The sequence below is a fragment of the Equus quagga genome, chromosome 5 (genome assembly GCF_021613505.1).
Source record: "Equus quagga isolate Etosha38 chromosome 5, UCLA_HA_Equagga_1.0, whole genome shotgun sequence".
In the NCBI taxonomy this organism is placed as follows: domain Eukaryota; kingdom Metazoa; phylum Chordata; class Mammalia; order Perissodactyla; family Equidae; genus Equus; species Equus quagga.
Window position 1 is genome coordinate 77,889,291 of NC_060271.1, and position 141,324 is coordinate 78,030,614.

Consider the following 141,324-nt stretch of genomic DNA (forward strand, 5'->3'; position numbering starts at 1 on the left):
CAAAACACCCAGTGTACTTGTGGCTTTTAGTTCCCCAGAGCCTTTGGTGTGATGCCATCAGTCTTGCAAAGCATGCTGTCCTTTGGGATGGAGATGCAGTCAGGGACACTACAGAGTTCCAGAGCCCCATTTGGTTGTGGGGTCTCCCGGGCTCAGTTCCTGGCTCATCAGCCACCTGACTTATTAGCCTCTGGTTTAGTTTTTCTGTTTGTGAAATTGAGCAAGCTTGGTATGTGGAAGGGGGACAAAAAAAAAAGGATGGGGAAAGACCTGGTGGAGAGTCACAACCATATGGGATATCCAGTGGTGGCAAAGAATGACAAGTCTTGGATGACAGCTATAGCACAAATAGGGTCCATGCTGCACTTAAAAACTAGTGTTCCCAGCAGATTGAATCTGTTTTTGTCCTGTTTTAAAAAGTGGCAGTGGGGGTAGGGGTGGTAAGGAACAACCAAACAGACTGAAAAGGAAACCATTTTATTCCCTTTTTTATGCAGCTTCTGGAACCCACTCAAGTGGTAAGACATCCTATTCCAAGGAAGAGAAATGCTTCTCATTATTTGGCAATAAGCTGGGTTGGAGATTTATTAGCATCTATTTCAACATCCCAGGCATAGGGTGATCAACATTTATGGAGAAACATTTAAGAACTTCCATAAATTTGCGTTTCCTGTACACAGCACTGACAATCTGGAAATGTAATGACGATTTTGAAATCTGGATTTAGGAATTCCTTTGAAATTGGTCCAGGCTTGTCAGTGCCTTCGAAAAGCATATGGCTGAAGGCAGCAGTGATAATAAAAAACCCAAGGAGGCACAGCTCAATCACTCAGATGCTTTCTTCCCCGCTTGCTGCCTTTGCTCTCTGTCCATTATATGCTCTCCGGGCCATTGGCAGGAAATCTGTAAATGTCAACGTGAGGAGTTTCTGGTGCTTTATTATAGCAGGCAACATTATTGTTTTTTTCTCCTTTAAAAAATATTTTGGCAAGATACCTGAGACTCTGGAATGGGCCGCCAAATCTCAGTAGGATTCCAGATGGTTGAGATTCCGGCTCCTGATGCCCTGATGTCTCCCCCTCCCTCCTCTCTTAGATATTTTCATTTGTGTTCTCCTCAGAGATAAATATTTTTATGTCAACCAGCCTCAACAGTGATCATTGTTTAACATTTCTGGATTAACCTTGAGGTGAATGAGCTCGATCATATATATTTGTGAAGTTCAGTCTTCATCTCACCCCCTTCCACACTCCTCTTGGCTCTTTCAGCATCCTCCTCCCCTCCCTCTCCCACTGAGGTGTCCTGTGCAGACCTGACCTACTAATGCTCCCTCTTTCTTCCCCCATTTAACTGGATGGTCCCTAATAGGTGCTGAAACATTCACAGAGTGATGTGTGAGCTTCTCTGTGATCCTCCCCTCACCTCCACAATCTGGGTGGCTGCCCTTCTCAGGGCTCCTGTAGCACCCCACGTTGTCGTCTATTGTAGGAATATATATATGTAGTCTTTCCACACGGAGACTTTGGTCAGAACTCTTGGTGCAGCTCCTGGCTCTGCCTCTCACTATCTCTGTGAACTTGGGCAAGCTACTTAACCTCTCTAAGCCTCAGCTCCTTCATCTGAAAACTGGGAATGCTAAAATTACCTTAGTAGGATTGTTGTGAGCACTAAACAAAATAAAGCAAGGAATGTGGTTGGCAGAATACCCGTACATAGTAATTGTTCCATGAACACTTAGCTATTGTCATGGTTATTGTTGCAGAACTATATTTCAATTGTTAGGTGGGTGCCTGTCCCCCAGTCTGGATTATAAATTGACTACATCTTTATCATCTCTGATTCCCAATTCCCAACACAGTAGGTATCAATATATTTTTCTCAAAGGGTATTTGAAGCTGAAGTGGGGCTGTTGGAAGGACTATGCCCTATATAAAAGGCGTCCTTTAATAGGAGAAACTTCAGTTATGTGTGAGGCAGGGATATTTCTACTATTTTACTCGCATGTCCATTTTCGCCCCAAGGGAGGGAATATCACATCATTAGTCCTTTCTGAGGGAAGAGGAGCTGCTCAAAGCCTAGGACATTCCTGAGCAGTGTTTTACTGGTGGCAGAATGACTGTATTTTATAACCGGGGAAGAGTCTGGGCTCCACTCTTACTCTCACTCCCTGTCTCCATGCAGTGAGCAGACCCAGGTTTGGCCACCCTCCTGGTCAGCTCCCCTGTTCTATCTCCTCTGCCTGGACCAGCGGGAGGGAAGGGAGTGGGTAGGCTCCTCCAGCTCAGTTATCCTCAGCGCAGAAGAGAGTGCGTAGGAAGCCCCTCGTAGACTTTCAGAACCAAACTTCATGCTCCAGACCAGAGACGCTCTGCTTCTGGGACGTGACATCTACTCGTGTGCTATTAATAATGTGATGCTGTGTTTCCCACTTCCACGTATAGCTGAGGGGACTCTGAAATGAATGAGGGACACATGCTATGATCTAGACACCAAAATCCCAGGCCAAATCGAAATAGGGGACATGTGAGATAGGCCTTGCCCTCCTCACAGACATTTCAAGAGTACATGCCCCATGCTGGGGACCATGGAAAGGCTGCAACACTAATCTAGACCTGCTTGAGACATTCTGAGAAGGTTCTTGAGATGGGCTGGAGCAGAGGGGTTTTTCTTGTTACTCTCTACCCTCCCGTTCTGATTGAATCGTTTATGATGAGTCCATATGGCTTCCACAGTATTAAGGAGGTGATGGAAAGAAAACAGAGGCATTAGCTTGGCTTGGCTGCAGTGAAGAGGAGCCAGGCAGGGAAACCACCTCTTTCTTCCTTCTCCTTTGAGTCCTACTCCAAATCTCCTTCCTTCCACATTCTGCTTCCCCACTCTGAGCCACACTACCTTCGCCCCAGCAACCTCTCCATTTGTGAGTAAACAGCTCTTGGCTGGAAGTCAGGTGACCTGGTTTCTTGCCCAGTTCTGCCCCTAACTCACCAGCCATGGGCTCTTGAATCCTTAACATCTCCAAAAGACTATTTCTCATCTGGAAGGTAGATATAAATACTTAGCTTTGGAAGACTATCAAGTTCTGGCCATACAATATATATAAAAACTTTTTCCAAAATACATAGTGCTATAAACAATGTTCCTGGAGGTTTGGGAAAGGCTTAAAACACTTAATCCAACCCCAAATCCCACATGGTCCAAAACCTACGTAGCTCAACCCCAAACAGGTCAAGAGGAAAACAGAGCTAAAGAGTCAAAGACAGTAAGGACATGCAAGTCTCAGGCAATGAGACTGGAATCCCAGACTGGGGATAGGCAAAAGCAGATTTAGTCCCCAACTACGTCATGGTGTGACCCCAAGTAAGTCTCAAAACCTAGAATCCTATGATTTAGAGTGAGAAGAAGTCTTGAAGTTTATTTACTGCTGCCCCCTCATTCTACAGATGCAGAAATTAAGGCCAGAGGGTCTAGCAACCTCTCCTGGTTCTCAGTCCAGTGCTCTTCACGCTGCACACACCTCCCTGTAAGTGAGCTTTCAATTCTCAGCTACTGTGATTGGACAAAATTGTGACTCAAAGAAATGAAGTGAATCTCCCAGGGTTAGAAACCTCGGTGGTTGTAGACCAAGGGAGGAGCTTGATCTTCTCCTGCCTGGTCCAGAGGCAGTGCTCCTGGTTCTCATTGGGACACAAATGGAAAATCCAAATTCTTGTCCCCACATCCCCAGCTGAGCCCATGCCTGCAAGGCCTTCAGACTTGATAGGGGCTCTTTTGCTAAAAGCCATGACTTTTGAGTAAGTTATTTCTGTGGGAAGAATCCACCTACATATAACCCCTTAATTTCTGTTTCCCTTTTCAGCCCTTTCTTAGCCCAGGTTCTCTAGCAAAAAGATCCAGAGGCAAAGTTTACATGCTAGTGCTTTGTTGAGGGGGACAAGCCCAGGGCAGCAAGAGTGAGGGAAAATGGGAAGGAGGGGAAGTAAATCAAGTTGGTGCACAAGCAAGCTGACCAGAGCTTCACAAGAAAACACTGCCAGCTCCTCAGTCATGCAGGATGTCTACCAGGTAGGCCCTGAGGAACAACCCTACCTCAGAGAAGGCCCCTGGGGGAAGAGAAGAAAGAGGTAGGGGCTCAGAAATATGTGTTCTAATAAGCCCTTTGGGTTTGAGAACCACTGCTCTATAGAAACAGTCACTCACCTATGGACAAAACCTCCATAAGCTTCAGTCACATTAAGAGCTGAATACCACAGGCAGCTGAAAACCTGTCCCAAGGGTCATGGAATTAAAAACGAACTGCAGGAAAAGACCTTCCTCCTTAATAAACCACCACAACCAGAGTACAAGACAACAAGCCACAAAATCCTGGCCCGCCAAATCTTCCCCATATGAATATTTTGTCTCTCCATATCCACTCTTGGGGTATTTCTTGCTTCTGGCCAATGTACCAGATGCTTAAGTTTCTGAGATTGCATATTCCCAAACTGAAGTACCACCAAGAGGTAAGGCCCCTTCTCATATAAAACTTACGTCATGAGCGAGAGCATTGAAGAGCACATGAACTTTCTGCCAGCAGCTGACTCCCAAGAGGAAAAAAAGCTGGAGCCAAGACATGGATGCTCAGGTTTTTTTACCTAGCTTCGTTGATCAGAGAAATCATTTCATTTTCCTTGGAGAAAGGATGGGAATTACATTAATGGATGTCCTTCTTCATGGAAGGAAAAAGCAGGCATGGAGAAGAAGCATTCCCCCAAAAGCTAAGGATGGTGGAGAAGAAAGATAAAAGGAGTCTGGGTCTTTGATGGCATCATATAGTTGCCGCACCAGCCCTGAGACCTCCTGCCTCCAGGCTTCTTGACGTGTCAGCACTTGTTTCAGTTGAACTGTGTACTCCAGAAAAAGACATGTTGGCATCTCAACTCCCCATACCTTGGATTGTGACCTTCTTTGGGTCTTTACAGAGGTAATCAAGTTAAAATGAGGTCGGGGCTGGCTCGGCGGTGCAGCAGTTAAGCGCGCACGTTCTGCTTCAGCAGCCAGGGTTCGCTGGTTCGGATCCCGGGTGTGGACATGGCACCACTTGGCAAGCCATGATGTGGTAGGCGTCCCACATATAAAGTAGAGGAAGCTGGGTGTGGATGTTAGCTCAGGGCCAGTCTTCCTCAGCAAAAAGAGGAGGATTGGTGGCAGATGTCAGCTCAGGGCTGATCTTCCTCAAAAAAAAAAAAAAAAAAGAAAGGTAAAATGAGGTCATCAGTGTGAGCCCTGGTCCAGTATGACTGTTGTCCTTATAAAAAGGAAAAATTTGGATACAGAGACAGACGCAAGCACAGAGGGAAGACAATGCGAAGAGATGCAGGGAGAAGACAGCCATCTACAAGCCAAAGAATGCCTGAGACTACCAGAAGCTGGGAGAGAAGCCTGAAGAGATCCTCACCTAGTACCTTCAGAGGGAGTATGGCCCTGTCAAGACCTCGATTGCAGACTTCTGGCCTCCGGAACTGTGAGACAATAAATTACTGTTGTTCTGAGCCATCTAGTTTGTGGTAGTTCGTTATGGCAGACCTAGGAAACCAATTCAGCATTGAATGTCCTCAAGCTTTAAGACTGTGGCCAAATATTCTGTTACTAGCTGCCAAAAACATTCCTAATTGATACACGTGAGATGTATATACCTTTCTGTGTTAGTTACTTATGGCTGTATTACAAATTGCCCAAAATTTAGAAGCTTAAAACAACAACAAACATATATTATCTCATACAATTTCTATGGATCAGGAATTCAGGAGCAGCTTAAATAGATGGTTCTGGCTCTGGTGAAATTCTCATGAAGTTAAAGTTGAAAGGTTGGCCTGAAAGCCCGACTGAGGCTGGAAGATCTACTTTCCTCTAGAACATCACCACTGATGCGACTCCAGCCAGGAACTCCCAGGCCATGTGTCTCTCGGTTCCATATTCTAGATCCTCCCAGAAGACAGGATACAATTGGCCCAACCTGGACCCGGTCTCCTCTTCTGGACCAATTATCCGCCTTGGGGAAGATTTAGAGAACACAGATCTGGTTGCTGGGCTGCACTGCTATGATCTGGGGGCAGCTCTCAGGCAAGGAGCAATTGTGGGCTGGGCAACACCCTGAGAGCTCCCTAGCCCAGAGCTCGTCATAAGCATTGGCATACCATCTCATCAGAGGTCTGGCCTTCAGGAGGCCGACCCAAACACTTGCTCATGCTTATCACCTTCCTTATGTTACCCTGTTCTTATGCCCTGCAACATCTTGACTAGGAAGAAAATAATCTTTCCAGTGGCCAGCCATGATGACACCCAGAGCCCAGTGGATGATGCCAAACACGTCCTTACTTTTTGCTTAATATAGCCCTTCAGTGCAGACTGCATCAGCCGTAGGTGGGAAGTCCCAATTCCCTTCTTTCTCTCCCTCTGTTCTTTCTACCCCTCTGCTCCTACCCACCCCACCCCCACCTTCACCTACCCCCAGGCTTCAGACATCGAGTTCGGTTCTGACGGACCCCCTTGTGGTCAATGCCTTAGAGACTGTGTTCTATTGGTGGCAGATGGAGCCTCCTTATAGCACTTTCAACCTAGATAACTTTAAGTCTTGCAGATTCTTCAGAGTAAAACATCTATTACACAAACAAGCCTTTACCCTGCTAATTCAAATCATCTCCCAGAATTCATTTTTATTCTAAGAAAGTCTCTCCCCAACAAAGGTGAAGACGAACTAGGGGCTTCCACAACTTGCATTATTTTTTTTATCCCCTCTTCAAGTCTAGGTGTGTCTTATGACTCCTACTTGCTCTCTGTAACTGCAAAATACAGATACAAACTCAGCGCTGGGAGGAGTGACTAATGGCAGCACGTGTCACTCCATGCAGCGGCCTCTAAATTATGAGCCTCAAAGGAGAATGTCACTCAGCAGCCATTATGCCCCATGGCAGAGGCTGAGGGAAAAACGCTAATCAGTATTGGAGAGGAGGGGCTGTGGGGTGGGGACCTCTTAGTCAGCTGCCCTGGTCCTATCCTAGAAGAAAGAATTTCTGGAATGTGACAAAGGAAGTTATATCCAAATTGGTGGGCGATGGCTCTGAGATGAATAATATCTCAGCTATATTTGAGCTCCTCTTAAACATAGAAAATTATGCTACAAGCAGCAGCATTTAATGTGAGCTGTATTCTCTGCCAAGCGAGGCCATTTAAGGATTTTTTAAATGTTAAGGCTGCCAAAGCAGATTTACCCCATTGGTGACAACGGGGACAGATGAGAAAGTGATATGACAGGACAGCCCTCTGACTCCAAACCTGACTTGAGCACAGCATGGAAAGTCACCTTGGGTGAGAGAAGGTGAAAGGATGCATCGGGTGACCACCTAGTTAGATGTGGGCTTCTGTCAAGGGCCTAGTTTTGTTTTGAGTGGATGATTATTCCATTATTGAATTTAACTACATAAAAGTAAGTTATAAATAAGGACGAGGGGTAGAACGGAAGAGTTACAGTCCTTAGTACTTCATGTTCCTATCTTTTAAATAGGATTTTTTGCTGAGGAAAACTGGCCCTGAGCTAATATCCATGCCCATCTTCCTCTACTTTATATGTGGGAGGCCCACCACAGCATAGCTTGCCAAGCGGTATCATGTCTGCACCGGGATCCGAAACGGGGAACCCTGAGCCACCAAAGCAGAACGTGCGAAGTTACCACTGCACCACTGGGCCAGCCCCAGGATTTTTTTTAATGTCTAGAAAATACTAGATTCACAAAAGATTAAACATCTCTATAACCTTATCATTTTTTGGATGTGGAAATGATAAATGTCTCTCCCACCACCCCTCCAAATCCCAGAGGTCTCAGTAGGTTTGGGGTGGACACTTCTTAACTCATAAAATGGCAATACTTCAGGGGTATCTTCAGTTTCTTCAACTCCTTCAATCCACTTCATAAAAATATCCCTTTAAAAACCTTCAAAAGTGTTTGCACACGTGTAGTTGCCATGAGTCTAAGTGACGGTCAAGGCGAGGTAAATAGACCCAGGATCCAGAACTCCCATGAGCTTGCAATTTAGGAATGATCAGGAAAGACTGGAACATCAGTTATTGAATAAACACACAAATGTAAAGAAGGTCACTTTCATTTGGTTCAAGCAAATAAATAAATAAACAAATAGGTAAAGGGCATTTAATGAGTGATAAATCAACTATAAACCCAGGAATTATCTGGACCCTCTGGCAAGTCATCTGACAAACATGCACTGTGTCTAATGCATGCCACACCCAGGACTGGTGCTCAAAGGGCTGCACAGATGAATAAGAACCGGTGCCCGCCCTCAAGGAGCTCGGAGTCTCATAGGGGAGATAGGTGTCTACACAAATAGCTATTTTATACAAAAATGCAGAATCTGACCAAGACTTAAAAATGGGGGGGGGGGCACAAATATACAGTGATAAGGGGAAGGACTAATCTGTTTGAGAATTTGAGTCACCTTATGCTGGAACCTGGAGGAAAAGGCAGGGAGATCCTCACTAGAGAAGTCTATGAGCGAGAGGCTTGGAGAAAAGAGACTACCATATGCTTAAGGCTTAGAAAGGGTGAGAAGCAGTGAGGACAAGGGGCACAAGGAAGGACAGCCTCTAAATCTGAGTCACTCCTGGGCTTTCCAGAGGGCCCAAGAGTCCCCAATGGTGAGGCTAATGTGGCCAAAGCGATAGGAGGGCTGGGCACAGATGCTGGGTTGGGAGCTCTGGAGGGAAAGATGAAGAGCTGCAGCAGCCCCGGGACCCACCACTGGGCGAGGCTGTCTCTGCAGGGGCAGGTCTCTGGGGCGCAGGAGGCTCCCTGGTTGGAGAGTCACATCAGGGGCTGGGATAGGATACTGGTAGGAAGGTGCTGCATGGGATGTGAGGAAGCACAGATAGTAGAGTGTAGTGGTTAGGGACATGGATCTGGAACCCAACTTCTGCATTTATGTCCCAGAATTCCCACTTCCTAGCTCCTTAATCTTAGATTAAAACATAAGCTGTCTGTTCCTCAGATTCCTCATCTGTAAAGTGTGGACAAGAAAGTCACCTACCTCTTAGAGCTGTGATGAGCAGAAGATGAGTTGACAGATATAAAGTGCTGGCACAGAGTTAGTAGTCGTCAGTGTCATTAGGATTATTCTCTAGTCATTTGACCCAAGTGCCTACCCTCTCTCTCTGTCCCCACTGGTTTTTGCAAAAATTGATTCCATTTTAATCCAGGGCCAATTCATTCAATTGGTCAAAACATGGCTACTGGGGCCTGTGGACTGGAGCTCAGTCTCTCCATGAATCCATTAATGCTTCTTAGTTCTGCAACAAAAATGAAGCACACCTCCAGCACAGACCCCACCCTGGGAGGGGCACCATTGGAAAGCAGTTGCCCTTGGTCATGAGGGAGCCCTGTAAGGAAAGCAGGAGTGGGCAGGGACTTCATCTCCCCAACCCCCCATTGAACAATCAATTTGGACCCCACCACTCCCATCATTCTTTACTTTTCTAAAATAAGGGCAGAGACTAAATGTTTTCAATCACAGGTTTTGGTCCCTCTTCTTCCCACCCACCTTCCCATCTCCTCCAGCCCCTCTCACGAAGCTAACACCCCAAAGAAGAGAGTCTTGACTCTCCTGCTGCTCTGGAGAAAGGCTCAGCCTCTGATAACACAAGAGACACGAGGCTCTTGAAGGCAGCAGAACCACCACGCAGCTCTGGAGCTCGAAGGCAAAGGTGACAGCAGCAGGCAGCCTGCAGCCTATATATGAAGCTGCCAGGAAAGTGACTGTTTCCAGGGTGAGCTGACACAGCCATTCAGGAAACTAGCAACTCAGAACTTAGCAACGTAATTGAAGCCTGCCAGGCTCACCTCTCACACCTCCACCCCCAGCCCAGCTCCTGCTCTGCGCAGGGCTGCTTTGGAGGATTTGCCGCTGGCACCCAACAGCTGGGTGAATTGTGCTCACGTGTGTTTCCCAAACAGCCCTGGAGGAAATCTGGGTCTTCCACAGTGGTGGGGGTTTGGGACTCGACCACAGGGCTCTGTTGGTGGAAATAATAGCAACCCAGTAAAGAGAGGGACAACAGAGTGGAAGGAGAAAGCACAAAGCGCTGTCCAGGGAAGTGAATCAGCCCAGGCTCTCCCACTTGGAAACAGATAGTGTGTGCTTGGGGTGATGAATGATTCTTCTCTTAATCACTGATATTAGAACAACCACAAGGGCAACGGCAGACTAAACAAGAGAAATTAAGGAATCCACGTACCGACAGGATGCATTTACTTAAGATAGAGGGTCCTCACAACAACTTGCCTGCACCAGCTCCCAGACCACTTCCTACCTGAACCTGCATGGGGGCAAAATGGCCTCGGCAAGAAGCAGCTCGATGGGGCTCTGTTCTCTCCTCACCAGGATGACAACCCCATTGTCATGGCCACAAGGACCAGGAAAGACCTGGGTAGAAGCAGCAAAATCCAGGGAGATTTGCTTCGGCAGAAGTCTGAAATTAACATGGAGAAGAAATGGTTGAGAGAGAGAGTTTAGCCAAAGAGACAGGATCTCCAAAGCCAGGACGAGGTGGGGTTACCAGCGGCAGCCCGGAAAGGTAATCCTTGGCCACACACAGCCTTCGAAGAGGGATTCCTTGTGTCTTGGGCCAGATGACGCCTCGAACTGGCCTCCAGGCACTTTTTTTTTTTCTTATTTTAACAGATACATTTGATTTTATAGACTTTCATCTCAGTGCTATTTGAACATTTGCTGTCTTGATGTGGGCTATTTTAATTGTTCATTTTCTAGCCCTACCCTTATTTTCTTACTTTCTCTTTCTAATTTTCAAGCTTCTAGTTCTACCTTCTCTATTATTTTCCCTTACCTTCCACATCCTATGTATTAAACTTCATTCTTTAGAAAACTATTTGCTTCTATATTTTAGCCTTTCTATTTAAAAACGTCTAATCTTTAAAAATTCTGCCTTCTATTTTCTTATATATCCCTTTAAAATGTTACTTGTTTAGATATTTACAGATTTAATACTTTCCATTGCATTTAGTTTTAGCTCAATCTTTTATTCTTAAGGGGGGAAAAACTTGTTATTGACTGTATCAGTCATATTCCAGAGCAGGAATGTGGCAGATTGTACTTCCTAAAAATGGCCACAATATTTCCACCCCACATGCTCTTCCAGAACTTTGCCACTTTTCCATCAAGATGTTGTGTCTAAGTCCTCTCCCCTTAAAACTGAGTGGGTTGAACCTGGGTGAGTCTTTACGACTATCTTGACTGCTGGAGCACGGCAGAATAATGCTGTGGGACTTGTGAAGGTAAGTAATAAAGATGATGACACACACACCCCCTTGGAACCCAGCCACCATGCAGTGAGGAGAGGCCCACGTGGATAGGAAGCAAGCAACTCAGCTGACAGCCAGCACCAATTGCCCTCCGTATGAGTGAGCCTTCTCAGAAGTACATCATCCAGCCTTCAGGAAAGCCCATCCAACTTAGATGGTGCGGAACAGAGATGCGCTTTCCCAGCCAAGCCCTGCCCAAATCATAGATTTGTGAGCAAAATAAATGATTGTTGCTGCTTCAAACCACTAAGTTTTGAGTGGTTTGTTATGCAGCAATAAGATAACTGAAACAAGTAAATAGAAACAACTTTAGGTATTTTAAAGAGGAAGAGCTTTATTAGAGGCTATCAGGGACTTACAAAATCTTTGGAAGGGCTGGAATGAATCTCAGATGTAAAATTATTGAATTCAAAACCACGATACTACAATAGATGCAATCCAGGGACTAGGAAGTCCCTACTGGCCAACACAACCACCTTTCAACACCTAAGAAGCCAGGGAATGGATGCTGGAGCACTACTGCGGGGAAGAAAACTCATGTCTCCTTGACATGGCTTGACAGCAGAGCAAACCAAAGAAGCAGGAAGATGACTTCTGCCCCACGCCCGCCTTCCAAATCTCACACACACATCTACTTGGTATTAGCTAATTTGCAATCAGAATTCTAGCTGCAAAGGAGTCTGAGAACCATGGTTTTCAGCTTCCCAGCCTCTGCAACACAGAGAGGCCCTTAGAAGCAAGGTGAAATCAAGATTAAGCAAATCAGCCAAAAGTACCCACATCTGCCTTTCAGCCAATCGATTACATCAATGTTTACCTTTTTAAACTGTTTTTACTACACTGTCATCTCCTTTTTTTTTTTCTCTTCTCCATCTTTATTACCTTGTTTTTCATGATTCGTTTTTATACCAACCAGCAGAATTAATGGATGGAACAATGATCACATGGAGGAGACTGGACACTACAAGCACGGGGATCAAAACCTTCTGCACCCAGGAGCACCTGCAGCCCTCACCTGGCCTCTCCTCACAGATATCCAGGCCTTAGGGCCGGCTTGCCACTTGCACCCGTCTCCTTCTGTCTCCTCAGCCCCACTCTCCAAAGGTTAGCCCTGTTAATAGTCTGAAGTGTATTCATCCAGTTACTGTTCTATAGATTAATATTTTTAATACTCATAAAAATTCAATGGACTCAAAATATATACTGTTCTGCAATTAGTTTTTATGTTAAAGTGTATTGAAACACCTTTCTAACAGTATATACGGCTCTATCTCATTTTCAACAGCCACAAGTTTTTCAATGGCATGAATTACTGTAGTTATTTAACTAATCTTCTCTTGATGGATATGTAGTTTGTGTCCAGTATTTTTCTACGACAATCGATGCTATAAGGAATCTTCATGGGGCTGGCTCTGTGGCCGAGTGGTTAAGTTCGTGCACTCCGCTGAGGCGGCCCAGGGTTCGGATCCTGGGCGCGGACATGGCACCGCTCGTCAGGCCACGTTGAGGTGGCGTCCCACATCTCACAACTAGAAGGACACGCAACTAAGATATACAACTGTGTATGGGGTGGGGGGTGGGAGGAGATTGGGGAGATAAAGCAGAAAAAAAAAAAAAGATTGGCAACAGTTGTTAGCCCAGGTGCTAATCTTTAAAAAAAAAAAGGAAGCTTCATGAGCTCCACATTACGGGAAGTTTTGTTTGGAGTAGATTTCTAGAGTCAAAGGAATTTCTTACTGTTTTTCTTTATTTTTAAATGCATTCTTATGGTTTAAAAAATTCAAACAAGGAGTTACATAAAGCAAAATGCAGAAATCCCTCTACAGGGTCAGCCCTGTGGCCAAGTGGTTAAGTTCACGCGCTCCGCTTCAGTGGCCCAGGGTTTCGCCAGTTCGAATCCTGGGCACAGACATGGCACCACTCATCAGGCCATGCTGAGGCGGCATCCCACATGCCACAACTAGAAGGACCCACAACTAAAAATATACAACTATGTACTGGGGGGATTTGGGGAGAAAAAGCAATTAAAAAAAAAAGATTGGCAACAGTTGTTAGCTCAAGTGCCAATCTTTAAAAAAAAAGAAGAAAAAAATCCCTTTACATACACTTCTCCAAAGTTAAACACTCTTAACATTTTCATGTATGTTCTTCAAGGCCTTTCTCTATGTGTATACAAACACACACCAGAAACACATACACACAAATATAATTGTCTTTCAAAAATGGAGTCATTTTATGTATATTGCTCTGTGTTGCCTTTAAAGTTAACAATATCATAAAATAAAATGTGTAATAATAAGCATTATCATAAATAATTCTCTATGTTTAGATACATCTCATTCTTTTTCAAAGCCAATGCTGAATATTATTAACCTTTTAAACTTTTGCCTGTCTGAAGGGTAAAAATCTTTCTCTCTTACATCTTACTGTTGTTTGATTTGCATCTATCTTATTAGCAATGAGATAGAATATGTTTTTATCTCTTTATCATTTGCATTGTTCCTTCTTTAAGTTGCCTGTCAGATACTTTGGCTATTTTTCTATTAGGTTGTTGTCTCTTTAAATTTATTCGTAGGTTCTCTTTCAATATTAAGCCATGTCTATTACATATAGAGAGAAATTCTTTTCTCCAACACTGTCCTTTGTTTTAAATTCTTTTTATGATGGCTTTTATCAAATGACATTTAAAATTTTCACATAAATTTACTTTAAAAAATCTTACAAAGTATGTATTCTACTTTTTTCCCTACAGGTCTTCCCAGTTGTCTCAATGCCATTTATTCAATAATCAAATTTTTCCCATTACCATGAAATTCTACTTTTATCATTTGCTAAATTCCTTATATATGTGGCTTGGTTTCTTGACTATTCCACTGATTCACTTGGATATTCTTGAGCTTATTACTATATTTTTTTAATGTTCTTTTTTTGCTGAAGTAGATGAGATCTTTTATTCATCCTTTTTATTTATATATTTTAAAGCTATATAGTAGGTCATAAGGGTTTATAACTGTTATATCTTTTCATTGTCATTCATTTCTAAATCATTTTCCTTTTGGCTTCCTCAAAACAAACATAAAAGCAAACAACAACAACAAAAACCTACTTCCATGAGTAGAAGAATGGATAAACAAACTGGTATATTCAAAAGACAGAATATTAGTCAGTGATTTTAAAAAAAGAATAAATTACTGATACATGTAAAACATGGAGTGAATAAATCTTACAGACATTATGTTGAGCAAAAGAAGCCAGACACAAAACAGCACACACTGAATGATTCCTTGTATACCAAGTTCAAGAATAGGTAAAACTAACCTATAGGGATAGAATTAAGAAAAGTGGTTACCCCAAAGAGGGGTGTCTATTGACTGGAAAGAGGCACAAGGGAACTTTCCGGGGGATTTATATGTTCTATATCTTGATTTGGATAAAAAGCCATCAAATTGTATACTTCAAGAGTTGCTCCTTTTACTGTATATAAATTATAGCTCCATAAATAAAATAGCGTGTTTGGTTGAAGGACTCTGCTTTTTCTGCTGATTCTCCACCTAAATAAATGACTACTCCATTGTCAAACCCAGAATCCGAGAGTCAATCCTGATTTCTTCCTCTCCCTTCTGCCCCATGTCTAGCTAATTACCCACATACATGACATGCACCGCTTAACAATGGGATACGTTCTGAGAAATTCGTCGTTAGGTGATTTTGTTATTGTGCAAACATCATAGGGTGTACTGAAGGGAAACAAAATTTGCTACCCCAAAATGCGTCTCTTTAACATGAGGATTATTTTAGGCTGATATTATTTTTTTTTTTTTGAAGATTGGCACCTGAGCTAATATTGGTTGCCAATCTTCTTTCTTTTCTTCTACTTTTCTCCCCAAAGCCCCCCCCAGTACATAGTTGTATATTCTAGTCGTAGGTCATTCTGGTTGTGCTGTGTGGGACGCCACCTCAGCATGGCCTGAGGAGCAGTGCTAGGTCTGCACCCAGGACCCGAACCAGCGAAACCCTGGGCTGCTGAAGCAGAGCGCAGAAACTTAACCACTGGGCCACCAAGCCGGCCCCTGGGCTGATAATTTTAAAGAAACAAAAGACTCAAAGTTTTTCTTGTTACCTCCCCCTTAACTGCCTAAAAGAATTCAGATTAAAAAACCTGTCCCAGGTAGCAAACTATGACCTTAGCATAACATGAAGTAGGGGGTAGACAGGGAAGAACCTAGAAAAGCCTGTTTGTTGGGCTCCCCTCTGTGTTCTTCTGTTTCTGTGTGGCCAAACACTTGTTTTCCAAGTGTTTGCTCCTTTTCACCTACCTGCAGATTGCCTTCCTTCCCTTCGAAGTCCCTGACTCTCCCCACCCCCAACACTTTCTTTCATCTTTAGCTGAGGATGGTATTTTAGTTGAGGGCTTCAGCCATTTTGGTGAGTTACTCGGTTTTCCTGGGTTTCTCCCATCAATACATATTATTAAATTTTTGTTTATTTTTCTCCTGTTAATCTGTCTCAGGTCAATTCAATTCTTAGACCAGCAGAAGAACCTAGAAGGGTAGAGGAAAATTTCTTCCTCCCACACAGTACTTACACAAACTTAGATGGCACAGCCTACTAGACACCCAGGCTATATGATGCTAATCTTATGGGACCACTGTCATATATGTGGTTCGTCATTGACTGAAATGTAATTATGTGGTGCATAACTGTATGTCCATTATAGACTAGCTCTTAAGTGGCTGTTGACTCTTAAAACTTCTCCTTTCCTGTTACCACCACCAGGGTTCAAGCCTCATGACCTCCTCTCACCTGAACTGCTGTGGCAGCCTTCTAACCCATCTCCCCTCCAGGTCACCTTCCATATAGTAGGCAGACTGGCCTTTCTAAAATAAAGACCCCATCTCCTACACAGCCTAAACCTCTTCAAAGGCAACTTATTGCCCTAGGGATAAAGTCTGGATGCCTAAATATGCTTAAAAAGGTCCTCCATTATCCTGAACTTGCCCGTCTCTCCAGCCTGACCCCATGTCTCCTTTCTTTCACTCTGTATACCCCAGCCATCATGGACTTCCTTCCGTTCCCTGAAGTCTTCTCTCTCTCCCACCCCTCTTTCTCTCACCTTCTGGCCTTTGCCTATGCTATCCCTTTGCCTAAAACATTCTCCCCACTCAAGCTTCCCTTTTTTTCTTGGCTTTCACTCCAACTTCCAGTCTCAATTGGAATGTCACTTCCTTGAGGGAAGCCTTCCCCGAAATTCTTGACTAAATAACTTATGTCTTGCCTCATTTTATGATCCCAAACTACCCTGCCCTTCCCCCACTGTCACATGCATCACACCTTTCTGTAATAATTTGTTGAAGTGGTTGATATGTTAGATCCTCAATAAACAAGCAGATGAACGAATAAATGAATGAATGAGAGCAAGGATTGGAAGGAAAAAGCTACTCATAAAATTCAGGTCATGGTAGCCAATCCTGCCCCTTATATGAGGAGGTGCCCAGAAAACACAGGACACAGACAGGGGCAGGGTTATCCACTATTTCTTAACTGTATATTTTGCTCCTCACACCACTTCTCATTGCTGTAGTGCATGCTTGCACTTCAACTGCTTAATTTGTTAATTCTAGCTCTTAATCTGCAGACTGTAGGTAGAGCAAATAAGAAACCTCCATTTCACAGTTGAGAAGCAAGCACAGAATGGATTGGCAGTTTGTTCAGGGTCACAGAACAAGCTAACAGCAGACGCAGGTTGGAATCAGTTCCCCTGACTCCCAGGCTTGAGGTCACTACTCCATGATGGGATTCTTTACGACCCTGTAGGCGTGTGGGCTTCATGGGAACCGGTGTTTAGATGTCCTGTTGAAGTTCCTTCCATTCCCTAACTACCCTGTACCAGAAACCCGCTGTACATCACTGATAAAGTCAGTTCTGTTCTGGGCCCCTGCTTGCTGCTGCCTGGGCAGGGGACCCCCAGGGCCCTCCCGCTCATGCCCTGATTGAATAAAGGTCCCTGCTGGAGTCTTCACATGGCACACCACATGAATGTGTGGGACCCACTGGTTGCCAAGCTGAATATGGCTCCAGATTATTCTAGGAAATAAATACATTGTTTTGCTCTGGATTGCAGGAATTGCTAATTACAGATTTTTATTTTGGGCAGTGTTCCTTGGAGCTGGCAGACAGATGGAGTAGGCGACTTGCTCCAGGGGCATTGTTAAGCAGAGGGAACTATCCATTTCTGCCCCTGTTATGAGAACCTGCCAGAGTCCATTGCTGCCTAGCTCCTGCCCTCAGGGCCCGAGGCAGAGGCCTCTTGGAAGGCTTCCTGGCTCCCTGTGGTTTCCTCTTCTCTGGGAATGGCCCTCAAAACACAAGTGCAAGCCCCTAATGGTCTTATCAGCTGTATATTACCCTGCCCCCTAGCCAGATAATTGTCCTAGGGAGGATAGCAGAGGTCTTTTCTGGGAATTCCTACCTGGTATTCCTACCTGGAACTGAGAACAAAAATCCATTTATCACAGCAGGCTGACATGGAAAACACATAGAACACACAGAATCTTCTAGTGGCCAGGTTTTTAGTCATGTGAGAGAAAAGAGGAAGACTATTGTAAGACGGAAGATGAGAGAGGGCAGAAGAGAGTGGGATGAGCTCAGGTGAGAGGAAGCAGGAGGAGGCCGAGGAGAAGAGAAACAAGCCAGGTAGGTTTAGCAGGCTTGATTCTGATTCCAGTTCTGTTCTAGAACTATAGGCCTCTCAGTCTCTTTTTCACCTTCTCAACCCATGAAGTGAAAATCAATGCTCTGAACACCATTACCTAATCAAATAAAAACATATATCAAGATTCAAGTCCCTTATTGCCCACGAAGGGAGACCAGGCTTAGGTACAAAGGGTGGTGGGAGGCTGATTCCAAATCCCAGGGTGAGTAGCAGCATGACGTCACTGTGTCCATCCTCCTGCCTTGACCCTCCTAGAACCCATGCTAGTCATACCTCTTCTGTGATCACCTACCTCTCAGCTCTGTCCAGTGCTGAGTTGCCCAAGGAGGGGCGTAGAATGGAAGACAAGAGAAAGGATAGTCCCCTTCTCTCCTGTGGGAGAAGAGCTTAGAAGCTTCCGTGGAAGAATTCAAGAAACTTGTCCTAAATCTTTGCAGCCACCTTGTTCTCTGCGTCTCTATCTCCCGTAAGACCCAAACTAGAAAGAACAAAAGTAAGGAGGGTGCAGAAGCCCCCACACCCCATATTGTCACCCCAGGCCATGCCAGAACAGCCTCATCTCCAGTGCCCATGGCGGGGATGTGAGGAGCATGAGGAAGCCTCCCACTCAGATGGCTCAGCCCCTGGATCATGGAAAAGGAAAACCCAAGGCCCTGTAAAAACATTCTCGTCCTTACTGATAATCTTTACAAAGCAGATTAAAATATCACTGGGATACCTCTTTCTGCTTACCAGTTACCTCTCAGATGCTGCTGTCTGGCCTCAAAATTGGAACGATCTTTTTAAAAGAAGGTTTGACAATATATATTATAATTTTAAGTGTTTGTACCTTTAACCTAGGAATTATGCTTTTTGGAATCTAGCCTATGGTTATACTGTAGGTTCAAATCCTGGCATCATTGTTTACTAAGCTTCTAAGCTTGAACAAGTTTCTTAACCTCCTCCTGCCTCCGTTTCCCCATGTGTGAAATAGAGATAATAATGGTTCTCATCAAGTTGTTGTGAGAATAGAGGATTAAATGGTGAGAATATGTAAAGCTCTCAATACCTGGCACATAGTGCCCATTGTAAGCAGTATACAAATGTTAGCTAGCATGTGTTATCACCCCCATTGGTGCACCAAGTTCACATAAAAGGCTATGCACAGCCAGATTCTTCATATGTAGTAGTGAAAAACAGGCAACTATTGAGTCAAAAAATTATGTACATCTACATGATGGAACACTCTGGCATAGTTGTTAATAATGCTATAGATTAGTCTGCACCATGATTGGAGAAAAAGAAAGCCATTCAAGGCACAATGTTAAGTTAGTTACAAGAGTACATATAGTATGATACCATTGATATAAATGATGATGATGCTATGGTTGAATAGATGAATGTTGAATAAATAAGCATGAAGAAAAACCTATAGGAATCAACACGAAACTATTTAAATGAGTATATCTGGGTATAGAGTTGGGAAAGATATGTTTATTTTTTTTGCATTATACATTTTAACATGTTTGTCTTTCTTCCAATGAGCCTATGTTACTTTTGTGGGCATTAAAATAATAATAATAAGGACCCAAACCATAAACCAATGACTGGCCATGGCAAAGAAGAGGGAGGGGACAGAGAAGGATCTTGCCTCAGGGACATATGATCAGACTCCATCTGTCCTAGTGGCCAGTGAAGCCTAGGGGCACCGCAGGGGTCTTAGGAGGGCAGTTGTGTACTGCAGAGGTTGCAGCTGGAGGCAAATGTCATCTCTGCTGCAGCCTCCTTGACCTTGTTCCTTATTAGTCTGATGGCTGGATCTTGCCTCTGCCCCTCCTTTAAAAAAATCCTTCAGGAAGAGAAAAGGAGAGGGAGTGAGGGGAAGGGTGGGAGAGAAGAAGAAAGGAGAGGAAGAGGGGGAAGAGGAGAGGCAGAGAGAACGGAGAAGGGCACAGATACCCTGTCCCTGCATCTCTATGGCCCCAGGAAGTGGGATGTGGAACTGCTCCTCAGCTCTCTCTGTCAGGAGTCGCCATGGAGACTGAATGCTGGCCTCTTCATGATTAATACTCCAAGGCAGCTGTCTTCTTAGAGTCTTTTAAAATATATACACTATTATTTGAACACAATGATATTTAGAGCAGAAAGATCAAGGTGGGGAGTGAAGGAGGGGCAGTAGGGCTACCAGAATGATGATGGGGCGGGGCCCTCCCCAGGAGAGAGCAGGGAGGCTTACTCCTCTCCATCCCCCTCCCCTCCTTCCTCTCTGGATCCAGAGCTTCCAGTCTCACCCACTGCGGCATCAGCATCAGCATCCAAAGGGCCTGCGCAGCGCCTGGCACAGGGCTGTGCTCAATGAGCATTTGATGAATGAATTTGTTCATTCATTAATTCATTCAGGAATCGTCTATTCAGTGATTGCCTAGAAAGTAAACTCTCCTTCCCCTAGCTTTTCCCATGGAAATCAGAAATTTCTTCTCACCCTCCCCAAGGCCACACACACATACACCACCCCCACCACAAATGTCCACACTGGCTCCAAGGACCTGTATGCACTCCTTCTCAGCACATGTCTGACGTGACCCACAGTGTTCCTACCCATGGCAGTCGCTCCAGGGAATTCTTGCAGGGATGGACCCAGCCAGATGGAGTTTGCACATCATATCCTATTTGACAAGGTGGAGGGAGATCCTCCATCTAAAGCTGTCCTGGAGTGAATCCTTTTGTAAAATGAACGCTCTTTTCCTAAATTACCTTGTGGAGTAGGCTAGCCTGGGCTTGATTCTCAGTCCCACCACTGAATAGAAGTGTGGCCTCGAGCAAGTCATTTAACCTTTTAGAGTCTGTTTCCTCACTTGTGAAATGGGTCTCCAATTCCTTACTTCACAGAGCTTTTGTGATGATTAAATGACATTTGTAAAGTGCTCGATGTATGTGATTTCCCTTTGTGTAAACGTGTCTTTTTATATTTGCAGTGTGAATTAAAGTGGAGCTCATAGATCTAAGCTCCTCTCTCTTCCATCCCCTCCCAAAGACCTTTACTCTAGCTAGACCCAGAATCTCTCTTTAAGCTGTCAAAATTTGGGGGTAAGAGAGGCTGAGGTGGGAAGGGCTACAAAATGCCCATTTTCCTTTCACATTCCCTCCTCCTCTTCCTCCTCCTCAAGGAACCAAATGCAGATGCAATCGCCCTCCAGAGGTAGCCTTCCCACGTGTGAGTATGTGTCTGTGCATCCACTGAAGGTGAATGGCGCAAAGATGGGGATGTGGGCCAGTCCCCCTCAGAACACAAGCTATGTTCCCTGTCTCCTTTCCCACTCACTCCTCTTCCCCCAGCTCTGCCCTCCAACAAGAGGAAGTTGGGTGACTTGGATGCTCGTCTTAACACAGACCTAGCCCAACGGCCCTTGGCAGAGAGCAGCAAAGGTCCGGGAACTTGCCAAAGAAGTAGGGGAATTATCCAGGACTCAGAAGGAGGAGGAATGCTGTGGCAGAGGGAAGAACAGCAGAAGGGACGGGGGACCTGGGGCTGGCCAATCTGGCCCGACGGGGCAACCTGGGGAGCCCTGGACACCTGCCTAGCCAAACCCCTCTGCTCCCCCTCCCTCCCAGGCAGCAAGATGACAGAATGGATTTGAGACATGTGTGCCCTGCATGTCTGGTGTGGGCTCACCTGGTCTTGGCCACGCATTTGGATTAGAATCAAACCCAGGTCTGAAATAGAGTGTAAGGGAAATAGTGCTCTGTTGTGTCTAATCCTTACAGACATGTGCATTGCCTACACGCAAACATACATGCTGCTAACAGAGAACTATATCTATGGCACGTATTAGGACATGCTGCACGTGCACGACTCTGAAAACCTCTGTATGATTTCCAGACACGAGGAGAAGGTAGATGCAAGTGTGTTAGTGTGTGTTTTGCAGGTGTTCATGTTTGACACATTCTGTGGACACATTTGTAGGATCGTTATAGGGTGAAAGGTGGGGCAGCTAAGGATGGAGATGGGTCTCAGGGTCCTGCTAGAATAAAAACCAAAATATACTTTCTGGCCCACAGTAGGTACTTAAGGAATGAATACTGAATGAATGAATATTGAATGAATGAATCCTTGGATAATGGACATAGGGTGAAAGGCCCGAGAATTTGGTGGGGTTTGGGCATTCTTGGCACTATCTCTTGAAAAGGAGCGTAGCAGTAGGCAAGGGAGGTTGGGAGACACACTGCCAGTCATGCTGTTGCCCGTCACACCTGAATGGCTTTTTTCTCATTCTCAGGAAAGTAGAGAAGGAAGAGAGAACCCCAGCCCTGCTGCCCTCTTCACCTGCCAGCACTCAGAGTCCCCAAAATTGATGCTCTTCCAAAAGAAAAACATGCTATCCCATGTATTTATTTAATCTTCTAATTTGTTTCCGGAAAGGAGTTAAGTGAGCTATGACACAAAAGAAAATGAAAAATTTTAAAAGAGGATGAAAAAGTAAGACAGAGGGAAAAACACAGCAGAAGAGAGATGAAATCAGGAGAGTAGGCAGGCTTCTTTCCTAAAGAAGTCCAATTATTCCAGGTACTTATTCCAGGAAAACATATCCTGCGGATTCTCTGTGTGCTGCTGGGAACGACATCCCTAGAGTAAAAGCCATCTATATGAAGGCAGAAAAAAAGTCTACAGAAGCATCTCACACCCTGTGGATGAGGGAAGAGGGAACAGGAATTGGCCGTACTTCTCTGGAGGACAATTTGTCAGTTGTCTATCCAAATTTTACATATTCTTTGACTCAGAATTACACTCACTGGAATTTATCTCACACACATGTTCATATCTATATTGTCAAGGACATTACAACAATGTTGGTAAAAGCTAAAGGTTGGAAAGTTCCTATATGCTCATGGATAGAGGACAAATTGAGCTCCCTTACAGTGGAGTACTATACAGCCTTAAAAAAGAATGACCAACTTCTTTACGTTTGGACATGGAGCAATCTCTCAGCTACAATAAGTGGGAGAAAACTATATTGCAGGACAGTGTGTATGCTTGCATATGCATTTTTTTCTGAAAGAATACACAAAACCCTAGATGTGGCTACCTCAAGAAGTAGGTGGGTAAGGAAAAGAGGGACTTTTACTTTTCAATCTGGAACATGCCCTTTGGTACGGATTGACTTTTTCTCTCACCATTAGCAAGTATTCTGGTCCTTTTTAATTTAAATAAGTTATTTTTCCTAGAAAAAAAAAGAAAACCATTAAGAAAATGAAAACACACAAGTGTGAGCAAATAGCGAATAAAGGCAATATATCTCTGGCTTACTGAGTGTTCCTGTGCCAAGAACTTCGAATGCTCTAACCCAAGTGCTCTTTATAGCAAATTTATGAAGTAGATATACAATAATCTCCATTTCACAGGCGAGGAAACGGATGCTCAGGGAGATTAAATGACACAGCTACTAAGTGGCAGACAGAGGATTCGAACCACAAAGTGTGGAATCCTAAAACCCACGTGGGCTTTCCTCGCCGACCTCCGGCCGCTGCCTCCAGGTGGGAAGCGCACTTACTGGACGTCCGGCCCCACGCGGCGCAGCGCCCCAGCCTGGCGCACCCGCGGCCCCGGCGCGCACGGGGCTCCACGCTCGGGGAGCGCGCGCGCACGTAGCGGCGCGGCCCCGGCGGCGGCGGCGGCGACGTCACAGCCCGAGCTTTCCTTTTCGGGAGTCCCCGGCACACATCCTGTGTCCATGTTTGGGCATTTACGTCACGGCGGCAGTGCCGGGGCCTCCCGAAATGGCAGTGGCCCGGGGAGTCGGAAGCCCTGAGCCAGCGCCGCCGCTGCTATATAAGTGGGGGGGGCCGCGGGTTGGGGGAGCCCGGCTGCGCTTTGGAGAGGCGAGGAACCGCCGCCCGAGCCTAGTCCCAGCGAGCAAGGGCTTCTCGGCCCCCCGAACCCCTTTCCCAGAGGTGAGCGCCTGGAGCCAGGAGCCCGGACGCCTGGTTCTACGAGGCGCGGGGCGCGCAGCAGCCGGCCTCCCCGCTACCTGCGCGTCCCCAAGCCCAGCGGGCGAGGCCCCCGGCGCCCCGCAGCCGCTACCGCGCCATGCTCCACCTTAGCGAGTTTTCCAGCCCCGACGCGCTCCTGGTCAAGTCCACCGAGGGGTGTTGCTCCGAACCCAGCGCTGAACTGCCCCGGCTTCCCGCCAGGGACGCGCCCGCGGCCGCCGGCTACCCCGGAGGTAAGGAGCGCGGCAGGGGGTGCTCAGACGGCTGCGCAGCGCGGGGGCGCACGGTGCCTGAGAACATGCAGGGATTGGGACGCTGGAGCTGTGGGGGTAGGGGCGGTAGCAGGCTCGGGGGTCCTACGGCCGGTAGGAGCCTCGGAGGTCCTGGAGTGCGCACTCCCATTCCCACCCCCACCAGGCCACCAGCGCCTCCGCAGGAACCTGTGCGTGTATCAAGGCGTCCTTATGCCTGTGCACGTGTGTTTTGCGTGTGCATGTTTGTGTGTGCGTCTTGGGGCCTATGTCGGCTCGGGCTGGATCAGAATGTGCAAAAGGCACTTCGTATGTATCAATGCGCACCAGGGGCTTCTTGGGCAGGGGCTGCGGTCTCCGCGGCGCGCCCTTCTATGTACCCGGACCTGATTCCTGCTCCCTCCTCAGCAGGCGACTTCTTGAGCTGGGCTTTGAGCAGCTGCGGCGCCGGGGGGGACTTAACCGACTCCTGCTTCCTGGAGGGGCCTGCGCCCACGCCCCCTCCCGGCCTCAGCTACAGCGGTAGCTTCTTCATCCAGGCAGTACCCGAACACCCGCACGACCCAGAGGCACTCTTCAACCTCATGTCGGGCATCCTAGGCCTGGCGCCTTTCCCGGGTCCTGAGGCGGCAGCATCCCGGTCTCCGTTGGACGCCTCATTTCCCACAGGCCCCGACGCCTTGCTGCCGGGTCAGCCAGACCTTTACTCCCCGGATCTGGGCGCTGCCGCCTTCCCAGAGGCGTTCTGGGAGGCCTCGCCGTCGGCAGGTGCCCCCTCACAGTGCCTCTATGAGCCTCAACTCTCCCCACCCGACGTCAAGCCAGGCCTCCGGGCTCCTCCGGCCTCTCCAGCGCTGGACACTGCCTCGGCCTTCAAAGGCCCCTACGCTCCCTGGGAGCTGCTCTCAGCTGGGGCCCCAGGGAGTTGTGGGTCACAGGGAGGCTTCCAGGCCGCCCCCGAGGCCCGTTTCCCCACGATGGGGGCCAAGATTGAAGACCTGCTGTCCATCAGCTGCCCCGCCGAGCTGCCGGCCGGCCCAGCCAACAGACTCTACCCCACGGGGGCCTACGACACTTTCCCGCTGGCCCCGGGTGACTTAGGAGAGGGGGCCGAGGGCCTCCCGGCGCTCCTGACCCCTCCTAGTGGGGAGGGAGGGAGCAGCGGCGACGGCGGAGAGTTTCTGGCCAGTACGCAACCTCAGCTTTCCCCGTTGGGCCTCCGCAGCGCCGCAGCGGACTTCCCGAAACCTCTGGTGGCGGACATCCCCGGGAGCAGTGGCGTGCCTGAACCTCCGGGGCCGCCGCCGCCGGCCCCGTTCCCCCCAGCCAAGGCGCGGCGCAAGGGGCGTCGGGGCGGCAAGTGCAGCGCACGTTGCTTCTGCCCGCGGCCGCACGCCAAGGCCTTTGCTTGCCCGGTGGAAAGCTGTGTGCGCAGCTTTGCGCGCTCCGACGAGCTCAACCGCCACCTGCGCATCCACACAGGCCACAAGCCCTTTCAGTGCCGCATCTGCCTCCGCAACTTCAGCCGCAGCGACCACCTTACCACACACGTGCGCACTCACACCGGCGAGAAGCCCTTTGCCTGCGACGTGTGCGGCCGCCGCTTCGCGCGCAGCGATGAGAAAAAACGGCACAGCAAGGTGCACCTCAAGCAGAAGGCGCGCGCCGAGGAGCGACTCAAGGGCCTTGGCTTTTACTCGTTGGGCCTCTCCTTCGCCGCCCTGTGAAGGGAAAATACGTTTGTAGGTTGGGGCGCCGCCGCCTGGCGCTCACGAGAAGACGTGGCCCATCCCGCGTTTCCGCTCCTCTTCCCACCTCTTTCCCGCACGCCCCGGGGCGGGCCTCTGGTCCTGCTTCCAGTTCCTTCGAAGAGCCCGCTGCGCACGCCTCGTTCAGCACCAGCTCCGTGGACAGCTCCCGCCGTCCGGGCTCCCGAAGCCGCGCTCTGGGGGAAGTCCTCTCAGGCCGCCCCCTGAGTAGGCACTTCCTTGGGACTCAAGGCAGTCTTTTGTAACTGGCACTCGCCCCACGCCCTCCCCTAGACCCCCCAGAGACAGGCTGGGGCAGCGCGGAGCCGGTCTCGCGCGGGATTTTGTACAGCAATGTCGTTTCCAGCAGCCATTGGTTGTAACGTTTTGCTTTGGGGTTATTTCCTTTTTGTTGTTGTTAATTTTTGTAAAGCAGACGCTACTCTCAAGCAGTTGACAAAACTGGTTATTTTTGCAATTAAAATTATTGTGCTAAAAGCTTACTGAATCTGCCATCCAAGCTCCTGACCCTTCCCCCCAACCACGCCGTCAGGAGAATATATGCCAGAAGAGAAAGGAGATCCTCACGCTCATGGAGTCATCACATACCTACTGTCGGGTACTGTGGCACAGAGTAGGCATTCAATAAATATGTACTGAATCAACGAATGAATTTAATCACAGCTGACCTAAGGGCTCAAGGTGTTTTCTGGAACTTGAGAGTGGTTGAGGGGCTTAGGTGTTAATCATTGTGCATATATTATCCTCCTTAATTCTCACAGTCCTGGGGATAGCAGGCATATACTATATTTCAAAGATGAGGAAGCAAAGAGGTAACTCGCTGGGTAACCCAGCTAGGAGCAGACAGGGTCAAACAGATCTGTCTGGCTCCAAAGCCAGTGCTTTTTTCCCACCCCTAGAGTGGCGACACCTCAGCGTAATATCACTGTTTGGAAAGGCTTCCTACTCAGAGGTAAAATAGGTTCAGCAACTAGAGGGAGCCCCAGGCAATAGTGACAGCAGCAGAAGACTGCAGCATTTCAGTGCTGTTCCTCAACACCCAGAGTATTGGGTGTCACAGAGGCTCCAGCTGGTGCCTTTGCATCTGTCTGAGAATCACATGCTGTCAGGGCCAAAAGGGACTCAGCATTCAGTTAGACCATTGATGGGCAGACCCAACCCAGCAAGGAGAGGGTGCTTGCCAGAGGCTCACAGTCACCTTAGTTGCTCTTCCCACAAAGGATCTTCACCAGGAAGCAGCAGCCCACTTACCATCCTGCCATGCACCTGCCACAGCCCCTTCTCCCTAGCTCTCCTTCCAGGTGAAACCCTTCATGTCTTTGGGGGCAGGGGGGTTGGAGCTAGGAGGGTAGTGAGGAAAGTATGATCCTGTGAGTGGGGAATAGGTGAAACTTGGCCCCTCTTTACTCCCTGAGCTCCCAACCCCAAAGCTTTTACACTCTATCTGGCCACCTTGGGCAGACTTGGACCACTAAAAGCCTCTATGCACCCCATTTCTCCTCCCCAACAACTCCTCTCTGTTAAGGAAAGGAGAGGGCCCCTCTGGGGGCTTCATTCTTTTCTCTTCTGAGCTGAGCTGTTCTGAAATTAGGAGAGCCTTACAGTCGTATGATGCCAGATCAACCTAGCTTCTGATCCTCTGGCTTCTTCATCCCTCCACTGTCAGATGTGCTCATCCTCCACCCCTGCAGTCTCATTGACCAAAGACAAAACTGTCAAGTCAAAGAATTCCACCCATTTCTCTCCCCAGGTATTAAGTGCTATCCTGCTGGCTGAGTATCTTGTACCTAATAAGCTAATTTGTGGTAAAGGATTCCGTATTACCTCTTCTAGGAGAGTTAACATTTTTAAAGAGTAGCCAGCAGAGGGCAGTGTTTAACCCTACAGAGAGGCTCAAGTGATGGACTGTCAGGCACTCTGATAGGGAAGAGGTAGATTCAAGGAGACATAAGCCAATGATGACTCTCATTATCTTAGTATTAAGCAATCACACCTTTCGCTTACACGCGTGGACCACCTGACTTCACTTTCCACACACGGTTGGGTAAGGAAGAGCATAAAGGACCAGATTTCAAGCAACTGGTCCCAAACCACACAACCTGAACAAAGGAAGAAGGCTGACCAGCTGTGGGTGGGTGGCATCGAACCACCACCTCTCCTTGCCCCCTTCACCAGCATTCCATCAAGTGCTACCGGCTCTATCGTGCCCCATCTTGTCCTCATGCCCACCAAAGCCTAATATCACTGATGAGAAAACTGAACCCCAAAGAAGTGACTAATAGTGATGCTGGCACCAGAGCCCAGCCCAGTTCTGGAACTCCCAGCTGGGAAGCCCCTCCTATTAGTCCAAAGGGAAACTGCTCCATTTACTGCCGCTTGCCTTAGGCATTCTGAGGGAAGAGAATGTTAGACCAGAGATGGAAAGAATTAAAATCAAACCATCAGAAAATCAACCCAAACCCAGGACCCAAACCTAATCAGGGCCTAGCAGAGAGCTCATTTTCCTTACTTGCTCCGCTTTTTCATCTTGTCCTCAAAATGTGGGTGTCTTCCCAGACTTAGTTCTGAGCTCTCCCTCCTTCTCTATTTCAGCACTCTCCTTTGAGAGCACATTCATTCCCAGGCTTTCAGCTATCACTGCTACACGGGTGGCTTCTAAGTCAGCCGGCCCTGGTCTCTACCCTAGCTGCAGCCCCATGGTTGTGACTAATGAACATCTCCTTACGGTTATCCCACCACCACTTTGAAAACAAGCTGCCTAACATCAAATCCTCCTTCCATATACCCAATTTCTGCTAACAGCAGCCATCATTTGTTTGGTTCCCTAGACTAGAATAATCACAGTTCTGTGGGATTCACCTTTGACCCCTCCTTCCCCCACATCCAGGCTGTCATTCAGACCTTTGGATCGTTTTCTTTTTTAAAGATTGGCACCTGAGCTAATGACTGTTGCCAATCTTTTTTGGGTTTTTTTAGTGCTTTTTTCTCCCCAAATCCCCCCAGTACATAGTTGTATATATTTTTTAGTTGTGGGTCCTTCTAGTTGTGGCATGTGGGATGCTGCCCCAACATGGCCTAATGAGCGGCGCCATGTCCGCACCCAGATCCAAACCGGCAAAACCCTGGGCGGCCGATGCCGAGCGCACAAACAACCACTCAGCCACGGGGCCGGCCCCAGACCTGTTGGATCTTATTGAAGTTCTTCAAGGTCTTAACTATTGTAATTCATGGCACACTGTTTCTTTTTATGTATTGTAATTTTTGGCTTGTGAGCTTATCTTCAGTGGGGATTTACCTGGGCAGTAATACTCTGTGGCCTGGGGTGAGGGTATGTTTATCTTGAGCAGTTTTGTGTTTGCTTCTGCCAGGCATTCCAGGAGTATCAACTGATGGAGACCTATCTTTATGTTAATTTCTTGGCCTGGGGTTCCTGTACCACGCAGATGTTGTGAGATCAAACTCTAACTCAAGTAGTTATAAATTCTCAGAGGCAGCTCCTCCTACTCCAACCAGGGCCTGGGTCAGCACAGTCAAGCCATATGCCTCCCTCCCCATACCCCCTGGGGTTAGTCACAGTGCGTCTCATGCTTACATCTCTTGGTCTCAGTTCCCTTATTTTAGTCCATGTAGTTTTTCTTTCCTTTCTTGCAAGCTCAGCTAAGCATTTCAGGTGTCTGTTATATTTTGTGAATCATTCCATGTATTCTGTAGCAAGAGGGTCTTTGGTTTGTCTATTCAACAATATTGCTGAAAACTGAAGCCAGAAGATGTTGATTCCTCTATTAAATATGTCTCACATTTATCCTCTCTGTGCCTATTTCCAGCACCTCAGTCCATGCCAACCCCCTCCACAGACATGCACACCATGGCTATGACAATCACGTAGAATCACATCATAACATGTAGTTGGAAGGAGCTTATAAGAACATCTTGTCTGACCCCTCATTGTATAGAGGAGGAAACTGGCCCAGGAGGTTTGGGGATTTTCTTAAGGGCACACAGATGATGAGGGACTGAAGTGGGACTTGAACCTGGGCTTCCAGTTCCAAGACCAGTGCATATCCATATAGCCACTCATTGCACAAGTATTACTGAGTGCCTGCCATATGTTGGGCCGGTAGTTCCCAACCTTTTACCTTTCCAGTGCACCTGAGGAATTCAACATGTATATCAGTAACAAAGGCTCACTCAAGTCCTGATTCTCACCCTGGAGAGGCAGGGAAGAGGAATAAAAATCTTGATGAGGTGGGATATAGGTGAGAGTTTGACAAAGCAACCCAGAATGTCTGCCCTTTCCTCCCCCTACACTCTAAGCCCTGTGCCCTGTTTGAGACAAGCCTGCACTCTACCAAACCACTCCCCATGGCCCCTTTACCTCCATTCTTTCTCCTTCCATTCCATATATTGCACAGCACTACTGATGGAATTTCCCTAAAATGTTCTTCGCAGTGTTTTACCCCAAACTGAACATAGCTTCCACCTTCCTACAAAAAGTACATTGCAGTTAAAGCCCTCCATCTGTGATCCAAATTCATCTTCCACCCTCCTCTGTCATCCCTCCCTTTGCTCTGTCCTCTCCCCTCTCCCCATGTATTATCCAAATCCTCCCTCCCTTGAACTCCCCTAAGGGCAGAGGCCTTATCTGATCCACATGTGTGGCGCCATATCACCAACCCTACTGCCCAGCACACTGAACTGTTTAATTATTGTGTTGGCCTAAGAAAAGGCCTAAAGGCCTAAAAGGAGAAAAGAAAAGAGAAGGGGAAGAGGAAGGAAGGAAGGTAGTTGGAGAACATGAAGCTGGGAAAGGGTCAGGAGGGAGAGATGAGAAGACGCAGGCCTGAGGCCCTGATCCAAGCCATGGGACCCCATGACTGGGGCCATGCTTCTGGCTGGTCTGTGCCTGTCCAATTCTTGCTGAGCCCATGATTGTCTGCCTCAGCTCTGGGCACCCAGATGTATCTGTCACTTAACATTCTCTCTTTTGGTTTCTCTGGCCCACATGGAGTGGGATTCAGTTTAACATTTTTAGAACTGTGGTTCCCATAACAACCAAGCAGGAAGTGTTGTCTGTGAAATGTAGCATGGGCACACATGCGTACACACATACATATATGCACATGTGCACACAAATACACGCACACCCTGATACGCACATATTCACTCACACATGCACACACTCATACATGCACACGTGCACACCCACATATACACACATGCATTCACACATGTATGCACTCACAAACACACACATGCACAAATGCATATGCAGATTATACACCTGTAGGCACATGTATGCATATACACATGCACAGAAGCACACCTGTACATACACAAGCATGCCCCAAATCGTTTTAGAATATTCACAGGAAGCAAAGAGTGACGACAGATAAAGATTGCTACAACAAAGGTAGAACCAAGACAACATATGGATATTTTTGGCTGTCTGCAAAAGCAGGTGGATTTAGGGAATCTGCATTTTGGCAGAAGAGGCTCAGTGGGCTTTAACACAGCAAAGGGGTGGCAGGAGGGCACTGTGTTTAGGCACAGACTTTGGAGTTCAGGGACTTGAGTTCAAATCCTGACTATGCCATTTGTTGAGCTCTGAACTTTAGTTTCCCTATCTGTAAAGTGGGGATAATAATAACTCAATAGGTTTATTGGGATGATTGAATGATATGCATAAAAATTATTTGTATGATGCTTGGTACTTGGTTAATAGGAGCTGTTATCATTTACATCTTAGGAGAAGTGATTTATCATTTGCTCAATCTAAGAAGACTTTCTGGAGGAGGAAAGAAATTTAGGAGCTAGGGGAAGGAAGAGAAGATGTGGCGAGGAGGCAGTTTGACCTGACTGTCCACTGTTCAGTATTAGTTCTTATTAAATTTGCCTCTCCCCAAAAGCCACCTGACAAATCTACATATTATCCTTCCTGATACTAAATGCCCAGTACCTCTGCCCTAGCAGGAGTAGGATGGGGTCAAGGAATGTCCCCCTCAGCCTCATTTTTTGGAGAACCCTGGGGCTACCCTCTATTTCTACTCTGCTGCAGCCAGACTGCCCCTCATGGCCTTGGTGCTTAAGCCTGCCCAAGCCCATCTCTGTGCCTTTGCCCAAGTACTACCCCTTGCCTGAAATTCCATCTCTCCTTTACCTAATCCCAAGCCAGCTCAGCCCCAGGCTTGGGAGGCAACACGGTCTGATTTCTCAGGCCCACTTGCAGCCCTGTGGACTTCCTCCACATCTAGGACAGCCAGACTGTTCCTGCTTCAACAGCTGGATAGGCTTTAAACCCTGCTCCCCCCCCCCCCCCCACCCCGCGCCTCCCCCCTCCCTTGCTCAAATCCTGAGGAGCTGGGCTTCTCTCCTAAGCAAGTTCAAGGTGGGGGAGAGGGTGGAAAGGAACCAGGGCCAGAGGCCACTGCCCCTTTCCTCCTCTAGGTCCGGGATGGGATTTGTGACAGGGACACGTGCTTCTGGATGGCACCCTCAAGGACAAGATTGGGTCCCAGTACATCACAGAGCCTGGCTGCAGCCACTCCCAGCTCCCCTGGTTCCCTAGGGATGCCCAAAGGGGACTGACTGAAGCAGTCTCCAAGGAGACCACGCATCCGACCTGAGGTCACCAAGTGCCAAGGGGCGCAGCCCACGAGGCCGCTTAGGGACCGTGGCGCATATCCCACGAGTAGTGCAGCTTGCCTGCCCTCTTCCTGACCCACAGAACCGCCCACCCCAGGATTAGCCTCGTGTGGGAGCAGGCCCAAGCCCGAGTGGTAGGGAAGGGTTAGGAGGGAGTGGTTCGGATTAAAGGTGGGCAACAGAGGCCACAACCGGAGGTGCCCGGGGCAGAGAGAGTGCACTAGGCGGTGCCAGAAGCCGGGAAGACAGGCACTAGGAGGAACGCGGCCCGAGCGGTCCCTGCACCCCGAGGGCGGCGCTGCGGACCCCTCCCCCATCGAAGCCACCTTCAGCGGAAAGCGTGGGGTCCCGGCGCAGCCGCTCCTGGCTGCATCTGCCGCTCCCCAGCTCGCAGGAGAGCCCGCCCCGGAGGAGGGGCCGGCTCCGCCCCACCTCCTTGCTGCCTCCCTCCCCCTTCCCTTCCTTTCCTCCGGCCGCGCGCCCCCTCCTCCCTCCTCCTCCTCCATCCTTCCCCCACCCAGTTTGTGGGCCCCTCCCGCTGCGACTGGCTGGGAAGCTCGGCCGCCCCCGCCCCGAGAGGGAGGCGGGGGCGCCAGCCGCGGCGGCCACCCAAGGCTGCGGAGGGGAACGAGATCCGAGGCCCCGAGGCGGCCCTGCATCTGGACCGGGCACGCGGGGGCTGCCTCTGCACCCCCAGCCGAGGGCCGCGAGGCCTGGCCTCGCCGCGGGGTGGAGGAGGTAAGGGCGAGTCGCGGGCGCGCTAGGGGACCGCTCCTGGAGAGAGAAGGCGGGGAGGACCCCAGCCGCTGCCTCCTCCTCCTCTTCCTTCTCCCCCTCAGCTCCCTGGAGGCCCGCGAGGCTGCCCGACCGGGAGGGATTCTGGGCAAGGCCAGGCCAGAGGCAAGGAAGGGGTTAATTTAAGGAATCAAAATCAGAACGGTTTGAGACCAGGCTTCCCATCCCCCCTCTCACCAGTCACTCCCCGAGCCAGCGGGGGTGAAGGGGTGGGCTCCAGACCCCAGTGGGACTCTGGACCTTGGAGAGCAGAGACCAAGAGGAGGGAGAAGGGGGAGCGCCCTCAAACCCCAGCCCTCTCCACCTGCTTCTGAAATGGGGTGGGGGAGGGGCTTGGTGTTGAGGCCTGGCTGGGCACCTGTGTGGGTGTCTGTGGGTGGGAGGGTTTGGGTGTCTGTGTGCGTGCCAGTGTGCACGTGTGATAGTGTAGATGGTCTGGAGGTGTGCATATGTGTGCATGCATGTTTCTGTCTCCATATCTCAGTGCCTCACCGGTGACTGTGTGTGCCCCACTGCATTGCTTTGCATGTGAGTGTGTGAAACGGTGCCTGTGTGCACTTGCTATGGTTTGCCTGTGAGTAGGAGTGGGGCCTGTTCTCTCCTTAGGTCCAGTCTGCAGTGAGGGGCCCAGATGGTTTTCTGGGTGTGGGATCCAGGTGCTGGAGTGGGGTGTGTGACCTTGGGAGGTGTGTGCATGTTTGCAGGCACCTGAGAGTAAGGGAGAGCTTAGAACAGAAAAGGCAGTGTCAGGGCTGCCAGGAAGCAGAGGACTGGACACTCTGACCTCTGTAGGTCTTCACCAGGCTGGAGTGACTACTCTGGGAGGTACACATGTTTGGCCTATAGCCCCAGGTGTGGCAAGCCAGAGCCCCTTCCTGGGGGATTCAGAAGGATATTGAGAGTCATGGGGCATTCCTTTATTCCCCAGCTTCAGGGACACTTCCAGGTGTCTCCTCATCCTTAGAATACCTCCTACACCTGCTGGCAGATGGCTCCTGAAAGCACTGAGCTTAGAGCTTCATTTCTTTGGCCTGTAAAGCCATCTATTAAAATTCAAATCTTCCTCCCCCATTTCTGTAATTACCACCTTCTCTGCTCCTTTCCTGCATGTGGATTTTATATGGAAAGAGGGAGAAAGAGTTCTTGGGCCCAGAAGGCCGAGTGGGTGGGAGAGGAGATGCCAGGGGCATGGTGGAGAGTTGGGGGCAGGGGGAATGACCATCAAAAACCAAACTCTGCTAACTTCTCAATTTTGCCTGACCTGAATTTGAGAGAGAGAGACAGAGAGAGGGGGTTTGGTGACATCCACGGACTTGTTTCTAGATTTAGGGATGCCTAGCTTGTTTTCGTTTTTGGAATATTTGTAGCTATAAGGGGATGATGGTTGTCGAAAGGTAATTGTCATCCTGCCTTTGAATTCCCTGGACTTTCTTACCTCTCTAGTAGCCCACCACACTCTTCATTCATTCATTCATTCAACAAATATTTACTGAGTGCTACTATGGGCCATGGGTTTTGAAGTCAGTCAGGTAGTACTGGGTTCAGATCCTAGCTTGTCACTGTTTCAGTTATTCATTGGTATATAACTAACCACCCTAGAATTTAGGGGCTTAAACAACAATGATTTATTATTGCTTATGTTCTGTGGGTTGGCCATGACTGGCTGTGGGCTCACTTGGCACCTGTGAGCTGCGTTCTGGTGAGAGACTGGCTGGAAAGGTATATCAAGAATGGCCCTTCATCCTCCAGGGTCTGTCTACGCGGGGCATCTAATCATTCAGTATTTTAGCTCAATTTTTTTTACATAGCAGCTGGATCCCAAGAGGAAGTATTCCAAGAGGATAAGCCCTAAGGTACAACTGCTTATCAAACCTCTGCCTGCAGCAGGCTTGCTAATGTCCCATTGGCCAAAGCAAGTCGCATGGCCAAGCTCTGAGTCAATGTGGGAGGGGGCCACCTACGGGCAGGAATACTGGGAGGCATGCTCATTGGGGGCCACCAAAGCAACAGTCTGTTACAGTCACTTACTGTCCTTGGGCAAGTGATTTGGCCACCCTGAGTCTCAATTTCTTCATTCTAAAATAGAGACGATACTACCTACTTGGCAGCGCTGTCATGAGGACTAAATGAGAAGCATGGTATCTGACCAGAATAATTAGGTAAATGTTCACTGTTTTGATTATTAGACTGCAAGCACCTTGAGGGCACGACTGTCCTATTCATCTTTGTGTCCCCAGTGCCTGGCATGGGCCTTGTGTTTGACATCGTTTTATTGACTGGATAAAATAGAGTGAAGCAGAGAAGCCCTAAGCTTTGGAGCTCTGCTAGAGTGACAGTGTCAAGAAGACACAGGAAGTTCTTACCTCCCAGCGAATGACTAGTAGAGCCAGGGAAGCACTTGTTAATCAAGGTGATTCTTGGGTTGACTTGATTGTAACCAGATTTATCCAGTTCTGTGACAATGAGTAGGGGAATCACTTTGGTTATATGAGATCAATCAGTTCATGTATTATTCAGTGGGATTCCTCTAAGAATACACTGATGTCTACTGTGTGTGAGGAGAGTGTGAGGATGAGTCGGTTGCATTGTCCCTGCCCTCCAATGTATCTGTGGGGTGGGATCTGATGTGCAAACAGGTCCATGACCATGCAGCGTGTGATACCTGTTACCATATGTGAAGAGGAACGATCCATGCTCTGATGTGATTTGAGCTAGAGGAGGGGGTCAAGGAAGTCTCCATGGAACGGGCAGCATGTGAGCTAGGCCTGCAGAATTCACTGATTGGATAGGGGAGTCCCAGGAAGATGGACCAGCAGGAGCCAAGACTTGAGGATGTGACAGCACTTCCCAGTAAACTAAGCCCCACAGGGCTCACTAAGGATGCACGGGGGAAGCAGAGGCAAAAGCTAGGGCTGGCAAGGCCGAGTGGTGGTCAGATCCAAGCCAGCCCTGAGGGCAGGCAAAACAGGATGGACTTTACCTCTCAGAAGATGGTCTGCCTTCAGAGATTTATTTTAGAAGAAGTGACATGGCTGGATCTGTATTTGCAGAAAACACGAGAATTCAAAGCTGAAGGAGTTAGAGACGCTAGTTCCAAACCGTATCGATGGTCCAGACAGAAGGGGATAATGAGTCTGGGGCAGGGGCTATAGGAAACAAGAAATAGATGGAGTCAGATGTTTACAAGATGGGATTGACAAAAATCAGTGATTGATAAGATCTGCAGGGGACTTTGAGAATTCAGAGATGTTCTGGGGGTTGCATCCAGAGTGCAGAGTGGATAATGAGGATGTTGGTTAGGATGGGAAACATGAGAGAGAAGCAGGTTTGCAGGTGAATGTTGTGGTATTGTGCGTTCACTATTAGCCATATTAAGCTCTGAGCCGCCTACATTAAAATATCATCCTCTTCATCCCCTCCCTCTCTACTCGCTGCTTCTGAGAAGCACTTTTAAAAAAAGAATTGCTATAAATTTCAGGTCTGAGGCATTGACTTATCCGTGCCTCGGGAGAGCGGAAGTGATGCTATAGATTAGAATTAGGTTGTCTCTGAGAAGCATTTAGATAGGTTCAGGTCTCTCTCATCTTAAAATTGCTCTGGCTTCTCCCATGCTGCCTCCTCCCCTTCACATTTGAGCTTCTTGTGTGCACTCACTGTCTCTACTCCCATCCTTACCTCACTTTCTCCTCCACCCCCATCAGCCAGGCTCATCGAAGCGGCCCTCTCTAGTCACCAGTGAACCCTGTCCACCTCTGCTCTGACTTGAGTTGTCGACTTCTTTTGTTATTTATACTACTGCCCTCCTTCCCGCCTTGACATCCCCTCCTCCCTAAGGTTCCCCCTCAGAATTCCCATTTCTTGTGCTAGTTTTTAGGAACTTCTTGCTTCTTCTCCCTCCCCCGGCTCTCTGAGGGTCTACCTTTTTCCCCTGCTCTCCTCTCTGCACCCTCTCTCTGGTCCTGCTCATCCACTTTTGTTTTTATGCTTAAGTTGTCAAAACTGTATATTCAAACTATGTACCAAATATCTCTACTTCCAAGGCCCACTGGAACCTCAAACTCATGGAATCTACACTCAGACTCATATCTCTCCCTGAAACTTTCCCTCCTTCATTTTCTCTCCTTGTTGAACCACCTGCTTGTCCGCCTAGATGCTCAGAACCCAGACCCGGGCCTGGTCCTTGACCCCTTCCTTTTCTATCTGCCACAATGACTCTGTCCATGATTCCAAGCCTTCTCCACTCTTTCCTTAACTGCTCACATATCTGTCCTTCTCCCTATTTGCACTCCTTACCTTGGTTAACAATTTCCACTTCCTGTGTTCCAACAGCCTTCTTCCTGAGCTTGGCCTTATGTAGTCCATTCTCTAAACCGTACACCTGATTAAGTCCTTGCCATTCCTTCATTCCACAAACAGTGAGCACCTACCCCATGCCAGGCACTGTTGTAAGTGCTGGAGAAATAGCAGTGACTGAGACAATGTCTCTTTTTTCATGGAGCTTACATTTTGGTTCCCTGAAGGAGGCGTACTCTGTCTTACTTCCTTGCCTTTGTACATGCTGTTTCTGCTTCTCAGCATGCCTTTCTTCCCCTCCCCCAACCTCATAATTGCCATTCCTCACCTGACAACTTTACTTTGCTCTTCAAGAGTCAGCCTAGGGCTGGCCTGGTGGTGCAGCGGTTAAGTGCACACATTCTGCTTTGGCAGCCTGGGGTTCGCTGGTTTGGATCCCAGGTGCGGACATGGCACTGCTTGGCAAGCCATGCTGTGGTAGGCGTCCCACATATAAAGTAGAGGAAGACGGGCACGGATGTTAGCTCAGGGCCAGTCTTCCTCAGCAAAAAGAGGAGGATTGGCAGCAGTTAGCTCAGAGCTAATCTTCCTCTAGAAAAAAAAAAAGTCAGCCTAGATGCTATCACCTCTGGAGGTTCCCAACTCCTCCAATTCCTCAAGCTAAGTGTAGAATCCCGTGCCAGCCTCTTGCATAGCATTTATCTCGTGACTGTATCATCCATATATTTAGTCTGCCCCAGGAGATCACAAGCTGCCTGAAGGCAAGGATTGGATCTTGTTGGACTGTGTGTCCTCAGCATACCCAGCACCATACCTAGTGTAGTTCATGGCACAGAGCAGGTACTCAGTATGTACGTGGAATGAATTCATGTTTGAATAGAGCTCAGGAGAGAACTCTAGGCTAGAATTATAGATTTGCGAGAGTATTAGTTAGGACTTTTGACCACAAGTGACGGAAATCAAGCCCAAACTATTTTAAGAAAAAACAAAATATGTACCAATTGAAATAATTGGAGGATGGCGGATGAGTGGGTCTTAGGCATAACTGTATCCAGGTTCTCAAAAATGGGGTAGAACTCTTCTCCAGCTCTTGACTCAGCTTCACTCTGAGTATTGCCACATTTTTTTCTCCACCATGCATGGGCTTTCTCCATATGGTAGGTGAAGGTTGCACAAAGCCAGAGACAACTTCACCATCCTAGCATGTGATCCTACGTGGCCAGGAGGACACCTCAACCATTCATATAAATTCCCAGTGAAGGACTCTGTTGGTTTAACCTGAGGGATGTGCCCATCCCTGGGTCAATCATTGTGGCCAAGACGATGGTGGTACCATGACTGGTCAAGCCTGGGTCACGTGTCCACCCTGTCAGAACCACATGGAGTGGGGAGGGGCAGTTCACCAAAGAAAGGATGAGATGCTATTACCAGAAGGTGAAGAAGACTTGTTAAGCAGATAAAAATAATAATGTCCACTGCAGGAATTCTCCGTGACCACGTGGTAGTTGAGCCATGAACATGCAAGATTATCTGTGTTTCTGGGAGAGTCAACATGTGAGAATGTGACAGTAGATGGAAGCTAGAGAAGACATATATCTTGAGATGGTTGGTCTTGTTTGAGGAGATGAGACTTACACACCTAAAAAACATAAAACAAAAAAAAGATAATGCCTCTGATTCGTTCAGCCTGTAGACTCCTACCCACTGAACACCTTGAGCTGGACTTGAAAGAAGGCAGACTTGAGATAGGCATTTCAGATGGAGGAAGGAGCATTAACAGGGGGCAAGGCCAGGCTGAAAAAGGAGGCAGGTCTTAGGGCTGCAGAGGTTGCTGATTTGGGGAGACTAGAATGCAAAGGAAAATCTCCGATTGTTCTGTCACGGTGCTTATAGTACAGGATTATGATGGAATTTGAATAGATAACAGTCCTATTTTTCTCTTTCCTCTTCTCCCTCCTCCCTCAGCCTCCATCACCTTTTTGCCTGCATTCAGGCAAAGCTTCATGCTTGTGCTGAGTAAGTGTGTACATCTAGGCAAAAATATTCCTAAGAATGATTCATAGTCATTCCTCAGCTCCAGCAGATGGAGGGAAACTGGGGGGCGGGCTGGCCTTAGGTGAAGAGCCACCTGCACCCCAGAAGCCCCTTCCTTCCTCTACTTGGCATATCCACACACAGGCCTGCACCCCGAGACTTCTCCCTTACAGGGTTCCTGCAGGCAAAGGGTGCTTTGAACGTGCGTAGGGTGGGGAGGAAGAAGGCTGACCACTTCTGAGGCCCTGAGAGGTGCCCCCACAGGAGGGACCAGCACTTAGCTGGGATGGACAGGCCACACAGGTGCCCTGATATACATTACGGAATAACCCTGTTCCTGAAGAGCTGTGTGTGTGAACTGAATTCTATTTATATTATCCTTTGTCACTTTGCCAACCTCTTCAGTTTTATCTATAGTTATTAGTCTTTTCAGGTTTTTCTATTTCTTCTTGAGTCAATTTTGATAATTTATATTTTCCTAGAAAAGCATTCAGTTCATCCCGGTTTTCAAAAATTTGGGCCAAGAGTTGTACCTGGTAGCATTTTAGTAATTTAAAAAAAAAACCTTCCTGTGTCAGTGCTTATATCCCTTTTCTCACTCGTAGTGTTATGTATTTGTTTTCTTTCTTCCTTTTTTCTCTTTGAATAGATTTGCCAGAGGGCTGTTTATTTTGTTGGTCTTTTCAGAGAACCATCTTTTGAAGTTACCTCTCCAGGCTACTTTTTGCGTTGGTGGTGATGTGAGAACAGCGACTAAATATTTATTTTTCACAAAAGAAATTTAAGTCCCTGTCTTATATATACTAAGGTATTTTTGGATGAAATAATATGATAACTCAGATTTGCTCAAAATTATTCAGTGGTGGGGTGGGAGAAGTGGGAAGCGAGGGAGCAGTGTGCAGGTGAAACACAGCTGGCCAGGAGTTGATCATGGTTGAAGCTGGATGATGGGTACTTAGGAGTTCATCATCATTTTCTCTTTATTTTTGAATATGTGTGAAAATAACAAAAAGTTGTTTGTGTGTTTTTTTAATCCTTGTCTCACCATGCATACCAAAAATTTCTAGATGGATTAAAACTCCAATGTATAAAAGGAGCCACGCAGCCTGAAGTATTCACATGCTACCAAGTCATTGTCAGTTCATGGTATTATAGCTATTTGTTTAAAGCCCTTAATCAAAAATAAAATGTTCTGGACTTGTAAAAAAAAAGGATATCACAAAGTACTAAAGGAAACCTACATAACTGTTTATATAATCTCTGGGTAGGGATGAACTTCCTAAGCATGACAACAAAATCAGAAATCCTAAAGATCTTACTGAAGCAAACTGTAAAGCCTTCAGATATCAATAAAGACCCTAAACAAAAGTAAAAGCCAGTCAACACATTTGAGAAAAATAATTGTAGTATATAAATGACAAAGCATCAATATAATGAGAAGCCTTTGCAAATCAATAAGAAAATATGAATGTTCAGTGTAACAGTGTGCAAAGTAGTGCACGGGCAAGTCACCAAAGAGATACAGCTGACTGAAGAATGTGTGAAAAGATGTCCAGCCATAGTAATGAAAGAAATGCAAGTGAAACAGCCTGGCCACTTTTCACTTTCAAATTGGCAGGAGTGCAGTGAGGCCAGCGTGCGAAGCTGAGGAGTTTGGCTGCAGTTGATGGACGATGGGGAGCCATTGAAGGAGCATGAGCAGGAGTCATCTGTAGACAGAGGAACCTGCTGCCCTATGTAGGATGGAATGGAGCTGTGAGACTGAAGGCTGGGCAGCGGTCCAGGTGTGAGGAGGAGCACAAAACAGAAGACAGTTGGGTTGAAAGCATTCGAGGAAAAATCCGCAGGTCTCGGTGGTTAGCAGAGAGCGTGAAATCAAGATGGCCAGTGGTGTGGTATGACTGGGAGGACAGTGGCACCATTGAGGGAAACAGGGATGCTGGGGAATGGGCGAGGGGAAGTCCAAGGTTTGTTTTTTGACACTGTGGGTCGTTGTGTTAGACTGAGTCTCATTACTAGTGACTGGCGGCCCACTCAAACAATTTAAAGCCACAAAAAGAATTTGCTGCTTCACACAATTGGCAAGTCCTGGGTGAAAGTTCCAGGCACATCTGGATCTGGATGCTCAAGGGATGTCATCAGGAGTCTTTTTCTTTGGGCCCAAAGAGAGGATGGAAATGGCCACAATCAGCTTCAGGTTCACATTCCACCACCTGAGCACAGGTGCTGCAGTGGCTGAACTCATTCCTGAATGATCACTGCGACTGATGGACAGGCTGAGGTCACAGGCGCTCCCCTAGGGCTAGGGGGTGGGGTCAGCCCACCCAAACAACATTGATCCAGAGTCGGGGGAATGGTTCTCCAAGGGAAAATTGGGGTCCATCTACAAAGGGGGACTGGAGCTGAGCAGCAAAATCAATAGTTGTCCACTACATCTCCTTCTCACCTGTCCAAGGGCTACACAGATACCCCTTCTGGTATAATTTTTTAAAAATTTTCCCTGTTTATCATAATGCAACTATCCCTCACAAAACTTAAAACATACTTGTCCCATCTCCAGAAAGAGACGTTCCAAGTTCTCACCCACTTCCCATGCCCAGCCCCAACGCAAGATCTTGGCGATGGGCTGTTTGTCAGGTACTGAGCCAGCCCCTCATGGTCTTTCAGTTTATGGCCAGACTACAAAGATGGGGGAAAAATCGGATAGCTGAAAACACAAAATCCTCCCGGCTGAAGAGGGAAGATGAGGACAAACACTCGGTGCTCACAGGTCCATAGCATAGTCCACATGCTGGACCAGTGCGCGAGGACGAGGTTTCCTGGCCGCCAATGGGCCCCTCTGGTTCTGCAGTCTCAGAGAGCCTTTCTTGTTCTTCATGCCCTGAGGCCACATGCGAAAGGGGCATCAAGAGGGTCACCTACCATTCGTGCAGTTTTGGGGGGTGGGGAGCTTTGGGGGCTGAGTAATCCCCGGCCTTTGTTTTCCAGGTTTGCGTTTTTTTCTGGCAATACAATTTCCCTAATCACTCGGAGGCTTTCAGTCAATCTGCATTCGGTCATCCCCAGAGCTATTAACCAAACTAGAGACCTCGCTGAAAGTTATAATTCTTGAATCGAGTCCCTGTGGCGGTGTTGAGGGAGGAGGGAGGTTGTCTTAGCAACAGGCCTTGGTGCTCTGCCCATTGCAGGAGCCCATGGTGCTGTGGCCTCTAGCTGGGCCCCTGCCTCAGGGCAATGGGTGGGAGTTGGAGCTTGGCTGCCCCTTCCCACTCAAGCTGCATCCCAGTGGAACATCGGTGAAGCTAGAGGGCACAGCAGGAGGAGTCCAGAGCCTGTCGGGCCCCAGGTTTGCCTCCTTCTGTGTTTCCAGCCTGCCTGTCTTTGCTTGAGCTGACTTTAGCTAGAAGAAGAGAACTGGCTCTTAATTATCTTACTCTCAGCCATATTGGATTACTGGCCTCAGGCAGAAAGGGCCTCTCTGGGCAAAGTAGCATTTTCTTCCTCTCTGCTTTCAGATGGGCCCCTTTAGCCAGTGTCTCTCTTTTTTGTTGGACCTGAGGCCATGGGAAAGGCCATGCCCCAACATCTTGACCTTCTACAGGTCCCCTAAAGTTCCAGCCTTGTAGGAACATCGTCTGAGCTCCAGAGGCTGCGGGAGAGTTTCATTAGCTGTTTCGCTGCTGTGCAGCAGGGTTCGCCAACTTCTGAGGGGGGGAAGTGTATCTTACACCTCTCCTTAGTTCCACTAAGTCCTTCTTAGCGTCTATTACTTGAAAAAAAAAAATCCATTTCTGATTCTAATTTCTGGGTTAGGACTTTTTCCTGGTGCAGGTATCACCGACCCAACTCCAACTGGCTTAAGCAAGAAAGGGAATTGATCAGCTCACATAACTGAGCAGACCCGGATCTCAAATGGGGTCTGTGAGGAATCTTTCCCCATTTTAATTCTGCTCTCTGTGTTGGCTTCATTCTTAGGTAGTTCCTCTCAAAGGAGACAAAGATGGCCCTAGCAGCTCTGGCCCTCCCTATCAGCGTAGAAAGCTGAGCACAAAGAGGAGGCATTCCCCCAGTAGTTCCAGAGAAGTCTTTGGGACATGACTCACTGACTCAATGAAAAAAGATTTATTGGCTCAACTTGGGTGATCTGTACCCATCTTGGGACTCTGATGGGCCAGGCCTATATCACATTCTTACCTCTGGAGCCAGACATGGACCATCAACCCTCCACCCCCACCCCTAGACCATGTGACTGAGAAGGTAGGAAAGATGGTTCCCCAAGGTCAAAGCAGGGTGCTGTTACCAGGAGATGACTGGGTGCTGGGCTGGCAAAGGAAAACAGACATCCACCCATACATCCATGTGGAAATGCCAGAAGGCAAATGGAACTCAAAAGCAGGTCAGGATGGAGAGGTAGAGCTGAGAGTCAATGGCTCAAAGGTGTGAGTGAACCTGTGGGAGTGAACCAAACTGCCTGTGGAGAAGACAGAGGCAAAGAGAGTGTGAAGGCAGACCTCCCATCAGGAGACAGGAAGATTAAGGCAGCAAGAAGAGGCGGTCAGAGAATCCAAACGGGGCAGCTTCATGGCAGCCTAAGAAAACGGAGAGGTCAGTAGTATCAGCCAAGGCACCAAGTGGGTGAAGACCCTTAATGACAACTGGATTGTCTGATTAGCAGGTGGTCTGTGACCTGGAGGAGGGCAGTGACAGCAGAGGGTGGTTGAAGCCCAATTAAATGCCAGTGAGGAATGGAGTAGAGATCCCACGAGGCAGGAGGGGGTGACTGGAAGCCAGAGATGAGGGGGGATAGGCAGGGGGTTTGAGGGTGACCAGGGGTAGGATGCCAGGAAGGGTGGTGGCTTGTGCCAGAAGGGGCCTGGAGAGGACAAACATCGTGGCTCTGGGGGCAAAGGGCAAGGCAGGGGCACTGACCTAGTAAAGAAATCTGAGAAAAGGACCTAGGTGCCTGGAGTGGCAGGGATGGGAGGGTGTGGTCCAGAAGCAGGACCACAAACAGTGACACACACACAGGTATCATCAGGTGATGTGACATCTTGGTCACTGCAACATGGTACTAATAGCCAACCTGTCTGATGGGTGTGGTTTGCATGATATGGAATGAGCATCCTCTTTTAAGGATTTTACAGCCACGTACATATTGTACATTAATCTTAAGTGTACAGCTTGACTGTTTACATACGTATACACCTGTATAACCACCACTCATACCAAGATACAGACCATTTTCAGCATCACATAAGCTTCCCTCTTGCCCCCTCCCAGTCCATATAGCCCCCAGGGACAAGCTCTGTTCTGATTTCTATCATCATCAATTCGGTCTGTTCTTGAACTCTAGCTATGGAATCCTGCAGTATGCATGCACTCTTTGGTCTGACTTCTTTCAGTGCAACATAATACCGAATGGATTCATCCATGTTGTTGCATGAACAAGTAGTTCCTTCTCTTAACGCTGGGTAATATTCCATTATGAATATACCATAATTTATCCATTCTACTGGTGATGGGCACTTAGGTTATGTCCAGGTTGGAACTATTATAAGTAAAACGAATGCCTTTTTTTTTCTTAAAGAATTCTCATTCATTCTCACTTTCGTACATGTAGAGGCCCTCGCAGAGGTACCAGAATGGCCAGCCCCCTCAGAGAAGTCAGGCCATTAGTCTCCCCTCCCCCCTCCATTCTGGGCACATGTTTCCTGGGGAAGGCAATTTCCTCACGGGTCGGGGATATGTGGTTGAGGGAGTGGGGAGCAGGGATGCCACCCTCCTAAGACTTACTCCCTCTCTTCTAGCCTCCTCGCCCCTGGCCGCAGACACCTTGAGCCTTCCTGATCCCGCAGGGGGGCTCGCCCGCAGCCCCCCATGAGCGCGCCCGGCTGACCGGCGGGGCGGCCGCGGTGGAGCCCGGGCGCCGCGGGGGCGGCGGGGCCATGGCCTCGCTGGACCTGCCATACCGCTGCCCCCGCTGCGGGGAGCACAAACGCTTCCGGAGCCTGTCGTCGCTGCGCGCACACCTGGAGTACAGCCACACCTACGAGACGCTCTACATCCTCTCCAAGACTAACAGCATCTGCGACGGCGCTGCAGCCGCGGCGGCTGCCGCAGCCGCCTCGGGCTTCCAGCTGGCGCCCGAGCCCGCCGCCCTGCTGGCCGTGCCCGGCGCCCGCCGCGAGGTCTTCGAGAGCACGTCCTTCCAGGGCAAGGAGCAGGCCGGGCCGTCGGCCGCAGCGCCACACCTGCTGCACCACCATCACCACCACGCGCCCCTCGCGCACTTCCCCAGCGACCTGGTGCCCGCCAGCCTGCCCTGCGAGGAACTCGCTGAGCCGGGCCTGGTGCCCGCCGCCGCCGCGCGCTACGCGCTGCGCGAGATCGAGATCCCGCTGGGGGAGCTGTTCGCCCGCAAGTCCGTGGCCTCCTCGGCGTGCTCGACGCCGCCGCCCGGGCCCGGCCCCGGCCCTTGCTCCGGGCCCGCCTCCGCCTCGCCCGCGTCCCCCTCGCCTGCAGATGTGGCTTACGAAGAGGGTCTGGCGCGCCTCAAGATCCGCGCGCTGGAGAAGCTGGAGGTGGACCGGCGGCTGGAGCGGCTGAGCGAGGAGGTGGAGCAGAAGATCGCGGGCCAGGTGGGCCGGCTGCAGGCAGAGCTGGAGCGCAAAGCGGCCGAGCTGGAGACGGCGCGGCAGGAGAGCGCGCGGCTGGGGCGCGAGAAAGAGGAGCTGGAGGAGCGCGCGTCCGAGCTCTCGCGCCAGGTGGACGTGAGTGTGGAGCTGCTGGCCTCGCTCAAGCAGGACCTGGTGCACAAGGAACAGGAGCTGAGCCGCAAGCAGCAGTGAGTGGCTCACAGGGCCCTGTGGGTGGGTGTGCCTGTGAGTGTTCCAGGGTGGGTGACCGTGTGTGTCACTGTGCTGCCACCACCACCGTGAGTGTGGCTGTGAGTGTGTCAGTGTATGCCGCCATGGCTCTGTAATATGGGATCTGTGGCCGTGAGCATGTGATGGTGGTGTGTATGGGGCCAAGAGTTTCATGACAGTGTCTGTTTGGGACTATGAGTCCGTGGCAGTGTGACTGCGTGCCTGTCTGTGAAGACTGTTTCTCTTCCTTCTCTGTCCTAGCCAAGGCCAGCCCTTCATTGTGACACCAGATCCCCTCAATTCTCCCCTCTGTCTTTGCCCTATCAGATTTTCCCTCTCTACTGTGTTGTTCCTGAAAGCATACAAACACAATGTCCCTTCTCCCATGTGCTACAGCCCCCCTCCCCCGTAAGCTACTGCCCCTTCTCTCCTCCTTATAGAGCAACTCCTGGAAAGTATTGTTTATGCTCCTGGTCTCCAATTTCTTTCTCCACTTTCTCTCTTGAACCCACTCTGATTAGGTGTCCACCTCCACCACTGTCCTCCATGTCACCAACGACCTTCATGTTGCCAAGGCCAAGCCGACATCTTCTTTGGGCCATCAGCAGCATTTGACACAGCTGGTCCTTGAAATGCTTTCTTCACTTGGCTTCCAGGACACTCTCCTGGGATTTCCTTCTATCTTATTTTTGCTGCTTCTCAGTCTTCTTTGACGGCTTCTCATTTCTCTGGTCTTTAATTGTGATTGTGAAATATACAGATGTTATGTGTGTGTTCCCATAGTAATATAAGCTCCATGGGGGGCAGGAAATTTTCTCTGCTTTGTTCACTGCTGTATCTCCACTATCCAGAACAGGGCTGGACCTAGAAGGTGCTCCGTAAATGTTGAGTGGATGTGTGACAACTGTGAGTGCATTTGGGAGTAAATACTCACATGACTCCTAAGTGTGAGGTGTGTACATGCAACTCCTGGAGGTTGGTATGCTGTAAATATGCTTCTGCATCGGAGAATGTTTCCGAGAGGGAGAGACAGAGTGTGTGTGTGTGTTGGTGGGACTGTGCCTCAGACTGTGTGTGTGTGCCTGTGAATAAACATGATGTGAGTACATGCACATGAGTGTGTGGGGCTGCATCCTGGGCTATGTATATGTGGCTGTGTGTCTGTAAGTGTGTACTCATGAGGGAGGAGGTGGCTGTGTGTGACTGAGTGTGCCTATGAGTACTTCCATGGGGAGCAGGGGTGTCTAGCTGTGGGGGGGGGGTCTGGGTGGGTGAGGTGTGAGTGTGTGACTGCGTATATGCTTGCATTTCTGTGTGTGCCATTGTGTGGAACAGTGTGCCTGGGCCTGTTCTGCATGTTCCCCTGTGCCCATGAGTGGACGCCATGGGCAGCTGTGCCCATGTCTCTCCCCACTGGCCAAGGTCTCCTGCAGAGGGTGGGTGGGCAGCCAGGCCAGGGCCCTGGGGTAAGAGACTGCTGCGGGCCCAGGGAGGTGGTGCAGATCGACCAGTTCCTGAAGGAGACAGCGGCGCGGGAAGCCAGTGCCAAGCTGCGGCTGCAGCAGTTCATTGAGGAGCTCCTTGAGCGTGCCGACCGTGCTGAACGGCAGCTGCAGGTCATCAGCAGCAGCTGTGGAAGCACCCCTAGCGCCAGCCTGGGCCGTGGAGGTGGCGCAAGTGGCGCTGGGCCTGGCGCCCGGGGCCCAGGCAGAATGGTAAGTGTTCACCCACCTTCTTCTCTTCACCTGCACACCTGGCCCCCTACGTGTCCCCTCCGCCACTGCCTGATGTCACCCCCTGCCCATGATGCTCCATGCTTCCCTTCTTTGGCTCTTCCCCCATGAGCAGATTCCAGGCCTGAAGTAGGGGTCTAGGAACAGGGGAGCCCCTCTGATTGAGCAGAAGTGCCAGCCCCTGAGGCTGTAGCGAGGTGTGATCCAGTGGGCTGAGTCCTCAGGGGCCCTTCTCTGCCCCACCCTGCAAATGAGAGCCCAGGAACTACAATTGGGGTCTCGGGTGCTGGGTGGGTGTGGGGAGGGGGCTGGTGAGCCTGCTTCTCTGGCTGTCTGTCTGTCTATTTGTCCATCTTTCCCAACTGTTTTCCTTCTCTCCATCTTGTGCCCTGTTTCTCTGCTCCTTCCCATCCTCTTGCCTCCTCTGCCCCTCTTCCTTTCCCTCCCACTCTGGGGGCCCACAGCGAGAACACCACGCAGGCCCGGCCATGCCTAGCACATACGCAGTGTCACGGCATGGCTCCTCTCCCAGCACAGGGTAAGCCTCGGGCCTGGCCCGCCCCATGCAGCCCACCCTCACCCTGGAAAGACCCACCGGGCCACTGGATGGCTGGCCCTTCTAGGGGCTTGGCTCCTCCTCCTCCCCCATCCTCCTTGGGTCACCTCTGTCTGCTTCTCCATACTCAGAGGGAGCTCTTGTAAAGTAAGGTGGGTGGGTTGCCCTTGGCTGGTGGTAGGGCTGGGACGGGGGGTTTGGGCAGGCCCGGAACCCCTTGCTCCTCACCATCTGGTCCACCCCACCTCAGGGCCTCCAGCCGTGTCCCAGCTGCATCCCAGAGCTCAGGCTGCTATGACAGTGACAGTCTGGAGCTGCCCCGGCCAGAAGAGGGGAGCCCTGAGGACGGTGGCCCTGGTGGCTTGGGCACACGGGCCCAGGCTGCCAACGGTGGCTCGGAGCGGGCCCAGCTCCCTCGCAGCTCAGGCCTGCGGCGCCAGGCCATCCAGAACTGGCAGCGCAGACCCCGCCGACACAGCACGGAAGGGGAGGAGGGGGACATCTCGGATGTGGGCTCCCGAACTACCGAGTCCGAGGCTGAGGGCCCCTCGGATGCCCCCCGCCCTGGGCCTGCCATGGCTGGGCCGTTGAGCAGCTGCCGGCTCTCAAGTAAGTCCTGGAGGGTGGTCAGGAGGGACCAGTCCTTCCATAGTGCTGGGCCCTCTCAGGGGACACAGGGTCAAGGCAGTAAACCACTTGGGCTCCTGAACCTCCTTTCCCCTTGCCCCAGACTTTCCCACAATGAGAATGTCAGACTCCCTCTTACACAGCGGCCTGCAAGCCTGGGGCAGGAACTCCTGTGCCAGGGCAGTGCTGCACACAGGGACACTCAGGCTGGATATCGCATAAGGATGCCACATCTAAGGGGGTCTGTTCACATGGTGAGCTCATTGACATTTACAGGAGAGTAGCTGAGTGTTGACTCCAGGCTCTGAGGCCCCTGGAGCAGTGGGGAGAGCCCCCTCCTATATATACACAAGGCCATGTGCATTTGTGGGTGGGTCAGGGTCAGGGGGTTAGAGGGTTCAGGTCAGGGTTGTGGCTGCATCCCATGTGGCTGCTCCAGGCTGTTCACAGAGGCCCAGTTTCTGTCCATCTAAACTCTAGCCCTCCAAACCCTTTCCTGCTCCAAACTTGACTCAGTTGCTTCATCTAGGGGGTGAGTTTGGGCTATGTGATGATATATGATCTTAAAAAGAAAGTTTACTTGAAGAAAGGATACCTTTTTCTATTTTGCAAAGTTAGGGATGGGGGTGATGCAGAGGAGGGGGAAGCAGAGGGCCCTTGTCCTTCCTCCCAAGTCACTGGTCCCCCAGCATGGGTCTCCTGAAGCTCCCCCCTGCATCTTCATGCTGGCCTTTGACCATCCATACTCACCTTTGACCCTCTGGTATCCTGCAGCCCGACCTGAAGGAGGCAGTGGGCGGGGTCGGCGAGCCGAGAGGGGCAGCCCCTCACGCTCCAACGAGGTCATCAGCCCAGAGATCCTCAAGATGCGAGCCGCCCTGTTCTGCATCTTCACCTACCTGGACACACGCACACTACTGCACGCCGCAGAGGTCTGCCGGGACTGGCGCTTCGTGGCCCGCCACCCTGCCGTCTGGACCCGAGTGCTGCTCGAGAATGCCCGCGTCTGTTCCAAGGTGCCTGTCCCTGCCGGTGGCCCCTGCCTTCCCAGGCACCCCTGCTGAGAACCCAGCTCCAGCCTGGCTCCCAGAAACGCTCTCTGGGGACCTCCTATCCTGAGACTGGTCCACCTCCAGCCAGCCAAGGTCAGAGCCCCTCATCCCCAGGTAACCCCTCTCTCCCTGCAGTTCCTGGCAATGCTGGCTCAGTGGTGCACCCAGGCCCACTCGCTGACACTGCAGAACCTGAAGCCCCGTCAGCGGGGCAAAAAGGAAAGCAAGGAGGAGTATGCCCGGAGCACCCGGTGAGGCTGTGGTGGGCGGGTGGTTGGGTGCTCCTGGGCCGTAGACCCAGAATTATGTGGTGATGCTTCTCAGAGGAGGAGGTGGCCACAAGCAACTCTATGACCTCTTGGCCGTCCCCAGGGGCTGCCTGGAAGCAGGGCTGGAGTCCCTGTTGAAGGCAGCGGGGGGGAACCTGCTGATTCTGCGCATCTCCCACTGTCCCAACATCCTTACCGACCGTTCACTCTGGCTGGCCAGCTGCTACTGCCGTGCCCTGCAGGCCGTCACCTACAGGTGGGTCCACCCCACCAGATGAAGGCCCATATCTTCTTGGCCTCAGGCCCCAAGGGTCCCTGGGCTCTACATACCCTTTCCCCAGGGCTCTCAGACAAAGGGACCCAAGAGCTCTGCTGGCGGCCCCAGCTTTGTCTTTTCAACAGGAGTGCCACAGACCCTGTGGGCCACGAGGTCATTTGGGCCCTGGGCGCAGGCTGCAGAGAGATTGTCTCCCTCCAGGTGGCACCACTTCACCCCTGGTGAGCCCTGGCAGGGGTAGGAAGGGGACCGGGTTGGGCTGGGGCTGGGGCTGAGGACTGAGCAGATCTGGGCTCATTCCACAAGCTGGTTTGGGGAGAGATTCACACTCATCAGTCTGTGTATTTAGGTGTTAAGAGCAGGGCTTTAAAGTCAGACCTGGGGTCATGTCCTGGCTTACAAGCAGCGTGACTTTGGGCAACCCAATCGTGCCTTAATTTTTCAACCTACAAAGTGAAGGTGATATTAAGGATCTGTTGATCTTATTAGGACTGTTGCTGGCTCAAATGAGATGTATACAGAAAGCCTGCTGGGCCCACAGTAAATGTTCAGTAAACACTAGCTAGAAATAGCAAGGTTTGTTTGGCATGTGAAAGGCAGTTCAAGGAGGTCAGTGTATAACATGCAAGACAGCCGGTTGTTGGCCAACACAGGGTGCGAGATCATTCATCGCTCTACTTGGAGTTTCCTCAGACATACCAGCCTTTCTTGCTCCCTGTGCCTTGCCCTCCCAGCCCTCTCTCCACGTGACAACTCCTCCCAGGTCATCCAGTGTCCATTCACTAACACCCAGGTAGAATTGGTCCCCTGCCTCGATTCCTATTGCACTTTGTCCCCACCCCGGCTGCAGTCCATTTTGCAATAATTTCCCTATATTTCAGTCTACACTGGACTCACGGTTCTCAGGGCAGAGGCTGTGAAAGTCCGTTTCCGTATCCCTGGTACCAAGTGCATGGCAGACACCAGAGAGACGGCTGCTGCCTGGGAGAGTGTGGAGGGATGAAGCGTTCAGGGAAACAGCAAGTTTGGTGTGAGTGGTGGGCAGGGCCAAGCAATGAGTGTGGAAAGGAAGGTTGGGTCAAGGTCAGCAAGGGCCTTGCCTAAGGGGTTTCGAGTTTTGCTTTTTTGTTTTTTTTTGAGGAAGATTAGCCCTGAGCTAACATCTGCGGCCAATCCTCTTCTTTTTGCTGAGGAAGACTGGCCCTGAGCTAACATCCATGCCCATCTTCCTCTACTTTATATGTGGGACGCCTACCACAGCATGGCTTGCCAAGCAGTGTCATGTCTGCACCTAGGATCCGAACTGGCGAACCCTGGGCTGCCGAAGCAGAATGTGCGCACTTAACCGCCGCACCTTTGGGCCGGCCCCTAGAGTTTTGCATTTTATCTAGAAAGTGCTGGGAAGCCACTGGGGGATTTTAGATCTTAAAAAATGGGATTAGATCAGACTGGTAACGTTCTGTGTCCTCCCCTCCCACAGACTGTCCACTTCTTAAGGCCGGGGACCATGTCTGTATAGTTACCACTGTATCCCCAGGGCCTAGCTCAGTTGTTCTTGGCTGTGGTAGACACTTGAGAACCATTTGCTGAGTGACTGAGTGAGAGAATATAGGAATGAATGGCTCACTGTCAGCAGTGCGGAGGATGAACTGGCGGGGAGACCAGTTATCATCCAAATGAATGTTGATGGTGGTCTGAACTGTGGGTTGAAGAGCTATTCAGGGATCAGAACCTACAGGTCCTGGCAGGAGGTGAGGGAGGAAGAGTCAGGGATGATCCCAGGTTTCTGACTTGAGCAGCTGGGTGGTTGGAGGGTCCTTGCCCGGGAAGGGGTCTGAAGGAGTTGGCTTGGGGTGTCATGCAACCAGAGGCTTCCCTGACGGCCCTCCCTCCACCCCATTCTCCAGCCAGCAGCCCATGCGCTTCAGTAACCGCTGCCTACAGATGATCGGTCGCTGTTGGCCCCACCTCCGGGCCCTGGGGGTTGGGGGTGCCGGCTGTGGGGTGCAGGGCCTGGCATCACTCGGTAAGCCTTTCCTTGGGACTAGGGTGGGGGTTGATGGGAAGCAAGCATGAGTGCAACACTGAAATCCCAGAGGAGCTCGGGCTGCAGCCTTGGTGGTGGCAGGAGCACCTGGGCGCTGCGCAGGAGGTGACCTGGGAGTTGTCAGCAGGACCTCCCCTCTTTCTTCCTCTGCCTAGCGAGAAACTGCATGCGGCTGCAGGTCCTGGAGCTGGACCACGTGTCGGAGATCACCCAGGAGGTGGCGGCTGAGGTCTGCCGGGAAGGTCTGAAGGGACTGGAGATGTTGGTGCTCACAGCCACCCCCGTCACCCCCAAGGCCCTGCTGCATTTCAACAGTGAGCAAGGGAAATGTGGGGTGGGGTACAACTATTGCCTCTTACCATGCCTTGTCAGCACATAGCATAACCAGCTTCCTGTCGCTCCTAGGCAGCAGGCACCAGCACTGGGGTCAGACTGACCAGGGTTCTAGTCCTGGCTTTGCCACCAGTGCCCTCTGAGGCCAGTGTGGCATTCAAGGCCTGCCAGCATCTGGTCCAAATGATTCAGTTCCACAGACATGTATTGCCCGTGCTCTGCCCATGTTGGAGACATGAGCTGTGGAACACCATCTGCCCCTCCATGAGCCTCCAGCCAAGGGCAGAGGGAGAACAGATGGGTTAAGAGCACAGGTTCTGGAGCTGCACGGACCTAGGTCTCAATTCTGGCTCTACTGCTTATTAGCTGCGTGACTTTGGGCAAATTACTATACTTCTCTGAGTTCTGTATCCCCGTTTTCTAGACTGGCTTTCTAGAATGGGTAGGAAGGTTAAATGAAATAATGTGTGTGAGCCCCCCTAGAACAGTTCTTAGGGTGAAGGAAGACTCCCCCTCCCTGGTGTAGACTCCAAATCATGCCTCCTCTGGCCCCCACCTCCCTCCAGCCACCCACTCCACTCGCAGTCATTCCTCCTTCATTTAGGACACAGGTGCCCAGCCCGGGCTGCTCACACCCAAATGAGACCACCATCCAGGACTGTTTGGCCCCTGGCAGGACCCCATGTCCTGAGCACTGAAGCTTCCTTGACCTTATTATTTCCAGGATCATCTTCTTGCCTCCCCTTCAGCCTCTTGGTCCCACCCTGACCTCCAGAACTAACAGCTCAGCCTCCAAAATCATGACCTCCAGGACCCTGTCACCCTCCTGACTTTCTTGCTCCTCCTCCTCTGACTTCATGGCAACATCCAGTCCCTTAAACCTCTGCTTCCAAAATGTTTGCTCCGTCTGCCTTCATGCTCCAGTCGAGACTCATGAGCCTCACCTCGGCTGCTCTGCCCTTATAATTCATTTCCAGATGCCCGGGCCATAACACCACTGTCCCCTCTGCCAGGGAAGTTCCTAGAGCTCTGCACAATTGGCTCTTGCCCACTCATCTTCCCAGAGCCCCTGCAGCCTCTGCTCTTTGACCTTATCCTCCACCTTTTCCCCTTGTCCTGTGTGAGCCCCTGGGTGGTATGGGTCTGCTCTCCTCTTTATGTTCCAGTGGCTGGCATGTGATTGTCTCTCAGTAGGTTTCTGATTTCATTAATTAGTGAGAGGAGAGGAGGCAGCTCCATTGCCCAGGCCAAACATGGGCCTCCATCTTACCCACCTTTTCCCAGGCATTTGCCGGAACCTCAAGTCCATTGTGGTCCAGATTGGGATTGCTGATTATTTCAAAGAACCCAGCAGTCCTGAGGCCCAGAAGCTGTTTGAGGACATGGTAACAAAACTCCAGGTAAGGCGTTGACTCTGAGGCCACTCAAGATCCCAAGTGGCATCCCAAGGCTGGGCTGGTAACCTGGGCGGGTGATGGGAGGGCCCCGCCTGTCTGGCCCTGAGGGGAGACTAACCCAGGGTTCGGTCTGCAGGCCTTGCGACGGAGGCCCGGCTTCTCTAAGATCCTGCACATCAAAGTGGACGGCGGCTGCTAACCCGGGTGGGGGGCGGCAGGGCCCCTGCCAGCCCCACACCAGGGCACTCTCTTTGGACCTCCAGAGGGACCCTGCTTTGGACTAGACCTTCAGAGGCCTAGTGTTATCCCTGGCTTCCAGGGAGGGGTTGACAGCTTCCTGTCCTCCTCCTGGGACAGTGGAGCGACAGGCCTGACCCCGGGCACTGCCTCTCCAGGGCAGGGGCTCGGACAGAAGTTGCCCTCCAACCCCCACCCCACCCCCAGCTGGAGCAGCCTTCTGGGCACAGCCAGAGAGGAGCTGAGTCACCACCAGCACCAGGTGTCACCGCCCGAGGATCTGCAACAACTACCCAGTGGCTCCTCAGCTGCTCAGGCTGCTGGGGCAGCTCTCCCTTTCCTGAGGCCCCACCTCTGGGTCACAGGTGTCTGCTAGGCCCCAGGCCAGAGGGGGCTCCACAAGGCAGCTCAGACTTGGCAAGGAGGGCTCTTCTCCCCCTGCCCTATCCCAGCCCTCTGTGGGGCACCCCCTTCAGATGGCTTGCCTGGGCTCTGGGTCCACTTTCTCCAAGGATAACACAGATAGGCCTAGGGGTCTGGGCATGTGGTCAGTCAGAAGTCGGGTGGGGGGGAGGTACAGGAAGTAGTGGGAGTGGGCTTGGAAGGGCAAAACATTCACCCACAACTTCTCCCCAGGACCCTGAGACCACCCCTCCCAAGGGGAGAAACTGCCAGGCAGAGAAAGAGTTTGTATTGCTGTAGAAAAGACAAGACCCCTCCTCCAAGCCACCACATACTCCACTGCACACCAGAGCTGAATTCAGAGCTAAAAGGTGCATGTTTCTATACCCACCACCAATCCTGAGCCTCTGGAGGGGCGAGGCCCCAGCCTGGGAAACCCTGTCAGTGGGGAGCAGCAGTTCCTGTCTGTGAGGAATGTCCTTCTAATCCAGGTGCTTGGGCGGAACTCTGATGGCCTTTGGGTCCCCTAGGCTGTGCAGGAGGGAGTCACTGGGCTGCCTCTGTGCTAGGGCCTGGAGGAGGCCAGGAGGGTGGTTTGGTTTGCTTCCTTGTCTGGCTAACTTGCTTAAAGATGTGGCCTTGGTAGGGAGCCAGACCTGTGGGGCTAAGGACAAGGAAGAGCATCCCGCCCTCCCTCCTCAGTCTCACTGGCCCCATGGGCTGAGGGCTCTGTTGGGGGTCTTCTGCCTGGGGGCAGTGCTGGGGCCTGAGCCAGAGCCACTTGGCTTAGAAGCCACAGAAAACAAGTGGAGGTTTTTACTGCTCCTTGCATGGTTCCCCAAGGACCAGGTCCCAGCACTAAAGGCTCCAAAGACTCAGGCCTCCCCAGTTCCTCCTCTCAGAACTCCCACAGTGACGCTGAGGCCGTGGGTCCTGCCAACCTTCCTTGGAAAGTTCCTTCAAACATTAACGTAGATCCATCTTAGGGTTTCCTTCTCTCCTGTACAAGACCGGCTCTCGGCCCTAACCATCTGGCTGCTGGTCCTGGCTGGGGCTGGGGTCCTCTAGTTTCTCAGTCCTTGCCAAGGACCCAGTTTCTGCCACAGCCTGGCTTGGACATCAGGACCAGCCCTGTGCTGCCCTGCAATGCGTCCTCCAGACCTGGGGCCCCACAGGCTCAGCAGGGCACCCAGCTCCCTGCTTCCACACCCAGCTCTGTCCCCACTCTTTTCATTGGTGACTTTTCCTCCTGTGGCTTGTTCTAGCCCGGCCCTGTGAAAACCCCAAATACCAAGGGTATCATGTTGGCAACTCCCTGTCCAGTCCTGCATGAAGCCTTGGCGAAGTGGCACCCCCACCCTTGCCCCAGAGCAGCTGGCTTCTTTGGCTCCCACCTCCCCGGTCCTGTCCCCAGGAGTTATGGGAAGACGCACAACTTTTCTCTGTCCTCCATGGGTCTGGAGGCCCACTCAGGGCCTGGCTGCCCTGGGTGCACCTGTCATGTCTTGCCACTGCACCCTCTATAGCCCCTGCTCCCTGTGACCCCAGGACCAGAGGTGCTGCCCTCCCTGTCTCCTGGACAAAGCACAAAGGGATGTCCTGCTTGGCCTGAGCCTGCCATACTGAGAGAGTTTTTCTGCCCTGGAAAGCCTCCATCCCTGAATACCACCAGGCTTTGGGCAATTTCTCCCGGGGTGGATGCCCACTGGAATGCCTGGCATCAGTCCTAGGAAAGGTCAGGGTGCACAGGCAGTGAGCTAGAGTGGGAGAAATGTGGTGCTGATAGGACTGATTCTAGTATTAGGTTCATTCACTCATTCATTCATTCATTCATGCAACAGCCCTGAGTACCACCAGCACTGGGGGCAGCAGAGTGAACAAGATGACTCTCCTGCTGGTGGGAAGTTTGCCTTTCATGGGGTTGGCTGTTTCCAGGAAATCCACCAAGTCCCCCATCTTGTATTTTCCAGCTGAGTGTGTGGAGGATGTGTGGGAGTCTGTGTTGCACAGGCCCATGCCCCTGCTAGCAGGAATGATGGGTCACAGCATGTCCCATTGCATACCTGCCCCTGGGCTCACAGGCTGGTGCACCCTGGCCTTCATGCATGCCCTGAGAACTGGCAAGTTTGCAGGGCTCCCAGGACCCCCCAACTTGACGCTATGTTCTGCCTCTCCTCAGGGGAATGAGGCCTGCTGCCAAGTGGGGAGCTTCTGTTGGCTGGGATGCTCCATTTGTTCACTTCTTTAGTAACCATACAGCGAGGGCTGAGGATGGGGAACAGGGATGGAGGTCCTAGCCATCCCTGGAAGACCTCATCCTTCACTCACCCAAAGGAGAGCCCCCTCCTCTATATCTCACACCTAATAAGATGCAAAGAGGACTATCAGAGAGAGAAAACCAAGGCAGGCTGTGCTCCAGGCATCCCACTTGTGTGTACAAGTCCCATGGGGGTGGCCACTTGGTGTCCCTACCACCTCTCCCTGCTTACAGCCTGGCCCCAGCACCTGGAAGGCTTGGCACATTTAGCTTGAGTGCTTCATCATGCTTTTATTTGGGCTGCCTCCCCACAGCACTGGCAGGGAACAAGGGAGATGCTGTATGTATCTGGATCCCTGAGGGAGAGGAAGTGGACTGCCCAGAACCACGGTCTTTCACTGGCCAGGAGAGACCAACTAAAGAACAAGGCAGCTCATGTTTTCCTAGTCCCTGGAGAGTGGTTTGAGCCAGCCCCTCAAGAACTGCTTCAAAAAAAAAAAGCCCCCTCCGTCCCAAGGCCTGCTGCTCTAAGGTTTGGCTCCATCCTTTGCCTTTGGGTCCTGCCTGTCCATCTGGTCCTGGTCTCCAGTCCTTTTGGGCCACAGGTGCAGAGCTGCTCAGGCCCCAGTCCCTCTAAAGGCGCTATGTTGAAGACCTTCCCAGAGTGATTATTGGTGCCAAAGACCCAGTTCCTGATGGACTTGGGGTGAAAACAGGAGAGATGGTGAGTGGGTGCAGGGCCCAAGTGCCCAGAAGAGTTAATCAAAACTGATGGGATCTATCCCAGCCTGTCAGTCCCTGGTGAGTGTAACTTCTCTCCCCCAGGGGCCTCGAACTTCACTCTTGACCCCTGGTGGCCACGCCTTCTCACCCAGCCTTGTCCCAGGCCTGCATTTCTGTATATATTGCTGTGTATTGTGTGTATGTATTTATTGCTGGACAAGTGTGTTCATCTACAGCCCTTGCCTAAGGATAAGGTTTAGGACTGTGTGAAGATCAGAAGACCAGGGCTGACCATGGCAACCAGCTCCTAGTCCTTCCCCAACCCCTTGGGACCCTGGCCAGTCCCAAGACTGCCCTGACAATCAGGCAGGCTTCCCTACCCGAGTCCAAGCCTCCCCTGCCACCGAGGGTGTGGCCCCAGGGAGGCTTGGCCTTGGGCTCCCCAGCCTCAGCTCTGCCCTGGCAGGGGTCTTGCCTTCGGCCACAGAGGCCTGAGGTGACCTAGGCTTGCTGCATAGCTGGCACCAGTAGGCTTGGCTCTGGCGGGCACTGCTGGTGGGGACCTCCACAGCTGGCCCCAGGCCCTGCCTTCCCTGCACAGCCAGGCTGCCGTGAGCCTGAACGGTGAGAGGGTAGCTTCCCCAACCCCAAGCACATCAGGCAGAGGGGTGGAGAGCATTTTTTGGTTTTGTTTCTGAAGTGGTGCCTGTACCTCCAGCCCCCAGGGGGCCTTCCCTGGCCCCACTTCTCCGCCCCCCCCAGGCATCACCATCCCAGCACTTTGCTCCACGTCACCCATGGATGCCCTGTGCCGAATGTATTTCAGTGTATGTATTTAAAAGGACTCACGGGCATCAGAAAATTTATGACTTTGTATCCAATAAAAGATGGTGAAACTGGAATATCCGCCTCAGGGAAGTAAATGGTAGGTGGCCACATTTGTTAGTGGGTGTCAGCAAGCCTTTCTGCAGCTAAGTGCACTGAGGCAGAAGGAGGTAGGTGACCTGAATGGTTTCGACGGGGTGAATGAAGCATTAGGAAGACCTGTCTCAGGACTGCAGACATCGCTGGAGGCCACACAGGTTACTGCGCCTGCCACAGCTCACTCCCTTTCAGTGTGTGCATGTGCACAAAAAGCATGGGTTGTCATTTCTGGTTCAGCAGGAGAAGCCATCTTTAGGGGCAACCCCAGCCTAAGGACAGCAGGAGCAGCAGGCAGTGCCCAGTCCCTCACCAGCTTGGCCACCTTCCTAGGAGGCTCTGGCCAACCAATCAGACTTTAGCCTGGGAGAGACGAAGCTGCTCCTTGTGGTCTGGCCTCAACTTCCCCATTTTACAAAATGGAACTGCCCCAATGATTTAATTACTCAGGTCTTGAAATATTTAAAAATCAGAAAAAAAGAACAGATGTTTAGGCTTAAACTGTGTGTCACTAGCAAAGTCTGCTTTTGAGTCTAACCAGGAGTGGTCAGACCCAAGAGATTAAAAAAAAAAAAAAATCACTTCCCAGTTTCAGGCAGCAAAAGCTTAAATGGCTCAGGGTGACATATTTACCTCTAGTTTCAGTAATTACTAACCACAGCTAGCTGCGTGCCCTAGCTCTCAGGACTAGTATAAATGAGGAGGCAGTAAGACCCTGCTGACTTCCAGTTAATACGTGCTGGCCATTCCAAACTTCCACTTGTCAGAAGAACGCGAAAGGAACCCCCCCAAGACCACTGGTGGTTGAACTAAGACCAGGTGGGTGCTCCTTTAGCCACCTCCTCAGTGGACTTCTAAGAAGTCACGAGAGTTTAGAGGATGTGGTCTCTAAAACATTCCTCCAAGAGCCTTCAACCTCAAGATCTTGAACAAGAGGGACCCAAGACTAAGCCACAAGAATATGGAGGTAGAAGGGGAGACAAGGTAATCTAACACACCTACTCAAATGCAGAGAAACCCTGGCAGCAGGGCCACATTAGGCCAAGGCTAAATAAGATGATGGCAGAAGGAAGGGAAGCGAGGCCACATCTTTCAGCCACTCTAGGACAAAGCAACCAACCAAAGTGAAACTTCCAGATAGGGGCGACTCAGATGCAGCTTCCCCCTGGCAGGTTGGCCCCACACTCCACCTTAATGACCACAGGCTACTGAGAAGTCAGCTCGACAGGAGGGAAAATGATTCTCTTTTCTACCTGTTGGGTGAGTACATACAAGGCTAAAATCCTGAGCTGCAGTCAAGACCTTTATGAATAAAACTGCCCAAATAATGTGCAAAGTGAATTCTAAGTCTTAAATTTTATTTAAATAACCTCCAGTGAGAACAGAGTGGGCCAATTACTACCCCTTCCTTGTAATAACCAATGAATCAAGAGAGTAAGCGCAACCTGCAGCCAGCCTGCCAGCCACTCGTGGGAGGTGCCTCTCAGTGGGGGCGGCCACGACCTCGGCCCCGACCCGCAGCTGGGGGAGCCTCCACTGTTGAGCGAGGGTTCTTGATGGTTTCATCTACGGACACGATAAGGCACGCAGCCTCGGAGGCTGCAGTCAGGGCATTGATCCTCACCATGGCTGGCTCCCACACAAAGGCCTCAAAGTTGTCAGCAATGTCCTCATTGTTGATGTCCACCCCGTACCACATGCCCCCCTGAAAGAGCAGGAAAAGAGGAGAAGTAATATGGAACTGTTCCCAAATTTCTTATTGCATACCCTCCAAAGATTCAGATTGTCAGGAATCCTCCCTGAACTGGCCGGCCCGTCCCTGAGGAAGATGGCATCCGCCCAGGGCAGCACAACAGGAACCTGGAAGCACGCCTCCCCCCACCGGCCCCCGCCGACCACCTCCTTCACACCCTGGACATGCTGATCACTCAAGAGCTCTGGGCCCTCTCCCAGGCAAGGTGCCACATTTGGGGGAGGCTCCATCCTCAGGTCACCTGAGGAATGTACATGAAACCATGGTTCTCAAGAGGAACACTTTCCAATCCCTTATTTCATTTTATCATCTTATTGCTTCCATTAGTCCTCATTTTACAGATGAGGAAACTGAGGCACAGAGCGGTACAGTGACTTGCTTAAAGTCCTAACACGAGTCCAAAGCAAAGTCACTCACTCAGTGCTGCTGTGAGAGTGCTAAGCATTTAACAAACATCTCTAAACAAGTATTTGCTAAATGTCAAATGAACAAATTAAGTTCTCAGAGAGGTGACAACTTGGAGGTAGCAGTCCACAGCTGGCCTGCATGTCAGCAGGGCTCTGGAATGCTCCAGCAGCACACTGCCTCCAGTGTGTGCTTTCAGGCCGGAGGCCGCAGGGTTCCTCTGGTTCCTCTCAGCACCCCGTGAGGAGCAATCACACTCTAGGTAGAAGCACTGAAGACACCCTGGAACCTCCAGTCCTGGCACTGTGGCTTTCCCTCTGCCCTCAGAGGAGGCAGTTAGTTGGTACTGGGTTTAGTTCTAGCCCTGTCACCTGGGCCAAACACACAGAGCTTGAGTAAGCACAACACATACTCAGAATCCAGCCCCATCCACCTAATCCTGGACCCCGAAGAGAGGAAGGACCCACCTGGGCATGCCGAGCCCGCAGCTTGTTGAGGATGTTTGTGGCATCAAAGCCAGCATTGTCACACAGCTGGCGTGGGATAATTTCCAAGGCCTTGGCATATGCCCCAATCAACAGCTGCTGTTTTCCTGGAATGGTCCTTGAGTAATCCCGCAGGTACTTGGAGAGCTCCATCTCAATGGCCCCACCTCCAGCCACCACTGAATCGTTCTGTAGAGACCAGATCCACCTCTCAATGCAAGCAGGCTCCAGGCCAAGCTCCAGCCACAGCCAAGTAGGGCCACTCAGTCAACAGGCCCTCGAGCCCAGAGAGAATGGTTCCTCATTTCTTCCCCCATCCCAAGCCCCAGACATGGCCCTCGTCTGGCATGATCCAACTTCAATCTGGTGAACCTTATGGTTTCTGACCATCATCAAGGTCACCTGTAGCTTGAGGGCACTAACACAGTCCCTGGGATGGCTGACCACATTAGCTCCACAGCTGCTCACAAGAGGAGGTCTTAGCCTTCAAGCAGTGTGACCTACTGTGAGAGACTGAGGTGGTTTCTCTATGATTTCTGAGGCAAGTCAGGGCCCACATGCCACGCAGGGAAGGACAGTTTATACAGGGAAGGAATCACCACACAAACCCAGGGACTCGTCAGCTCGGGAGGGAGAGTGGGCTGTACGGGTAGGAAGTCCCCAGCCTAGTACCTTGATGGCCCTCCTGACAATCATGATGGCGTCATGCAGGGACCGCTCTGTCTCCTCCATAAACTGCTCGGCACCACCACGGAGGATGATAGTGCAAGTCTTGGCCTTGGGGCAGCCAGTGAAGAAATTGTACCTACACCCAGGTCAAATCACATATGTGAACTCCTTTCTGCTGCCAACCTGCTGCGTTCTGACCTCACCAAGTCCTCCCAACACTTAGCAGCTATTCTTCTGTTCCTCACTAAGGTTCTCCAATCCGGCCCTTAAAGACATTCTAGGAAAGGTCTAGGGCTGTACCACTGGGGCATAAAGGACAGAGTCAGACTTTAGACCCAACTTGATCTTCTCTCCCCAAACACTCTATATCTGAGCTCTTTCTGCCCCAAAAGGTGAGTTTTCAAAGAGTAGCATATGCTATATGTATATACTACACCCAAAAGATGACAGAAGGCCAGGCCCAGGCAGGTGTCATGAGCTCAGCCAACAGGCAAGCCCAGGCCTGCGGCTCACCTCTCGCCTCCAATCTGGGTCTCTTCAAAGACCTGGCAGTGGCCCAGTACATCTGCTGACAGAGCATTCACACTGGTCTGGATGGAGCCTCCACAGGCCTGAGGAGCACAAGAATGCAAGATTATCTAGCAGTGAGGCTCACACAAGGCCAGAAGTTACCTAGTCTTAAAGCCAATTCCCATGCTAGACCCTGCCATGGTGCCCTAGAGCCCTCTGCACTGGATAACTCACTCTCTCCCTTGACCTCCAGGTGACCCTTACCCCCTCTGGAAGACGAGAAAACAAAACAGAACTAAGACACGTGAAGGGAAAACAGGCCTAGTTAAAAGGAGATGGGGATTCTTCGCTTCACCCAACACCCCCTCCCCCAAAGCAGGGTGCATTGGGCCCAGCAACTGAAGTCAGGATCAGTGCTTTGGACCTAAAGCTTCTTTCATGAGATGCTCAAGAAGAAAGGGAAGAACCTGGCTGGAAGCATTAACACTGGGCTTATCCAGCTAATCAGAACCTTAGTGCTGGGTTCCCTCACAAATCCGATTTCCTGACGTGTTTTGGTTGGACTCACTTCTGTACACTGAGCACACACACTGGGACTGGAGTGCTTCAGGGGCCTAGATGGATATGCCAACCAAACAGTGCACTGCAGTACACCAGTGGTCAATGAAAACCCCCCCAGGGCCAGGAAGACCAAGAAGCAGCCTGTCAAAGTTTGGTTACCATCATTGTCCTCTTCAGATCCTCCTCTGGCACTCGGCCAGCACAGAACATGTCCCTGTCGGCAAAGTACTGGGTAGCCACATCGCCAATGGGGAGTTTGGACAAGACGACTTTGGCTCCAGAATGATGGATCCTCTCTAACTTGTCATAGAGAATGTTCCACTCAGCATCAACAATTGCCTGATAATCCTAAAGAGACCCAGAAAAGGATGAAGGTGATTTGGAGCGCAGGTTAGCACATGCGGTAGGCTAAACTATACCCCCTCAAAAGAAATATGCTGATTTATTTGGAAATTAACAGGGATAAACAGAGTAACCTCTTCTTAGTCCAAATAAACAAGGACCCTATAAGATAACTTAGGAACCACCTACAACTTTCAAAAACAAAATCACAAAGTAACCTGAGCACTGGGAGCTACCCCAGTTAGCACTGCCGAAGTGTGACAAATAGTCTAGCCTGGCTGAGCTCTAGCCGCCTCTGCACCCATGGAGTTCCCAATGACAAGACCTCTTCTCCCAAAGGCCATTCTGCACTGGGGACACATTTCCCAAGAAGACTTGCTTATAGCTGGGTGACACTGCTACCTCCAGAGATGGCCTTGGTAATATCAATGACGGGGTACACCTGTCTCTGCAGCGTGAGACTCAGTCTAGAAGGGGAGAAGCCCACATCTGCCCAAAGAAGAGGAATCAAAACACTGGGCTCACTACATGGCTGGAGAGCCCCGGCCAGCCCCTTCCTGGGGGGACAGAGGATAATATTTCAGCAGGTGTGCCCTATCCAAATCTCCTCAGGTCCAGGTCAGAGAGAGTAAAGAGTGAGAAAAGAAGTGGGCCTGGTATGTACACATCAATATTCAGGGGGACAGGAGGAGAAAGGGGCTCATAAGGAGCCTGAGAAACAGAGCTGGCCCAAGATGGCCACAGAGACCCAAGCCTTTGGCCCATTTCCATGCCACCGTCAGCTGCTGAGGCCTACCTCAACTGTGTGGACTCTGATTTCAGCGTTATCTTTCTCAGCTTTCAGCTCAAGCTCAACATTTAAAAGGGCAATCATTGGATTATTGTACTTTTTGGGTTGCATTTCAAACCCAGCGTAAGAGAAAGTCTTCTTGAATGCGACGCCAGCTACCAGCTGGGACTCCTGTTTAAAGAAACAAATAGTTCAACAGTTCAGTACTGGCAAGAAATGAAATCTCAGCAGTGTGCTGGACAAATGCGTATCTATTCCCGTGAACCTGAGAGTTAACCATGTCTTCATTTGATTGTTGTAACAAAGCCTTCCCATTATCATAAAAGCTGGGAAAAACATAAAACAGCTAAGCATGGTAAAGGCCTGTTTGAGCTGTCACCTAAGACTGGCCTCCAAAGCAAATGCCAAGGGATATGCTGTAAGTACTTACCTACAGTGCCAGGACAGGAGGCAGGTATTTATGAAGAAGGCACAGGCTGTCTAATGCCTCCCACTTCGAGCCCAACTGCTGAGTCTTCTCCCACTGTACAAGCCTACATACACACCTCTCCACCTGTACTGCATGCATGTGTGTGTGCACACACACATACACACTCTCCAGTGTGTGTGCTATAGCCTAGAGGCTTCCTCTTCCCAAAGATGAAGCCAAAAGGTCACAAGCGTCAGAAATTTCCTGCACAGTTCCCAAGCTATCATCGTGGCTTTCCACATCTCAATCCCTCAAAATGTGGACTTGAACCACTTGTTCCATAACAGAGCCTCTGGTGGGTCAGATTTAGTAGCAGGGCATAATAGAAAGCATGTTGCACCTGGGATTCACTTCAGCACTAACAGAAGATGTGGGTTCAAATCTGAGATCTCTTTCTTATCAATGATCAAGTCATTTCCCACTCCATAAAAAAGGATATAGTCAGTTCAATGACCTATCTGTTTTCTGTCAATGCTAACCTACAATCCTAATCTATAATACTGTAGTCTATCAGGGAAGATTCCTACGTGATTCAAATCCAGACTCATGAAGTGGGTGACGCCTAAGCTGAAGCAGGATGGATGAGCAGAAATTAGTCAAAACAGAAAAAAGGAAGAAAGAGATGTTCACAAGGGGCAGAGGCAGTGTGGTGGAATCAGGGAATGCAAAGCCATTTGCAGCTGCTGGAATACAAAGGAGAGGAGAGGGGCCTGTTGAGGAGAATCTTATAGGGTCTGCCAAGGCCTGGCTCTTATCCTGTAGGCAATGTGGAACCCCAAAAGGCTTTAGACACAGGGCAGTAAATTGAGGAACCTCACCCTGCAACAGAAAACAGAATGGATTTAGGGGAGGAAGGGTGACCACTGTCAGGACACTGGTCTTGGGGATAAATAAAAGAGGCAGATTGAAGGTGACCAACAGGTTGTGGGGAGCTGGAAAGATTTTCAAAGATGACCCCAGATTTCTGGTTCCAGTGATTGAATAAATGGTGGTGATACCAACTATGTCAAGAACACAGAAAATGCTACAGGTTTGGAGGACAAGATAATGAGTTCAACAGCAGTTAGATACAGGAATGTGAGGCACAAGGGAGAGGTAAGGGCGGAAGATTTAGATCAGGACGTTCTCAGTTAACCCTAAGAATAAGTAAATAATTACTATCACCATTTATTGAATTGTGTATCTCAGGTTTTGTGTTAAGAATTTTATACGCATTTATGGGATGTGGGACAGTCTGAGAAAAGCACAAGTTTTTTGCGTTTTTGGCTTGCAGCCACTGGCTTTCTTACCAGGTAACATTAGTTCTGATCCCTAGTTTAGTGGATGCCAATTTAATCTCCAGGGTTTACAGAAGTAGAAAGGCCCAGGAGAAGATGGAATACTGCTACCAAAGCAGTGGGTAAAGACAAAGTCAGCGAGCCATGATAGAGAGAATGGGCTGAAAAAGGAGTGGCGCTGGGGGCCAAAAGACAGGGAATGGCTCAGATGACCTCCAGATTCCTCAGCTTTACTATACAAACCACAGCCCACTGACATGTGCCGTGACAGGAGGAAAAAGAGGAGGGAGGAAGACGGTGCAAATGCAATCTGGAAGTGTTAAAGTCAAAGGACAAAAGGTGAGGGGCCAGGCTGTATTATTTCAAGCAGGTCTTGCCCTGCCCAAATCACTTCAGGCTGAGGTCACCAAGAAAGAGCACAGTAAGAAGTAGCAGGCCAGAGACTGGAGAGGTCCAAAGTAGCATGGAGACACCAACATCAGAGAATGTTTCCAGACAGATACTACTGCGCTAAAAAAAAAAAAGACAGCTACACTGTGCAATAGCCACTAGCCACTTGTTGCTATTTAAATTTAAATAAATGGAAATTAAACTGAAAATTCCGTCCTTCAGTTCCACTAACTGCATTTCAAGTGCGCAGTAGCCACACTTGGAAAGCACAGAGGCATAACAGTCCCAGCACTGCAGGAAGTTCTACTGGGCAGCAACGAGGTAAGAGCTACACATGCTGCTGTGGATCAAATTCTAAAACATGTTGTTAAATGGACAAAAGCAAGTTACAGAAAACCGTATTATAAGTGAGCATTTCTGTTTAAGAAAGCAGTATTTACATATGTGCTTAGAGATGCAGAGTAATTCTGGAAAGACATACACACACACACTCTTAATAGTCATTGTATCTGGGGCAAGAGTGGTGTAAGGCACATTTAATTTTTCCTTCGGGCCCTTTTATACAGTTTGAACTATGTATCATCTATCCAAAATAAATGAACAAAAGAAAGGAGAGGTTGACCATATCACTTGGGGAAGAATGGACTGAAAAGTACTTCTCAGTTATTAATTGAGGGGGTCACAGATAATTTATTGGAGATAGCCCTATCCCCTCCCACATTAACAGTGAGAATCTGATAAAAATCAGCCACTTCAATCTTCTAACCTGCTGACAAGTAAATACAGGCCCAGAGAGGTTACAGAATGCATCTGCAGTCACAGTCTACACTGGCAGTATGGGGAATACAGCTCAAGTCTGACTTTCAGTCCAACATGCATTCTCTCTACACCTGTAGTGTTGCTTACCTCCTACATCAAGCTGTGTGAAGGGTTAATGTGACAGCAGGAGCCTCCGAGGGAGGCAGCAGCAGGCTTACCTCTAGGGCGCCACCTTGCACCTTCTTGATTCCAATCATTTTAAGCTGCAGCAAATCATCAAGCATTATCACTGCGTCCACCACCATCTTAGCGAAGAAGGCTTTCTGCTGGGAGATCAGCTTGGAGCTCAGAGCGGTCATGGCACACTTCTCCAGCAGCTTCCTCTGTTCCCTGGGACACAAGGGTAGGACCTGCATCAGGCCTTGAAAGCCCCTCTTATCTGACTCTATTGCAACGTGGAGGTGGTTTCTGTTCTAGCCTCTAAACTCAGCCCTCACCAACTTCATCTTCTGTATCTTTAGGGCAGATTATCAGTGACAGATGGTGATCGCAGTCAAAGACCTCATGTGTGACAGCTCTTAAACTACATTCTACAGCCTCTTGTGCTGCATGGGCTGGGGCACAGCCAAGGGTCTAGCAAGAGCCAAATAGCCCCAGGCCCACAGAGGGATTGCAACAAGCTTCTGCATCCAACTTGACCACAGGAAGTCAAGGTTCTGACAAAGCCACTGTAAACTTACACTTTATCTTCCTTCTTCACAGTCACTGCAATCTCTTTGATCTTGTTAACTGCCTGCCAAGAACAAAAGCTGAGTGAGCTAAAGATAAATTGGAGAATGGGTCCCAATCTGTTTACTCTCAGCTGACAACATTTGTAAGTTTAGTTTAGTTTAGTTTTGTTTTTGGTGAGGAAGATTGGCCCTGGGATAATATCTGTTGTCAATCTTCCTCTTTTGGTCTGAGGAAGATTGTTGCTGAGCTAACATCCATGCCAATCTTTCTCTATTTTGTATGTGGGACGCCGCCACAGCACAGCTTGATGAGTGTGTGTGGGTCCATGCCCAGGATCGGAACCTGTGAACCCCAGGCCACTGAAGCACAGTGTGTGAACTTAACTACTATGCCACCAGGCTGGCCCCAACATTTGTAAGTCTGCTGCCCATAAAAACAGAAATCTCTATAGTTTGGACATCTCCCAAAGTTAGAAAAGTAGAATAGTTATAGTTCTGAAGAATCATCTGGGTAGTTCCAGGATTTAGCTCTAGATCTGCAGGTAACACACGTAAACAAATGAGTGGAAACAAACTATGACACTAGATTATGCCAAACCTTGTGGCTTATGATAACTACCTATGATAGGGGCCGGCCTGGTGGTGCAGTGGTTACGTTCGCATGTTCCACTCCGGCGGCCTGGGGTTCGCCAGTTCAGATCCCAGGTGCAGACATGGCACCACTTGGCACACCATGCTGTGGTAGGTGTCCCACATGTAAAGTAGAGGAAGATGGGCATGGATGTTAGCTCAGGGCCAGCCCTCCTCAGCAAAAAGAGGAGGACCGGAAGCAGTTAGCTCAGGGCTAATCTTCCTCCAAAAAAAACCAATAACAACAACAAAAAACCACCTATGACAACTTCTGGCACTTTACATATTACTTAGATATGTAATACATGATATACATATTTGTATGTTAAACTTGCTACCTTTTCAAAAGCACTTCTCATATATGATCTCATTTTAAGGTCACCACTCTTACAGAGATTGTAAAGGGAGAAACTAAGGCCTAGAGGATTGACTTGCCCCAGGTCACAGAACGAAGGTCAAAGGTCAATAAAAGTGAAGTCTCAAGATGTGCCATGAGGTACATGATAAAAATAGAAATAGTTCTCACTTAAGAGAGCCTGTGATATGTCTACATTATAGTCCATCAGGAAACCTGAGGCTTACAGAGATGAAGTCCTATGTCTAGTCAAATAGCTGCTGAACGGTAGAACTGGGATTCCTGGGGAGTAGAACTCAGAGTATGTCCAAGGAACTCTGTTCCCAGTCCCTCCATACCCCGGTAAAGGTATTATCCTAAGAGAAATATGAAGGGGTCTGGGTGCAAGGCCAAGTTAACCAGTACTCCCATACCAACTGGGTGGCAGTGCGGAAAGCTCGAATGATGATCTGTGGGTGTAAACCTTCCTCCACATAGGGTTTCACCTGCTTCAGAAACTCTGCAGCCAGCAGGGTCACTGAGGTAGTGCCATCACCAACCTGCAAGAGGATGACAGGAAATTCACTTTCTCATATTCAGGGATAAAGTCCCGAAACTTCATTTTTAGGGAATCTACCTGTTTAAACTGGGGACTGTTTAAACGGATGTCAAGCTTTTTTCTGGAAACATAGGTTTTTGCAACAAGTAGAAGGAAGGCAAGAATTAAGTATCCCTCCCATCAAATGGTCCTGTGCTACAAAATTAATTCTGCAGCCAGGCCCACTCTCCAAAGAGAGCTGATTTAGACAATCACATTTCCTCAGGATATGAAATCATACATGCAAAGTAACCAAGAACTTCTCTACTGTGTACAAGGCACTATGATGAACAAGACAGTCCCAGTCATGCTTGTAATACAATGCTTACATGTCACAAATAACCATAGTAACTAGAGGCACGAGATAAACATTCATTAAGGAGCACAAGGTACTACACGAGTTTACAAAACAAACCTCCCAGGATCAGCCAAAGTCCTTTAAGTTTTAAACACTATTTGGAATAAGCAGATGACAAGTCTGCTAATCTTTCTTACACAGCCATTTTCCATGATGGGATCTACACCCTATTTTTAATGAGGGAGAAAAAGACTAAGAGCTTTTAAGAAAACTGGCTAACCTCTGATTTGGAAGAAATTTATTTTCAACTCACCTACATCCATTGTGTAATATGAGAATCTCAAGGGAGAAAAAAAGGTTACTGTGGTAAAGGGTTCAAGCCGCCAAATTTCCAGACAGAAACATATTTCCTTGTTGAAGACATTAACAGATCAAATCCAGACTCTTCTTTCTTTAACTTTACATAATTTTATATAGTATTTTAGAGGCTACTGGGTCCTAATAAACCTTTAATATAACTTCAGGACACATCTGTTAATACTCTAAAATACAAACTTGTCTCTCTCAACATTTATTATCAACACTCCAGTGTTAGAAATGGTTTTTTAATAAGGCAGATTGGTTAATGCCACTAAATTGTACACTTAAAAATGTTCAAAATGATAAATTTTGTGTTATGTATATTTTACTACCATAAAGAAAAAAAAGATAAACTGGAAACCTTAGTGTTTCCAGCCCCACCTTATATGGTGACTAACAGACGAGGAGTTAAATTATTTACCTAGCAACTCATATGCACTACAGCACACAGACCTGGGTCCCAAGATCTCAGCTACATGCAGTGGAACAGTGGGAATTTTAAAAGACTATTCATTTCATCTAAATATTTTTATAAGCATGTAGTACCTGTGAAATTTTAATCTTAGATATAAAGTCAATTTTTTAAGAGGAGAGTGAAGGAGCAAGCAGGTATGTGTTTCAATCTCTATTTAAACATGTATGTTTGATTTTCCTACCTCAGCGTCTTGGGATTTGGCAATGTCCACTAAAGTCTTTGCTGCAGGATGGACAACATCAAGGAGTTTCAAAATTGTGGCCCCATCATTAGAAATTGTTGCTTTGCCTTAAAAGGAACAAAGTAAAATGTAAAGATCCTTTCTTAAATTGTCTTCCAGTGGGATTTGAAGCCCAGGTGCCTTTATTGGGATGGGGTAGAGGGGACCACGGCAGGAACGAACTAATCTTTTTTATGGAGTTAGCTCTGTGCACAAAGGGCCACATAAAATCACAAGCTGCCAAAGACCGTGAGCTCCTGAACAGCAACTGGCACACTTCAAACAGACGCAGAAAACTTTTTAGAATGAGAATAAGTAACCATTTTGATATTCTTAACACAGTTGGTACCCCAGTATCTCACTTGTCAATTAACAGAATAAAACATAAGGGGGAATTTTCTCGTTCTCTTGGCAACATAATACAATGGGAGTGACCAGAGGCAACTTCAGATGGTTCTACACCACGTCTCTCTACAAGGTAACAGGCTCACGAGCCCAGCTTCCCCCATATACTCCTATGAGGCTCAGCATTCAGGGCAACGTATGAAATGGAATCACTTCGCAGTGAGCAATCCCTTAGAGATCTTGAAAGTAGTGGTATTTCTCATGCCAACGTCTGCTAGCTCCAAACACTCCCCAGGAGCCCCCTCACCTGCACACTGGCCTGAGGAAGCCTGCAGTCTTACCTCGGCCATCCACAATGAGCTTGTCCATGCCACGGGGTCCCAGGGTGGTTCTCACAGCCTCGGCAATCACCTGGCAGGCAGTGATGTTACTCACAAGTTGGGGGATGCCTTGGGAGCTATCAGTCCCCTCTTTCAACAGGATAACTGGTGTGGGCTAGAGAAGAAAGAGCAATTGACTGCTTTTAAAAACCATCTATTACAATGAAACTCAAGGAGGAAGGGGAGAGGAAAAATGTTCCCATCTCCCCTATAAGGGAAATATCTGGAGGCCTTTTAAAATCATACTCCCCCACTGTCCACCACATCCATTCCTTGAACAGCCTCTACCTCCAGAGACACTGCCAAGACCAAGCATACCCTACAGGTGTGCTAGAAAATAGTTTAGAAGCACTGATTTAGTCTAAAAGAACAAATCAAACGACGTGTTCTCCAATGCCCAGCTGAATAAGGATAGCCTTTTCAACTTCTGACCCTATTCCCTGTGTCGAGGAATTAGGTCATGGCATAGGAGGAAGAAGGCCATGCTCAGTGTTCACCCTGCAGCAAAACATCCACTTATCTACATTACGGCTTAATCCTAGAAAAGTAGATAGGGCACTGGGGCAACACACGAGGTGCCAACAGCTTCAGGTGTTGTCCTGGAGATGCCCAGGCAGACAGCTTTACCAGTGATGTTTAGCTGGAGTGTAGGAGGTAGCCAGGCAGAGAAACAAATAGCACCTTTGTGCTGCCTCACAAAATGCCAACAAATCTCAACAGATAGCAGTGTTTCCATCTCTCATGCTGGTGTGACTAATCTCCCATCAGAACCCCCGAATAAGTTTTTTTCTTTCTATTTTGTATTGGCCTCCAGAACAGTCACTATCCCTGTAGAGGCTTACTTTGCAGACCTGCTTTAGAAACTCCGGAAAGACAGGGACATGAGCCTATTTTAAAGGGGCTGCTTAGACCTTGGCTCCAGTGACCATTAGCACAGACAGTAATTCCTCAGCTTAGCAAATAAGAGTACCTTCTCTCTGCATCTAAGCCTGGGCCTTCAGAGATGAGTGCATGAACCAGATCCAGTCATCCCAGTGTCTGTGACTAACTTTGTGTGTGTGAAACAGAATATAGCAAGGGTAAATAGTGTTTCAAAACTTTTGTTATATTAGTTATGTGTGTGCCATTAGGCTGTGATTTAAAATGTATTTCTGACTGTGGATTGCAATATAAAGTTTGAAAGCCAGTGCCCATGTCCACTCCTAGGGATACCTCAGGTGTCTGAGCAGGGAAAGCTAGGAAAGCACAAGGCTGTCTCAGCTCCTACAATAAGGAGCCAAGAATTCACACACCAAATAGTCTAATGACCCATGAGGCTGACTCTGTATTAATAGGGCAATTCCTTAAAAAGTTCAACTCCTTTGGCCAGTGCAGCTGGAGGATAGTGAGTAAGCAGAAGATTAGAATAAGGCTGAGAGGCAGGCAGGAACCAGATCAATACTCACTGGTAGACTGTGGTAAGGAGTCTAGATTTTATTCCTACAAAGAAGGGAAGCCCTGGAAAGGCTTTTAGCAGAGGAATGGCAGAGTCTGATTTACATTAAAAAGAAAACCCAACAGAAAATGGGTAAGAGGAGGCAAGATATAATGCACAAACGCATGAAAACCGCTGAAAAGATGCCCAACAAACTCTAGTGAGTAAGAGAGTGGGAGTAAAGAAGGTTTTGACACTTTGTATTGTACATTTTCTGTTGTGTTTCAACACTTTTTCTAATGAACTTATCATACAGTACTCATATTTTTAAAAAAGAACACCTGTCAGATAACCCCCTAAATCTGGGGCCAGGCATGGGCTGGAGGGAAAATTCCTTCTTTTTCATGGTAGTATCCCAACTCTGGCAGCAACAAACAGCTTCTCTACACTCTCAGCATTCTTTCGGGCCCCTCGCACCTTCTGTAAGGAAAGCCCTGTCCCCCGAAAGGCCCTGCCTTCTCCCAGTCCTGTAAATCATTCCTTGCGGCAGCCTCCAGTCTTCTTCAGTCCACCCCTGCCCTGGATGGAGTCTGACTTAAATCAAAACTCAACTTGAGTTTCCATCCCTGCCTACGGCCTTCAATGGATTCTTTCACCTCCTCAGTCTACCTTACCCAGTGCTTTCACAGACTTTTTCTCACGCCTACATCCAAACTCTATTCCCATCTACAGGAGCCACCCAGCCACTTTCTACCGAAACCGCTTTCTTACCACCAAGCCAGCAATTCCTCACAGCCCCAATTCTTCCAAGAAGCTTTCTCAACAGCAGCTAAGAGGGCATCCTAAACAGGGGATCCCATAACACCCTCTCTGCTTCCTCTTGTGCACAATTTTATATTGTCACCTGTCGTAAAGTATGAGCTTCCTAATGGTAAGGACTACAGTAACCTCAATTTGTAGAGTGCCTAGATTTGGCCACATATTAAGCAACATACAGCAGCTTTGTGTGCTGAAAATTCAACTATTATATATACTTGAAAGTGCTTGATATAGGCCTCGAAATAAGACAGCACTGGCTTATTTTTGGAAAAGTACTGGCAGTATGCAACATTAAATTCACTGAGAATTCTTAAGTATAAAGCAAGAAGGGCATGGAAGCAGCTGACCACATCGCCCCCAAGTTCCCTATGCTTTGTAGGCCCTAGAGAAATGGCAGGCTGGGTAGAGAGATTCTATGGGGAGGGAAAGGTGGCAGAGCTGGATTGAGCTAAGCCAGGTCAAGCAGGATGGGTTGTCTTCTATCTGTTCCCCAGGGGCAGGCCCTACTATGGAAAGCCCAGTTTCTGTCCCTAAGTTACTTTTCAACTTCACTCATTTTTACTCAAGTAAACAAACAAGAGCAGATTTGAAAGATGTGCAAAGGGTATCATGGGAGGCTTGGGAATTTCAGCTTAAGGGTCGTTCTCTTTATCCTCCTTAAAAATTTTTATTATTAAGCATTATTAAGCTTGATGTTCTAAAAACAACAGGTGTTTACATGCCAAGGCATATAGAGCTCAACACCACAAAGGCAAGAACATCTTTCTGCACAAGCTGTACCAAAGTCACAGGACTGAGGTTTCGCGGGACCTTTTACCTCTCTTCCAATCACAGAAGGCTTCTAGAATATCAAGGACCAATTTGATGACAGCAAGGAGGATTCTGGTGACAGAAGTTTCACATTCCGAAAGGAGAGACATAAACAGCCAATACAGCACAGAAACAGTCAGTTCAGGAAAAATTTAGTGTGGTGGTCTGGAGCCTCTTGGTGAAGGGTTTTGTCACCAGACAGAAGAAGCTTGGTTCTGATCCCCAATTCTTTGAATGCCAACCAAAACTCTTATGATAGGCCTGGCAGCAGGATAAGTTACAGGGAGGAAAGGAAGCAAGCAACTGCCCAGAAGAGCAGCTAGCATTTGCTGAGTGCTCACTACACGCTGGGCATGCTTTATCTGTACTAATTCATTTAATCCCCTCTAACAGACTGAGGGCCAGAAATGTACTAACATGCTCAAAGTCACACACCTAGTAAAGTGGCAGCGCTGAGTTACAAACCTAGGTATTCAGTGTGGCTCCAGAGCCCTTACTCTCCATGGTTCTACTATACTGCCTCTGCACAGAAGATGAAAACACCTTCAGGAATAGACAACGTTGAAGATGAACTGAAAAAGGGCAGTACTGGAGGTATGAAGGGGAGATGGGGTGCACATAAATGCCAAGTTCCTTCTCTCTTGGTTACACGCTGGATTCACAGGGCATTTGGTAGCAGAATAAACACCTTTTAGGGGTCAGCTTGACATCTACCAGGACAGGGAGAAGAGGCAGGAAGCAGGAAAAGAACAGAGAACTGAGAGGGACTGATAGGCCAAAATGAGTGAACTGCCAAGCGCACAAGGAGTAATGCTCAGGCGGGTTTTGCCTCAAACACTTCCTTAAAACCTGGCTCAGTTCAAGAGCAACTCAGGAATTACCACCGAAGCCTGGGCCCCATGGAAGGTACCTGCAGCTCTGAGACGGAGAGGACGGATGCCTGCGGAAGGGGGGGAGGGCTACAGGGAGCCTCCAGGATTCACTAACCTCCCTAATTTAAGAAAACGAGACCCAGAGATAGGTGGCCAAGTACAAAAGCCTGGTCTAATGACACACCCGGAGGGGCAGGCAGGGTCGGAGTCAGAGCCTGATCTTCCCACCCCCGATGCAGCGTCCCATCTGCCTTGCCCCTTCTCCTGGCTGAGAAGCTGCACTCCCAACAACCAGCTGGGCATGGTTCATTCAGTAGGCACTAAATATACGTTTATTTAATGAATGAATGAATGAATGAACGGAATAAAGCGCGAGCGGAGGAGTCTGTTCCCATTTATGCAGCAGCGGGTGAGCTGGCGGACAGCGAGCGACCCCTCGAGACCTTGGGCTCAGCCCAACATAAGGTCCCATACTGCCTCTGCCGATTCTAGGAAGCACATGGCTTTACATTTCCCAGGGAAGCCAAGGCTTCCACGTCTGGCAGCCAACCGCATATGCACGCTAAAGCCGCACTCGTTTAAAACAGCTCACGATTGTGGGGGGCTCCAAAAACCGGGTCTCCAACGCGGGTTCGAGGCCCAGAAGCACCCTGGGACTTGTAGTCCCCAGCCAACCCGACCAGAGCCTCCCCTCGAGCCCCACATAGCCCTCGCCCAGGGCCCCTGCTCCGTGCCCGGGCCGAGCGAGGCCGCGGCGGGCCGGGGTCGCCCATAGACAGGGGGCCGGGGCGAGGACGGAGTCAGTGGGCAGGGGAGGGCCTTATGGGACCGACCCCGGCCGAGCGGCGCCAGCCACGGGCCACATGGCAGCAGATGGCGACGGATGCGCGATAAGCCACTCACCATCATTTTGGAGGCTTAATCAGTGGCCCGCTACTCCTCCTCTCTTCTCCGTGTCTGGGCCGCCCAACAACCCCAGAATGCCCCGCGCCAGAGAAGTCCCCAGAAGCTTCGCCAAGCCGTTGGACCGGGAGAGGAAGGGGACGGGCCACTTCCGCCACCCTGTGGTTCACTACCACAGAGTCGATGTTGCTAGAAGGGCCCGAGGCTGGGCCTCTGAGGGCGCTCTAGCAAGAAGCGTTTGTTAGCGACAGGTTGCCAGATTTCGGTCGTTCCTTTTTTTTGGAGCGTGCAGTATTCTTGCTCGGCCCGCGTCATCCACTAACCCTAATTCCATTCCCCTTCTTTCCTGGACGCCAGACCACGGAATGCAATAAACGCAAACTGACTGTGGGACAGGTTCATGTTAAGTAAGCGCTTCATGACAGATCTCATTTAATCCTTACAACCCTATCGCCTTGGTACTGTTATCATGCCCATTTTACAGATGAGGGAACCGCGGCTGAGAGGTTAGGAAAGCTGTTCAAAGTCACAGTTGCACAGTAAGTGGAAGAAAGGCGAGTGTGGGCACCTGGCCCCAATGCCCGTTTTCTGGCTCTGCGCTAGCCAAAGCCTCCTCTAGGGTGGGGTGCATCAGGCTGCGATCCCAGCGCCTCCAGACAGTGAGCGCGCAAGCACTGGTGGATATGGACAGAGGACGAGCGGAGCGGGGTTGCGGGAGACCACCCGGGCGCTAGACGAATGCCTTCCCAAGGAGCGGGTGGGAAGGAGAGCAGCACAGTTAGGAAAAGGCAAATCGTTGTCGTGCGAGGCGGCCGCGGGGAGGATCCAGCCGAGACCGCAGGAGCCGGCGGTCAAGACTTTCGGCGGCTGAAGCGAGTGCTGCAGGGCGCCCACCTGCAGTTCACCGTTCTGTTTGGCCCGCCCATCAGCCCGCTGGGTCCTGGAGAGTCGACAACAAACTGAGAAATGCTGGGGCGGGGCGGGGGTGGGGGCAGGCAGTTGCTGTTAAGAGTTTAGACCAATCACCCCTCGGCCCCACTTCTCTCGACCAATAGGAAGTGGGCTAGGGCGCAGAGGCGGAAAGTGCGGCTACATGACAGGCATCAGAGCCAATCAACCGTGGGCTTCGTTCGCGTCCGCCAACCAACGGCGAGAGCGGGTCTGGGGGCGGGAGGCCGGAGCAGCTGTCAGGCTGAAGTCCGGCGATCGACGCGCGGTGGGGCAGCAGGAGGAAGCGCGGCGCCGGGCCGGGCCCTGGAGATGGTCCCCGGCGCCGCCGGCTGGTGTTGTCTCGTGCTCTGGCTCCCCGCGTGCGTCGCGGCCCACGGTGAGCGACAACGGGCGGGGCTGCGCTGCGGGGCGGGGCTGGCCGTCCAGCTTGCATGCGTCTCAGGCCGGGGGCCACGGGTCACCTTGGGGACCCCGCGAGTTCGGGACAGAGCAGGTCCGGTCCGGGAACGGACGACTGGAGTGGGTGGGTGCTGGTCCCCAGGGACATGAGCTGAGCTCGGCCTGAGGCTGGGCTCTTAATCCTTAGCTCTCGACGTCGAAGCAAGACTACACCCCAGGCCCCACAAGATCCGACCCAGGTGGCTGAGGGGGCGCCCAGAAGGAGGAATAAGGGACAGCTAGAGATACTACAAGCTGGAGATATGTATGTGAGTAGTCACATACATATACAGGAGCACACATTCCTACACGTGGGCTCACACGCACAAGCACACAGGTACGCACAAAACCTGTTTGCACGTACAGGAGCACCTAAACATATACACCCATACACGTACATGAGCACATATGTATACCCACATTTAATTTACACACATCAGCAGATGCAAAGGCCAGGCAAAGATGTGTGTGGGGAGGAGGAGGAGGAGTTTGGTGCTAATTCAGGAAGCCTTCCTGGGAATGTCTATCTGTTGGGAAGTCCCCACTCCCAGGATAAAAGGCTGTATAGCCCAGTGCCAAGCCAGTGGAGCTCTACCTGGCAGCTGTGATTTGGACAGTAGACAAGGATAGCTAAAAGCACAATCAGTCCTAACCCTAGCACATAGTAGTGGCTTGGTAATTTGTTGATTGACTATACGCCTGTGACAGCAGCTTCTGCCCTTCCACATTCCTCTGTCTCTCTGGGCTAAGGAAACCAGGGACTCAAGTCCAGGTAAAACATTAAAGTTTGGTGCTGAAGAGACATTCCTACACCCCAGAAAAACCTGGTTGTTCTGGTAGTTCTCATCCTCAGTGCAATGAAGCTGAACATAGTTGTTGTTCACTCATTCAGCAGTCTTTATTGAACAACCACTATATCCTAGCCACTGTGTTAGGTAATGTGGATACAACATTGAGTGAAGCTACAAACTTATGGTCCTTGCCCTAGTGGAGGAGACATTTAACAAAAAATCAGGAATACTGTATAATTACAAATTATATTGAAAATGTCAATGGAGAAAAAGTACATTTTGAATGGACATAAGGGGAGAGCAGTGATAGGCAGAAGGTCTCTCTGAGAAAGTGACATTTAAGCTATAACATGATGGATGAGTAGGAGTGAACCAGGCAAAGAGGTAGAGGTGGGGTGGAGTGAGGGCAGGAAGCGTCCCAGATAGAGGGAGCAACTTGCGAGAAGACTCAGAGAAGTGAAGAAACTGAGAGGAGGCTAGCGTAGTTTGAATATAGGAAGGAGGATATGAGGTTGTAGTAGTAGGCAAGGGCCAGATGGAGCAGGGCCTTGCAGGCCTTAGTTAAGAGTTTAGATTTTAAGGGGCCGGCCCCGTGGCCCAGTGGTGAAGTTCTCGCGCTCTGCTTCGGCGGCCCAGGGTTTCGCTGGTTCGGATCCTGGGCGCGGACATGGCACTGCGCATCAAGCCATGCTGAGGCAGCGTCCCGCATGCCACAACTAGAAGGACCCACAACTAAAAATATACAACCATGTACCAGGGGGCTTTGGGGAGAAAAAGGAAAAATAAAATCTTTAAAGAGTTTAGATTTTAAGTGTGAAGGGAAATTGTTGAAGGATTCTAAAGCCATGAGTAGTCACATGATCATATTTGCTTTAGGGCATTTAAGAAGGTCCCTGGCTGTCGTTTAGGGAATGAAGTAAGAATAGAGGCAGACAGACCAGTTAAGAAGCTGGAACAGTCAGGACAAGAAATGAAGTGGCTGAACTAGAGGGATGGCAGTGGAACCAGACAGTCAACTTTCAAGTTTTAGTGAGAATTGTTTTGTACCCAGGCTACCACATCTCCGCCGTGAAACTCTCAGGTCCACTTGAGAGCAAAGATGGATTGACCCTCAGAGAGAGAATACTGGAGCTCTCCGTCTTCCTGGCTCACCTGTGTAGCAGCAGCAGCAGCAGCTGTATCTCTGTGGTTACTAACTCTGTGTGCTCAACTCTGTCCTCTCCAGGGCAGAGACCATCTGTCCCACCACCTGGAGGATCCACTGGGCTGAAGCTAGGTCCCTGGGCCCAGACTATAGCCCGCCCATTTGAAGACACAGGTCTGTGATCTGAACCTGAACCAGCTCGTTCCCTGGAGGTTTCTCATCTGTACTGTTTCTCTTTCAGGCTTACGCATCCATGATTATTTGTACTTCCAAGTGCTGAGTCCTGGGGACATTCGCTACATCTTCACAGCCACACCTGCCAAGGACTTTGGTGGTATCTTTGTAAGTTCAGGGGGGGCCCCAGGTCTCTGACCCTGTCCCCACCTTCCTTCCCCCTACTAAGCTGAGGTGACCCTCTTATCCTTTCAACCAATATGGGAGTGCTGGGACAGGGAAGGGAGCAGAGTCCGGCTCTGCCCTCCAGGGCTGCCGTCAGAAGGAAGGTCTTCCTGCTACTCCTCTGGGTGTAATACAGACCTGGACACCATGGGGGAACACGTCTTTGGGGACATGAGATGGTGAAAAACCAAAGGCTCTGCTAGCTCTACCTCTGCACTATGTGACTTAAGGCAAGTTACCTCCCCTCTCTGGGTCCATACCAACCCCTCCCCGTTTCACAGAAAGGCAGGGTTGGGGAGGACACCTACTTGTGCTTTTGTGAGAATTAAGGAAAATGCTCAAGTGCCCAACACACAGAAATCACTCCCCGTTTCCTTCACACTTTGTCAGCCAGGTCCTAGAGCAGGCACATCTCCTCACACTCCGACCTGTCTAAATGTCTTTCAGCACACAAGGTATGAGCAGATTCACCTTGTCCCCGCAGAACCATCGGAGGCCTGTGGGGAACTCAGCAACGGTTTCTTCATCCAGGACCAGATCGCTCTGGTGGAGAGGGGGTGAGGAGCGGACAGGCACGGGCACGAGGGGAGGGCAGGCATACTGTAGATTCTGAGACCAGTGTTGGTGGTGGCGCTTTCAAAGAGCTGTTTTTAAATAATTCATCTTTTTAAGGGTCTTTAAGAAACATCTTAAGATTATCCATGCCATTTGGCCATTTACTTTTGAGCCTTTATAAAAAGCTCTCCATGGTCCTTTCATCCTCCCAGCTGAGATCTGGGGGAGGGGTAACTAGATTCCTGCCTTTCTTTCGGTCTCATCACCACCTCTTCCAGGGGCTGCTCCTTCCTCTCCAAGACCCGGGTGGTGCAGGAGCATGGCGGGCGGGCGGTGATCATCTCTGACAACGCGGTTGACAATGACAGCTTCTACGTGGAGATGATCCAGGACAGTACCCAGCGCACAGCTGACATCCCCGCCCTCTTCCTGCTCGGCCGAGATGGGTGAGGGCTTCTTGTCTCTGGCTGTATCAACACCCAGGTTGGGTGCCATGACTCGGGGAGGTCAAGGGCAATCTCCACTCCCTTCCTGCAAGCCTCATCTTGGGGTGCCCCAGTTGAAGGGCCAATAAAGTCCTCAGGCTCTGGAACTCCCAGAGTGATGGGGACAGTAGGGTATGATGGGGTGCCGAGACAGTGACCATCGCCACCTCTCTTCATGCCCTCCCAGCTACATGATCCGCCGCTCACTGGAACAACACGGGCTGCCATGGGCCATCATTTCCATCCCAGTCAATGTCACCAGCATCCCCACCTTTGAGCTGCTGCAACCACCCTGGACCTTCTGGTAGAAGAGTTAGTCCCACATTCCAGCCATATGCAACTCTGGGCTGGGAAGGGGAAATCCAGGAATTCTGCTGTTTGGGATTTGGGGATAGCATTTGGGGACAGGTGGAGCCAGGGAGAGGAAAAAGGATTGGGCCTTGGCTAGGCTAAGGGAAGCCAAGGCCTTCCCTTCCCCAGGGCCCCCAAGGGTGTCTCATGCTATGGAAGAGGCAAGGCCAGGCCCAAGGCTTCTTGGCTACAATCTGGAACAAAAGGGGCTAAAGGCAGGTGGCCCGAGAGCCACCTGTGATCTGCCACATCCCACCTGGCTCCAGCTTCCCCAGCCCAGGGCCTCCTCACAATGTCCTTCACAGCAGTTGCTGGAAGCTGGTTTAAGGAGCTGGTGTTTGAGGACTTAATAAACCCTCAGTGACTTTTTAGCAATAAAGCCTCTTATCAGGGTTGTAACTGTGTCCTAGAATAAGAGCACACAGGGGCGGGAGGGGCCTCCAAACTCACTCGTCTGGTTCCATGGCTTGTTTTGAGGTGAGGAAATTGATGCACAGAGATAAATGACTTGCTCAAGGTCCTTTAGCACTCAGGCTGCTCATCTTGCATCCCAACACAGCCTCCTGCTCAAGAACTCAGGAAGCCAGAGTTCAGTCCCCTGGGGAGAAGACTCAGAATCTGGTCCTGGGGATCCACACTGGGCCTCAGAGGACCTGTGCTCTTGTGCTTCAGAGACATTTGCATGGCAGAGTGTAGAGGAGACCAGAGACAAGCCTCAACTGAGGAGTTGCAGCTCCCACCTCCTGCCTTCACCTGGTCTAACTTATGCACCTTTGCACCACCTACATGACTGCCATGTGCCCTGGGGAGCTCACCAAGCCATTGTCCACAAAGCATTCCTGCAGAGGCCTGTCACCACTCACATTTTATTGAGAACAGTGGGCAGGCAGGGGTGGGAGGGGTGCTGGTGAGAGGTGTGAAGGAGTAAGAACCCAACAGGCCAGACAGGCATGCTCCACCTGGCTCTAGATCCAGGAAAGGGCCTGTGGGGTAAGCACCTGCCCTCCCGGGGAGCCCTCAGCAGAGGGACACAGCAGGCCCCTCAGGGAAGGTAGGCGGGAAGGAATTGCGAGTGATGGGTTATAACTCCCACAGCATCCAACCCAAGAGTGAGGGGTCGTGCTTATCTGGGGGAGGGGGACAAAGTCAGGGCTAATCTCAGAGTATCTAGCCCAGCTCGTCGAGGTTTCTGGAAGACTTCAACATTCCTCTGTGGAGACCCTAAAGATGGAGACTGAGGCCAGGAGAGCCCCTCACTGACCCATGTTAAACCGGTCCCAGGGAAGACTCTAGAGCATCCCACATTAAGGAGCACAGGTCTGTCATCCGCCAGGTCTCAGCCATGCTGCTAGAGTCCTCAACAGGAGAGGGTGTGAGGAAGAGGTGATGGTCCCCCACATGCCCCTCCTGAGGGAGGCAGAGGCCTCTTCCATACCCCACGGGGCCAGCCACTGTGCCAGGGCCTGAGGGACAAGGCACAAAGTACAGAGATTCTGGAGTCTGGGGAAGGGGTTAATCTCCACTCCCCTAGGTGTCCAAATGCTGGGGGTGGTGAGGTGGGGAGAGGGAGGTAATCCCCCTGGTTCCGTATTCCCTGGCAGAGAGGCTTAGTGAAGGTGCTCTGGAGGCCCTGTCCCCCTTCCTGCCTCTTCCAGGTGTGCTAGTGGTCAGAAAGTGGCCTTATCAGCTACAATGGAGGGAGGAGGGGAAGAAGGTGAGGGCATTTCACCCCACCTCCTTTCTTCTTCAGTGAAGTCAGGCTGTTCTCAGATTGCCACTTTGTTATCCTTCCATAGCAAGTGGAGAGGGGTGAAGCCTCAGGTGGGTGGGTAAGCATGGCCATGGGGGCAAGGGGAAGAAACATTGTTAGACCCTGACCTTGGTTCCAGCCGCTCACACCCTGGAGTGGAGGAGAAGGGGAAGGCCAGTTCTGAGAGGCTCAGTGACAGCACAGAGCCTAAGCCACTCAGCAGCAGTGTCCAGGGCATGGGGCCTGGTGAGGGGTGGAGGGCCTAGGATCCAGTCTCTGTCCTACCCTCTGGCAGAAACAGCTGGAATGGGGGGAAAGCAGGCAACAGGAGTGGGGAGTTCCTTCCAAGCCTCTTCTCTGGGGGAAGGCCCCCTTTTCCGGCAGGGTCTGGGGTAGAGCCCTTTCCAGGCAGGGGAACATCATACATCAGTCATCTCATCCCCCAGCTCTGCATCTTCTGGCTCTCCTTCCTCCTCCTCTTCGTCCTCCTCCTCCTCTGAGGTCACATTGGGTTCATCAGCCTCTGCCAGGCATTTGGGGCAGGAACAGACAAACAGATAGTTCTCCCTGCAGAGGGTGGGAGGATGGTGATGAGGGTGAAAAGTCAGCCATCTATCAGGACTGAAGGACCCCAGAGCCCAGCTACCCACCAGGTCCCCAGCTGGCACCTGAGGATCTTGTGGCGGCTGTGACGGCTGCGCTCCCGCTGACAGCAGTCTAAGTAGCTGATACAGATTTCCTAGAGGGCAGAGGACAGGTGGGGTCTCATGGTTTGTGCTCTCTATTAGATGGGATTAGGGCCTCCCCAACCACTACCCTATTTCCACCACTGCCCCATCCCCAGGAACCAGGTCTGAGCTGCCCTTCAGCAAAGGGGTGGGCTGCCCTGATCCATTCCCCTGTCCCTCAGCAGGCAAGCCACTATGAGGCTCTAACAACCTGTGTCTGAGACAGAGGGACTGTAGTTAGCCTTAGGCCATGGTTAAAGGCAAGCAATGGCCAAGGTCTGTGGCTGGGGTCAGAGGTTATCTTGGTGCGATGTTACTTGCCCTGGAAGAAGATTCAACCAGGCTCTGTGCATTGCACCAACAGCCAGGACCCCAAACCCACACTAGCAGCCCATAGCCCAAGCCACAAAGAGCCATCTCCTGTTTTCTTAGAAGCTACAGACTTGTTGATCAAAAGGTGGCTGGGGACAAGAACCTGGGCACACAGCTGTTTCAAATACTGCTTTGAGGCTTTCTGGAGTTATTTTTTGAAGAAGTGGGGTTGGGTAGGGCATACCCATGGGCAAAAAGACATGAGTCCTGGGGCACATGGGGATTCAAGCCAATAGCCTCAACTTGGGGCTCTAGCCACTACTGCTCCCAATCCCTGGACAGAACTTGCAAGGCCCACTGCCCACCCACCCCCCACAGCTCCCAAGCCCCAGCCCTCTCACCTCTCCTGGCTTAATGTCCTCCAGGGCAGTGACATGCAAAAGGAAGTTGTTTTCTGGGAAGGAGGTCTCTGCATTAGGGACACAGCTGTGGTTGCCTGGGTCACAAGAGGCAGGTAATGAGGATTATTGACTAATAAAAATAACAGCCTCAATTCTGCAGAGCACTGAGTCCCATCCTTCCTTGTTCTCTGATCTCTGCTAGGGCTGTAAAGGTCCTGGCACCCAACTTTCCTGTCTCTCCATCCAGTGCTCTTTCCTGAAGACCATAGCGCACAGGCACAAATGCCCTCCCACATCACTCCCCTCTCCCACCCACTCTGACTGCCCCTGCTCTCCTCACTGGTCAGCTTCTTTTTCAGTTGTGTTCCCAGTGTCTGGCAAAGGGAGGGACAGCGCTGTGAAAGGGATGGCCACGCTAGACCACTTAACTCAGTCCCGTCTGCTACTGGATGTCTGGTAACAGCTGAGCCAGGCCCTCTGAGAGCCTAGTCTGTGAGGGGTAAAGTGGCTCCAGAGCCTGGGAGCAGGGGCTTGTGGTAAGGAAACCAGCAGGTGGGAGGCTGAGATATGGAAAAGACAACAGTCTGAGCTGGCTCTGCACCTCCCCATCACGTGCTGAAGAGACTCACCTTCTAGCCTGAGCTCCCTCCTCCCAGGATCCTGAGGGCCTCCTAGGCTCTCACAACACCCCCCCGCCCCGTCCCCCCAAATCTCAGAGAACAGCGGTGGTGCAAAGCCCATGCTTCCCTTTGCAAAAATCAGAGCTCTGCGCCAGCCTTAGCACAGGGCCTGGCCCATTGGAAGGTTAATTTATATAGAAACATATACTAAGGCACAAGCAGTCTAAGGAATGAATAAAAAAATGCTCGAACTGTAAAAGCCCAGGGGAATCCCCAAGGAAGCTCAGCCCTAACCCTATGCTCAGATTTAACCCCACCAGCCTAGAAGTGGCCAACTGAGAGAGATGAACTGTGGCCATGAGGCCACCCTCCTCAATGCCAGGACTCACAGCAGCTCTGAAGCACAAAGAGGCCAGATCCTTCACAGTTAAGGAACTCGCCAGTTGCTGTAAGACAGTAATATGCAGATGTTATTCTACCCATTTTATAGGTGGAAAAAGGACTAGGCTTCTAAGGACAAGCTCTGGCTCCATGGTCTTGCTGCCCAATCACGACTGTTTTACTTGAACTTGCTTCTCGGAGACATAAGCCCTATCTTTCTAGAAACACTATCCCTGTATTTATCAGCACTCTCCCACCCCCAGCATCGATCCTCTGCATGGATCTCAGGGTTACTTCTTGTCTGTGTGTCCTGTGGATAGACCTGAAGGTTCCCACAGGCATATAGGGATTACCTTCCCCAAAAATTAACTCAGAGCTCCCTGGGGGAAGACTGTGCGTCCGCCATCTGACTGGGGGGCATCTCCAAGGTGGAGTGAGGCCAAGGCTCCATCTCACCAACCTGCCTCGATGTCCTTGTACAGCTGGTCAATGAAGGCATCCAGCTGCTCGCGGTCCTGAGGCTTCAGCTCCAGAGCGTCACAGGCATGGACCCACTGGCTCAGGGAGCTGGGGGTCCCAGGCAGCCAGGTTGGAGAGGAGGAGGCCCAGCTCACAGGGCTCTCCACCTCCAGGCAAGTTAAGCCCATTCCAGGGTGGGGGACCCATCTTCCCCAAGAGACCAGGGCTCCCAAGACCAGACTCTTCAGTCTCACTCTTTCTGACCCCCACCACTGTGTCTAGTCGAGCACTCTGACCAGAGTCACACCCTACTCCACCCTAACCTTGAAAGGAGCTGTGTCTACCTTCCTCAGTCAACCTCCCACCCACACCCTGAGGGACAAGTCCAATAGATCTGGAACATTCTCTCCTAACCTGGTCCCAATTCCTTGGCCATTGGTCCCAACAAGAGCAAAGAGAGACCGGAATCCATCAGGAGTGAACCACTGTGGGAGAGAAAGAGAGATGAGTGCTCAGGTTACAGCCACTTACTTTTCTTCCTGATATAACTCTCTGTTCAGGAAGTCTTCCACAAGTCAGTCCCATCTCAACTCCAGAAGACCAAGTCAGCTCTGGCTTAGCTGTCCCCATAAGAGACGCTGACCCAGCTGCTCCTGGAAAGTTGGAGTGACTGGGAGGCCATTGGTCCCACCTTCCCCATGCTCACCTGGCTGAGTGCTTCCTCATAAAGGGCCTCTGTGAAGAGTCTCCGCAGAAGTTCCAGCTGGCCCTGGTTTAGGGGAAGGAGGGAGAGACTTGCATCGCTGGGCATTTCCCATTAGCTTCAGGCAGACCAGAAGACCAGGTGAGGGAAGAAAAAAGGGCCAGCTCTGTAGAACGAGCTTTCCCTAAGGAAGGCCACAGAGTCCTTATTTCCAAAGAGCCTTGGCAGTCTGCTGGCCTGCTCCAACTGAGGGTGGCAACTCCCAAGTTCCTCCCTGTTTTCCAGCACTTGTACCAGCAGGGCTGAGGCAGCTTGGTTTAGAATGTCCGTCCTCACCACCCGCTTCCAGGCTCCTCAACCTGGCCTTCAGACCAGCTCGACTCCCCCTCTCCTTTCCTCAGACTTCAGTGCAGGAAGGCCTGCCCCAGATGCCCTCTCACACACCTGCCTCCACCTTCAGGCAGCACCTGCATGGAAGTACACTGTCCTTAATGAGAATGTGTAACTCTTTGATTGCGAGTGGGCACTAAGTACACCGGCAGCTAAAATTCTCCTGTGTCACACTGCTCCCTGAGCCGGTGGACCCCCAATCCTCCAGTTTCCATTATACCTGATTTGCCGACTGCTATCCTGTCATGACGTACTGCCTTCCCACATCAGGGCACCCTACCCCTCCTTCCTCTGTTGTCACCCCACTTCCCAGTCTCAGGTCCACGTTAGGTCATGAAGTTAAACAGTAGTAGGAATATAAGTCCTCTGAATAGATTTTTGGCCCCAGGCTCTAACTCGTTCCTGTGGCTGGGAAGGGACCAAATGTGGAGCTCCCCTGAGATAGCCACAGAACATCCCAGGCTACTGGGGGTGAAGGGGAGGTCATGGGAGAAGACGAACCTTGAATTTGTCCCCAAGGAGTTTGTGGACAATTTCTTCCTCCTCATTGGCTGTTTTATTACAGAACTGGGAGAAGAGCCTGATCCAACGATCCTTATCCTTAGCCTGCAGCGAATAAATATACTTCAGGGTCATGTTCACACATGCCCGTGCATGCAAATGCACACAAGGACTCAGACACCCACCTCCTTACTGCCACTCCCACCCACGTGGGAGGGGTAGCTTATGATTTTAAAGCCGCCACCATCAGAGAAACACCATCCACATGAGCTTCTAGGTAGACCCTTCCTCTGCCTGGGGACTTCCTCCCCACCGTGCCCACACCAACCATCTCCCCAACTGGGGCCAAGCTAGCCAATTCAACAATACTAAGAAAATAGGAGAATGAGGCTGAGGAGCAACAATATTAATGGAAGGGATCAGAGTGGCTTCTCTCACTTTATGTGAAAGACACAATCCTGAAAAAGTGGTGCTTATAAATTGAATGCATGAATTGCTGCTGCACAAGAAGTCCTCTCATAGATCCAAGATGAGGCCCCACCCCCCTGCCAGATTTGTGGTTAGCTACCCCGAAGGTTTACGTAGCAAGCAGCTCTCCTTTGGGAAGCCCAGGAGAATTCTGCATCCAAGCCAGGGTCTTGAGGTGAGGAGGAGACTGAGGCCAAGGGTTGAATGAGGCCAGAGTCAGCTTCCCTGGGAGGGTCAGGTGGGCTTACCTGCTTCACTGTGGCCACCATTCGGGCCATTAACATGATGCTTGCAGTCTCAGGAGGGTAGTGAACACTCCTGGGGACAAAGAAAAAGATTGGGCCTAGAAATTCCCTCCCCAGTAGCTGAGTTCAGGGAAGCCCAGTCTGATTGCTACAGAGAATCCTTCCTCCCAACCCATTTATAACCAAAGAGAGAAAGTCATCGGCAAGGACTTGGGCAGAACTTGACATCCCTATGGGCTTAATGTTGCTCTTTCTGAGAGTGTGTAAAATGCCCAGGATGGTGGGACTGGCAGCTCAGATTAAAGGCAGAGGGTTGGGTGATGTGCCCTCTGTTTAACCATAAGAATGGAGGAAAAATCTAGAGGACGGTAACTTAAGAAAAATAGCTGCATCTGCTGAGCTCAAGCAGGCAAGCAGACCTATCCTTTCCCAGACAGGAAGGGAAGGATAAATGAAAGAAGGGACGAAATGCCACCTACCTCCATGCCTCCTGCAGCTTATTGAGAGGATGCAGGGGGTCATCCTGGGAGGGGCCTGGGCACAGGACCTGATGGTACTGCTCAGCAGCTGCCACCCGACATTCTGTGCTGCAGTACATCACCTGTTGGAGGTCAGCACCCTAGGATCTGGCCATGAGGTGAGGCACACATGTCCCATGTGGTACTCATCTCCTCTAACTGCATTCCTTCCACAAACAGCCCTGAGCAGGAGCTCGGTGGTATCACGAGATGAGAAAGCATATGGTGCTCTGGGGGCATGTGAGAGGAGCACCTAACCCAAGCTTCTAAAACCATGGGAAGGAAAGAAAGCTTTTCAGGTAGAGGGGAGAAGCCCTGATAGGCTCCCAGGAAGAGGGCAAGCTCCCACCAAGCCTACTTTCTAGACAATGGGACTGGAACAGGGAGGACGAAACTGGAACAGTAACTGAGCCTTTTCAGTATCTTGCCCTACACTGTGGTTCTCAAGGGCCATGACCAGGTCTGTCCTCATGCCTATCTCCCCAAAGAAGACTTCAGCTAAGGCCTCCCTTACTGGCCCCCCTTCAGGTCCACTCCCCTGGGACGCTCACCTGGCAGTGGGGACAGCTCTGGTGGAGGTCCTTGCGCACAGTGCACAGCTCGGGGTGAGGCAGAACCTGGCCTGGCTTCCCGGTCAGCCTCTGAGCATTCTCCTCTGCCTTCTCCAGTGCCCGAAGGCAGTGGTCACAGGCTGAGGGAGACATGACAATGTGGCTTGAGAGACGGCCACGTTTATCCTTTTACAGCAGTGGAATAGTGCCTGGCACATAGTGAGTGCTCAATAAACATTTTGGAAGTCTGTGAATGAATGACTATGTTAAAGAATGGAACGAATTCATGAATTTCACATGCATTCAAAGGGAGATGACTCCCTCTTACCCCGCTGGAGTCCCCATCCCTCCTGTCAGACTGTCCCTACTTCTCAATGGGACTTAGTCTGTGGGGCTCCCCTCCCCTCCCCCAGACTTGGCTTTCCCCATTCTGGCACCAACTGACCCTCCTTTCACAGTTTGTCTCTAGCCCAAGAAAAGTGTGAGAAAAGCACGTGGCTGGCAAAGCTAAGGGCATCCTACTTGCTTCTAAGCCCTAACTCAGCATTTTGACCCAAGGGCACATGGCCTTCTCTTGGTAGAGGGCTGCATTCTGCCCCAGAGCCCTTTAGCATGATGTCCAGTCCCTTATACTGTGGGTCAGACTGAGTTCCACCTGCATGACAGTCCTCCCGCAGGGAGCACTTCAGAAGAGCCTCTCTACGGCAGACTCACAGCCCCAAACAGCCTGAGGTTAGACAGAGGCGTGGTTCTCCAGGGGAGACAGCCTTTCCTCCCAACACCCAGAGTCCAGAGACGTCAGCCAGTAGGGATGAATGCAGCTCTCTTCCATGTGCAAAAGCAGCTGGCCCAGCAGCCATGAGATGTGCTCACCTCGGTAGCGATAAAGTGCATTCCACAGAAACTGTGCAGCCACCAGGGGCCGTTCTACGAAGATGGTCTCCCCCTTCTGGATCAGCTGGGTAGCAAACAGCCCCTTTCCCTAAGAGGGCACAGAAGGAATAGGATGTCCATAAAAAGAGACAAAGGACATAGCTCCTGGAGGGCCGCCCAGCCTCACCCTCACGTGCCTCCCTCTCAGCAGAGGCCTCTGCCTTGGGAGGGCTCGTGGAGCATGGTCAGCACCCTCCATAACGGCCTCCTCTGGAAATGCAGCTCTGACCTACTTTCAGTCACACTTCTTTCAGCCTGTTCAGAGCAGGGGGCCTGGGACGGGGAGGGAGACACCACGTCAGCCATCTCAGAGTACTAAGAGCAGGAGAATTTTTAGAATGGCCGGAGCAGGCTGGGGCCTCCTGTACCAGGAGCTGGTAATAGCAGGGCGTGATAAATGGCAGGGCAGCCCTCCCTGAGGTACCCCTTGCCCCTCCAGGATCCTGGCAGTGATACTGCTGTTCAGGGTTGCAGAGAAATCCTATACCACGGGAGAGGGAGGCCTAGTTTGAAGGAGAATGTGCCCTACTTCCCTGGTCGGCTGGGTATCTGCAGCACCTAGCACAGTGCCACGCACCCGACAAGTTCTCAGGTGTTATGCTGAAAGGAATAACTAAGCCTAGCACCAGTCCTAATGCTAACTTGCCGTGAACCTTTGAGCCAGCTGCTTCACTTCTTTGCATCTGTTTCCCACATGAAAAGTGAATATGATGATAATACCTACCAGGCAGTTTCCAGTATGCAATGATATAGCACAGGTGAATGCACCTCATGAGCTCTAGCTGCTTACTACTCAAAGTGAGGTGATGGACTGGCAGCACAGGCATCACTTGGGAGACCGTTAGAAATGCAGAACCTCAGGCCTGACCTCAGACCTGCTGAATCAGAGTCTACAGTTCAACAAGATGCCCACGTCAGTCACAGGCATGTTAAAGTCTGAGAAGCACTGGTCTAAAGCACTGTATACATCACGCAAGGGATGAAGGATGAGAAAACAATTGCTGCACTGCCATTTCTCAAATGTGCTTCTAGACCCAGGCAGTTACTGACCCTGCTGGGCACCTACTCCCACTGTTCACTTAGGGAATAGGGGAGTGCCCCTGCCAACACTGAACAGTCACAAAGGAGAGGAAAAAAATGACTGACACACCAGTGAAATGTCCTGTCATGTGGCCTCCCAGGTAGCTCCCTGTTTCCTTCTAGCATTGGTGCTCTGGCTAGACAGGGGCGTCTCCCAAAGTCAGAGGAAGAGGATGTGTAGACCAAGATAGGCCCTGAGCAACCCAGGAGCCACAAATCTCACCCCTCTGAACAACTCTGGGAGTTCTAACAGCAGCGTGGGACAGCTGGAACAAAACCACTGAGCACAACCATGCACGCACCCTTGGTTGTCTTCCTAGAAGCCCCACCTCCATGCCTTGTAGCCCCTGGGACCCCAACTAGCAAAATGAAAACCTGGTCTTCCTCTATGGAATAAAAAGATATGACAGAGACCCACATCATCTCTCCCAATCTCAAATCTTAATGTTAGATAAATATTAATCTCTTTCTGGAGGACCAAATGTAGAAAAGATTTAGTAATCAAAACAAAGGGAAAAGAATCAGAGCTATTCTTCCACGAAACCACTCACCTCTAAAACATATGAAAGTGTTTCAAGAAAAACAGCTCTTATTCATATTACCAAGAAGCTTTAAGAAAACGCAACCTGAATGAAAAGGGCACAAACTATGCAAAGATAGTTCCAACTTGAAAAATAAGCTTTAATAAAAAGATTGTGCAAAACTCTAAAACTATGTGGTAAATTTTAAAATATTTATGAAATGGATGATTTTCTAGAAAATATACATTACCACAACTGAATTCAAAAGGAAGAAAGCTGAGACGGACTAATAAGCAGTGGTGACATGCACCAGTGTGGCATTCGGCTGGCATCCACTGTATTTAGTCAGGTTTCTGTTGTGACTGGTTGTGTCCTCGGCTCAGTAGTTGGTAAATTTTTGAAAATCATTCCTACCAATATCCATAGAAGTGACAGAGAAAGTGGTCAAAAACTACCCCCCACTGAGGCCCCTAGTCTATCTGGTTTCACAAGCCAGCTCTCTTTAAACCAAAGCACAAGTAATTCTCATGCTATCTAAACTATTCAATAACGGGAAAAAATGGAAAGCTTCTCCATTTTACCAAAAAACAAGCATTACTCTGATGTGGCAACCTGAGGAAGACAGCACAGAGAAAAAAACACAAACCAATCTCCCTTGATGAATATAGACGCAAAAAACCCAGAATAATGCATCTTGTCACCAAGTCTGGGTAGCTATGTGATTTTCTCCAGCAGCACATCAGGTGTGGACACGGAGACGGTGGGGTGGGCAGCTCATTCTTCCAGAGCTGGGATTTTGACAGAAGACTGCGATAGGACAACTGGGCAAGGAGAAAGGCGGAAGTGATGAAGCGAGGGAAGAAATCCAGAAAGGAGGGGCCTGAGGGGTAGGGTTCTAAAGTGAAGGTGAATGTCTCTGCCTGCTAGGAGTGGCGGAACGGAGACACCATCAAACTGTAAGCCAGCCAAGAGCCCTAGAGGCCCTGGGGTGAAGATGGAGATGTGAGCAGCTGAGGAGACCAAGGATGCCGGGAAGCTGATTTACCACGGATGGAGAGGAACGCTCCAGATGCTTCTGGAGTGGAAAGAGAACAATGGAAGGTTGGGTTGGGGAACTGGATCAGTATGAAGATGCGGAGAGCAGAAGACAGAGGAGTAGAAGGCAGACGTCTTGGACAAGGACACACACAGCCACTACTCATGATAAATTCAAGCTCACTAGTAAACAAAGAAATGTAAATGAGAACAAAGCGATTCCATGCTGCACATATCAATTGGCAAAGATAACCAGAAAGGAAAATACTCAGTGCTGGACAGAAAAAAAGGTTGTGTGTGCACAGAAATTGAGCTCCAAGACCTTTCACCTCAGGGTCAAAAAAACAAGATCCAACATAAGGGTTGGTACTTGGTAATAGGTACTTGAGTGAACTGTGGCCCGCCCACGAAATAGACTATTACTCAGCTGTTAAAAATTAATACGTAGAAATATGTTTGTTGATATTGAAAGATTTACTGCTGAATCAAAAAGCATTTTCTAAAAATGTAATTTTAATATACATATTTGCACACGTATAGGATTATGAGTGATTTTTACCTTCTCTTTTTTTTACATACATTTTCTATCTTTTTCTACAATGAACTTCCAAAACACGATAATAAAACGACAAAATTCATGTCCTGTTTAAACCCTTCCAATTCTCCCACAGGCTTCGGTCTCCAGTAAAAATGCCTTAGCACTCCGAGGCGTTTCGTGAAGGGTTCTGGCCTCTCTACCCACTCTCTAACCCCAAATCTCATTCAGAAGGTTCCCTGAAGACGCACGCTTTTTTACACTCGGTTACCTCGGCTCAGCCCGTCCCCGCCCACTGCCCCCGGGGCCCAGCAGCAATGTCCCCCGGCCCGGCCCGGCCCGTTGGCCCGGCACCCCCCAACCCGCCTGGAGCAGCCACAGCAGGGCCGCTGGCAAGCCGGCCCGGTTCCGCGGGGAGAGGGTGCGCGCGGAGGCCCGGGAGGCCCTGGTTCCCGCGTGACTGCCCCGGAAGCCTGCGCGCGGGGACAGACAGGGAGCCCCCGACCGCGAGCAGGGGCCAGGGCGCCGCGTCTGAGCTCCAGAGAAGCCTCTAGGCTCCGGGCATGGGGCCCCGCGGGGCTGTCTCCAAGGCAGGACAGGGTGGGGGCTGCCGACGGGGTCCGTCCCGGCCTCACCTTGGCGCTGCTCACAAATCGGACTTCCACGGCGACCCGGGCCCGGCCCGCCACGCCCACGCAGAAGGAGAACACGTCGCACATGGAGGCCGCCATCTTGGGCGCGCCTCCGCCTTCTGACCCTTGACCCTGCCTCGACCCGGGAGGCCCCGCCCCCCTCCGCCCACGGCCCGGGCGTGACCGTCTGCGAGGCTGCGAGGGTTCGTGCGCTAGCGAGTCCAAATTCTGGTCTCTTTTATCTACGTGTTTAGATCACTTAGTTCGTTGACTGGGTGTAGCTGGGCTTTTGTGCTTTTTCATCGGTACGGTTTTGTCTTCGGGGCCAGAGTGTACCTCTATATCAGAGAGAGTGTGTGTGTGTGTTGTTTTGACGTGTCTGTGTCCGACTTCATCTTTGTATGGATGTCTGTTGTCTCTGTCCACCCAGTGGCCAGTCTTGAGTCAAGAGGTCTTTGGACCCATCCCTGGACCCAGCTGAGGCGTGGGAGAGCAGCGGGCTGATTTACTCCTATCCCCTGACCCTTAGCCCGGACTACCTTACTCCACCCATCCGTCCCGCAAAGAAAGTCTGATGCAAGATTTCCCTTCTCTGTGGGCCTCTGGCAGCGGGGCAGACAGTCCTGTGAAAGATTAAGTGGGACCTAAGTCTCCCTCAGACTCTTCAGGGGCTTAGGGACCTTGCAGCCTGGGGTCCCTAGCTGGGGGTGGGAGTGGGGAATGGAGGAGGGTCCATAGTTGACCTCAGGTCTGAGGACCCCTGAAATTGTATGCAGAAGTGTGATAGGCACATTGTCCTGACAACAGGAGTGGGACCTGTTCTCTCATTTAGGACCCCAAAAGCTGCAAACCACTGACCTAAAGCATCTGCCACCACAGCCAAGCCTGACCGCTGTACCTTGTTTCCTTGTCCTCCAATTGACTCTGTGCTCCTGGTAAAGGAACCTATGTCTGCATTTGCTTTGGTCTCATAGTGACGTTTGGGCTTGGGTAAAACCCAGTAACTGCTGAATAGGTAACTGCTGATTTGAAAAAAAAAAAAAAGAGGTGAGCCAGTTGTTCCTGGAAGAGGCAAGTGTGGCTGAGTTCCTTTGATTAACAGAGTTGACTTTTGGTCCAGCATTAGGAAGGATGTCCCTGAAGACAGGGACAGGGTAGAATTCTTGAAGCCGGACCCTGGCATCCCTCCAGCTGCAGCCTGGTATCCCAGACAGCATCGTCCACTGCCTTGGGGGCAGGTAGTTTTGCAAGGCTGTCTCTGCTCCCCAACTTTCCTCTCTCTCCCTCAGAAAATTCTAGAGCAACTGGAGACCGTGGTCTCTCTGACCACCAGATGACAGGGCAGACCTCCTTCCACCAGCTCACCTCAGCACTCAGAAGCCATTCTAGATTCTAAATCAATACCCTCAACAGAGACCCACCCAAGAAGGTGGAGCACTAGAGAAATCAGCTCTGGAAATGTTAATGGCAGGCCCCACAGGTGTAGGCTATCAGCTAGGCTTCTTAGAAATGAGCAGATTCCTGGGAAGGAAAGGGAGCCATGAGTCAGGATTGTGAAGGGGAGGAAATAATAACCACCCCATGAAAATAAAGCAGAATTTATGACAAAATGCCTATCTTGGCAAAGGCAGAGTCCAGTGTCTCTATTCTATATAAAGATGGAGAAGGGGTCAAGGCAGGTAACCGGAGGGAAAAAAATGGTGGTCAGGGTAGCATGTCTATTCCAAGAAGGCAGCTGGGCCGGAGCTCCTTCTGAGAGTGGTAACAGTTCAGACAAAACGAGAAAATTTGGGGGAAATCTGTAAGGGGAAGTGGGCTAAACGGTCTACCTTTTCCTCCTCTGCTCTCAACTCCACCACCTCTGGTAGGGAAGTCTTCTGTGCCCTGACTCAGGGAGGCTCCTTCTCCTCCACAGCCAGGCCAGGAGACGACTAATCCCTAGAGAGTCCAGGGCTGGTGTGGGCACCACTCCCCCAGGTGAAGGGGGCCTATAAGCCTTAACAGTTAGCACAGCACTGGGCCTGGCACACTATAAGTGCTTTATAGACGTCATCTCAGCCCTGGGAGCTCTAAGTTATCAACACACCCATTATACAGATGAAGAAAAAGGCTCAGAAGTTCAATAACTTGGCCAAGGACATAGCTGAAGGCTAAAGTCTGTGCCCCTGACCATTTTCATTATTCCAGCTCCCAGGGGTCAATATAGAAAAGGGGGCCCCTGCTTGACAGTTCAGATTCCTCTGGTGCCCTTTGACCCTGTCGAGGCTCTTCATTAAGAAGTGGGGCAGGCAGGTCCAGTGGGTGTCCCCAGGAAGAACTAGCTCAGACAGCCTGCACTGTGCCTCTGTTCTGGTCCTCAGCTGTCCACTTCTGACTCGGTATCTTCTCTTTGGATGCTGGTGTCGGAGCTGCTGGAGGGCTCATCCAGGGATGCAGCAATGGCAGACGTGGCGGGCAGTTTCAGCCTTTGCTGCTTCTGATACTTGACCCTGCGGTTTTGGAACCAGACCCTCACCTACAATTATAGGGAGTGGGCAGAGATCAGAATGTGACCAGCAATTCCCACTGCTCCCCCATTCCCACACTGCCCTCTCCTCTCTGGCCAAAATTTACTCTTTCTTCTAAGGGAGGCATCCCCTCCAAAACACCCTTCCCTGTAATTCCAGTTGCCATTCATTCATCAACAAGTATTTATTGAGCTCCTGTTATGTACTAGGCACCATCCTGGGTGATGGTGATACAATGGTGAACAATAGAGGCATGGTCCCAGCCCTCATGGAGCTCAGTCTAGTGGAGAGAGATGAATAATAACAAACATGGAAACAAAGAAATATATAAACACAAATGGGGGTACAAACAGGTCTGAGCCTCTCTGAGGGACCAGCACTTAAGTTGAGGCTCAGGGGATGAGAAGCCAGCCTGGTGGGGACAGAAAAGTAGGCTGGGGCAGGGGATGACCTGTAGGAAGGCTCTGAGGTGGAACCAAGCTTGGAGTGTTTGAGGACCAGCAAGGAGGAGAACACGGCTGGAACATCTGAGAGTGAGAAGAGAAAGTGAAGAAAGGGAAAGTGGGAGAGGTCAATGGGGCCAGATCACCCAGGATGTGAAGGCCATGAGTTAGGAGTGTCGGCTTCAAGGCTTTTGGGTGGTATGTGACATAATCTTATTTATATCTCAAGTGAATTGCACATCTAGCTGCTGTGTGAAGAATGGATGAACATAGATGCAGGGAGACAGCTGGGAGGCCATTGCAGTGATCCAGTGAGAGCTGGGGCTGGTATGAACTGGGACAATGCAGAGAAATGACGCAATTCCAGCTGCATTTTGGAGGTAGAGGCAACAAGGCTTGCTGATGGAATGGAAATGGGAAAGGAGGAGGAGTCTAGGATGACTAGGTATTTTGAACAATTGGGTGGATGGTGGGGCCATGTGTAGGGAAAGGAACAGATTTGGGGAGAAAAAAAAAATCAAGAATCGAGGCTTAGATTTGTTAAGTTTGAAATAACTACCCATAAGACATCCAAGTAGGGACCTCAAAGAGGCAGTTAGATGTACAAATCAGAAAAGAGAAGTGGGCTGAAGATACAAATTTTGGAGAAATTGGCTTATAGATGGTATTTAAAACCAGGGGAATAGATGAGATCAGCTGGGCAGAAAAATTTGAGGTTGCAAAGAGAAAAGTCCCCCCTACAAGGAGGACAGAGAAGAAGTAGCCAGAGAGCTGGGAGGAAAACCAAGAGAGTGTGGTGTCTGGAAGCCAAGAGAAGAGATAGGAGATAAGAGAAGGAGCAGTTGACAGTACTGAGAGAGGCTAACGGGTGGAGTGAGATGAGGGAAGGAAAACTTCTGTTGACTTTGGCTAATGGAGGCCATTAGAGACCTTGATGAGAAGTTTCAATGGAATGGTAGGGAAAGAATTCATATTGGAATGAGTTGGGAGTAGAGGGGAGGTAAGGACATGGAGAGAACATAGCCAGTTCTTGAGAAGTTTGCCTGTGAAAACGGCAGGGAAATGATACAGTAGCTGGAGAGGAATATAGGCTCAAGGAATGTTTATTATTATTTTTAATATTTAGTCCCTTGAATACCTACTTATTCAGCACCCTATTTAGCATGAAAATATTGTATTATAAAGTTCTGCATTAACATCACATGTTGTTCCCATAATGTGATTTCAATTGGGGCCATTTTTCTCATCAAATAGGGAGTGTGCCAATGGTCAGGTCCTGTCTCCCCCAGTGGCCTGGCACAGAGGAAGAAGGCCCATGTCCTCCCATCACCCGCCACCTAGCACCTCATGGAGAGTTGTGTCTGCTCCCACGTGCAGCCCTGGCCCCACAGGAGTCCTGCTCCCACCTGGTTCTCCGTCAGGTTGAGCTGGGCAGCCAGCTGGGCTCTCTTCTTCCCCACCAGATTGTGCTGTTTTGCAAACACTTTCTCCAACTCTTTCAGCTGCTCCAAATTAAACATAGTTCGAACTCTCTTTTGGGGTCTCTCAGTGGCCTGAAGGGCCTCCACCGGTGCCCAGTCTGGGGGGCCCCATAGGCCTGGGCAGTGAGCCAGCTCCAAGCCTAGAGAGCAACCAGCAGGAGGAGAGGTTAGCCAGCACCCTCCATCCCACCACCCCAGCCCCCTATCTTGGAGGAGAGAGAACAAGCTCACAGCTCTATGCCTTGCCTTGCCCTTGGCCAGGTAACACAGCAAGAGGCAGGGTGGGCAGAGACTGCACAGAAATAACAGAAAACAAACAATGGGAAAGAAGGGATAGGACCGGCCCAGTGGCACAGCAGATAAGTTCACACACTCTGCTTTGGTGGCCAGAGGTTCGCTGGTTCGGATCTGGGTGCAGACCTATGCACTGCTTATCAAGCCACGCTGTGGCAGGCATCCCATATATAAAATAGAGGAAGATGGGCACAGATATTAGCTCAGGGCCAATCTTCCTCAGCAAAAAAAGGAGGATTGGCCGCAGATGTTAGCTCAGGGCTGATCTTCCTCAAAAAAAAAAAAAGAAGGGACAGTGCTGTGAGACTACCTCTGCCTCCACCTTCTCTAGCTGCCTGGCTTAACCTCTGGCCCTAAGAGGAGTTGCCAGGCCTCCATTTCTCCTTGTCCTCCACTCCTTTCCTTGGCTACTTCAGGACACCCCATGGGATGGGCAGAGCAGGGACCCCCAAGGGTTCATCCTTTTCATTTGTTCAACAAATACTTTTTGAATGTTTACTATGTGTCAGGCATGGTTCCAGGACAAAGCAGAAAACCCCTGTATAACAGTAAAAATGGTAAATAAGTATTGAGTATATCAAAATGATGAGCACTAGTGAGAATAATAAAGCAGGGAAGGACAGGGTGAGTGTGTGTGGGGGGGCAGGGATAGTTGGCATCTTTAGAAAGGGGAGTCATCTCACTGAGGTGACATTTGAACAGGGCCACTATGTACAGCTTGTGGCCTGCACATGGGTACCCAGCTGAGAGGCTAAGTGGAGTCTGAAATTCTGCCCTCTCTCCACAGGCCAGTTCTTGCCCTCTGACAAGGTGCTGTGTCTGTCTGGACATATTAGGGTGCCCTTCCTAATGCACACAAAGGTGCTATTCAGCTCACCAAGCTGTGGGCCAGCTGAGATGGAGATTCATCCATCAGGGCAAGGTACCTAAGTGGCAACTCGGAAGGAATGAGGAAGTGAGCCGTTGGGCTATCTTGGACGGGAGTGTTCTGACACAGGACCTGCAAGTGCGGTGCTAAGGCCCCTCAGCTCCACTAACCTTGGGGAGGCTCCAGGGCTGGCAGACGAACTACTCCAGCAAAAGAAGTGAGGCCAGGACCCCAACTGCTGAGCCCACTAGGCTTACCACAAACATAAGCATAATAGCAGAAGATGAGAAACAATCAGCAGGGCCTGATTAAATAAATTATGGGACATCCTTGGAATGGACCACTCTTCAGTGTAAAGAAGCTCTGTATGGATTGATGTGGGAAAATCTCCAAGATATATGATCAACTGAAAAGAGTAAAGTGCAGAGCAGTGTGTCAGTATGGGAGGGAGGGTAGAGAATGAATATACACATATAAATATGTGTGTGTATTGAGGTAGTAAATATACACAAAATACCTGTGGAAGAATAAAGCTGGTGTCATTGGCTACTTGTGGGGTGGGGGGAGGGGGGTAACTAGGTGACTGGGGGACAGAAAGGGAGAGGAAACTCTTCTCCATATATCTTAGTAAACATTCTGACGCTTGAATTGCGTGGATGTAACTCCTATGAAAAAACTAACTTGAAAATGAGACACCTGTAATATAAAGTAGTAAACTGCAATTAAGACCTCAGGTGTGTGGGGAGGTTAGAAAAAAGTGGCTTGGAGTGATGGGCGTGGCTCCCAGATGCAGTGGCACGTGGTTGAGAGCCCAGTGTTTCCAACACAGGTGGGAGGAATGCCCAGCTGAAGGGAATTGAGGAAATACAGGAGGGGGAAGCCCAGGGAGTGGGAGCCAAGTAAGATGGTGTTACAGGATTTTGGTAGGGGTTCATAAGGTTTGCACTAACCTTGCTCCAGTTTGCCTCATGGGCACATGGGGAAGCATGAACCAGATAACCAAAAACGGCAAAAGCTCATGTAGGTGGGTGTTAACGCCAGAGGAGAAGGGGACCTCAACAGTTAATTTCTCGCTGGGATTTAAGTGCCTGCGCGCCGGGGCACTAAGGTACCATTCTAAGAGCGCAATAAGCAAGCGGGCTCGGAGGAGTCAAGTGAGGAGCGCAAGTCACTCAGACCTGCGCAGTCGAGGCGGTATGGTGTCTGGGCACTTGCCAGCACCTAACAGCACCACCTGTAGCATCCGCTTCTCCCAGCTGAAAAAGGGCCGTGGGTTCGCAACGAGAGCCGCTTTGGGGAAAAGCTTGTGTGCCAACAGGCATTATCCAAAGGGGCTATGGGAGAAAGCAAGGGCCTCCATAAATCCCTCGTCAAGGGACGCGGAGCCAGGGAGCAGGGCGGGGGCTCCTCGCAGCCGTAGCCCTGGCCTTGGCAGTCTTCCGAGGAGCCCCTCTGGCCTACCCTTCCCCACACACCCCTTCCCCCACCTCAGCGTAAGCCTCGCGCTGCGGTCTGGTCTCAGCTAGTCTCTCTCTCTCGGGCCTCGGTTTCAACTGCAAGGTCAAGGGTCGTAGGGTCCCTTCCCACTCCAGCTGCGGGTGGTTCTCAAACTCAGGGACTTCTCCGCTATCATGTGCCGACTGTCGCAGCCTCCCCTCTGCAGCCGCCCTGCCTAATTTCCCGGACGCGGGCGCGAGGGCCCCTCGTACCTGTGACGCCGAGGCCCTGGAGGCCGCAGAAGTGAGCCACGCGCAACCCCAGCACAGGGGGCTGAGGGCACGGCTGGTAGAGCCCCACGCTCAGGTAGGCGGGCAGCCACGTCGCCGGGCACGCCCAGGGCACAACCGGGGCCGGGGACCGAAAGGGAATGGTCCCGAGGCCCAAGGCAGGGGGGGTGGCGGGCGCGCGGGGGCCGGGCCTGGCCAGGATGGCCTCGACGGAGAAGGAGGACTCGAGGCGCCCGGGAGCGCGGGGCGTGCCTGGGCGCGCGGAGTGGCTCTGGGGCGCGGGGGACCCGGGCTGGAGCCGAGCGCCCCGGGGAGCGGGCGGCCGGCTGGCTCGCGGCACGGGGCTGGGCATGGCGCGGCCCTGGCCCGGACAGACGCTCCCAGGGAGGGGAGCCGGGGGCCTCCGGGGCCGCGTGCGTCGGGGGAGAGGAGAGCGAGAACACCCTGCAAGAGGGAGCGAGACTTGCTGGCCAGGAACGGCCCCAGCTGTCGGCGAGGGCTCTTAAATTTGGCGGGGCGGGACAGGGCGGGGCTGGGGCTGGCCTTTGGGTTCCTGCGGCCCAGGCGGGGCCTCCCGCGCGCAGCGGAGCCCGGGACCTTCCAGAGTCAGTGTGCGCCCGGCCGCCCGGGGCCGCACCCAGTCTTGGGCGAGTCCAGGTGGGCGCAGCGGCAAGGAGCGGACTCCCACCCTCCTTCCGCATTTACAAATGCCCACCCTGGTGCTGTCCGGGAAAGGACCCTGAGCTCGCTGTGGCTTGCTGATGATCCTGGGCCCACCGCCTGGCCACTGGGCGCCGTCTTGGAAGCAGAAGCCTCACGCCGATTCACCTGTGACTGCGCAGACCTTTTAAATTTTTTAAAATTTACTTTAAATATCTTGTTTATAAACACAGTGAAAAGTAAATTTCTCACCCTGTCCCCTAGCCACTCACTTCCCTGCCTGCAGACAGCGCTGTGGTTACCATTTTCTTTTGGATCTGTCCAGGAACTTTCTGCACCCACATTATCTAGGCCCCTTTGGAAGAAGCTTTCCTATATCCAAAAAGGTGGAAGGGGAAAAACCGTAACGGTTCCAGATTAAGATATATTAATTTACTTCCAATGTATCGGAGGTGACGGCTTGCAAGACTCCTAGTTGTGTAGGTGTAGGGCAGGTATTTGTGTCTCTGGTTTACAGATGGTAATCAGTGCTTGCAAATTACAAGTCATGGTTTGTATTTCCTTACATGTAAAATGGATGATAATAATAGCTGCTCATGGAGTTGCTGTGTGGATTAAATGACTTAATGCATGTCAAGCGTTTAGAATTGGCCTGCTGCATGGTGAGCACTGTGCTGTGATTGTGGGTCTCTGGGAGATTCCTGACTCCCAGGTTCCCATGGCATTCTGCCTCCCCAAACCAATGCCTAACATTGAAACTACTCACTCAGGTGGAGGGCGGTTCTGTGTCATTGTCAATAGGCGTCAGCTGTTTGGGACACAAACATGCCCCTTCTGCTCTGCCAGGTAGGGGCTGAAGGAACCTTGCTGTCTGTGTCCCTCCTTCCCACTTCAGCAAATACTGGCCCCGCTTCTGGGGCAGCCCCCCAGGCAGCCTGGAAGGTGAAATTGTGGAAGAAATGAAGGGCGGTGGCTAACTGGTCCCAGGTCTAGGCTTACTCTGGTTCAGTCAGAGGATGCTGAGTCAGAGAGGAGGGGACAGAGATGAGAAGAGGCCTGGGGAAGCGATGTGAGTGGGATGAAAACTCAGAAGAGGGGCTTTCTCTTACCCGAGGTCAGACCCATTAGAAGTTGGGGGATCCGGTGAAAGTTCTAGAGCTCCCCCATAACTCTCAAATTCTACGCACACCACTCCATTTCTCAACATGCTTCTTTCTGAAGGGCTTTTCCTCCCAGAGGGAAAGGCTGTGTGACCCCCAGGACCCAACCAGACAGCAATGCCAAGCCACTAACAGCAGGCCTTGTGAAGAGGCCTCATGAGGACGGACCCCAGGACCCCATTTTTTGGGCCTACAAAGACAAGGATTCATGCTGTTGGGGGACAGTGGAGGACACTGACAGAAAGTGTAGATTTTGGAATTTGACAAACCTGGCTTCAAGTCCCAGCTTTGTCACTGAACATTTCTGTGACTTAGAATAAGTGGCTTATTCACTCTAAGCCTCAATTTTTTTGTAAAATGAGAATGATCTCTTAGGTGAGAAAATAATACTTACCTTATGGGATTGTTACAAGAATTAAATGAGATTGTGTTTTTAACTAAGTGGTGGCTATTACCACCACTTAGTTAGGAGAGAAGCTCTTCACAATAGTAGTGAGCTGGGCTAAGCTCTTTAAAATGGCACAGCGAGAGGATGGGGCCAGATTTATAGGGTCAAGATAAGGTGTCTGGTCTGTGTCCCTTTATGCACCAAGACTCTCAAAAGGTTAATCTGGCAGCAGTATGCATGCTAGAATCAGGGGGAGTTGACAAGGAACAAGACAAAACTTGTAAGATGGAAGGCTTATGAACATTTTGTTAAGTCTCTGTGTGCTGATTTCTAGGTAAAAAATATAATCACTGTGAATGCAGATCAAAACTACACTGCGATACCACCTTACACCTGTTAAAATGGCTATAATCACTAAGACTAAAAATAACAAATGTTGGAGAGGGTGTGGAGAAAAGGGAACCCTCATACACTGCTGGTGGGAATGCAAACTCGTCTGGCCACTATGGAAAACAGTATGGAGAGCCCTCAAAAAACTAAAAATAGAACTACCATATGACCTAGAACTACCATATGACCCAGCTATCCCACTACTGGGTGTCTACCTAAACAACTTGAAATCAACAATCCAAAGTAAGATATGTACCCCTATGTTCACTGCAGCACTATTCACAACAGCCAAGATGTGGAAACAATCCAAGTGCCCATCGACCAATGATTGGATAAAGATGTGGTATATATATATATATATACATACATACATACATATACACAATGGAATACTATTCAGCCATAAAAAAAGAGAAAATCATCCCATTTGCAACAACATGGATAGACCTGCAGGGAATTATGCTAAGTGAAATAAGCCAGACACCAGATGATTTCACTCCTATGTGGAATATAAACAAACACGTGGACAAAGAGAACGGTTCAGTGGTTACCAGGGGAAGGGGGGTGGGGGATGGACACAGAGGGTAAAGAGGAGCAGTTATGTGGTGACAGACAAGAAATAACGTACAACTGAAATCTCACAATGATATAAACTATTATGAGCTCAATATAAAAAAGCGAAGCCAAAAAAAATATGGTCACTGTGTGTCTCGCTCTGGATTTTCAGTACATAATTTGCTATGTTTTAGTACATAGTTATGTTTTCTGTTGTTTCGCTTATTCCTCCTCAGACTAAAAGTTCCTCAGGATAGACATTAATATCCCCAATTTAAATATAAGTAAATAGAGCCAGAGAGGTTAACAGACAGCCTAGGTTCAAATCCCTTAGCTATGTGACCTTTAGCAAAATGTGGTTTTAATTTGCATTTATTTCCCTGGAAACTGTTTGTGCTAAGCATCTTTTCATAAGCTTGTTGTGTGAAGTGACTGTTCAAGTGGTTCACTTATTTTTGGGTTGGGTTACTATCCTTTTCCTTATTAATTTGTAAGAATATTTATGTATAGACAGAGATAGATATTTTGGAATCAAACCCATTGTTGCAATATATGTAGAAGCAAATATCTTCTCTCACTCTGTGCCCTGCCTTTTCATTTTTTTAATGGGTTTCTTTTAATGAACAGAAGTACTAATTTTAAAAGATTGGTACCCATGCTAATATCTGTTGTCAATCTTCGTTGGTTTTTTTTTCTTCTTCTTCTTCTTCTTCTCCCCGTAGCCCCCTGGTGGTACATAGTTGTATATTTTAGTTGTGAGTTCCTCTGGTTGTGCTTTGTGTGATGCCTAGTCAGCATGGCTTGATGAGTAGTGCTAGGTCCATGTCCAGGATCCGAACCCTGGGCCGCCAAAGCAGAGTGCGTGAACTTAACCACTCAGCCACGGGGCTGGCCCCATAGTTTACCTTTTATATTTAGGTCTGGAATTGATTTTTGTGTAGGTGTTAGAGAAAGGACTTTTTAAGGATGAGTCAAAATCTGAAGCTATAAAGGAAAATATTGATTGATGCAAAAACACAAAGATTTAAAAATTATAGCTTTTTGTTTTCTACATGATTTAAGAGACTAATGCACTTAAAGGAAAAAAACAATTGTTATTGTAAAAGCTAGTATTACTGTAACTTTGGTTTGTAACTCCAAATCTTGTTTTCTACATAATTTAAGAGACTAATGCATTTAAAAGAATTATTAGTTTATGTTTTGGGGCACTCAGTATATAAAGATGTAATTCTGTGGCATCAACAACTGAAAGGGGGTGGGGCTGGAGCTGTAAAGGAGCAGAGTTTTTGCATGTTGTTGAGGTTAAGCTGACATAAATTCAAGTTAGAGTGTTATAACTTAGGATATTAAATGTAATGCCCATGGTAACCACAAAGAAAATAGCTACAGAGTATATACAAGATAAGATGAGAAAAATTAAACATTTCACTACAAAAGACAATTAAACACAAAAGAAGACAGTATTGCAGGAAAGGAAAGACAACAAAGCTATAAGGCATATAGAAAATAAATAGCACAATGACGGAAGTCCCTCCTTATCAGTAATTACTTATGTAAATGGATTAAACTCTCTAATCAAAAGACAGAGACTGGCAGAATGGATAAAAACACATGATCCAGCTATATACTGTATACAAGAGATGCTCTTGACATACAAAGACACAAACAGGTTGAAAGTGAGAAGGTGGGGGCCAGCCCCATGTCTGGGTGGTTAAGTTCACACGATCCTCTTTGGCAGCTCAGAGCTTCACTGGTTCGGATCCTGGGCGCAGACTTAGCAGTGCTCATCAAGCCATGCTGAAGTGCCATCCCAAGTAGCAGAACCAGAAGGACCTACAGCTAGAATATACAACTATGCACTGGGGGGCTTTGGGGAAAAGAAGGAAAAGAAAAAGAAAGTGAAAAGATGGAAAAAGGTATTCCATGTAAAGAGTAACCAAAAGAGTAGGAGTGACTATACTGGTATCAGACAGAATAAACTTTAAATCAAAAAAGTTTTCAAAAGATAAAGGACATTATATATTAATAAAAGGTTCAATAAGTAAGATGTATGATAATTATAAACATTTATGTGCCTAATGTCAGACCATCAAAATATATGAATCAAAACCAGACAGAATTGAAGCAGAAATAGTTCAATAATAATTGGAGACTTTAATACCCCACTTACAATAATAGATAGAACAAACAGACAGAAGATAAGTAAGGAAATAAAAGACTTAACAACACAATAAGCAAACTAGATCTGACAGACACACACAGAACACTCAACCCAACAACAGCACAATACATATTCTTCTCAACTGCACGTGAGACATTTTCCAGGATAGACCGTATGTTAGGCCACAAATGAAGTCTCAATAGATTCAAAAAGATAGATATAGAAAGTTTCCTCTCTGACCACAACAGGATAAAGTTAGAAATCAATAACAAAAGGCAAACTGGAAAATTCACAAAATTACAGAAATTAAACACTTTTAAACAATGAATAGATCAGAGAAGAAATCACAAGGGAAATTAGAAACCACTTAGAGATGAATGAAAACAAGACACAATATAGCAAAATGTATGGGATGCAGTGAAAGTGGTGCTGAGGGGGAAATTTATAGCTATAAATGCTTCCCTTAAACAAGCAATAAAGGGTCTGGTCCTGTGGGCGAGCTGTTAAGTTCAGCATGCTCTGTTTCAGCAGCCCTGGTTCAGTGTCCAGGCGTGGACCTACACCACTTGTCACTGGCCATTCTCTGGTGTCGACCCACATACAAAATAGAGGAAGATTGGCACAGACGTTAGCTCAGGTCAAGTCTTCCTCAGCAAAAAATGAAAATTGAAAAAAATGAGAAAGATTTCAAATCAGCAACCCGACTTTGTAACTTAAGGAACTAGAAAAAGAAGAACAGACTAAAGTCAAAGCAAAAGGGAGGCAATAATAAAGATTAGAGCAGAGATAAATGATATAGAGAATAGAAAACAATAGACAAAATCGATGAAACCAAAAGTTGGTTCTTCAAAAAGATCAACAAAATTGACAAACATTTAGCTAGATGGACTAAGGAAAAAAACCCCTCAAATTACTAAAATCAGAAATAAAAGTAGGGACATTACTAACAAGTCTACAGAAATAAAAAGGATTATATGAGAGAGCTATGAACAATTGTATGCCAACAAATTGGATAACCTAGATGAAACGAACAAATTCTAAGAAACAAAACCTACCAAGACTAAGTCATAAAGAGATATAAAATCTGAATAGACTTGTAACTAGTAAGGAGATTGAATCAGTAATTAAAAATCTCCCAACAAAGAAAGAAAACCTGGGCCTGATGGTTTTGCTGGTGAATTCTACTAAACATTTAAAGAAGAACTAATACCATTCCTTCTCAAACTTTTCCAAAAAATTGAAGAGGAGAGAACAACTTCCTAACTCATTCTCTAAGGCTAGTATTACTCTGATACCAAAGCCAGTCAAAGACAAAACAAGAAAAGAAAACTATGAACAAATTCACAGCCAAACCATAATTATTTTAAGAACATTGATGCAAAAATCCTCAACAGGGGCCAGCCCTGTGGCTGAATGGTTAAGTTTGCGCGCTCTGCTTCTGCGGCCCAGGGTTTCACTGGTTTGAATTCTGGGTGTGGACATGGCACCACTCATCAGGCCATGTTGAGGCAGTGTCCCACATGCTACAACTAGAAGGACCCACAACTGAAAAAATACACAACTATGTGCTGGGGGGATTTGGGAAGAAAACGCAAAAAGAAATCCTCAATAAAATAGTAGCAAACAGAATTTAACAGCATATTAAAAGGATTATACACCATGACCAAGTGGGAAATATTCCAAAATGCAAGGACGGTTCAACATACAAAAATGGATTGATGTAATATGCCACATCAACAGCGTGAAGGAAAAAACCACATGATCACTTAAATAGATGCAGAAAAAGCGTTTAACAAAATTCAACACCCTTCTATAATAAAAACACTCAACAAACTAGGAATAGAAGGAAACTACCTCAACATAATAATAAGCCAAATATGAAAAACCTACAGCAAACATCATACTCAATGGTGAAAGACTGAAAGTGTTTCCTCAAAGATCAGGAACAAGGCAAGAGTGCCTGCTTTCATCAATTCCATTCAAGATAATACTGGAAGTTTTAGCCAAAAGCAATTGGGCAAGAAAAAGAAAAGGCATCCAAATTGGAAAGGAAGATGTAAAATTACCTCTTTTTACAGATGATATGATCTTATATATAGAAAACCCTAAAGATTCCACAAAAAAACCTGTTAGAACTAATAAATGAATTCAGCAAAGTAGCAGGCTACAAAGTCAACACACAAAAATCACTTGCATTTCTATACATGAACAACGAACAATCTGAAAAGGAAATTACAAAAACAATCTATTTACAATGGCTTAAAAAAGAATAAAATACCTAGGAATTAACTTAACCAAGGCAGTGAAAGACTTGTACAATTAAAACTACAAATGTTGTTGAAAGAAATTAAAGAAGACGCAAATAAGTGGAAACACATCCCATGTTCATGGATTGGAAGACTTAATATTGTCAAAATGTCATTACTACCCAAAATGATCTACACATTCAATGCAATCCCTAACAAAATGCCAATGGTGTTTTCTGCAGAAATAGAAAAGCCCATCCTAAAATTCATATGGAATCTTCAAGGGATCCCAAATAGTCAAAACAATCTTGAAAAAGAACAAAACCAGAGGACTCACACTTCCTGATTTCAAAACATACTGCAAAGCTACAGTAATTGAAACAGAATGGTATTGACATAAAGACAAACATATGGAACAATGGAATATAATAGCGATCCCAGAAATATACCCTTGCATATATGGTCAAATGATTTTTGATGAGGGTGCCAAGACTATTCAATGAGGAAGGGACAGTCTTTTCAACAAATGGTCCTGGGAAAACTGGATATTCATATGCAAAAGAATGACGTTGGACCCTTACCTAACACCATATACAAAAATGAACTCAAAATGGATCAAGAACCTAAACGTAAACCTAAAACAATATATCTCTAAGTAGAAAACATAAGACAAAAGCTTCACAACGTTGCATTTGGCAATGACTTCCTGGGTATGACACCACAGATATAGGTAACAAAAGAAAAAATAGACATAGTGGAATTCATGATAATTAAAAAAAAATTAGGCATCAAAAGATCCTATCAACAGAGTAAAAAGGCAACCCACAGAATGGGAGCAAATATTTGCAAATCACTGATCTGATAATGGATTAATATCCGGAATAAATAGAGAACTGCTAAAACTGAGCAACAAAAGGAAACAGCCCAATTCCAAAATAGGCAAAGGATATGAATAGACATTTCTCCAGAGAAAATATATGAATGGCCAAGAAGCACAGGAAAAGATGCTCAGCATCACTAATCATTAGGGAAATGCAAACCAAAACTACAATAAGATACGACCTTACACCCATTAGGATGGTGACTATCGAAAAAAAATGCAAGGAAATAAGTGCTGGCAAGGACGTGGAGGAATTGGAACCTTTCTGCACTGTTGGTAGGAATGTAAAATGGAACAGCCAGTGTAGAAAAGAGTATGGCACTTCTTAAAAAAAAATTACACATAGATCCAGCAGTTCCACTGCTGGATCTATCCACAAAAGAATTGAAAACAGAGTCTTGAAGAGATATTTGTACCCCTATGTTCATAGCAGCAATATTCACAATAGCTAAAACATGGAAGCAACTCAAGTATCCATTGATGGGTGAATGGATAAGCAAAATGTAGTATACACATACAATGGAATATTATTCAGCTTTAAAAAGGAAGGAAATTCTGCCGTATGTTACAACATGGATAGACCTTGAGGACATCATGCTAAGTGAAATAAGCCTGTCACAGTAAGACAAACACTGTATGATTCCACTTATGTGAGGTACTTAGAGTAGTCAAAGTCCTAGAGACAGGAAGTACAATGATGGTTGCTAGGAGCTGGGTGGAGGGGAGTATGGGAAGTTATTATTTAATGGGTATAGAGTTTCAGTTTTATAGGATGAAAAGAATTATGGGGATGGATGGTGGCGATGGTTGTACAACAATGTGAATGTATTTAACATCACTGAACTGCACTCTTAAAAATGGTTAAGATGGTAATTGTTATGTGTATTTTGCCACCATAAAAAAAAGTGAAAAAAGGACAATGGAGCAGTCTCTTCAAAGTAATGAGAGAAATTAACTGTCTACCTAGAACTTTATATTCATCCAAACTATCATTCAAGAGAGGTAAAAACAAACATTTTCAGACATACAAAGACCAGGAGAGTTTGCCACCTAAAGACCCTTCCTTACTAAGAGACCTATTAAAGAGCAGGTTAGCAAGGAAAAAAAAATGAACCCACAGGGTACCAGAAAAATAATAAGTAAAAGAAGTACAAGAAAAATAATAAACATAGAGGTTGATTAATCATCAATACAATTTTATCAACTATTTATTGTTAAAAATAGTCTTTTTACATTAAAAAACTAAAACATGAAACAGCAATAAGATTTAGGATAGTAAACAATGGGCCTGTTAAGGTCATTGTCATGTTAAGAGAAGAATTAAAAATATTGACTAATTTTATTTATTAATAGGCAAGAATAACAATTAAAAGGTATATTAAAAATTTAAGGGCAAAGACTAAAAGAATAGAAATATAGTAAATAGCTTCCAAACCAGCAAAGGATTTTTAAAACAGTGTCAGGGTGTATGTGGAAAATTTTATCAGGTAGAAAAGGAGACAAACAGAAATTTTAAAAAGAATGATATACAGAAAATGCAAAAAAGAGATAGCATGAAAAAGTCCAAATAGAGAAGCAGTCACACTGCAACATAAAAGTCAGAGCCCTCAGCCTATGTTTAAGTGAGTTGAGTGTTTATTTCAGAAGGGGAGGATAGGCCAGAGTAGCTTTCCTAACTTCATGGTTCTTGAGTTTGCTCTTAAGATGCTTTCGTGTAGGACTAAAAAAATGTGAGAATATTGTTCCCACAATCTCTGCCTGAACAACCTACTAGAGAAGGAACTTCAGACAACCAAAATGACAGGACAGAAAGCAGCATAAGGTATAGTGGCAATGATCATTAGTGGCCCTTAACATCACAACCATAAAGACAACTAGAAATTCCTACTGATGGAAGTACATGACTTCAGCTGTGAAGTTTTCTTGTCAAAAAAAATCAAATCCAAATCTGATCAAGTCTTTAGATCTAACTGCCAATCCACAGGAAATATAGTGGCCAGAGCAACATGTTAAACACCACCACAGGGATGCAATCAGCAAAATTCAGACTATAAGACACTCTATAGGGCATACTACCTATCTTCATCAATAAATGAATTGTAAGAAAAAAAAAGATGAAGAGAAAACCCATAGATTAAAAGTCATGAGAGACATATTAACCAATTGCAATGATTGGACCTTATTAGGAGCCAAAGAAACTGTATAGGTATTTATGAAGTAATTGAGGAAATTTGAATACTAGATACTGGCTAACATGAAAGATTCTTGTTATATATACATTTTTAGGTATTATAATGGTATTTTTTTAGGTACGATAATGATATTTTTAGGTATGTATAGTGAGTCCTTATATTTTAGAAAAACATACTGAACTATTTACTTGCAAGTATACATGATGTCAGAGTTTGCTTCAAAATAATCTGGGGTGGGTGATTGGCCAAGACAAGATTGGCCCTGAGATGAAAGTTGTTGAAGTTGGCTGATGAATGCTTGGGGTTTCATTATACTATTCCTTCTGCTTTTGTTTATATTTAAAATTTTCTGTAACAGAAGGTAGCAATAAAAATGAAGGTTGGCAATAAATGAATTGTGTTCAACTTAAGTAGGTAGGAAAAAAGCAACAGGAAAAAGTTAAAGAAAATGGAAGAAAAGAAAACATACAGATAACAAAACAATGAAATAGAAAAAAATGATAGGAGAAAAAGATGGCACAGTTGAGAAGATCAACAAAATCCAAAATGGTTCTTTGGAAAAGGTAATAGACTAAACAAACCCCTAACAAGACTTACCAAGAGTAAAAAGAGAAAAAGCATAATAAACATAAGGAATGATGACAGGCCAAGGCTAGAAATAAAGAGATTATTTCATTCTAAGGGATTATCATAAATCACATTGTCAATACATTTGAAAACTTATATGAATAGATAATCTTCTAGAAAAATATCAATTGTCAAAACTAACTTTAGAAAAAATAGAAAACGATATACCACTAACTGGTCATTGATAATCAAAATTTTATAGCCATTTCCCCCTCTCCTGAAAAAGACATTCAGTCCCAATAGTTTTATGAAACTAGTAATCCTGATTTTATACTGTTTCAGAGAGTTGAGAAAAGGAAAAGCTACCCAAATCATTTTTGAGGCTAGTATAACGTTGATATCCAAACCAGGAAAAGAAAGTTTAAGAGACAAAAATCGTAAACCCATTATCCTTATGATGCTAGGTGCTAAAATGCTAAATAAGATAATAGCAAATCTAATTTGACAGTTTATATGAAAATAATAATCAAGATCATGTAGGGTTTATTCTGAGAATGTTAGAAAGTTCAACATCATAAAATCAATTAAGGAGCACACCATATTAACAGATTAAAGAAAAATATGTTATATTTATAATAGATGCAGAAGAAAACATTCAATGAAGTTCTACAATCATTTAAAAAAATGAAAACTTTTAGCAAACTTAAGAGTAAAAGGCAATCATCAAGGTAGTACTCCATATAAACAGATTGAAGAAAAAAAATAATAGATACAAAAAAATTTGTAAAATTCAAGATTCACTCATTTAAAAAGTATACCTTTTACCAAACTAAAGGGTATAGGGTAGTCATAAAAAAATGTATAGCAAAAATAATATTTAAAAGTCAGATTTCAGAAGCAGCTCCTATTAGTCAGGAGTAAGACATGTGTCTCCGTTATCTAGTATCTATTTATCATTGTACTGGTGATTTCAGCCAATGCAATAAGACACCAAAAGAAAGATATAAGAATTGGAAAGGAAGAGACAAAACTACTCTTACTTGTAGACAATATGGTTATCTATAGAGATAATTCAAGCAAATCCACAGAGAAACTCTTAAAAGTAGAAAATATAGCAAGGTTGCTGGATGTGTGATCAATGTATAAAAATTGATAAAGGTAAATATTCTTAGCAAATGTAATAGAAAAATATATCTCATTCATAACTGCAATGTAAACTATGAGATACACAGGAATAAACTTAAAAGATGTTTGAAATGTTTAAAGAGAAAATTAGAAAACAGTATTGAAGGACATAAAATAAGACCTGAATAAATGAGTGGGAAGACTCAATGTCAAAAGATGACAATTCTTCCAAAAATTATCTAAAAATGAAATGCATTAGAATTTTTAAAATCCCAATAGAATTGTAGAACTTGATAAATTGATTCAAAAACTGTAGAATGAAGCACTAAGAATATCTAAGACAATTTGAATGAAATGGACAAGATGAAGGAATTGGCCTTACCCAATACCAACACTTCTTATAAAGCTATAGAAATAAAGACAGTGGGGTATCAGCATAGGGATGGAAGAATAGGCCAGTGGAACAGAATGGACAGCCCAGAAATAGACCCAGATACATATGGAAACCTGACGTATGACTGAGGAGGCAGTGCACATAGTGGGGAAAAATGGACTATTAACAAATGTGGAGATTTATAACCAGATTAATTGGTTATAAATGTGGAAAAAGAAAAAAGGAGATTCCTACCTTACAACATACACAAGAATAAATTATGAGGAATTTAAAAGCCTAAATGTAAAAAACAAAATTTCAAATTTTTTGGAAGAAAATATAGAATAGCTTTATGACCTCAGAATAAGGAAAATTGCTTAAATACCAGAAACACCATAAATTTTGCTGCATTCAAATTTAAAACTTCTGTACGATAAAAGACACCATAAACAAAGATAAAAGACAAGTCACAAACTGGGAGACGATATTTATAACCCACAGACCTGACACGGTCTCATCAGAGAAATCAGAACCACTGGGAGTGACATAGAATAAGAAATTTATTATGGGAATTTGATTTTATACAATTATGGGAGCTGGCTAAACAGTTCGTGTACAGTTAGTTATTGCTTCTGCATCTCGTACTGAGACCTGAAGGCAGCGGGGTAGGCAGTGAGAAAGGAACAACCGACATGAAGTGGGGAGAACAAGGATGACTGGAACCTGTGAGGAAGAGCTGAAACTCACAAGGAGAAACTGGAACTCACATACTTCTTTCACTACCTCCGAGCCTCCAACTCCCATGGTGCAAGTGATCCATAGGAGAACCTGGTGCCCTTCATCCCAGAGTTAAAAATGCACCAAGCCCAGGAGTGGGAGAAGCTGAAGGAGGAGATCCAATGAGAGCTGAAAGAGCTGCAGACCCGGCTGTTGCCTCATGCCAATAAAGTGAACCAACAGCTCTACCACACCATGCTTGAGCTGCAAGAGCACCTGACCCTACAGCGACCTTCCAAGTATAGACATGACTGCTTCACTTCTACCTTTCAAATATCATGCACATTTCTCCTGTGGCCAACCCTAGCCCAGGAACATGTGAAAGGGAATTCTAGGAAGTAGGATTCCAGCTCAGCTAAGGTGACAGTACAAAGCCACTACAGTTCACCTTTTGTCAACTTGGCATACGTAAACACCCATTTTCACCATACTAAACTTTCAAGTAAAGTTTGAAAGCAAACTACAGCAAAATTGTCCTTCTGTTTAACATGATGCGCCTATCCCTTGCACAATGAAAACATCAGATCACTTGGTTATCCATATGAAGAGAGAATGAGTACATTCCTAACCCTCCCCTGCCAAAAGAGGATACGATTCTCTTTATTCACACTTCAGTGATGTTCATTTCTCTTCCAGCTGAGTCACACTTCCCCTCTGATATCCTGTAACTTAATTACTGACAAATAATGTTAAAAACTTATTTAGACAGTGGAGAAATGGGAGGAGGAAGGAAAAATATTGGGGCCGGCCCTGCAGCCAAGTGGTTAAGTTTGCCCACTCAGCTTCAGCGGCCTAGGGTTTTGCTGGTTTGGATCCTGGGCGCGGACATGGCACCTCTCATCAGGCCGTGCTGAGGCAGCATCCCACATGCCACAATCAGAGGCACTCACAACTAGAATATACAACTATGCACTTGGGGGCTTTGGGGAGAAGAAGAAGGAAAGAAAAAAAGAAGAAGATTGGCAACAGTTGTTAGCTCAGGCGCCAATCTTTAAGAAAAAAGAAAACAAAAATATTTGCATTGAAATACAAGAAGAAAAGTTTCAGTCCTCATCTCTGCAACTGATTGTGTTGTTTTAGCTGTATTTATAACTACTCTTCCACTCCCCGTTTCATATTCCCTCCCTGCTGGGATGACCTTCATTCCTCATCTGGACCATTAGCACTCCTTCCTCTATTAAGTTATAGTAGTTTTGCTGTTGACTTTAGTTACAGGAGATGGGAATATCAAGAGGCTCCTATTCTCCCCTTGATAGTCAAGACCAATCACCCCGGGAAGTACAATAACCCTCTTCTCTGCCTGTTGATTCACTGGCAAGAGAAGCTCAAAATGGCCAGGGCTAGTCTCAACTTCCAGTTCAATGGAACCACTGCTGTGGCCCCTGTGGAAATATTTCTCTTTTGGGAACTCATACCTCTAGACCAGCAGAGCTGAAAGTTTTAGAGACAGAAAGTGGCAATTTAGCTAGAGAAGCACTATGTGTGATATTGAGGGGACCTGTTCTCATTTTTACTCTCTGTTTCCTGACCCACAAATCCCGGCTTTGGGAAAAACAGCACCATAGGTCAGTTGCTGATTTAGAGCACATCCTGCATCCTGAAGGGGATCACCCAAGTCCTGCAAGCTTTCGCCACTCCGCTGATGCCATAACTAAGTCTTCAAAAGGCCATTCTACTGTTCGCTCAGGGCAGCTACTTCAAGGTGATGGGGAACACGGTAAGACCAATGAATTCCATGAGCCTGAGCCCATTGCTGTTCTTCATTTGCTGTAAAAGGAATTCTTTGGTCAGAAGCAATGCTGTGTGGAATGCCTTGACAGTTGATAAGGCATTCTACAAGTTCACAGATGGTGATTTTGGCAGAAGCCTTGTGGGTAGGGAAGACAAATCCACGTCAGAGTAACTGGATATTCCAGTGAGAACAAAGCATTGCCCCTTACTATGTAACCAACCCACCACCAGGTGGCTGATTGATTTCCAAACTAGGGCCTCTGCTGTTGGCAGGTTGGGCACTCAGCAGTGGCTGTAGCCAGATTAGCCTTGATGAGCGGGAATCCATGTTACTAAGCCATGCATAACCTCCATCCCTCCCACCATGGTCACATTTTTCATGAGCCCATTACAGTAACCACATCTATTTGTCTTTTACTTAAGTACCATCACTTGGTCTCAGCTAACCTGGGATCCCATGACCCTCATTGAATTTAGGGAGCCACATTCAATGGCATAAGTTCCTACCATTATTTCTGGCCTACAGAGAATAGCTGCAATAGACATCTTCAAGGATATCAGGGCTCTCCTCGTGAATGTGTTTCTCACGGGCTTGGTGAAAGGAGTGTCCTCTGGACTTTCCTAGGTGCATATTTAGGGGGCAGGTAAAGAGCTCTTATATGATAAATCTACTCTAGCATTCCAACCTTCTTAGCCTTTGGATGCTTTCTTCTACAGTGTTCCAAAGAAATTCTGGCATTTCAGCTTCCAGATTTCAGTCAACCAACTGACCAGCTAGAACCACTCAAGCTAACACATCAAATCAGGACACTCTGCTTAGTGAGCCCTAATAAATAAATTCAGCCTAATCTGACTTTATATTCTTTCCACCCTGATCCCACACCTTAGGAATTCATGTCTATACATTCCCCCAGGTTTCTATTGATATCACTTGGTAAGATCATGCAATTATTTTGGTGTGTATCACACCTCCTCATGGATCATGCTTTGCACTTCAGCCTTTGGATCCTGTTTGGATTTGAGTCTATAACCAATGAGAGGTGATGGATGTAGATGCTGAGAAAAATCAAGTCTACCACTTCAGGGAAGGCAGTAACCAGTCTTTTAGGTAAGAGGAGACTAACTTCCTCAGATAGGGGTGGAAGAGCTATTTCTACTGAAAAAGGAGGTTCAGCAGAACTTAGGGACTCAAGGTCCCCAGATTCATTGGAATTGACCATATTTGTCTCCAACCTAACTTTCATGGTCCCGCTCCTTCCGAATAGACTTCCGAATTTTAACAGAAGAGACCTGTGAGGTTGGGAACGTACTTTGTCCTATAGGACAGCCATAGAAACGTTCAGGTCCCTTACATGGGCTTGAGACGGGATTTTCAAGCCCTGCCTCATATTCTTTCTCCAAGTTCTCCAGGGCACTTTAACAACCCACCAATCTCATTCCAGTTGTTATGTTCAAGCAAATCCTTGGTCAAAGCATTCACTTCTATAGGCATTTCATTACAATTGTCTACAGGTGATCATTTAAAGAACATTTTTCTCCCATTATATGCCATGGAATACCAACGACCCCTTTACCCCTGGTAATCCTTGGTAATTCTCGGTAAGGTTCATTTATGCCTTTAAATCTAATTATATCAAAGAATCAATTCTAGGTAATCTAGACCAAATTCAGAGAACCCGACACCCAGTAAGGTTCTGTTCTTTTTGGAACCATTTCTGCTAGCAAAATCTGTACCAGTCAGGATCCAATCTGAGAAGCAGAACCACTTGGAGTGACATAGAATAAGGAATGTATTATGGGAATTTGACCTTGTACAATTATGGGAGCTGGTTACATAGTCTATGTGAAGCTGTTACTTCTTTGTCTGTGGCTGGGGACTGAAATTCACAGGGCAGGCAGTCAGGAAGGAATGATGGATGTGAAGTGGAGAAGCAAGGACAAAATGGAACCTAGGAGGAAGAGCAAGAATGAGCTGGAAACCGCTTCGATCCCATACCATTCTGAAGCCTCTAACTTTGTTGATGTGGGTGACCTGCAAAAGAATCTGGTGTCCTTTGTTCTGGAACTAAATACTACATACGTAGCCTAGAAGTTGGGGAAACTGAAGAGGGTCTGGTGGAAGATAAAGGAGCTTCATGCCCAGCTGCTGCCCACCACCAGCAAGGTGAGCCAGCAAATCTGTTCTAGTTCATGAGCCACCACAGTGCCTGCCTTACACAGTGTAAACATGGTGGCTACTGCTTCTGCCGTCCAAGTATCACGCGCTTTCTCCTGTCACCAACCCTCGCCGAGAACCATGCAGGGAAGGAAATTCTGGGAAATGTAGTTCTAACTTAGCTAAGTTGACACAATACAAAGCCACTACACTATTTATAAAAATGTTTAAAACATGTATATCATAAAACATAAATATGTGATACAAGTATAAAGACATTCTTGAGCATGATATATATGACAACTAAAATAGAGATGAGCTCTGGGGGGGGCAAGAAGGGACTGGGGCTAGGGAGAGGCACAAAGGCTGGCAATTTTCTATTTTATTTCTTAAAACAATGGTAGTAAAAATGTTTGATAAAGTGGGTAGTGGTGGGTATATGGATATTCCTTTTATTATTTTCTATACTTGTCTATAGGTTTGAAATGTAGAGAGGAGGAGAAAGAGGGGAAAAATGGTAATAAATAATAATAATCGCTAATATTTACTGATCATTTAAGCTTTACACTTGGATTATCTCGCTTAAGTAAAGAACGAGTTTCTTTCTCTGGATTCAGGGACAAAGCAGAGCTGTGGACACTGACAAGTCCTAGACAGAACCAAGAGCCACTTGGGACCTAGGAAGTTGGGGAAGATGTGTTGGGAGGCCCTCTTGCTGCCCTTTCTCCCAACACCCTGATGAATCTTTGTCACTTTTCTCCTTTTTCACCCTCTTTTGCAAGATCTCTCTCCATCTCTCTTTCTCTTCATCTTTCCAAAGGGAGGCTTTTTCATCCAGAAGAAAGGTGCTAAATGGGGAATATGCAGGTCTTTGGAGCTGAGATGCAGGGCCTCTGCGTCAAGCCCAGCCTACAGGATGCGAGGGCCGAGGGCTACCTTGGGGGGAAGCCCCACACCTCCTCCCCCTGCCCAGCCGTCTCGGCTCCAGCCCACACCTGCTCCTCCTCTGCTCTGCCCCTCCTGCATCCACTTGCACCTGACAGGCCAAGAGCAAACAAGGTTGTTGTTTGTTCCCCTCACCCAGGAAGGCACAGGGACACAGCGAGGCACCCTATAGGCTAAAACACACTGCACTTTGCAGTTACCTACTGTTTCCTAACTTTTTCTGATGTATACTGCTTTTAAGACTTTCTCTGAAATCCTATGCTCTTCAATTAGACTGAAGTCAACAAACATCTGTTTGTTTGAGGCCTGTTTTATGTGCTGGGTTTATTACAGTTTCTTCCCATTGGGAACTCACAAACTCCTGCTGGGGGAAGGGGAAGAAGAGAAACTCATCCACAACCAAGCAATGTAACTGGCAAACTCAAGGGGCAGATTCGATGGGTGTATGAAGGACAGAGACTGGTTATAACTTCAGAGATCCAGGGAAGCTCCTTGGAGGAGCCTTTCCTCCGCAGATTCCTCCAAAGAGAGGAAAGCCTACGAAGGCAAGGAGTAGGTGAGATTATGCATAAAGAAAATGCTGCAAGAGAAGAGAGAAGGGCTAGCTAGTGGGGACCCTTTGGGGACTTCCAACTTTAAGGATGGGCAAAGACCGAGGGAGGAAGGAGAGAGGAAGCACGAGGACCAGGGCAAACAACCCTCGTGCAGTGAGACTAATATGTTCTACCTGCTTAGAGTACTTCAGGGCTCGTTGGGACCTTGGCAGCAAACTAGTCAAAGCCCTTCCTTGTACTTCCTTGAAAAGGAAAGACATGGAGGCCCACCTAAGTGGGAGTGATTTGCACAAAAGGCAAAACTCATTTCAAGACTCTGAGCTTCCAGCTCGCTCTATACCATGCACCCATGACAACCCAAGACCCAGGTCAGCCACTTATTTGTGGTTTTATGCACCAGCCATGCTTACTACAGTGCCCAGCACATGGTAGGTACACATGTATTTGCTGGATTGAATTTGGTTTCTCCCTTATTCCTCCAGTCTGAAGAAAGGGACAAGAAAGTGGGATGGTCGTCCACCAACCCCTGTGATGCCCCAGGCACTGTGCTATGTTGCTGCTCCCCACAGTCATGCTGTTATTCCCGTTCAAGGACGAGAAAACCGGATTTGGGGTAGCTAAGTGATTTGTTTTACAGCTAGCGAACTGCCAGAATTCAAACCCGGGTCTGATTCTAAATTCTATAATGAGAGTGTCTATTTAAATGACTTAAATTGAATGTAATTGAATTGATTTCTCCTCTGCACCCACAGCCCTTAGAGGCCGAAGGATTATTTTTTTCCTTTGGGAGTGAATGGGGGACAGAGTTGTAGTGAAGAGAGTGTGTGAGAGAGTAAATCCTTTTAAGAACTGACTTATTTTAACTACTGGTAACTGACTAAACTTCCTACACCAGTAGAAGAGGTAACAAACGTGCTGGTTCTTTTTTAAAAGTCTCCACCCATCAGGCTTCAGCCCTCTGTGCATCACAGACATTCAAATATGGTCTAAGGGTCCAGACACTCAGGGGCATTGTTGAAATGGAAAGAGACAAAAAGATTTGGGTTATCATGTGTGTGACCTCTCCAAGTGTCTTGTAAGCAGACGGAGTGGGAGAGAGGAGAGGATGAGAGGACCACACAGAAAGGTTTCTGTGCCCGGAAGAAAGGAAAATGGAGGTGGTGGTGGTGGTGGTGGTGGTGATAGTGATAGTGCTGTGTGTGTGTGTGTATGTGTGTGTCTTGCAGGTAGATGTTGGGTAGTTTTGGGCAAGGAAAAGAGGACAGACTTGTCACAGGCCCTGTGTTCCAGCCCAGACCTTCCCCCGTCCCCTTGTAACCTTTTTAAGGATATTCCAAAAGTGGGCTTCTGGGGTTGTCATCAAGCCTTTGCCACCTACTACTAAAGCTGGGGAGGTTGAGTCTGGGGGTTTCAGGCAGGTTGGGAGAGAAGTGGCATGGGGAGGGGCACTGGAAGTCCTGGGAAACCCCATTTTCCAGGCCAGGTGCAGAGGCTGGGCTGTGCTGCCAGCTGGGGGTCTGGTGAGTGGGGCGGGGGCTCTGGCCACCTGTTTGTTCAGCACTGAACTGAGGATCCTGTTAGGAAGTGCCCTTGTTTGTGTCCAGACTGATGTGTTTGCTGTTCACACTTGCATGGAGATCTGCCCCTTGGAGTCCTGGCTTCAAACACAGGGGTCAGCGTGGGAAGGAGGTGTATGGGCCGAACTCAGAGCCTGTGGGGTCCGGAGGATAATCTAGGAAAATCAATGTCTACAAGCTCCTGAGGAGGGTCAGACCCCACTGGAGGCTCAGCCCTGGCTCCCTGCTTTCCAGAGCAGAGCCACCTGGGGCTTACCCAGTGAGGGGTCCTGAGGCAGGAAGGGTTTGGAGTTTGGCTTCCTCACATACCAGGGGAACTGCCTAGCGAAGAACAAAATATCCTCATGCCAGGGAGCCACCTTGAGATGCTGGATTAGTTGGTCTGGGATGTGGCTGTAGCATGGAAACTTGTAAAACTTCCCAGGTGATACCGCTGTGCAGCCAAGGTGAGAACCACTGTTCTAGAGTCTGCCAGCTTCTCAAACCTTAACATGCATGTGACTCACCTAGGGGATCTGGTTAAATTGTAGATCCCCACTCCAGAGGTCTGGGTTGGGTCCTTAGATTCTGCATTTCTAACATACTCCCAGGTGATGCTAGTGCTGCTGGTCCAGGCACCATACTTTGAGCAGCAAGCCTCTATACCTGCTTTGGACTCCTCATTCCAATTGTCCTCATTGCTCAGAGGGAAGAGTGTAAAGCTGTGTCCCCAAGCCTCCTGTACTGAGTCACCTGTCCCACCCTTTTCCCGCCACCTTACTTGGTAAAGTGATCAACAGACCTCCCTGACCGAGGCCAGTCTTCTGGTCAGTCTCGGGGTCTAAGTGGACAAAGCATCTCTCTGAGCCTATCTGAGACACGCCAGTCCAATGAGTTCAGTTGGGGAGTGAGGCAGGGGTGGGAAGAGGGCAGGAGCAAAAGTAGTAGGCACGACCTTCTCTTGTCCTCTTGGGACTTAGGCCTGATGGCCAGATAGGACGCAAACATTGTGTGGTAGGCTATGTTTCTAAAGATGGCTGTAATAATTCCTTTCTTCCCACATGCTCTGTTGCAGAGAGGCCTTGCCATTTCCCCAGCCCTTCTTTTTGGATCTGGGCCAGCCTTATGACTCATTTTGGTCAATAGAATGTGGAGAAAGTGACACTGTGTCACTTCTGAGGCTGAGCCTTATGATCTGAAGTTTTCCCTTTGCCATTTGGGATGCTCACCCTTGGGATCCAGCTTCCATGTGAAGAAGCCCAAGCTAGCCATGTGGAGAGAATGAGAGACGTTCCAGACTCCCAGCTAACCCTGCAAGACCCTAGATTTGTGAATGAAGTTATCCTGGATGTTCCAGTCCCAGTCACCATCTGGGATTGCATCCCATACCAGCTACATAATTTGTGGAGCCCAGTGTAAAATGAAAACGTAGGATCTAGTGTTCAAAAATGATTAAGAATTTCAAGGTAGCAAGACCCAATCATTAAACCAACTGCAGGGTCTCTCTGAGCGTGGGGCCCTACAGCTGCACAGGTCACACATCCGTGAAGCCAGCCCTGATTACAACCTCATAAGAGAGCCTTGCTGACACCATGTGAAACAGAAGAATATCCCAGCTGAGCCCAAATTCCTGACCCCAAGAGTTGTGAGCAAGTAAAACAGTTGTTGTTTTAAAGCACAGTTTTGGGGGTAGTTTGCTACACGACAGCAGAAAACCAAAACACACTGCATGGTCTGACTCTTTCGTAGAGTGGGAGACGTGTGAGAGGAGGCACTGGCAGGCCAATAATTTGGAAATTCATGGGCTAAGATCAATGACAAATGATAATGCTTGTTCGCTAAATAGACAGATCTTTGAAGATGAAGTCAGCTTACAGAATGCAACAGGTTAGAAACTAAGTACAACTCAGTGTTCAAAGGTGTAGTTTCCCCAGAAGATGCTGATCTGGGTGAAGGCAGAGGAGGGCAGGGATAGGAGCCTGCTTGCTGTGCCTTTGTCTGGAGCAGGGAGCATGCAGGAGTGGAAGAGGAAAGGTCTCTGGAGTCAGACAGACCTAGCCTTACATCAGACTCGTGCACATTCACATTGTGAGAGTTTGGGGAGCCCCACGCCTCTTCATCTGTCCCCATCCTTCTCCCCCTGAAGCCTTTCCCACCCCAGACATTGGAAACTTCATCCTTCTAGCTGCTCAGGCCAAAAATCTCGGAGTCATCCTTGGATCTACTCTTTCTCTCATCCTCACATCTAGTCCATCAGCATAATACTCATAAGGCTCTACATTCAAAATATATCCAGAATCTGACTTCATCCAACCACTTCCACTGATACCACCATGGGCCAAGCTTCCTGTCTCTTGCTAGGATCATTGAGGTAGCTATCTACCTGTTCCCATGCTTTTGCCCTTACCTCTCCACATTCTTCAACCCAGCAGCCAGAGTGGTTCTGGTACACAGGGTCAGATCCTGTTACTCTTTTGCTCAATACTCTTCAGTGACTCCCCAAGTCATCCAAGGTAGGGGCTGACAAGGCGCTCCACTCCTCTTATTTCTCTAATCTCACCTACTACTATTCCCCCTGCCCCCGACTCTGCTCCAGCTACACTGGCCTTCTGGCTTTCCCTTGACCGAATATACTCCTGCCTCAGGGCCTTTGCACCTGTTTTTCCCTCTGCCTGGCCAAGCTTGTCCTTCAGATATCTGTATGGCTCATTCCTTTACCTTTTTCAGGTCCTTGCTGAAATGTCCCCCGTTTTTTTTTAAAAAAAAAAAGATTGACACCTGAGCTAACATCTGTTGCCAATCCTTTTTTTTTTTTTCATCTTCTCCCCAAAGCCCCCCAGTACATAGTTGTACACTCTAGTTGTAGGTCCTTCCAGCTCCGCTATGCAGGACACCTCCCCAACGTGGTGATACATCTGTACCCAGGATCTGAACCAGGGAAGCCCTGGGGTCAAAGTGGAGTATGCGAACTCAACCACTCGGCCACGGGGCTGGCCCCAAATGTCACCTTCTTAATGAGGCTTTCCCTGATCTGACCTTCTCTGCCTTGTTCTACATTCCTTATTTCCCTGTACTGCTCAATTTTTCTCTGTAGTACTTACTACCACCCAACAAACATATTTTACTAACACATTTTTATTATCTCTTGCAACAAAAATATAAGCTACCCAAGGGCAGAGCTTTTTATCTGCTTTGTTTACTGCTTTTTCTCTTGGTGACTAGAACTGAGCCTGGCCCAGAATGCTCAGCCCACAAATACTTGTTAAATGAATAAACCAATGAAGGAAGATAATTGATGTTAGCTTCACCTATTACAGCCCACTTTATTGGATTTAGTGAAATCTAAAAGGAACAATAAAGACACAGTTCCTGGCATAGAACAGAGGCTCATGCACACATATGTGTGGGTGTCAGGGAGATGTGAGCAGAGCAGGAAATAGCTCATCAGCCTGATCAGTGGCTGCCCACTGGGCTAGGTGTTCCTCTCAAGGGCTCTAAAGGAGCCAGGTAAGCAGCCTCCAGCCTGAGCATCTGGTCCAGGATTACCAGGGCTTCAGCATTCACCAGGGAATTCTGGGTAGGGATAGATTTGGGCCAAATACATCACCATATCACTTGAAACCTATCATTTTTCTAAGCAAAGATAAATACCTGGACTCAAGCTCCTGCAAGCGCCCCCTGCCATCTCTCCAAGTCATCGTATACGTTATCATTTAATCCAGTGACTCTCAACTCTTTTTCTGCATTTAAGAACACTTTTTTTAAAATGATGTTTTTTCCCTTTTGGACCTCAGGTAATCTCTCCTCCCCGTTCCTGGCCGTTGCCACTAGAGGTCCACACTAGAGCCCACTCTCCTTTTTATTTCTTTTCCTCTTTATCCTCATCCCCTTTCCAATTGCCCCCCTCTCCCCCTAATGAGCCTCTCTCCTGTGTCTTTGCTGTTTGTTATTGATTATGTATGGATCCATGTAAAATATGTAGGGATGTTTTGTAGATATGTTTTTAATTTACATAAAGGGTATTGTGTATAAACCTCCCCTTTCTTTTTCTACTCAAAACTAGTTTCAAGGTCTCTCTTTAGTGCTGTATACATAGAAATTACATTGCCTCTAATAGCTGTTTTCTCTTATTTCACATTGTGGATCAAAGTCCATTGTCAGGTTGATTTTTTATTTGTAGAAAACCTTTTCTGTTGTTAAAAAGGTTGAAAGATTTTTTTATTTATCATCAGCATTCAAAAGTCTCAACAAGATGCTTGGGTATGTGTCTTCTCTCAACGAGTCTTTCCAGCTGTGGGCAACAAGCATTTGGGGGGGGTGGTTTGGATGTCTTGAGGATGAGGTGTCGGAGAAACACCTCAGTGGAGATATCTAATAAGAAGTTGGATCAGAGAGGGTGTCTGGGCTGGATATAGATTTGGGATCCATGTGGGTTCTAGTTTGAGAAGAAAAATATCAATGGATGATGAGATCAAAGATGGAAGAGAACAGTCAAGGAGAGAGGGGTGGGCTGAGCTGCTGAAAGCAGGGGATTATCAGAGGGTCTATGATCAGGTGAGCAATTGTTTTCCTCCCCTTCTTTTTAAGAAATTGTCATAAAATATTTCAAACACTAAGAAAGTTATAGATAAAAATTGGATAAATACCTAAGAACCCCCCCATCCAACTTTATCAGCTGTAGCTTTTGCCGCATTTACTTCAGTCTTTGCTCTTTTAAGTAAAAGCACATTGCAGAGATGGCTGTGGCTCGGTCTCCAGCTGCATGTGGAGAGGGAGGGCTCTCCTCACACAAGTGCTTCCTCGCTGGGAGGTTGGAGCTGTGGCAGCCACAGGCCTGGGCTGTCCCTTCTCTGCTGCCTCCTTTTCTTCCTCAGGACTCCCCGATCTGCTCATCCTCCAGTGCTGCCCAGTGAGGAATGCTGAGTTCAGCACTCCAGACTCAGATGACAATTTAAGATTTAATCAGATACCTGCTGAAAAAATTTTTTAAAGGCCTTAAAAATTATCATGTAGAGAGTGACATCAGCATCATAGCAAAATGAGCTCTTCCGGTAATCTCTCCCCTCCCCCATACAACGAAAAAGACATTCATATTCCAACAGAGGACGTCCAAGTACAACACAAAAAATGTCTGAGAGACCCATGCAGCCACATGACAGAGGGCAGAGAGGCTGGAACCACCCTCAGAGGAGGCGGAACAGGGTAAGGGAAAACTTTGCTTCCTCCCCTATAGACTGCAATCCAAGACCACAGGCGGCCTCCGAGAGGGAGGGAATGGGGGAGGGGACATTCCTTCATGGGAACATCAAGGACTCCTGAGGGCCCTTGCAGCTTAGAGGGAAGACCTCTACCAGGGTGAAAGCTTTCGCGGAGGGGTGACCTCATCAAGCCAATACCCCGGAGAGCAGATAGCAAGAGCAGAGTGAGAAAGCCCTGAGAGCATGCAGGAGAAGATGCCCCTCCCCCCCACCCACCCAGTGCTAGCGCCAGCACCTAGGATCTCTGCAGAAGGCAGAGGGCTCAGAATACATGGCTCTTGACCCCCACCCAGTGGCAATAGGCTGTAACTATGACCAAATAATACCAGGATGTGTAAAAACAGAGCCATGCCCTCTAGCAATATCAAACATTATATTAAATCTCCAGACCAGAGAGAAAATGATAAGTACCCAGAAATCAGTCCTGAGGACACAGAAATATGTAATCTAAATGACAAAGAATTCAAAATAACTACCATCAGAAAACGCAATGAGTTGAAAGAGAATGTAGAGAAACAAATAAACAAGTTCAGGAGCTACTTCACAAAACAGATTGAAACTATAAAGAAGAATCAATCAGAAATATTAGAGATGAAAGACACAATGGGAGAAATAAAACAAAATACAGATTCCCTGAATGCTCGAGTGGATATCATAGAGGAGCGTATCAGCATAATTGAAGATAGACATGTTGAAATGCTCCAGATAGAGGAGGAGAGAGAACTAAGACTAAAAGTAAATGAAGAAAGTCTCCAAGAAATATCTGACTCAATCAGGAAATGCAACATAAGAATTATAGGTATTAAATAAGGAGAAGAGAAGGAGAATGGAGCAGAAAGCTTGTTTAAAGAAATAATAGCAAAGAAGTTCCCAAACCTAGGGAAGAGGATGGAAATCCACGTGGAAGAAGCTATCAGATCTCCTAAATATGTCAGTGTAAAAAGACTTATGGCAAAGCATGTAGTAGTGAAACTGGCAAAAGTGAATGACAAAGAAAAAATACTAAGGGCAGCAAGGCAGAAGAAGAAAACCTACAAAGGAATGCCTATCAGGCTTTCGGTGAATTTCTCTGCAGAAACCTTACAGGCTAGGAGAGACTAGAATGACATATTCAAATCTTTGAAGGACAAGAGCTTTCAGCCAAGAATACTCTATCCCATGAAAATATCCTTCAGATATGATGGAGAAATAAAAACTTTCCCAGACAAACAAAAGTTAAGGGAGTTCATAGCCACAACACGCCCCACCCAAGAAATCCTCAAGAAGGCCCGCATACCTGAAAGAAAAAAAGGGAGGAAGGGGTTACAAAGCACAGAGTAAAGAGATAAATAGGTGGACAGAATCAGAACAGGTTAGCAAATACTCAAGTATAGCATTAAAGATAAAGGGAAGGAAAACACCAAAAACAGATAATCTTATCATTTTAACCACAAACTCACAACACAAGATGGAATTAGATGTGAGAAAAACAACTTAGGAGGGGAAGAGGAAAGGGACTGAATCGGTTTAGTCTAAAGAAATAAGAAGCCATCAGAAAATGGACTATCTTATCTATGAGATTTTGAATACAAGCCTCATGGTAACCACTAAACAAAAAAGCAGAACAGAGACACAAATAATAAATAAGGAGAAAACACAGAAACACATCATAAAAAACTACATAATTCAGGGCCAGCCTCATGGCTGAGTGGTTAAGTTTGTGCACTCCACTGCAGTGGCCCAGGGTTTTGCCAGTTTGAATCCTGGGCACAGACATGGCACTGCTCATCAAGCCATGCTGGGGCAGCATCCCACATGCAACAACTAGAAGGACCCACAACTAAGAATATACAACTATGTACCAGGAAGCTTTGGGGAGAAAAAGGAAAAATAAAATCTTTTAAAAAATCCAAAAACTACATAATTCAACTGGTAAACCAAAATACATAGGACAAGAAACAAAGGAAATGCAGGAGAACCGGAAAATGAGTGATAAAATGGCAGCATTAAGGCCCCATATAGCAATAATCACCCTAAACATAAATAGATTGAATTCTCCAATAAAAAGACAGAGTGGCAAGATGGATTAAAGAACGAGACCCAACAATGTGCTGCCTCCAGGAAACACATCTCAGCTCCAATGACAAACACATGCTCAGAGTGACGGGATGGAAGACAATACTCCAAGCTAATGGCAAACAAAAGAAAGCAGGTGTTGCAATACTTATATCAGATGAAGTAGACTTCAAGATAAGAGAAGTGCTGGCCCTGGGGCGCAGCGGTTAAGTGCGCACATTCTTTTTGGGCGGCCTGGGGTTTGCTGGTTCGGATCCTGGGTGTGGACATGGCACCACTCATCAAGCCATGCTGTGGTAGGCATCCCACATATAAAGTAGAGGAAGATGGGCATGGATGTTAGCTCAGAGCCAGTCTTCCTCAGCAAAAAGAGGAGGATTGGCAGCAGATGTTAGCTCAGGGCTAATCTTCCTCAAAAAAAAAAAAAAAGAGAGACAAAGAGGGGCAGTATATAATGATCAAAGGGACACTCCATCAAGAAGAAATAAGACTTATAAATGTCTATGCACCCAGCACAGGAGCATCAAGGTACGTAAAGCAACTATTAACAAATCTAAATGAAGATATTAATTATAACACAATAATAGTAGGGCACCTCAACACTCCACTCACCTCAATTGATAGATCATCCAGACAGAAAATCAACAAGGAAACTGGAATTAAATGAAAAGCTAGACCAGTTGGACTTAATAGACATATATAGAACGCTACATCCAAAAACAGCAGAATATACATTCTTCTCAAATGCACACGGAACATTCTCAAGGATAGACCATATGTTGGGAAACAAGTCAAGCCTCAGTAAATTTAAGAAGGTTTAAATAATAGCAAGTGTCTTTTCTGATCACAATGCTATAAAGCTGGAAATTAGTTACAAGAAAAAAGCTGAGAAAGGGACAAAGATGTGGAGACTAAACAACATGCTATTGAACAAGCAATGGATGATTGAAGAAATTAAAGGAGAAATCAAAAAATATCTGGAGACAAATGAAAATGATAACATACCATACCAAGTCATATAGGATGCAGCAAAAGCCATATTAAGAGGGAAATTCATTGCAATACAGGCTCATCTTAACAAACAAGAAAATTCCCCAATGGGCATTCTCAAACTACACCTAACTGAATAAGAAAAAGAAGAACAAACAAAGTCCAAAGTCAGGAGAAGGAGAGAAATAATAAAAATCGGGGCATCAATAAGTGCTATTGAAACAAAAAAGGCAGTAGAAAGGATCAATGAAACAAAGAGCTGGTTCTTTGAGAAGATAAAATTGACAAACCCCTAGCCAGAGTTACCAAGAAAAAAAGAGAGAAAGCTCAGATAAAATTGGAAATGAAAGAGGAGAAATAACAATGGTTACCACAAAAATACAATGGATTATAAGAGAATACTATGAAAAACTATATGCCAACAAAATGGACAATCTAGAGGAAATGGATAAATTCTTAGATTCTTCCCAAAGCTGAATCAAGAAGAAATAGATAATCTGAATAGACCAATCACAAGTAAAGAGATTGAAACAGTAATCAAAAGCATCCCAAAGAATAAAAGCCCAGGACCAGACAGCTTCCCTGGAGAATTCTACCAAACTTTCAGAGAGGATTTAATACCTATCCTTCTCAAGCTATTCCAAAAAATTAGGGAAGATGGAATGCTTCCTAACACATTCTATGAGGCTAACATCACTCTGATAACAAAGCCTAAGAAGAACAACACAAAAAGGGAAAACTACAGGCCGATATTGCTGATGAACATAGATGCAAAAATCCTCAACAAAATATTGGCAACCTAAATACAGGAATATATCAAAAGTCATACATCATGATCAAGTGGGATTTATATCAGGGACACAGGGATGGTTCAATATCTGCAAATCAGTCAAGTGATACACCACATCAACAAAATGAGGAATAAAAACCACCTGATCATCTCAATAGATGCAGAGAAAGCATTTGACAAGATCCAATGGCATTTATGATAAAAATTCTTAACAAAATGGAGATAGAAGGAAATTACCTCAACATAATAAAGGCCATTTATGACAAACCCATAGCCAACATCATATTCAATGGGGAAAAACTGAATGCCACCCCTCTGAGAACAGGAACAAGACAGATGCCCACTATTGTCACTCTTATTCAACATAGTACTGGAGGTTTTGGCCAGAGCAATTAGGCAAGAGAAAGGAATAAAAGGAATCCAAATAGGGAGTGAAGAAGAGAAACTCTCGCTGTTTGCAGATGACATGGTCTTATATATAGAAAACCCTAAAGAATCCATCAGAAAACTATTAGAAATAATTGACTACAGTAAAGTTGTAGGGTACAAAATCAACCCACAAAAATCAGTTGCATTTCTATACTCTAATAACAAACTTACAGAAAGAGAACTCAAGAATACAACTCCATTTACAATCACAACAAAAACACAATGAAAACTAGAAGACATTATTGAAAGAAATAGATAATGACATAAAGAGTTGGAAAGAGATTCCATGCACATGGATTGGACGAACAAACATCCTTAAAATGTCCATACTGCCCAAAGCAATCTACAGATTCAATGCAATCCCAATCAGAATCCCAATGACATTCTTCACAGAAATAGAACAAAGAATCCTAAAATTCATATAGGGCAACCAAAGACCCCGAACTGCTAACGCAATCCTGAGAAAAAAGAACAAAGCTGGAGGCATCAAAATCCCTGACTTCGTACTACAAAGCCATAGTGATCAAAACAGCCATGGTACTGGTACAAAAACAGGCACACAGATCAATGGAACAGAACTGAAAGCCCAGAAATAAAACAGCACATCTATGGACAGCTAATCTTCAACGAAGATGCCAAGAACATACAATAGAGAAAAGATAGTCTCTTCAATAAATGGTGTTGGGAGAATCGGACAGCCACATGCAAAAGAATGAAAGTAGACCATTATCTCACGCCAAACACAAAAACAGACTCAAAATGGATCAAAGACTTGAAGATAAATCCAGAAACTATAAAACTCCTGGAAGATAATATAGGTTGTACACTCTTTGACGTCAAACTTAAAAGCATCTTTTCGAACACCATATCTTCTCCAACAATGGAAACAGAAAAAATAAACAAGTGGGACTTCATCAAACTAAAGAGCTTCTGCAAGGCAAAAGAAAGTAGGATCAAAACAAAAAGACAACCCACCAACTGGGAGAAAATATTTGCAAATCATATATCCGACAAGGGATTAATCTTCATAATATATAGGGAATGCACACAACTGAGCAACAAAAAAACAAACAGCCCAATCAAAAAATGGGCAGAGGATATGAACATTTTTCCAAAGAAGATATACAGATGGCCAATAAACACATAAAAAGATGTTCAACATCACTAATCAGGGAAATGCAAATCAAAACTATGCTAAGATATCACCTTACACCTGTTAAAATGGCTATAATCACTAAGACTAAAAATAACAAATGTTGGAGAGGGTGTGGAGAAAAGGGAACACTCATACACTGCTGGTGGGAATGCAAACTGGTGCAGCCACTATGGAAAACAGAATGGAGATTCCTCAAAGAACTAAAAATAGAACTACCATATGACCCAGCTATCCCACTACTGGGTATCTACCCAAACAATTTGAAATCAACAATCCAAAGTAATGTATGTACCCCTACGTTCGTCACAGCACTATTCACAATAGCCAAGCTATGGAAACAATCCAAGTGCCTGTCAATTGATGATTGGATAAAGAAGAGGTGGTATATATATACAATGGAGTACTACTCAGCCACAAAAGAAGACAAAATCATCCCATTTGCAACAACATGGATGGACCTGGAGGGAATTTTGCGAAGTGAAATGAGCCAGACTGAGAAGATGATTTGACTCATATGTGGAATATAAAGAAACACATGGACAAAGAGAATAGTTCAGTGGTCACAAGGGGAAGAAGGGTGGGGGGAGGGCGCAGGGGTGAAGGGGAGCACTTATGTGGTGACGGACAAGAAATATGTACAACTGAAATTTCACAATGATGAAAACTATTATGAACTCAATTACAAAAACAAAAGCACATTGCAACACATACACAGCCCCTTCGAATCCCTCTCCAACCCTGTCGGCTGGAGTTAACTGCTGTTTGACTTTGATGTTATCATGCCCATCATGGCCTCATACAATTACTCCATAGTTACTTATCCATAAACAGCATATAGCATATGCAAGTGTTTTGCATGCTTCTGAAGTTAATGTATGTGGCACCATGCTGTCCTTACCATTCTTCAGCTTGCCTCTTTGGCTCAGCACTATGTTTGCAAGTTTTATATGTGTAGCCCTAGTTTATTAATTTTCATTGCTGTAGAGCATTCCAAGACAAATAGGCTACAATTTATTTATCCATTATACCGTTAATGGACATTTGGGTTGTGTCCAGTCTTTGGGTATTCGGACAATCCTGCAAAGGACAGCATCTGCTGCTCTGGGCTAATGGCCACACTGGGGCAGTGCTGGGGACCGACTGCAGATCCTTCAGGGATCTAAGAGCTGCCGGAAGCACCATTTATGGAGCATCTGCTATGTGCTGGATATGACCAAATTGCAGCAGTGAATCCTCATCACAATCTGTGAAGAATCACCAATACTTCTCTACAACGAAGGAACACAGGCTCAGAAGGAGGGCAAGCCCCTTCTCGGGGTGACACAGCTAGTACATAAAAGGGAGGGGCAGGTTTTCCTCCCCCCAGGCTCCTCTGGCCCTGAGCTTGCCTTGTCCCTTCTTGCCCAGGGATCTCAGGGCCTCAGCCCAGGGGCAGGGGGTGCTTCTCTGTTGGCTGGGAACACGCCTGGACTTGGTGCTCGGGAGGACCCTGCCAGTGCTCACTGCCTGGGTAGGCTCTGCTCAGCCACAGAACAGGCGGACTCACAGTGCTGGCCACCGGCCTGTCGGCAGCTGGCAGGACACAGAATCAGGCCCAGGCCTGCTCCGGGGCTCTAGGTTCCTGGAAGGCAGGACTCCGTTTTCTCAGTCTCCTCAGAGCTCCGGTGCAGTGCCCTGGAGAGTCTAAGCCCTCCGTTCTGTCAGTCGTTGGTAGTTTGCTGTCAGGAAACCGAGGCTCTGGTCTTGCCCTGTATCTAACTTGCTGCGTGACATGACAGCAGGAAAGTCACTTAGACCCCCTGTGAACTTGAATGATAGCCTCAGGGGTTACTGAGCCCCTTCGTGGAGGCACCATTTTGCTTTTTAAGTGCATCTCGCACCTGGGCGTTGTCCCAGCGAGGTCAGGAGCAGGCACTGCGCTGCGAGAGGTGGCGGGCGCCCGGGACAGAAGGATGGAGGGCCGGCCGCTGGAGAGTGTCTTCTCCCGCTGTGGGCAGCAGGGGGCGCGCGCAGACCGTGTGACCCGGGCGCCGGGCGCCTCCGCCGCCCGCGGCGACACGACCCCCGCGTCTCAGCAGCCCCTGCGAGGGCGCGGGAGGCGGCAGTGCGAGGAGGGAGAGGCCGCTTACACAGAAGCCTGAGTTGGGATCCGTTTGGTCTGCAGACCCGTCAGAAGCTCCGGGAAGAGAAGCCCGAGTCGGGGAGGTGGGGCGGGGCGCAGTGTCCCGAGGGCGGTAGAGCTAGAGCACGGGTGGGGAGCGGGAAGGAGGGACGCTGTTTCGGATGCCGAAGACCCGGGCTGGTGGAGTCAACCCCCCTAACCTCGGGGGAGAAACAAGCACCGCTCCCTCCCAGAAGGAAGAGTGTAGTGTAGAGTCAATTGCAGGAGATCCCTAAATGGCAAAACGTAAAAGATCGCATTTTTCGTGTGGTTCTCCTCCTGACCCTGGTGGGAGGTGGGAGAGGGTGTGGAAAGCGACCCTCCTACTACGCAGTCACAGCTGAAAGGTGGCAGTGGGTTTAGGGGGGACCCATCTTCCTGCTCCCAGACCACAAGCTTGCCAGCCTCAAATGTGCTGCGGAGCAAGGCCCTCCTGTCCTGGCAGAATTAGTTCTTTTCTGACTTTCAAACTAATATAGACATGTTGCACAAAAAATAAAAAATACCGAAATTACTATTAAGAAAATGAAAGCCCTCCCATAATCCTCTAACAAAATAAACACTGTGAACAGTATTTTCTATTCCATACGTACACTAACATATACATGTGATATTATGACTTTTACAAAAATCATTGAAACAAACTATAACATTGCTCTTTAACTGCTTTATTTCTCACTTAATAAATGTTGGACACCATTGTCAGTATATATAGCTCCGCCTCATTTTTAATAAATGGTTGTACAGCATGCTGACATACTTCACTGAGCCAGCCCACCACAGAGGGGCCTTGAGATGGTTGTCCATTTCCCCTCATGACAAGTATCCTGCAGGTACTGTGGTCCCTGCAAGTATCTTTAGGAGAGATTATTTTCTTTCTTTTCTTTTTTTTTTTTTTTTTTTGAGGAAAATTAGCCCTGAGCCAACATCTGCTGCTAATCCTCCTCTTTTTGCTGAGGAAGACTGGCCCTGAGCTAACATCCATGCCCATCTTCCTCTACTTTATATGTGGGACGCCTACCACAGCATGGCTTGCCAAGTGGTGTCATGTCTGCACCGGGGAATCAGACCAGCGAACCCCGGGCCACCAAAGCAGAACGTGGGAACTTAACAGCTGCACCAGTGGCCAGCCCCTAGGAGAAATTCTTAAATGTGCAATTGCTGGGCTGAGAGAGGCTCATTTGAAATGTGGGCTGATGTTGCTGCACTGCCCTCCACAGGTTGCATTGCCTGGCCTGTATGTCCACCCACCATGAGGGCAAGTTTGAGGTGAGGGCTGAACCCCCCAACTCTTGAAACTGATGGTTGCCTGACTTGGTCACTTCTGGACGTCCCAGCAGCTCACTAAGGAACTTAAGGGAGGCTGAAGAGGAAGGGAGAGCAAAGATCAGGCAAGGGGGCTTGTTTGTTGAGATCAGAAATGTCAATGGCATGAGAAAGGACTTCATAACGCTCCAAGAAGAGGGGTGATTACAAAGTGGTCTTATCTTCCAAGGGGATGGGGAGAGGGACAGAGTAGCAAGTGGTTGGAATGAGGCAGGAGTGAGGGTCCCTGGAAGGGAAACTGTGTTACTCCTGAGGGAGAGGGGCCGAGTGGGCACGGTGCCTCAGGGACCAGCCCACTGCTCTTTCAAGCTCCAGCGTCTGTCTGGAGGTGGGGGAAATCCCATCCCTGGCCAGCGCTCCCAGCTGCAACAGAACATGTAGCCTGTGTTTGAAGGAGAAGAGACAAGGCTAAGGCCCCCCACAGAGGAATCCTAGACAGAACCAGCCGCTAAATTGATTCAAAGAGCCTCTGAGCTGGAGAAGCTCTGAAGGGCTTCCTGGAGGAAGAGGTTGGAGGCCAACTCTGCGTTGGCAGGTCGGCAAGAAGCCTGTGAGAAGCCTGAGCAAAGGCCTGTTCGCGGGAATGATCAGTCTGCTCGGGGAACAGGAAGGAGCACGGATTGAGGGTGAACTGGGGTGGCAGGGCCGGGCGGGGCAGGAGAAGCTCTCGCTGGGGACACGGCAGATGCCCCTGTGGGGGTGTTTACAGCGCCCAGGAGAAGAGTTTGTTAGGAAGCCCTAGACTGCCCTTCTGACGTCTGAGGCCCTAGGAGATCTGGCTCAAGACTCTGGAAACGTCTCCTGGGGCTGCTGGAAGCCCGTCGAAGGCTCGCTTCCCCCAAGCAGCCGAGGACTCAGACCTAGGGTGGCGGTCAGCGCCCAGCAGCACGATCCTCTGTGATGTGGATTAAGGCTGCCCCAGCTAGAGAAGCCCAAGGTGACCTGGCCTACATGCCAAACTATACGACCCAGTGGACTTTTTTATGGTATGAATTAGGACTGCCCCAGGGAGAGAAGCCCGGGGCATCCTCACCTGCATGCCGATCTATATGGCCAGATTCGTATCTAAAGTTATATGACCGCACAAGTACCAGACCCCATCTGCACTGAAATCATTTAATGACTTTTTACATCATCTTTTCTTTTCTCCAGTAAAAATAAGTCACGTACCCATGCCTTATAAAATTAGCCCTAACCCTCAACTCGGGGTAGCAGCAGGAGCTCTGACTGCCCGTGGGTCCTGTCCCCACGCACCAGCTCTGCCTGCCCATGGGTCCTGTCCTCATGCCAGCGGGGGCAGCAGCAGCTGCTCTGCCTGCCCATGGGTCCTGTCCCCATGCTATTCCACACTATTCTCTAAATAAAAGAGCACTACTGCCAGATCTTGAGAGTCTAAGAGATCTTTCTTTCGACTCCTCGGCTCACTGATTCCGCATCACCCTGGACGCCAGGCGCGCCACGCGCTGCCGCGCTGGTCCGCGGCTGCTCCGCCCTCGGACCGCTGGCTCTGCTGCCAGGCTGGCAGCCGCCGGGTGCGCGCCCGGGCGAGGGAGCCGCACTCTGCAGTTTTTACACCTCCACTTTGGGCTCTTTTTCCTTCCCCTTCCCCAACCGGGGGCTCCTTCCGCTCGTCCCACCGGGCAGACGGAGAACTAGGGGTGCGGGGAGAGGGGAGGGTTGGAACCAGGCCTGGGGGGCGGGTCGAGGACGGTCGAAGGGACTAAAGGAGACGCAGGTTTCCTCCACTCGCACTCCCTCCTCGCCTCCCTGCGCCCTTTCCTTGTCCTCCCGACTCCACTCCGCTCCTGCTCTCTCTCCCACGCCCTCTTTCTTTCCCTCATTCTCCCACCATGATCTTTTGTACCAACCCAATTTTTACGGGAGTTAGTCCTCCACGTGTAAGCTCATTAAGGAAAAGGTGCAAAATTCATAACATTAGAAGGAAGGTGAAAAAAAATCCATTGCTCCTTCACCCGGTGCCTGCCTCCTCGGCGAGCTCAGCGCCCCACCCGCGCACCCCCACGCCCTTGCCGGCTGGCGACCGGGCAGCCCAGCGTCCCCCAGGGCGGGCGCGGAGGCCCCCAGCCACAGCCCGCACGCCACCGAGTCTAGGCCCGGCCGGCGCAGCCGCGGGCGGAATCGAGGCCGGGGGATTGAAGCGGCCGCCGCGTGTTTGCCCAGCGCCCGCCCCTGCCGCCGAGCGCCCTAATCTCCGATACACTTGCGAGTTGGCTTCCTGCCCTGGGGCCCCGGCTCCCCGAGCAAACAGGCCGAGCGCGGCGCTGCATCCGAAATGTGGCATTTGAGCCAGAGCCCGGCCGATCGGCTGTAATTGCCCTTCTCCGCCCCTAATCCTCCGGCCCGTCCCCTCCCGCCGGCTGCGGCCCAGCGATTAGCGCCGAAGCAGCCGGCTCAGCGCAGCCAAGGGAGGGGCGCCCCACCCCCAACCTTGGGCCTAGGAGGCAGTCGGCACCCTCCCCCCAGCTCCTCGTCCCTGTCCCTGGTCCCCCACGCCCCTCTCCACCCAAGGTCCGTCTGGAATTGGAGGTGGAGATTATCCCGGGGGGGGCAGCAAACTTGCCCAGGCTCACCCCAGGCTCAGGGAGGTGAGACGCCCAGACCACACTGTCCTAAGCGGGGTGAGGGAGGAGGTGCAGAGGACTCGCAGGGGCCTGGCTGGGCTTGACACCCTGAAAGCCCACTGTGGAGCTGGGGTTTGGGAGGTCCCTGTGTGCCCCAGACCACGCTCAAGGCCCCAGTGCTTCTGCAGTGGCCAGGGCCAGCTTCCTGGGGTCAGTCCAGAGGGGCCTGGGCCTCACAGCGACCTCAGTCCGTCATTCATTCACTGAACATGGGGGTGGAGGTGGGGTACAGAGTGCCAAGCCCTCCAAGCTGGGAAAGAGACCCGGCCTGTTCTGCAAGCCCTTAATGAGAGAGGTCGGTGCAGAGGAAGACAGAAACGGGGTGCTATGGAAGCTTTAGGGGGCAAACCCACCAGGGCCTGAGTGATGGCTTCATAGGGACAAGACTGTTCCCAGCTGGGGTGAGTTTGTTTCTTCCTCTCACTTCCCAGCCTCCTATCCAAGCCCACAGCATGCAACCCCAGGCCAGGAAACCTGAGCCTTGGCCTTCTGAGCGACCTCCTAGGGCCTAGGCCCACAGTTCAAACAAAGCTTGCTTCTCTGTGCAGGGACAAGACTTGGTGCTGTGGCCTTCACCGGCCCAGGGAACAGGGGCCTCCTCTGACACCCTGAGGCCCAGGGAAGGAAAGGTACGGCTCAGGGCAGAGGCTGGGCCAGGGTAAGTGAAGTCTACCGAAATGGAACACAAAAGCAGAGATGCATGTAGGAGAGAAATCAGGCTGAGAGGACCGCATAGCAAACTAGAACCTCCTGCTTCACACTCTTGAACAGGGCTGGGACTCGGGTGAGGCAGGTGAGGCAAGTGAGGCGCCCCACGGGTGCGGATAGAAGGAGATGCTCCCTCTCAAGTCGTCCGACGGCAGGGGCGGCACCTGAGAGGCAAGAGCACTGGCCTCATCCTGGGCTCGTGCGTGCTGCCATTGTTCTCTGTGCGCCCTCACCTGGCCTAACGCAGCCCGGGGCCCTGGCCATTACCTGCTGATTTGCCTCATAGCCTGACACTACCTTGACATCATCTTCTCTATTCACTTGGTTGGTGCCAACTGTCTCCCCGCTGAGACAGAAGCTGCACGAGGCAGGGACCTCATCCCTGGAAGTCACTACCAAGAGCAGTACCTAGGTAGGCAGGGAGTGCTGAATAGATAGCTGATGCGTGAATAAGTGACCCTGTATCTCCCACCCTCCTCACCCCGGAGTCTGAATTTCTTCCCTCTAGACGTGGCCAGCTGCAGTGGCCACCCGGCTGGTTTGCTTTACCTTGAACCCCATTTACTCCTCAGACCCTCCTCTGGAGCATGAATTTACACAACTGGTGTGTGTTTGTTCTCACATCCTCTGATACTAAGCCCTGCTTCTCTCACCAGCCAGATGCTGACTCCCTGAGGGCGGGGACCACTCCTGGCCTGGAATTCCTTACCTGCCCTGCAGCACCCAGCCCAGGGCGGCCCTCAATCTGTGCTGCATGGTGAACGCCCGGGGGCCTCATGCCCATCTGAAGACTTTGGACAAGTCCTCCTAGTGCCTTCTTTCCGGTTGAGGAGAGGGTGATCCAGGTCATTTGTCTCTGCGGTGGCCGAGCTGGGCGGAAGCCAGGGTGCTGCGTCCCGGAAGCCCTGGGATCTCTGCCTCAAGTTTAGTAATTGCATCAGGCAAATTATGAAGGTGCAATACTCTGCTCGTGCATGTGGGTGGGGGCTGGTGGGGCTTCTCAGCTCTCTCGTGTTGTATCAGGTGCACGGCCACCGACTGCAGTGAATGTGACGGTGCACAGGCAAGTGGGCGG

General features: G+C 48.6%; 6 protein-coding genes across 7 annotated transcripts; 3 read left to right on the forward strand and 3 right to left on the reverse strand.

Annotated features, from left to right (window-relative positions):
* The first annotated feature begins 23,829 nt into the window (after positions 1 to 23,829).
* Positions 23,830 to 26,020, forward strand: EGR4 (early growth response 4). The gene is given in 5 exon segments (XM_046660420.1): positions 23,830 to 23,901; positions 23,903 to 23,990; positions 23,993 to 24,053; positions 24,055 to 24,275; positions 24,705 to 26,020. Coding segments are annotated over 5 exon segments (1,758 nt in total).
* Positions 26,021 to 45,771: 19,751 nt separating this feature from the next.
* Positions 45,772 to 55,240, forward strand: FBXO41 (F-box protein 41). The gene is made up of 12 exons (XM_046663522.1): positions 45,772 to 46,670; positions 48,182 to 48,407; positions 48,890 to 48,963; positions 49,232 to 49,590; positions 50,383 to 50,624; positions 50,796 to 50,911; positions 51,033 to 51,185; positions 51,332 to 51,427; positions 53,114 to 53,232; positions 53,409 to 53,567; positions 54,871 to 54,986; positions 55,120 to 55,240. Exons 1-12 carry the CDS (start codon positions 45,772 to 45,774, stop codon positions 55,180 to 55,182), a joined length of 2,622 nt encoding a protein of 873 aa, XP_046519478.1. The 3' UTR covers positions 55,183 to 55,240.
* Positions 55,241 to 60,860: 5,620 nt separating this feature from the next.
* On the reverse strand, positions 60,861 to 77,280 carry CCT7 (chaperonin containing TCP1 subunit 7). The gene is made up of 12 exons (XM_046662826.1): positions 77,123 to 77,280; positions 72,266 to 72,419; positions 71,541 to 71,647; positions 70,063 to 70,188; positions 68,674 to 68,726; positions 68,152 to 68,323; positions 65,045 to 65,209; positions 64,066 to 64,254; positions 63,349 to 63,446; positions 62,839 to 62,971; positions 62,149 to 62,355; positions 60,861 to 61,228 (listed from the first exon to the last, which is right to left on the reverse strand). Exons 1-12 carry the CDS (start codon positions 77,126 to 77,128, stop codon positions 61,007 to 61,009), a joined length of 1,632 nt encoding a protein of 543 aa, XP_046518782.1. The 5' UTR covers positions 77,129 to 77,280; the 3' UTR covers positions 60,861 to 61,006.
* A 1,023-nt stretch (positions 77,281 to 78,303) lies between these two features.
* On the forward strand, positions 78,304 to 82,631 carry PRADC1 (protease associated domain containing 1). The gene is made up of 5 exons (XM_046662218.1): positions 78,304 to 78,449; positions 80,688 to 80,788; positions 81,293 to 81,402; positions 81,679 to 81,846; positions 82,073 to 82,631. The coding sequence occupies exons 1-5, from the start codon at positions 78,383 to 78,385 to the stop codon at positions 82,191 to 82,193; spliced, it is 567 nt and encodes a 188-aa protein (XP_046518174.1). The 5' UTR covers positions 78,304 to 78,382; the 3' UTR covers positions 82,194 to 82,631.
* A 457-nt stretch (positions 82,632 to 83,088) lies between these two features.
* SMYD5 (SMYD family member 5) lies at positions 83,089 to 95,100 on the reverse strand. 2 transcript variants are annotated; one of them, XM_046662216.1, is made up of 13 exons: positions 95,003 to 95,100; positions 91,137 to 91,245; positions 90,264 to 90,403; positions 89,674 to 89,795; positions 89,198 to 89,267; positions 88,482 to 88,586; positions 87,594 to 87,656; positions 87,302 to 87,372; positions 86,889 to 86,995; positions 86,437 to 86,493; positions 85,428 to 85,522; positions 84,655 to 84,725; positions 83,089 to 84,553 (listed from the first exon to the last, which is right to left on the reverse strand). In XM_046662216.1, exons 1-13 carry the CDS (start codon positions 95,096 to 95,098, stop codon positions 84,406 to 84,408), a joined length of 1,254 nt encoding a protein of 417 aa, XP_046518172.1. In that variant the 5' UTR covers positions 95,099 to 95,100; the 3' UTR covers positions 83,089 to 84,405. The 2 variants fall into 2 exon arrangements, with proteins under 2 accessions (XP_046518172.1, XP_046518173.1); XM_046662217.1 differs by having other exon boundaries at positions 90,264 to 90,510; positions 95,003 to 95,021.
* Positions 95,101 to 97,355: 2,255 nt separating this feature from the next.
* On the reverse strand, positions 97,356 to 102,671 carry NOTO (notochord homeobox). The gene is made up of 3 exons (XM_046661831.1): positions 102,302 to 102,671; positions 99,356 to 99,570; positions 97,356 to 97,514 (listed from the first exon to the last, which is right to left on the reverse strand). The coding sequence occupies exons 1-3, from the start codon at positions 102,669 to 102,671 to the stop codon at positions 97,356 to 97,358; spliced, it is 744 nt and encodes a 247-aa protein (XP_046517787.1).
* Between the last annotated feature and the right edge of the window lie 38,653 nt (positions 102,672 to 141,324).

Excerpts from the sequence above, each read along its gene's own strand:
- FBXO41 (XM_046663522.1), top strand. The coding sequence starts at position 45,772 with ATGGCCTCGCTGGACCTGCCATACCGCTGCCCCCGCTGCGGGGAGCAC. Across the intron at positions 51,186-51,331 it reads CTGCAGGCCGTCACCTACAG|GAGTGCCACAGACCCTGTGG; the intron begins GTGGGTCCACCC and ends TCTTTTCAACAG. Across the intron at positions 51,428-53,113 it reads GTGGCACCACTTCACCCCTG|CCAGCAGCCCATGCGCTTCA; the intron begins GTGAGCCCTGGC and ends CCCATTCTCCAG.
- CCT7 (XM_046662826.1), bottom strand. Across the intron at positions 65,210-68,151 it reads TGCAAGGTGGCGCCCTAGAG|GAGTCCCAGCTGGTAGCTGG; the intron begins GTAAGCCTGCTG and ends TTCTTTAAACAG. Across the intron at positions 61,229-62,148 it reads TGCGGGCTCGGCATGCCCAG|GGGGGCATGTGGTACGGGGT; the intron begins GTGGGTCCTTCC and ends CTGCTCTTTCAG.
- PRADC1 (XM_046662218.1), top strand. The coding sequence starts at position 78,383 with ATGGTCCCCGGCGCCGCCGGCTGGTGTTGTCTCGTGCTCTGGCTCCCC. Across the intron at positions 80,789-81,292 it reads AGGACTTTGGTGGTATCTTT|CACACAAGGTATGAGCAGAT; the intron begins GTAAGTTCAGGG and ends AATGTCTTTCAG. Across the intron at positions 81,403-81,678 it reads ATCGCTCTGGTGGAGAGGGG|GGGCTGCTCCTTCCTCTCCA; the intron begins GTGAGGAGCGGA and ends CACCTCTTCCAG.
- SMYD5 (XM_046662216.1), bottom strand. The coding sequence starts at position 95,098 with ATGGCGGCCTCCATGTGCGACGTGTTCTCCTTCTGCGTGGGCGTGGCG. Across the intron at positions 91,246-95,002 it reads GATTTGTGAGCAGCGCCAAG|GGAAAGGGGCTGTTTGCTAC; the intron begins GTGAGGCCGGGA and ends GTGCCCTCTTAG. Across the intron at positions 86,996-87,301 it reads GGCCAAGGAATTGGGACCAG|CTCCCTGAGCCAGTGGGTCC; the intron begins GTTAGGAGAGAA and ends TGGGACCCCCAG.
- NOTO (XM_046661831.1), bottom strand. The coding sequence starts at position 102,671 with ATGCCCAGCCCCGTGCCGCGAGCCAGCCGGCCGCCCGCTCCCCGGGGC. Across the intron at positions 99,571-102,301 it reads CCAGGGCCTCGGCGTCACAG|GCTTGGAGCTGGCTCACTGC; the intron begins GTACGAGGGGCC and ends GTTGCTCTCTAG. Across the intron at positions 97,515-99,355 it reads TCAACCTGACGGAGAACCAG|GTGAGGGTCTGGTTCCAAAA; the intron begins GTGGGAGCAGGA and ends CTATAATTGTAG.